General features: G+C 37.8%; 17 protein-coding genes, 1 long non-coding RNA gene and 1 pseudogene across 20 annotated transcripts; 9 read left to right on the top strand and 10 right to left on the bottom strand.

Annotated features, from left to right (window-relative positions):
• The first annotated feature begins 9,442 nt into the window (after positions 1–9,442).
• Positions 9,443–12,101, top strand: LOC137715582 (zinc finger protein BALDIBIS). The gene is made up of 4 exons (XM_068454925.1): positions 9,443–9,640; positions 9,760–9,892; positions 10,036–10,435; positions 10,898–12,101. Exons 2-4 carry the CDS (start codon positions 9,760–9,762, stop codon positions 11,664–11,666), a joined length of 1,302 nt encoding a protein of 433 aa, XP_068311026.1. The 5' UTR covers positions 9,443–9,640; the 3' UTR covers positions 11,667–12,101.
• A 5,437-nt stretch (positions 12,102–17,538) lies between these two features.
• On the bottom strand, positions 17,539–18,096 carry LOC137714311 (uncharacterized). The gene has a single exon (XM_068453551.1). It carries the CDS (start codon positions 18,094–18,096, stop codon positions 17,539–17,541), a length of 558 nt encoding a protein of 185 aa, XP_068309652.1.
• A 777-nt stretch (positions 18,097–18,873) lies between these two features.
• On the top strand, positions 18,874–19,452 carry LOC137714310 (uncharacterized). Its single transcript, XM_068453550.1, has 2 exons — positions 18,874–19,131; positions 19,234–19,452. Exons 1-2 carry the CDS (start codon positions 18,874–18,876, stop codon positions 19,450–19,452), a joined length of 477 nt encoding a protein of 158 aa, XP_068309651.1.
• A 2,293-nt stretch (positions 19,453–21,745) lies between these two features.
• Positions 21,746–23,449, top strand: LOC137714308 (uncharacterized mitochondrial protein AtMg00810-like). Its single transcript, XM_068453549.1, has 3 exons — positions 21,746–21,950; positions 22,131–22,936; positions 23,249–23,449. The coding sequence occupies exons 1-3, from the start codon at positions 21,746–21,748 to the stop codon at positions 23,447–23,449; spliced, it is 1,212 nt and encodes a 403-aa protein (XP_068309650.1).
• Positions 23,450–34,130: 10,681 nt separating this feature from the next.
• On the bottom strand, positions 34,131–35,245 carry LOC137714202 (fasciclin-like arabinogalactan protein 12). The gene has a single exon (XM_068453473.1). The coding sequence runs from the start codon at positions 35,224–35,226 to the stop codon at positions 34,378–34,380; it is 849 nt and encodes a 282-aa protein (XP_068309574.1). The 5' UTR covers positions 35,227–35,245; the 3' UTR covers positions 34,131–34,377.
• A 1,205-nt stretch (positions 35,246–36,450) lies between these two features.
• LOC137716378 (uncharacterized) lies at positions 36,451–37,871 on the bottom strand. Its single transcript, XR_011065665.1, has 3 exons — positions 37,683–37,871; positions 36,819–36,937; positions 36,451–36,728 (listed from the first exon to the last, which is right to left on the bottom strand). It is a non-coding gene; the product is annotated as an uncharacterized lncRNA (long non-coding RNA).
• Positions 37,872–40,619: 2,748 nt separating this feature from the next.
• Positions 40,620–41,465, bottom strand: LOC137714785 (fasciclin-like arabinogalactan protein 12). Its single transcript, XM_068453923.1, has one exon. The coding sequence runs from the start codon at positions 41,463–41,465 to the stop codon at positions 40,620–40,622; it is 846 nt and encodes a 281-aa protein (XP_068310024.1).
• A 3,512-nt stretch (positions 41,466–44,977) lies between these two features.
• LOC137715422 (probable catabolite repression protein creC) lies at positions 44,978–49,540 on the top strand. The gene is made up of 11 exons (XM_068454752.1): positions 44,978–45,404; positions 45,546–45,848; positions 45,958–46,066; positions 46,153–46,246; positions 46,757–46,844; positions 46,943–47,026; positions 47,352–47,448; positions 47,530–47,617; positions 47,803–47,908; positions 48,023–48,115; positions 48,582–49,540. Exons 1-11 carry the CDS (start codon positions 45,165–45,167, stop codon positions 49,113–49,115), a joined length of 1,836 nt encoding a protein of 611 aa, XP_068310853.1. The 5' UTR covers positions 44,978–45,164; the 3' UTR covers positions 49,116–49,540.
• Positions 49,541–49,985: 445 nt separating this feature from the next.
• Positions 49,986–52,208, bottom strand: LOC137715815 (DNA polymerase II subunit B3-1). The gene is made up of 4 exons (XM_068455163.1): positions 51,666–52,208; positions 51,501–51,585; positions 50,511–50,552; positions 49,986–50,415 (listed from the first exon to the last, which is right to left on the bottom strand). Exons 1-4 carry the CDS (start codon positions 52,131–52,133, stop codon positions 50,342–50,344), a joined length of 669 nt encoding a protein of 222 aa, XP_068311264.1. The 5' UTR covers positions 52,134–52,208; the 3' UTR covers positions 49,986–50,341.
• Positions 52,209–58,636: 6,428 nt separating this feature from the next.
• On the top strand, positions 58,637–65,418 carry LOC137714090 (beta-galactosidase 8-like). Its single transcript, XM_068453380.1, has 19 exons — positions 58,637–59,112; positions 59,236–59,331; positions 59,667–59,779; positions 59,938–60,004; positions 60,105–60,197; positions 60,300–60,443; positions 60,558–60,649; positions 60,795–60,900; positions 61,035–61,122; positions 61,347–61,465; positions 62,004–62,165; positions 62,551–62,753; positions 62,867–62,976; positions 63,528–63,637; positions 63,787–63,900; positions 64,119–64,220; positions 64,499–64,710; positions 64,788–65,124; positions 65,204–65,418. The coding sequence occupies exons 1-19, from the start codon at positions 58,960–58,962 to the stop codon at positions 65,309–65,311; spliced, it is 2,529 nt and encodes an 842-aa protein (XP_068309481.1). The 5' UTR covers positions 58,637–58,959; the 3' UTR covers positions 65,312–65,418.
• Positions 65,419–65,817: 399 nt separating this feature from the next.
• On the bottom strand, positions 65,818–72,793 carry LOC137714307 (uncharacterized; annotated as a pseudogene).
• LOC137714803 (uncharacterized) lies at positions 67,504–68,364 on the top strand. The gene is made up of 2 exons (XM_068453938.1): positions 67,504–67,973; positions 68,276–68,364. The coding sequence occupies exons 1-2, from the start codon at positions 67,514–67,516 to the stop codon at positions 68,308–68,310; spliced, it is 495 nt and encodes a 164-aa protein (XP_068310039.1). The 5' UTR covers positions 67,504–67,513; the 3' UTR covers positions 68,311–68,364.
• Positions 72,794–76,553: 3,760 nt separating the features above from the next.
• LOC137714306 (uncharacterized) lies at positions 76,554–77,920 on the bottom strand. Its single transcript, XM_068453548.1, has 2 exons — positions 77,413–77,920; positions 76,554–77,290 (listed from the first exon to the last, which is right to left on the bottom strand). Exons 1-2 carry the CDS (start codon positions 77,918–77,920, stop codon positions 76,554–76,556), a joined length of 1,245 nt encoding a protein of 414 aa, XP_068309649.1.
• Positions 77,921–82,085: 4,165 nt separating this feature from the next.
• Positions 82,086–83,571, top strand: LOC137716142 (mitotic-spindle organizing protein 1B-like). The gene is made up of 2 exons (XM_068455542.1): positions 82,086–82,235; positions 83,261–83,571. The coding sequence occupies exon 2, from the start codon at positions 83,270–83,272 to the stop codon at positions 83,486–83,488; it is 219 nt and encodes a 72-aa protein (XP_068311643.1). The 5' UTR covers positions 82,086–82,235; positions 83,261–83,269; the 3' UTR covers positions 83,489–83,571.
• Positions 83,572–84,686: 1,115 nt separating this feature from the next.
• On the bottom strand, positions 84,687–87,099 carry LOC137716141 (putative pentatricopeptide repeat-containing protein At1g12700, mitochondrial). Its single transcript, XM_068455541.1, has one exon. The coding sequence runs from the start codon at positions 86,917–86,919 to the stop codon at positions 85,114–85,116; it is 1,806 nt and encodes a 601-aa protein (XP_068311642.1). The 5' UTR covers positions 86,920–87,099; the 3' UTR covers positions 84,687–85,113.
• A 3,905-nt stretch (positions 87,100–91,004) lies between these two features.
• LOC137716260 (probable pyridoxal 5'-phosphate synthase subunit PDX2) lies at positions 91,005–93,258 on the bottom strand. Its single transcript, XM_068455686.1, has 7 exons — positions 93,049–93,258; positions 92,824–92,951; positions 92,654–92,741; positions 92,466–92,539; positions 92,183–92,374; positions 91,447–91,544; positions 91,005–91,378 (listed from the first exon to the last, which is right to left on the bottom strand). The coding sequence occupies exons 1-7, from the start codon at positions 93,101–93,103 to the stop codon at positions 91,264–91,266; spliced, it is 750 nt and encodes a 249-aa protein (XP_068311787.1). The 5' UTR covers positions 93,104–93,258; the 3' UTR covers positions 91,005–91,263.
• A 2,740-nt stretch (positions 93,259–95,998) lies between these two features.
• Positions 95,999–100,802, top strand: LOC137715951 (U11/U12 small nuclear ribonucleoprotein 65 kDa protein). Its single transcript, XM_068455319.1, has 13 exons — positions 95,999–96,097; positions 96,581–96,869; positions 96,961–97,032; positions 97,134–97,358; positions 97,541–97,622; positions 97,758–97,934; positions 98,321–98,497; positions 98,616–98,786; positions 98,947–99,034; positions 99,306–99,364; positions 99,796–99,861; positions 100,099–100,186; positions 100,333–100,802. The coding sequence occupies exons 2-12, from the start codon at positions 96,688–96,690 to the stop codon at positions 100,180–100,182; spliced, it is 1,383 nt and encodes a 460-aa protein (XP_068311420.1). The 5' UTR covers positions 95,999–96,097; positions 96,581–96,687; the 3' UTR covers positions 100,183–100,186; positions 100,333–100,802.
• A 447-nt stretch (positions 100,803–101,249) lies between these two features.
• On the top strand, positions 101,250–104,416 carry LOC137716170 (general transcription factor IIH subunit 2). Its single transcript, XM_068455577.1, has 4 exons — positions 101,250–101,630; positions 102,024–102,485; positions 102,698–103,073; positions 103,866–104,416. The coding sequence occupies exons 1-4, from the start codon at positions 101,355–101,357 to the stop codon at positions 104,012–104,014; spliced, it is 1,263 nt and encodes a 420-aa protein (XP_068311678.1). The 5' UTR covers positions 101,250–101,354; the 3' UTR covers positions 104,015–104,416.
• A 524-nt stretch (positions 104,417–104,940) lies between these two features.
• Positions 104,941–117,454, bottom strand: LOC137716169 (E3 SUMO-protein ligase SIZ1-like). Of its 3 annotated transcripts, none has more exons than XM_068455575.1 (17): positions 117,285–117,454; positions 117,001–117,124; positions 115,866–115,946; positions 115,305–115,347; positions 114,114–114,186; positions 113,715–113,877; positions 113,402–113,532; positions 112,420–112,488; positions 111,052–111,139; positions 110,886–110,961; positions 110,692–110,765; positions 110,392–110,499; positions 109,812–109,973; positions 109,134–109,238; positions 108,958–109,038; positions 107,635–108,847; positions 104,941–105,678 (listed from the first exon to the last, which is right to left on the bottom strand). In XM_068455575.1, the coding sequence occupies exons 2-17, from the start codon at positions 117,022–117,024 to the stop codon at positions 105,539–105,541; spliced, it is 2,631 nt and encodes an 876-aa protein (XP_068311676.1). In that variant the 5' UTR covers positions 117,025–117,124; positions 117,285–117,454; the 3' UTR covers positions 104,941–105,538. The 3 variants fall into 3 exon arrangements, with proteins under 3 accessions (XP_068311676.1, XP_068311675.1, XP_068311677.1); XM_068455574.1 differs by having other exon boundaries at positions 117,001–117,132; positions 117,290–117,454; XM_068455576.1 differs by having other exon boundaries at positions 117,290–117,454.
• Between the last annotated feature and the right edge of the window lie 4,107 nt (positions 117,455–121,561).

The following is a 121,561-nucleotide window of genomic DNA, read 5'->3' as shown; positions in this document are numbered from 1 at the left end:
AAAGATTTCTAAAAAATCACTTGAAATATTTTCGGTAAGAAGTACATAATTGATTTTTCTTACCAGAAGTACTTCAAGTGTCTTATTTAGAACTCAAAGATATTTTTTCAAAAAGTGATATCGGTCATGTAAAAGTAATTCCCAAACCAGGTATATATATCTTGTGTTTGGTATAAGAATTCATGGCTTGGATTATCTTATTTCAAAATTAAACTTTTTATGTCAACCATTTAAAATTAAAATAATTATTTTTAACTCATCAACTGTGTTTAAAATATCAATTAATAATAAATAAAAATTTTGAACATGATAGAAAAAGTTTGAAGTACTTCGAAATTAATGATATGATATGCATGCATTCAAATCCAAAAGTTATATTTATATATATCAATCTTCAAACGATAATATACATAATAATACCTTCTTAAGCATAAATATTATAATTGATATTTTTCTAGCCTAAATGTTTGTGTGTAAAGAACAACGTAAGCAAGTTGAGTTTTAGATATAAGAATTGTTCTTCTCAAGTTTTTCTTGTTGATAATGAAGATCAAAGCTCAAATTTCAACGTGTGTTCGTTATCTATGGTAACTAAGTCATAATATCAAGTTTAGGAAGATAAATTTGACTAAGATTTCATGCATGCATTTATATGTGGATTAGGAGTATTTATTATGCACGTGTCAATTTAATGTGATGCGCATAGTGACTTTATGTGCTTTGAATAATTATATGAAACTTTAAGAGTGTGTTTTCAGGATGCCAACTTTCTTGTAGTAAAGTTTCATTTTGGGAGAGACACTCTAACATCGAGAATAGGGGTGGGCAAGTGCCGGGCTAGACCCAATTTTGGAGGAACCGAATCTTACCCGTTTTAAACATTAGCGGGGCGGGACGGGCCGGGTAGAGGGATTTTGAGTTTTGGAACCGGACCTAATCCGACCCGTTTCAAACGGGCCGATTCGAGGCGAGTCCACAGGTCCACCTCTTTTTCTTTTGTGTCATTTATAAACTGCACTGCATAGCAGCACTGCAGCAACACAGACATGCTTTAGAAAATTACAAGACCTGAAGCTCCACCGCATATTGGAATACATAGCTATCCAAGGTCTTATGATCTTCTCCACATAAATTGTCGCATAAAAAAATAAAAAATAAAACCAATAACTTCACAAAAATTGTCATAAAACAAAGGACATAGCATGTCACCAAATTGAAAAAAGAAATCATAAGAGACACATGATATAATCAACAAGTATCACTTCATCTATATCTTTCCAGGCAAGCTTTGCATCCCTCAAGGAGTTTTCAACCGGTGTTCTAAGCCTAAAATATCAACAAAATGATAACATGACTTTAGAATCAAATATTTCCAGAGCTCATAGAATCAAAATTATACCAACAAATATAGCAACCAAAATACATTCCACAACATTAGGCATCAAAGGGGACATCTTGAAATTAGCAACAAAAAAAAAAACTGCAGCCAAATATGTAGATATCCACAATATATGAGCACGTTGAAACAAAAGTTCACACATGTCAAGCAGATTTGAGCACAACTCCTCAAACTTCGCCTTTGTAAGGGTTGTCTCAATGTGCTTCAGCCCATCGACAGTTGCAATAAGGAAAGGCTAACTGGAACAAAATAATTATGGGATATAAGCATATGATGAACAAAGCATGGAAATCTAAAACCAAAATTTTATTAACTCCAATCCCAATTCCAATCCCAGTGCCACCCAAACAAAAACGAAAGCATCAAAAATCCAAAAGCTACAAGCTTGGTGGCTCAAATCTGTGATTAATTTCAATATGTTCATAAGGTAATAACTAAATCAGAACCAACCTTCATTTTTTTTCTTATGGTAGATTATAGGGTTTATCATGTATCATCGCCAAATATACAAATTCAATAAAAAAAGAGTAGAACTTTATCATCATCATCCCAGATGGTCAACTTTTAACTCATGCAACTTTGACCACTAGTTGGATTCAGCTGAATCTATAAATCCCTGTTAGTTTTCTCAACAATCCATCATAAAAATTAAAATTATCCAATGAATTACAAGAACAAAGCATAATCAATACAATATCAAACCTTTAGCTATTCATTTGACTAAATGGAAAAATAAAATTAAAAAAAAAAAAAAAAAAAAAAAAAAAAAAAAAAACCAAAGCCACCCAACTCAAATTCATTAACGGAAATCTATGGCTCAATCTGAACATACCCAATCGCAATTTCGAAATAAGAATTACAGAGTGATCAGATACGGGACGAGGCCGATTGACGAAGGTGAATTACAGGTTTAAATTTAATTGAATAAAGATATTAATTTTCCCTTGACATAGTCGAGCTTGAGGAGACCTAGGTCCAGTGACAGAGTCGAGCTCAGGGTGGTGGAAGAGACGACGAGCCGAGACGGCGAGAGAGAATTGAGTCAAGTTCGAGGATTCCAGTGACAGTGTTGAGCTCAAGGAAACCTAGGTCCTAGGTAAAACTCACGATTTAGATTTGCTGGTAGATTCCTTTTCAATCTCGTTCGTCTATTGCAATTACAAAAAGGCCAATCTGGGTACTCGTTTTTCTATACTTCTAGAACCGGCCCACCTTTAAAATTTCAAATCCCCAACCCGCCCCACTCGTTTCTCCTTTTAAAAATTAGGAACCGGTCCATACTCGCCCCGAACCTTGATTACACGCCCCAACCCACGGTTCCTATACCCGTTTGCCCACCCCTAATCGAGAATGAGAAATGCTTAAGTGGAAATTGGTTTACGTTCTAAAACTTTAGCAGATAATTGTAAGAATGATAAGGTGCAAGATTGTGATCCAAATGATGAGATTATCAATGGTCAAAATAATGCCACTTGTCAAGAGATTAAATAGGTTGTTATACATATAGTTAGTTAGAATTTGGTGGACTTGGATAAAGTTGGTTAGAGATAGGGTTAGTTGATATAAGGAGGTGGTTAAAGAGGATTACTTGCTCTGCAAGATTTGTACCGAAACACCTATATAGGTGATCATTGTAAACCAATACAAATCAATGAAAAAAAAGCATTTTACTGATACAAATCTCTCTTAACATCTGCAAATGCAGCTATCTTTACATGGTATCCTCGTCGGCTGAACTGGTGCTTTCGCTCAATCTCTAAAGCATTTATTTCTCTTTTATACCCTCTAATTTGCATCTCTTTGTGATTTTTGGCATCGAAAAATATATCAGTTGCTTAGAAAGTTGGTTTCTTCGCCTCTACCCACCAACTGATCGATCAAAAGCCTCAGCAAAAGATTTCTTCAGGAATTATGCAAACGGTCACTGCTGCTTAGTTGCAAATTATTCAGTCACCTATCATCAATCTTCTCTTTACAGCTTCCACTTCTGTTACTGTAAAACTTGATGATTCAAACTACCTCACTTGGAGCTTTCAGGTTCGATTACTTCTGGAAAGTCATGGAATTATGAGGTTCATTGATGGTTCAAGAAAGTGTCCACTAAGATTTGACAATGATTCTAACATTGAAGAGGTTGAAAATGATGACTACTTGGTCTGGAAAATGCACGATCGTGCACTGATGCAGTTGCTCATTGCCACATTGTCTACGACTGCCATTTCTTGCATCATTAGGAGCAAGAGTTTTTCTCAGATGTGGTTGAGTCTCACCGAGAGATTCTCTTAGGTAACAAAAACCAAAATCTTTCAGATGAAGACAGAGCTATAGAATATCAAGAAAGGGTCAGAATCAGTTTCGGTCTATCTCCAGAAGATCAAAGACGCAAGAGATCATCTTGATGCAGCTGGAGTAGTTTTTGATGATGATGATATTATCATACTTGCATTGAAAGGTCTACCTGCAGAGTTCAACACATTTCGATATGTGATCAAAGAAAGGGAGAATGGAATATCTTTCAAAGATTTCAGGTCTTAACTGTTGGCAGATGAAGCCATTATTGATCATTTTTTTTACAGTTCATTTGGATTGTCTTTTGGCAGTGTCATGGTTGTTGGAATTCAATCGGACAAAAGGAAAGCCTTTGTTCTTGATCAAGATCAACCAAGATCTTCCTTTAATCAATCCTTCAAGCACAGTAGAGGATCAAGTTCTGCAAATCCTAATCATGGAAATGGGTCTCATAATAGTTTCAATGGGGGTTATCATAACTATGGCAGCTATAAAGGGAACAATTTTAGAGGCAAAGGTAGAGGAAGGTTTCAACACAATTCTGGTCCAAGGTTTTCAAATGATAATCATGGCATTCTTGGTACTCCAAAGCCATATTAATCTCACTATTCGGATCACCCTTCTGAGATTCCTACTTGCCAAATATGCAATAAGAAAGGCCATGTTGTTGTAGATTGTTTTCAAAGACATACCAACATAGCCTCAAGCTCTCCTACTCAATGTCAAATATGTTGGAAATATGGACACTCAGCCCTTCAATGCTACCACAGAAGTAACTTTGCTTATCAAGGGAGGTTTCCAACTGTCAATCTCACTGTTATGCATGCCAATCATCAACCTTCATCACCATCTAAACAGTTTTGGATTACAGATACTAGTGCCACATCAAACATGACCTCTGAATTAGCAAACTTGGATTTATCTACTCCATATCAAGGAATTGATACAATTACCACTGCAAGTGATGCAAGTTTGCAAATTTCTAATATTGGCACTTCTAAATTGGTAGTACCACAACATTCCCTCACTCTTAAGAATGTATTACAGGTTCCAAAGCTTTCTCAGCATTTGTTATCCATTTATCAACTCTACAAGGACAATAGGTGCAGATTCATTTGTGATTATGTTTCTTTTTCGGTTCAGGACAAATCCACAGGGAAAATACTACTCAAGGGGCTATGTGGAGCTAGTTACTATCCTATACCATTCAACTTTCCACATAAGTTGTCACCTACACCACCTGCATCTCATTCATGTTTCCTTCCAAAACCAGTTAATTTAAGCATTGGCACAAAAGGATAGGGCACATATCAAATGCAATTACTTCTGCAATTCTACATCAATCTCAAGTCCCTGCATCACTAGACACATACTCATCAATATGCACACCATGTTTAGAAGGAAAGTTCACCAAGTTACCATTTACTTTTCCTATAACCAAATCTGTATAACCTTTAAAGAAAATAAACAGTGATGTATGGGGACCTGCCCCTTTACTATCCTACAAAGGGCTTAGGTATTATGTAACCTTCATAGATGATTGTACTCAATACACATGGAATTTTCCATTAAGAAATAAAACAGAAGTTTTTGCAACTTTTGTCCATTTTCATGCTTACTTGTGTACACAGTTTTCTACCATAGTCAAAATATTCCAAAGTGATGGTGGAGGTGAATATACAAGCACTAAGTTTCAACATTTTTGTCACAATATGATATTTTCATCACAAATCATGTCCCTATACACCTGAACAGAATGGCTTGGTAGAAAGAAAACATAGGCATCTTGTAGAAATAGTAATTACACTTCTCCAAACTGCAAAATTAGCTAACTAATTTTGGTTTCATGCATATGCCACTGCTTCTTATCTGATAAATAGGATGCCCTGTGCTTCTTTACATATACAGTCACCATTTCAAAAGCTATATAACACAATTCCTAAGATTAAACATCTCAGGGTCTTTGGTTGTGCATGTTTTCCCCTCTTAAAACCCTATAACACTTCTAAACTTCAGCCTAAAACAGCAACTTATATGTTTTTGGGATATGTAGGCCAATATAAGGGGTTTATATGCCTAGATATTGCTACTGGTAAAATTCATGTGTCTAGACATGTTTTGTTTGATGAATCTAGTTTTCCATATTCAAACCCCAGTTTACTTCAACATTCAAAATTGTCTTCTACATCATCTCAATTACATTCATCAAACACTTCAGTAAATTCACCTCAGTTAACTCCAATCATCACATTAACAAATCAAGAATTATCACCTTCATCTCATTCATTCACCTTTATCACACTCATTATCATCTAAGACCATAGACACTTTGACTATGCATTCATCTAGTGCCTTGTAATCCTTGTCTGCGTCTAGAGCCTCAAATTCTTTGAAAATAGTTGCATCTAGTGCTCCAGAGTTTATTTCTTTACTTACAAATGATAACACTACATCACATATACCCTGTGATTCTTCACTACATCAGTTATCCCCAATCAGTTCCAGTACACAACACCCTATCCATGTGGATCCTGATTTCCAACATGAGCACCTAAGTGTTGTTTTGTCAATACCAATGAATGTACATCCCATGCAAACAAGGTCAAAGAATGGGGTGTTCAAAAATAAGGCTTTCTCAGCTATTGTCACTTCAGAACCTAAAACATTCAAAGCTACATCACAAGTTTCAGAGAAGACTTGGTCTTTAGTCCCATTACCACCTGATAAGAATTTAGTTGGATACAAATGGATCTACAAAATATAAAAAAAATACAAATGGGTTTATGGCAAGGTATAAGGCAAGACTTGTGGCACAAGGGTATAGCCAAGAAAAAGGTGTTAATTATTTAGAAACATTTAGCCCTGTGGTAAAACCTACAACTATAAGGCTGATATTTGCCTTAGCTGCTAAATTCAAGTGGTCACTTTGGCAGCTAGATGTCAAAAATGCCTTTCTACATGACATCCTTCAAGAGGAAGTCTATATGGCACAACCTCCGGGGTTTGAGAGTGCAACACATCCCTCAAACTATGTCTGCAAAATTCAGAATGCATTATATGGTTTAAAACAGGCTCCTCGAGCCTGGAATGAAAGATTCACTAGTTTTTTTACCAAGTTTGGGGTTTCAAGTTTCACATGCTGATCCTTTTTTGTTTGTGCAACGGTCTTCAATGGGGATAATGTTATTGTTATTGTATGTTGATGATGTAATTCTCACAAGTAGCAGTTCTCAATTGATCAACCAAGTTATCAGAGCTCTCACTGCAGAGTTTGAAATGAAGGATTTGGGTTTATTGCACTACTTTCTGGGATTGCAGATTAGTTACACCTCATAAGGATTGTTTGTGTCACAGACAAAGTATATCAATGAGTTGGTTGATAAAGTTGATTTACAAGAGTCTAAACCATGTGTTACACAATGTCTACCTTATCATAGGTTACTCAAGGATGATGGGAAGCTTTACCACAGTCCTGACCAATATAGGAGTGTTGTTGAGGCACTTTAATACCTTACTTTTACAAGACCTGACATAGCATTTTCGGTCAATCAAGCTTGTCAGTTCATGCACAACCCTATGATTTCTCATGTCATTGCAGTTAAAAGAATTATTCGATATCTCAATGGGACATCTATCTATGGCATTCATTTGAAGCCAGGACCAATGCATCTACAATCTTACAGTGATGCAGATTGGGCAGGTGATCCAAATGATAGGAGATCAACTTTAGGGTTTGTTGTGTTCCTTGGTTCAAACCCTATTTCTTGGGCTTCTAAGAAACAACACATTATTTCTCGATCTTCCATAGAAGCTAAGTATCGAGCACTAGCAATCACGGCTGCTAAACTTGTCTAGATTTAACAACTATTATGTGATATGCATATCCCTTTATATTCCTCTCCAATTATATATTGTGATAATGTTTTAGCTATACCACTCTCTACCAATCATGTGTTCCATGCTAAGTCAAAACACATTGAAATAGACTATCATTTTGTGCGTGAAAGAGTCGCTCGAGGAGATCTTCAAGTTCAACATGTGTCTTCAGCAGATCAATCAGCAGACATTCTTATCTGCACCATTATTTCAACAGCATTGCAGCAATCTCATGCTCAGTGCCCTCAAGCATCAAATTGAGGGAGGATGTAAGAAGGATAAGGTGCAAGATTGTGATCCAAGTGATAAGGTTATCAATGGTCAAAACAATGCCACTTGTCAAGAGATTAAATAGGTTGTTATACATATAGTTAGTTGTTAGAATCTGGTGGACTTGGATAAAGTTGGTTAAAGATAAAGTTAGTTGGTATAATAAGGTGGTTAAAGAGGATTACTTGCTTTGCAAGCTTTGTACCAAAACACCTATATAGGTGATCATTGTAAACCAATACAAATCAATGAAAAAAAAACATTTTACTGATACAAATCTCTCTCTCTCTCTCTCTCTCTAATCTCTCTCTTAAAATCTGCAAGTGCATCTATCTTTACAATAATGGCGCTTGAGCACACATTATGAAATTCAGTTTCTCAATCTCGATGTTTCATGTACTTTTACTCTAGTTTTTTATATCCAACTTTTACTAGTTATCTTCTAGCCCTATTGTTAAGTCTCTTATAATAAATTAATATATTGCATCTCAATTAGAGTGAGAAATCAAATATCCTTTAGAGAAAATCCTTTCATATGAGTTGGCTTTTATGAACCTTTTGGTATCCATATCAAATATTTTTGGGTTTCGTAAGAGTGAGTTCATCATGCATATCATGTTTCTAGAAGATATATATGTTCATATATCTTTCTAAGGTTTGGTCATAATTCAACACATTGGAATTTTCTGTGGTAAAAAATTTCGCAGAGAAAAGTCGTACACAAGGTTTTAGTGATGGTGAAAGACGATGTAATGGTTATGTAAGTCCTGGAAGAGTCTGATGAGTAGATTTTATATTATATATTTAATCATATTTTTAGTATATTTTGATTAATATTTTAGAGAATGTGGGAGTGAGAAGTTTTTTTTTTTTCCTTTTAATTAGAGATATGTTAGAATTATATGTAGATAAGGTTTTGAAAAGAAAAAAAACAATAAAATTTGGTGGTATGAAATTACATTTCTGCCTCATATTTCTTATTCATATTCTGTTTTAATTAGAGGGTTAATCTGATAATTTAATAGAATTTTAGTTGACAATAAATATTTTATTAATTAGTAGAGATAAGATAGATGTTATTCAGTTAAGTAAATCAGTCAAAATGTACAACCATCCGTTTATAATTAACCGTTTCGACGATTTTATTTATTTTTCTTTCAATTAATAAATTGCACTCTGATTTTTAACTAGAGAGAGAATTTCTAGAGAACAGTGTAGGCAGTACCTGTGTGTAGGCTGAAGTAGTGTCTCGTGGGTTTTGGTCGACAGGTCAAGCGGTACCAGTCATCTCTTGTCTTTGTATTATCAACTTTCCCTTCTCACCGTCATCGACAGTCTTTTATGGGTCCCCCACTCTCTCTGCTGCCACTCAGCTCTCACGGGCGGCACCACCCTCACTCTCTTTCTCCTCATGGCCCTCATGCAATTATAGCGTAATGATTTTTACCTCACGAATCGCTGGCTGTAAAGGCAACTCACTTTTCTTTAGGGTTTAACCTTTTCAATTCAAAACTTGATTTCATCTTTTAAAACTTTCCCACTTTTGCAAAAAGGAAGAGAATGGGGTCTACCGGTCCAGCTGATTCTATGGCTGACCGACATTGAGAGCGCAGCCGTATAAGATAAGGGGAAGAGAGAGAAGAAATATTCTCTTTTGCTTTCATTTTCTGTGTAGCATTTTCCCTTCCAAGTTCAAGCAAAGTGAAGAATTTTCCCAGAAAACAAAAAAGCTTTGATCTGAGGTGCTTCATTTGTTCTCAAGGATTCAATACAGACACTGAGATTTTATTATTGTCTTCTGCAGTAGTAAAGTTTTTTACTTTCTTAATTTGTTTTGGTAGGGTACTGTTTCTGTACTTACTTTTGCTGAATTAATTATCAAGTTTAGACCACAACCCATTACATCTAATAAGCTCAACTTCCAGATGATGTCCGAAGATGCGCTTTTAGTTCCCTCCACCATCACAGGGTTTGCTCAAGAGCCCGATTTCAACCCTAACCCTAACCCTAATATAAATAATCAATTCAAAAGGAAGAGGAGTTTACCTGGAACGCCAGGCAAGTGTGTTTTCATGTCTACCTTGCAGCTTCACACACTTCATTAGCTTCGATCAACATATGTCAATCAATATTCCTTATTTTTTTGTTATTTTCGTTTTTTCATATTTTTTTTGTTTGATGGGACTTTAATTCAATTGCAGATCCAGATGCAGAAGTGATAGCTATGTCCCCAAAATCTCTAATGGCCACAAATCGGTTCGTTTGCGAAATTTGCAACAAGGGTTTCCAGAGAGACCAGAACTTGCAGCTTCACCGACGTGGCCACAACCTTCCGTGGAAGCTCAAACAAAGATCAAAAACAGAAGTTATTCGGAAGAAGGTGTACGTGTGCCCGGAAAAGACTTGCGTGCACCACGAGCCATCGCGAGCGCTCGGAGACCTCACCGGAATCAAAAAGCACTTCAGCCGAAAGCACGGCGAGAAGAAGTGGAAGTGTGAGAAGTGCTCAAAGAAATACGCAGTTCAATCGGATTGGAAGGCACATAGCAAAGTTTGTGGGACTAGAGAGTATAGATGTGACTGTGGCACACTCTTTTCCAGGTACTACTATCTACTGTTTATTTCCAGTTTAATCCGTCACTTCCTATCTTTACAAATTCCCTCCCTTTATATGATTAATTTGGGGAAAGAATATACATTTAATGCTTTCACGTAGAGACCTTATGGGGATCTATTTGATTTTAAATATTTAGTGCTGTATGATTACTCGGGTGTGCGATTTTATCATGTATTTTTCGAGTATTGCTGAACTCATCAAATTTGTGGGATTTTCTACTTTGCACCGGAAATCTACTATACACAGGATCCTCTACTGTCAAATCTTTGTTCATTTAATTTTTTGCAACATATTCAACCATTCATTGTTCCAGTGCATTGCCATAAGGAGCATAATAGAATTTTCACAAATTTATTTACCAAATTTCAACTACTTAAATGTGCTTTATACATGCATATAATACACTGTCAAACTTATCAGTTTGTTGACCAAATTTTGTTAAACAGGAAGGATAGCTTCATAACACACAGAGCCTTCTGTGATGCATTGGCGGCTGAGCAAAGTGCAAGATTTTGCTCAGCTTCAACTATTCATCCAAGCTTCATGAATGGGTCATTTACCAATAATGCCCATGAACCACAAAGAATCCCAAATTTTATACCAATGTTTCAGTCGGAATTTGCTGGCTCTGACCATCTAGCAGCCAACAATTCTCATCTCAGCTCTAAAGCTTTTATGCCTGAAATGCTGCAAACGGAATCAATGGACATGTTTGGATCGTCTTCATCGTCATCTCAGATGCAATGGCTCATTAACAACAAAAAGTTCGTGGAAGAATCATCATTTGCAAATGCCAACAATCTCTCTATGTCATCGGCGCTGTTACTTCGGGGAGTGCTAAAGGAGGAGGAAGAAACCAAAGGGAGTTTCTCTGAAACAATTACCACCACTACCACCTCTTTCTATAATAACAACATTAATAACAATCAGAACCACCACCAACAAAAACCCATGTCAGCCACAGCACTTTTGCAAAAAGCAGCTCGAATGGGATCTACAACCAGCAACAACAACCCAGCTACAGCATTCAACAACGCCGCCTTTAACTTCAATGATTTGGTGAATTTTATGTCTCCTTCGTCAACTCAAGGAGCCACAGTTGGAGATGGGTCACTGTTCTTGAACAACAAACACTTGATGATGTCAGCTGAAGCAGCAGCCATGACAAAACAAGGACAAAGTGAGCAAAGTAGTTTAACCAGAGACTTCCTTTGAGTAGGAGGAGGTGATGCAATATTTAGTGGTGGATTGTCTTTCTTTCAACAAGAGCTAGCAAAGTTAGCTTCTATGAGTGACTTGAGCCAATATGCTAGTACTACTACTAGTAGTCGGCATCAATGACATAAATTACAAGGCAATTATAATTATAAGGAAGACTTTGTTGTACTATAACTAGAGTTTTAGATGAAATGAATACCAATGGAATTAGATTATTAGGAGCAGATAACGAGTCTGAGTTGCACTTCTACAAAGCGAGTCAACTCGGAAAGAGAGCTAATGCAGGTTGGGATAGAGTTAACAAAACGAGACAATTCATGGAGGGTATAGGGACCCTCCATGCATGCATATTGTAGATTTTATTTTGTTTTAAGATTTAATCTTTCTTGTCATTCGATAAGCACTAAAGCCTAAAATGTGGCATGTTTGGCTGTGATTTGTGACCCATGTCACAGCCTTTTCTCAGTGTCAACATTTTCCACCGTCAGTTTTAAACAAGGGAATCTAATGTACGTGGATGTGGGCCTAATTAGACAATTCAAGTTGAGCTAATTTAGAAAAAAAGCTCCTTGACAATGGAGTGGCTTCTACTTTATTTACTAGATTTGAGGTAATTTGCATTCCCAAGTAATTAGTAATGTTTAATTGTTAGGTTACCAAGAATGTTTGTCAATTGTTGTAATCGACATACAAGCTTGTTGTTTATAACAAATAGATCTTGGATATTCCTATTTGTTTGTAATACATCACTCTAATCCAGTCTATTATCCCCTGATAAATAAGAATATCCAGGGATCTATTAGTTTTTGTACAATGCAAATAATAATGTTGTTTGTTTAAAACAATTTATTATAGTATCAATTATGTACCAGTAAAAAAACCTATAATACTCATAACACCGTAAATTCATCTTAATTATAACCTAAAAAACTATCAAAACGTCGTGGGTTCTAGAAAATTAATGTAGAAAGACATTAAGAGCAAAATCTGGCTATGTCCTCAAGAAGGAAGTCTCTCCTTCGCTACAATTAGGTGCCAGGGATTTCGGTTGAATCTATATCATCAACATGCAGCCTTACCGGTGTAACCCATATCATCAGAAAAAGTTGGGTTCCACCATAAAATTCATTGGCAATATAGGAAATAACTCAATCTCTTATAAGTTGGGGTTCCACCATAAAACCAATTATCAATATGGGAAGTAGTCCAACCTTTTATAAGCCCAATAAGGTTTCTCCTTTAACTGATGTGGGACTCTTTCACCTCACATTCTCAAACGCTCCATCATGTGTAACAGAGTTTCAAGCCAAACATGTGAACAACACAAACAGGGTGACATGGAGCATGTTTGGCTGTTGGACTTCACACGTAGGCCAAACCTACTTTGATACCATAAAGAAAATTGAGGTTCCACCATAAAACAAATTGGCAATATGAGGAATAGCCTAACTTATTTATAAGCTCATGCAAGGTCCCTCCTACCATCAATGTGAGAATCTGCGATGTTCTGCAAAAATGTTAACGTTCTTATCTCCCACTAACAGCAGGAAGACTGTCTCATCAAAATGACAATTTGCAAAGTGAGCGATAAAGAGATCGCATGTCAAGAGCTCTAAGTATCTCAAATAACTGGTGGCAAACCATAACCAACATAGATTCTCATTCTCCTATGAGGACCCATTTTGGTGCATAGTGGCAACATTATTGGCACATAAATTGCCCACCTAAACACACGTAACTGCGAGACGTCAGGCTCGTAACTAGTAACCAACTGTAACGATGAAAGAGATTGGGTGGCAATGGGTCTCAGGTGAACCAACATAGCTACATGCAAAATTGCATAGCCCCAAGCAAATTGTCGAAGCTTGGTGCGCATGGCCTTGATCCATATCCGTCCCCAAATCTGACTAAGTAATATATGGTATATTATATATATATATATATATATATATATATATATATATATATATATTCATTATTCACTAAACTCATTACCTTGAGAATACAAAAGTTACATTGTGTGAGTTGCATTTTGTAGGAAAGTTCAAAAGTTTTGAATCAAAACCAATAAGAATTCAATGGTGCTTATGAGAGATATCAAAGATCAACCAACATCATCTATGTTTTAAATTCACTAGTTTAATTTTTATACTCTGCAAGATCCGTTCATTGAATCATTTTAAACATCAAATATTTAATGATGAAATTAATATCTACTAAATTATAATGCGTCAACTGAAGGAATATATCTTTTGTATTGATGAATATGGATATGATGGGGAATCCGTTATCTTGTGGGTATGGTTCTGGATAATCTATGATGGTTAATTTGCAATTTTTTAATATGGTTAATTTCATGGTTATGGAGATGGATATAACATTTTCGTCCTCAAACTGAACTGTTGCCATCTCGGTCTCCAAATAGAGATGTCAAATAAAATATCAAATTGAATTTTTATAGCTGATGTGACAAAATAACCAAAATGCTTTTTGGTTATTATAAAATCAAATGGGTCAGAATTTAATAATAAAATAATCAGTAAGTGAAGAAAAATAAAGAAATATGTGGGCACAACATTAAAATAAAACAAAAAAGAAAAATAACATTGCCTTCGAGTTTGGCAGCAAAGTGGAGAATGTCAACTGTGTAGGAGACATCTCCTTTGAAGCTATTTTTTTTTTTGTCAAAATAGTTGACATAGACTTTTGACATCTCCTTCGGATTCTTTGGAGATGCTATGAGGTAGTTATTTAGAATGTTTTTAAATATTAGAACCAATTTAGAATTACTCCTAAATTTATGTAGTTATTTGTATTTAATCCTAATTATTCGTATTTAATCCTATATTTGTTAATGATTATATGAGTATCAGTAATATATATTTGTTAGATTCGTTTTGTCTTCATAATGTGTTTGCCTTGATACTGGAATACAAGAAAATCAATATCAGGATTAATGAGGTTGTTGGTGGATTACTGCTGTAACAATACGTTTGTGTTTACTGGTTTTTTTTTTTTTTTTTTTTTTTTTTTTTTTTTTTTTTTTTGGTGAAGAACGGGGATTACAACCCAAAGAGAACTACAAAACAACAGCAAAACGAGTCCAAGGGACTCTAGCATTATCATCAATGAGAGATGATCTAATCCAAACGGGAGGCTTATTAAATACAAGAACACCAATATCCATATTATAACTCCAGTTAGCCAACTAATCCACCATAATATTCTTCTCTTTGTAAATGTGATCCAATTCACACCTCCTCAATTGTCTCATCATTAATCTGCAACTATGCATAATTGCCTCCAAAGGATGGAAATTATCAACTTGGGTTTGCTTCAACAACATAACAATAGCCTTGGAATCCATCTCAATATGAAGATCAGTAGCACCCTTATAAATAGTAAGTTGTAAACCAAAGTATAAACTCCATAATTCAGCATCACAAACCTGCCCTTGTCCCAAATTCACAGCAAAGCCACCTAACCAGTTGCCATTATGATCTCTTAGTACGCCACCAGCCCCAATTCAACTAGAATTTGTCCTTCTAGATCCATCCACATTTAGCTTACACCAACTTACATCAGGATGATCGCAAGAGAGGGAAATTTAACTCTTGACAGGTTTAACGGAAGACTTCACACAAGCCTTCAACCATTCAGCCACATCTCTCACAATGATTGCTTCTGGATCCATAGACACGACAAATTTGAAATAAAAAATCTGCTTGTTTCTCCATTTCCAAATATACCAGCAAATAAAAAGGAAAAGAGTACACCAAGCACCCTCATTGGTCCCTTTTGAACTTACTTTCAGATTTGCCAGCAACCAAGCCTTAAACTCAAGATTCTGGGCATTTCTCAGTTGCCTTGGAACTCCCATACTTTCCCAAATACACACAGCCCTCGAACAATCTTTAAAAATATGAGCAATGGACTCAATTGGTCCACAACAAGTCATACAAGAAGAATCAGAAGTTATTTGTCTTCTAACTCGCTGCTCATTAGAAAGCAATCTCTCTTTATTCATCAACCAAAGAAAAACTTTTAGCTTAGGCGGAACATTAATTTTCCAAATAAAATCCCAGCAACAATCAGGCAAATCCTATCCATCAAAGAAAAGATTATAAGCTGACTTAACTCTGAAAACTCCATTAGAAACACATCTCCAAATAATTTTATCCATACCTGCACCAGTAGTACCAGCAGGCTGACATATAACTTTTGGAACCATATCCCTTGGCAACACACCTATGAGCTTATCAAGATCCCACCAACCATTACTTAAAAACTCAGAGACAACACAATCAATATTGGAGATATTAGCAACATCAATAGTTTCAATTAAAAGGACATTTAAGACCCATGAATCCTTCCAAAATTTCACACTCTCACCATTGCCAATTCTCCAAGTCATGCCCTTTTTAAGAAGATTAGCTCCATACAGAATTCCTGTCCAAGAATAAGAACACTCGGTTCTTTCATGAATTTTGGGGTGTAAAATAGAATAGCCTTTCAAATACTTAGCCGGATAAATTTGAGGCCAAAAACCACAGTCCTTAGCATGAATCCTACACCCTAACGTGGCGAAAAGAGCCTGATTCATTACACAAACTCTCTTAATCCCCAAACCACCCTTACTTTTAGGTCTGCAAACCATACTCCATTGGCACAAATGAACTTTTTTCTTTTGATCGATATCCTCCCACAAAAAATTCATGTTCAACGTGTCTAACTCTTCACACACACTAGCAGGAAGCTTGGTCATGTGGATGGCATAAACTGGTATGGACGATGTAACAGCTTGAACTAAGGTAATTCTTTCAGCGATGGACAATACCTTGCTCTTCCAAGTTGCCAACCTCTTCTGAACTTTATCAATAACGCCCAAATAAGTAGCCTTTGAAACTCTAGTTGGAATTAGAGGCATTCCTAAATAATTCCCAAGACTCTATTTGACAGGAGAACCACAAATTGTACAAATACTATTAACAACAGCCGTGGACGTGTTTGGAGAACAATAGAGAACATATTTTCAAAGTTAATAGCTTGACCAGAAGCTTTGCAAAAATTTTCAAGGCACCTCTTCATTAATCTTGCTTGCTTTAGAGTAGCTTCAGAAAACAAAATTAAATCATCACCGAAAAAGCCAGGTCCAGATTGAGAAGCCTTAGCAGGTTTCCACCTTCCTCTGTTCACAGTTGCAGAAATTAAATGAAAAAGTTTCTCAATACATAGAACAAACAAATAAGGGGACAAATGATCCCCTTGCCAAATACAGTTTTGAGGAGTAAAACTCACCATTGAAACAAATTTGGTACCTAACGGTGGATACACATTCCATCATAAGTTGAAACAAATTCGAAGGCAACCCAACCTCATTCAGCACATATTCAATAAACTTCCAATCAAGTATGTCATAAACCATAGAGAGATCAATTTTCCAGGCTAAAAATCCCTTTTAGCCTTTTGACATTCTGAACTTGTGAAGAATTTCTTGAGCAATGAGGATATTGTCAGAAATTTTTCTACCAGGAACAAAACTAGCCTGATTAGGACTAATCAGATAAGGCAAGAGAAGTCTGATTCTAGCAACAATGAATTTAGAGATCACTTTATAAAGAGGGCAACAAAGACTAATAGGCCTAAAATTCAACATTTTTGAGGATTATCAATTTTAGGGACCAATGTTATCAGCGTACTGTTTAACTCCACAGGCAATCTCCTTGAGTGAAAAGCATTCCATACCATTTCAAAGATATCATTAGCACATATATTCCATTGACTTTGATAAAAGCAAGCAGGAAAACCTGATATACCTGGAGCTTTAAGGCCTCCAATATTAAAGAGGCTTTCCTTGACTTCAACCATATTAAATATCTTTGGTAAGAGCTTCACAATCAGCATCATGTATATCAGGAAAAAAATTAGGAAGAGATTCCATTTGCTTAGACTTTTTCCAACGCGAAAAAATAGTTTGAAAGTACTCTGCTGCCAACTTTTTCAGATTAGAAGGCTCCGATATCCAAGAACCTTGATTGTTAATGAGCCCTTCAATTCTATTTCTTCTCCTCCTTACAATAGTAGTGAGATGAAAAAAGTTGGTATTACGATCACCTTCTTGAAGCCACATCAACCGAGACTTTTGATGCCAAAATATAGCCTCCTCATTCAAAACTTCATTATATTCAGAAATCAACTCATCCTCCAATTTAGAAAGAAATTTATTAGGCCCACGACGCAAAACTTTTTGAATCCCATCAATTCTTGCTAGAAGTCTGCGCTTTCTCTGTTTGAGATGACCAAAGACTTGAATATCCCACTTCTTAAGCGGTTTAACAAGAGCACAAGTTTTATCAGCAACCGAACATCCACCATTACTCCAATAACCAGCAACAAACTCCTTGAAATTTTCATGCCTCAACCACATAGCTTCAAAACGAAAAGGACGAAGCTTGGGAGAAAATGAATGATGAGAATTTAAGCATATCTTAATTGGGCAGTGATCTGATTTGGTTCGCGGGAAATGGTGAACATAAGCTTCAGAGAAAAGGCTCCTCCAACTCATATTACAAATCCCTCGATCAATTCTTTCTAAAACTTTTTTATTAGTCCAAGTAAATTTAGGACCAATACAACCCAAATCAATCATATAATTCCTATCCACCCAGGATTGGAAGCCTTTTTAATCTGCATAATGGAGCACCACCAAGTTTATCTTCCACACACAACATGTCATTGAAATCCCTAACAATTAACCAAGGCAATTGATGACAATCGGCTACAAAATCCAAATAATCCCACAATTTTTCTCTTTTAGTAACACAAGGGCTAGCATAGACTGTTAGATGAGGTCCACATGCAGTTTCATCCACCGTGCTTTGAGGAGTCCATCGTTATCTGAGGAGTTCAGTTTTGTTTGAAAGTGTTACTTGATTAGGTTTCCTTGTTTGTAGGATATGATTTCAAATATGTAATTGGTTGATTATCTGATTTGTTTTGTATGTTTTTCAAACTTCCTTGTAAATAGGGATTTCAAATCCTCAAATGTAATCGTGAAGTTCTTATAAATACAAGCATCCCACAGTTGAATGGGTATGCAATCACAGTGAAAGAATCTGAGTTCTTAAAGTTTTACATGGTTTCAAGAGCTTTTTTTGTCTAACGACAAAGATCATACTTCCCATTCTTCTCCATCCACGCTTCCATGGCTGACAACAATATTTCCGTTGTTAACTCCAACCCTCAAAACACCACCACCACCTTCCAACCTTTCTCCACTATCGTCAATATCAAACTTGATAGAACCAACTACCCACTGTGGTTGGCTCAAATGCTTCCTATTCTGAAAAGTAGGGACCTTATGAGGTATGTTGATGGCACGTTGTTGTGTCCCCCAAAACATGTTGCAAACTCCACCACTGTCAACCATGCGTACACGGCTGCGTCCATCCTGTCCGTGGTGGTGAGTAAAAGAATAGCTCGAGCTACATGGGAAGCTTTTGATTAAAGGTATGCATCTACCTCTCAAAATAGAATTTTGTTTCTGAGAACTGAATTGTTACAGACTAAGAAAGGTGATATATCCATGGCTGATTACCTAGATTGCATGAATGCGATAGCTGACAACCTTGTTTTTGCCGGGCAACCTGTGTCTGATGAGGAACTTGTTCAGATTGTGTTGAACAATCTAGGACCAGCGTTTGAGATGACTGTGAGTGCTGCACAAGCTCGGGATAACCCTATCGCGTATCCAACACTTGAATCACTCATGTTGACTACCTAACGCAAAATGACTGAACAAAATGTGTCTTTGGTGGAAGGTGCTACTGTAAACGCCTTTGTTGCTTCCAGAGGCCGTGGTGGTCGTCCTCATGGTGGTGGGTGAGGCCATGCTTCCAACCATGGTAGGAATCAAAGAGCCTACAATAATCACAACAACAACACTCAGAATAACCAAGGTAATGGTGAAAGGATGACTTTTTGTGGTGATCGAATTATTTGTCATATTTGTGGTAAACCGGGTCATCCCGCACTGGACTGCTATCAATAAATGAATGCTGCCTTTGAAGGAAGGATTCCTGCCAAACGTCTCTGAACCATAACGTCTTCTCCCATCACTTTTAATAAGCAGCAGAATGGCTCTTGGCTACTCGACACCGGTGCTAACGTACATATAACTCCAGATATTCAAAATCTGGCCCATCCTAAGGAGTACAATGGTAATGATGGTGTGGGAGGTGTAGGTAATAATTATGGTATCTCTATTGCATATTTTGGCTCAAATCATCTTCAAACTAATGTTTGCTCATTTGCTTTATGTGATATTCTTCATTGTCCTTCTGTATCAACCAATATCATTTCTGCCCATAAATTCACCTTAGATAATGATTGTTACCTACTATTTTTTCCACATTTCTTTCTTGTTAAGGACCTCAAGACACGGAAGATGCTTTTCCGAGGGAGATGTAAGAATAGGTTGTACCCATTTCCAAATGGTTGTGGACATCTCAAGCATACTGTTTCTGCATTTGTGGGGGTTAGGGTCTCGGTTCAAAGGTAGCATGTGTGTGTCTTGGCCATCCTGCGAAACCAGTAATAAATTTTTTAGTTTCCAATAAGTTGGTACCCGTTCATGGTACCTCTGGTGTAAGTTTTTGTGAGTCTTGTCCTTTAGGTAAAAGCATTAGGCTTCCTTTCAATGTGTTCGAGTCCATGTCTCAATTTCCTTTGCAATTTATCCATTCTGATGTGTGGTGTTCTCCAATTAAATCCAATGAAGGTTTTCGTTATTATTTGTTATTTGTCGATGACTATTCACAATATTCTTGGGTTTTTCCAATGACAAACAAATATGAAGTGTTTGAGATATTTGTGAAATTTAAAACTAAAGTTGAGAACATTTTTAATTGCTCCATTAAAACTATACAATGTGATGAAGGTGGTGAATACAAAAGTCATGCTTTCCAATGATTTTTGGATGTTCATGGTATTTCACAACGTTTTTCTTGCCCTAAACATCCTAAACAAAATGGTTTAGCCAAATGAAAACATCGCCACATTGTTGAAACTGCAATTGTCATGCCTTCTCAATCTTTCATGCCACTTAGGTTCTGGTTTGATGCCTGCTCAACGGCTACTTATTTAATCAACCGGTTACCAACTAGTGTTCTGTCTAACATCTCACATTTTGAAAATATATTTAAAAAAACACCAAAGTATGAGATGTTAAAAGTGTTTGGTTGCCGTTGTTTTCCTTAGTTAACACCATACACCCAAAATAAATTGCAACAAAAATCAAAGTCATATGTTTTTCTTGGGTATTCATTAGACCATCAAGGATATAGGTTCTTGGATATGTCCACATGACGAATTTATTTGTCTCACCCTATTCTATTCGATGAGGATTTCTTCCCTTTTAAGGGGCTGACATCTTCTTCTGAAAATGTCGGATCACCAGGTAACAATCTTATACCCGATCTACTTTTTACGTTCCCATTATCCACCGCTTCACCTGAGAGTCCTACTTTGAATTGTCCACCTCAACAAATATCTCCTAACTCTAATCTCGCTACTTCCATACCATCCTATCATGACCCCACTACTTCTCAACCTGACACATTGCCTACTAATGTTATCTCTTAACTTGTCCCAGCTTTACAACCTAACCTGCCCCTAGCACCTAACCTGCCCCTGGCACCCTCACCGTCATCAAATGAGCAAGTTTTATTGATTCTCAACCTCTGCAAGCCATTGTGTCTAGTGATACTGGTCATTTTATGGCTACACACTCCAAATCAGGGGTTTCAAAACCAAATCCAAAATATGTTATGCATGTTGCCGTTGACAAATTTCATGTTGAGCTTACGTGTTTCAGTCAGGCAGTCAAGCATCAGGAGTGGAGGGATGCTATGATGCAGGAATTCAATGCCCTACAGTGGTGTGGAACCTAGAGTTTAGTTCCATATTGTCCTAATATGAACGTGTTGCCAAACAAATGGGTATTCAAGATTAAATGACGAGCATATGGTACTATTGAAGGTCATAAAGCTTGATTAGTAGCAAATGGATATCACCAGATGGCTGGCGTCGATTACACTGAGACTTTTAGTCTCGTGGTAAAACATAGCACCATTCGACTTGTCTTGAGTCTTGCTGTGTCAAAGAAGTGGCATGTACGTCAACTTGATGTTCAGAATGCGTTTCTGCATGGTTACTTGACTGAACAGGTTTACATGCGTCAACCATCGAGGTTCACAAACAAACAGTTTTCAAATCATGTTTGTAAGTTGCAACGTTTTCTTTACGGTCCCAAACAAGGGCCTAGAGCTTTCCAATGTTTCTCTAATTATTTGCTTCAACTCGAGTTTAAAGAGTCTACATGTGATTATAGTTTATTTGTGTTCAATAAACGAGGTGTTTATTTAATTCTCCTAATCTATGTAGATGACATTTTAATCACAGGGAATGGTCCTCGTCAAATGGATCATTTGATCCAGAAACTTGGTAGTTTGTTTTCCATAAAAGATTTGGGAAACTTGAGTTATTTCTTGGGTATTGAGTTAAAATATGAAGGTGATTCCATGCATTTATGCCAATCTAAATATGCCTTTGATGTCCTCTCTCGCACTAAATTCACAGAAGCAAAACCTATCTCTACTCCGGTGTCGTCTGGTCAGAAGTTAAGTGCTTATGTTGGTGATCCTTGTGATGATCATACGCTGTATCATAGTGTTGTTGGGGCGCTCCAATACCTCACGATCACTCGACCTGATTTGTCCTATGTTGCGAATCAAGTGTGCCAGTTTATGCACTCGCCAAAGAACATGCACTGGATGGCAATCAAGCGGATCTTTCGGTACTTGAAGTCTACTTATGATCATGGATTATTGTATAAACCAAGAATTGTCAGGTTGACAGCTTTTTCAAATGCCGATTATGCTGGCAACCCAGACATTCGTCACTCCACAGGTGGTTTTTGTTTTTACTTGGGTTCAAACCTTATATCTTGGAGTTCAAAAAAGCAGAAGACGGTATCTCGATCAAGTGCACAGGCGAAGTATAGGCAATTAGCTTATACTGCTGCTAAGTTATCTTGGTTAAGGTCTCTTTATAGAGATCTTCATATGCATCTTGTTCAACTTACCATTTGGTGCGACAATATCTCATCGATTGCTCTTGCATCAAATCCGGTTTTTCACTCGCGGACTAAGCACTTGGAGGTCGATTACCATTACTTTCGTGAAAAGGTTGTTCATGGTCAACTACTGGTTAGTTATGTGTGTTCCCAGGACCAACTTGCTGATATTTTCACTAAAGGACTCTCTTCGTCCCGTTTTAAGTTTCTTGTCTTCAAGCTTCTACTGGTTTCTCCCTCTGTTAGCTTGCGAGGGGCTGTTAGACGAGGTCCACATGCAATTTCAACCATCGTGCTTTGAGGAGTCCATTGTTATCTGAGGAGTTTAGTTTTGTTTGAAAGTGTTACTTGATTAGGTTTCCTTGTTTGTAGGATATGATTTCAAATATGTAATATGTGATTATCTGATTTGTTTTGTTTGTTTTTCAAACTTTCTTGTAAATAGGGATTTCAAATCCTTAGATATAATCGTGAAGTTCTTATAAATACAAGCATCCCACAGTTGAATGGGTATGCAATCACAGTGAAAGAATCTCAGTTCTTAAAGTTTTACATAGACAGCAGTGAAAATTCAATGGTTCTGACCAACACCTCTCACAACAATGGAAATAGCTTGGTCAATGGTACCGATAACTTCCACCTTTAATCTAGAATCTTTCCACAACATCCACAAACCATTAAAGAAGCCAACAGTATCCACAATCTCAAAGCATGGAAAACCAAGGGATTTCACTACTGAAATAGCTTTCTTACCACTAATCATGGGCTCGCAAATAACCAAATTAAATCTCCATTTGGTGAATATTAATTAATTCTGTAATATTATCTTTAAACTTGGTGCAACCAGCACCTCTAGCGTTCCATACTACAATATTCATCATAAAGATGGAGGAGATAAATAAAACCAAGGCATAAAGCCTAGCAACCCATAAGGGTTGCCTCCACATGGGAGGCATACATCTCATCAGACTTAGTTGAACAAAAATCCTCAATTAAACGAGATCGCTGAATAATTGAACCTGGAATAGCATGATCAATATTCATCATATCTTCACCTGGATCCAGATCACACGCATCTAACTCAACACCGCTGCCACTTACATTGGATGGTTGGTGACCAAAAATACATGTTCCCTTCAACATATTTGAACCATAGTACATATCAGTCTTGAAGGCATTAAAATTAAATTTGAACGGCTGAGCCTCAACATTACTAACCGAACTAGAACTTAACCTTCTCACCAAAGGTTGTCTTAGCTACCCCAAATTATCAGTGTTCAGTCATGAAGAAGCATTTGCCTTTCCACCAAAGTTAGAGATATCAACAAGTGCATCCTGATCACCAGTTTCCTTCTTCTTTCTAGCCACCAAAATTTTCCTTTCAATAGAACCTTCACCCTTCTCACCATTTGTGCCACTTCCCACATTGCCCTTATTCAGACTTTTATCTTCCCCTTTAAGCGCACTGAACCTTGACCTCTGCTCATTAAACGAAACATCCACACCTCCCTGTCCATTATTTATTTTCCGAGGTCTACCTCTAGGCTTAACTTGCATCCATGTACCATAAATAGTAGAAACGCCATCGCTACTTTGAGTAGACTTTACTATAGGCTCATCCATATTCATAATATTACTCTCATTTTTGTGGATGCAAATTTCCGCCTTCTTCTTCTTGGACAAAATTGCACCTACAAAACAATTAACACCTTAGGTCAAGGCCAAAAGCCTCACGCGCCTATGATGAATGGGGGCTTTGGCCGAATAACCTCCGATGCCAAAATTAGAATTTAGAGAGAAAAATGTTTGGAGAGTTTTTGGGAGTTTTGCAAGAGTGTGGAACTAGCTTTTTAGAGAAAAAATGGGGTTCGATATATAGAGCATGGCCGGTCCCCTTTGGAGAGAAGGTGGCCTGCCCTTTGGGGTATTTTTGGTGTGTAATGGGTGATAATTTGTGTAATGAATGATTAATTAGTATAATGGGTGATTAATTGGGTGATTAATGGATTAATTAGGAATTATTCCATTAATTAGCCTAATTAATTTAATTTATAAGGAAGGTTTTGAAGGTTATGGAATGATTTCCTTTTAGAAGATATAGAGTAAAGATGGATGAGATAAATTTGAACTTGTTACCTATTTTGGGCACTCTTGACTCAGTTGATGGATGATTGTCCACTGTTTACGTGTAGGAAACCCGGTGTGTCTCGAGGCTAATTTTATCCTCTTCACCTAAAAATCCACGTGTCGCCTCTTGATTATTTTTGGCTCCATAAATGCCCCCACACCTGCTGGGCTGCTCGTAGGAAAGGGCAACAGGTGTAGAGAATTTCTTGCTCTAGGACTGCTTCTTATTTTGATGTAGATGCCCTCTTTAATATGAAATTAGATCCTTCTAAAGGAAAAGGAAATAAATTTCTCTCAAAGCCTATTTAAGTCCACCTTAAGTAGGTTGTTAAATCAACTTTGGAGAGCGATTTATTCTACCCTACAAAAGAGAGAAAGCTTAGAGGATATTTGTTCCCCTTCCCCTAGCAATCTTCTACACTTGCTCGTGTAAAGGATCGTCTTTTGTTGCTTTCTTCGTCTTCTCTGCGCTGCACCGATGTAAGGAAAACTTAATTCTCCTTCTCTTCTTCTTGGGAAATGCTGCCACAGGGCAACCGTCGGGGTGGTGCGGCACGTCGGCTGTCAGGGGCCAGGAGTCTGCTTGTCATGGGCCAATGAGGTGGTGTGGCAGGGGTCATTGCTTGTGCTGTTCGGCTTGATTAAAGCCAAGGATTGGCTCAGTATAGGCCGAGGAAGTGGCGTGGCATGGGCAACGGTTTGGGCTGCCATGTCTGAGCTGCTTGCCAAAAATAAGGAAACTGCTTGAGTTAGATTTCTCAGCTGCCGTAGATAGAGCAGTCAAGGATAAAGCTGCCAAAATTGAAGCTGCTAAAGATGAAGTATCGGATGAGTGAACTATTAAGTGCAAAAGTGGCTGTTGCCCCCTAACCATTTGCCTAGTTGATCTTCAAGCATTCGATCTTTTAAGCTATGTGGCATTTTCGCACTGGAGAGCTTACCCAGATAGGTGTCAGGGATTTAGTTTACCATCTCGCACTGAAGAGCAATTAGTTTACCCTCTCGCACTGGAGAGCAATTAGTTTATCATCTCGCACTTGAGAGCAGACCTATATAGGTGTTAGGGAATTGGTTTACCCTCTCGCACTAGAGATCAATTAATTTGTCTTCTCGTACTGGAGAGTAAACCCATATGGGTTTCAGGGAATTAGTTTACCCTATCGCATTAAAGAACAATTAGTTTATCCTCTCGCATTAGATAGCAGACCCATATGGGTGTCAAGGAATTGGTTTACCCTCTCGCACTGGAGAGTAATTAGTTTATCCTCTTGCACTATATAGCAGACCCATATGGGTGTCGGGAAATTAGTTTACCATCTCGCACTGGAGAGCAATTAGCTTATCATCTCGCACTAAAGAGCAGACCCATATGGGTGTCGGGGAATTGGTTTACCATCTCGCACTGGAAAGCAATTAGTTTATCCTCTCGCGCTGGAGAGCATGGAAATCATTGTCGTGAGTGCAACTGAAGAAAGCTGGACTGCTGGGACAACCGAAATAATTCTTAGCCTGCCCCCGGTTCTTGGTAGTTGGGCTGGTGTGTCTTTCTAGTACTTGTCTACCCCCGGCGTGCCATTAGTCTAAGTTGCTACATTTGTCAGAACAGAAGTAGTGTTTATATCCAGCAATCTATATGGGGTAGTCCCGTCTGCTCGATATTGTCATTAAAAGATGAATCACTCATGTTGGTCATGTTTTATCGGACCACCTTATCAATAGCTTCGTTGCGCGGGAAATTACGCAATCACTCGGTCAAGAGCCTTTCTACTTTTTCCTGAATTTGCCTTTGTTAGGAGTGGCAGAGCTCTCGGCTACCCTAGTCTTGACCTGCTGGTTTAGGCTGCTCTTCTACGTGCTCGGTTCGTTTATGTCTCAGCAGCGGTGTATTTAGTGGATTCCTAGCAGACGAGGGATTTCGCAGGTTGCTGGTTAAACCTGAGCCGGATCGAGTGACTGCTTCTTTCCACCCGTCATGCTGCCTATTCCGATGTGATATGGATGATGCTCCTTGCGGGCCTAGCTGCGAATGAACACTTCGCTTAGAAGGCTGCTCATGTTTGATTATCGGAGTGTGGCCCCAACCAAGAGTGTATACTCGTCCGTGGGCCTAGTCGAGAGTGCATTCTCCTCCACGCACTAAGACGGTAGTATACACTATCTCAGGGACCCAATCAGGAGTGTACTCTGCCCAAATACTCGGTTCGTGGCAGGTTAAGTGTCTGTTTGTCGAGACGCTGCTGAAGAGGTTCTTTGTCTGCCCTTGTCTTTTTTCGGGATACCTCGTTTGGAACACGTTGCATCTTCGTGCGCTGCAAGAGCTGGTTCACCAAGGTCATCTGATGTACTAGGGTGCTCGTCAACTCTATGACTTGTCAGGACAAGTGTTGTTCGCCATTTGGATTGGAAAAGCTTGGAAGGAATGTTTCTCCTTGAGCAATGGAAATGTGGTAGACTCCGGGCGCGAGGTTTGAGTTGGAAAATGTCAAATCTGCAGGAAAATATGGTGAAAATGCTCCCGGTTTGATCATCGGTCCGGAAATTTGGAGCCGGGACGGTTGAACTAGTCTTGGACCGATTTGGGCTGCTTGGAAGGCCACCGGAGCAGACTAGGCTGTGGGAGCAAGCTAGGCCACGGAAGCAGGCTGCTCGGTAAGAGCAGGTTGGACCACGGGAGCAGGTTGGGCCACGAGAGCAGACTGCTTAGCAGGAGCAGGTTGGGCCACTAGAGCAAGCTGCTCGGTAGGAGCAGGTTGGGCCACGGGAGTGGGTTGCTCGGCGTGTGGCACACGTGGGTGCGAGGCTAGGGCTTGGAGTGACATGGCTTGGGTTATGGCCTTGGTGCCATGAGCCTTGGATCGCATGGCTTAGGCTTGCTTTAGTGGCATGGCTTAGGCTTGCTTTAGTGGCACGGCTCGGGCCGTGGTAGTGGTAGTGGTGCCATGGACCTCGCCGCAGGTGGCCACCATGGTGGTTCCCATGGTGGAACCTTGTGGTGGTGATGCTGCTCCCCCTAGGATCACATTTAGTCTCGTGGATCGCCGCGATCCCATTTCTTTTATATTGGAATTTTCACTCATAGAGTTTTCTAAATTTCTAGCCATTGTATTTTTCTTTTTCGTTTTATCAAAGAATCTTTGCAAATAAAAAATTATAATAATAAGAATGTACGAAAAATACAAGTGGACTAGAAAATAGAGGAAAAACCTTTTTATGCGAGAGTCTTCTACGAATGTGAATTTCAACTCTCAATGAAGGCACCAATTTGTGGATGCAAATTTCCGCCTTCTTCTTCTTGGACAAAATTGCACCTACAAAACAATTAACACCTTAGGTCAAGGCCAAGAGCCCCACGCGCCCACGATGAATGAAAGGGGCTTTGGCCGAAGAACCTCCAATGCCAAAGTTAGAATTTAGAGAGAAAAGTGTTTGGAGAGTTTTTAGGAGTTTTGCAAGAGTGTGGAACTAGCTTTTTAGAGAAAAAATGGGGTTCAATATATAGAGCATGGCCGGTCCCTTTTGGAGAAAATGTGGCCGGCCCTTTGGGGTATTTTTGGTGTGTAATGGGTGATTAATTGGTATAATGGGTGATTAATGGATTAATTAGGAATTAATCCATTAATTAGCCTAATTAATTTAATTTATAAGGAAGGTTTTGAAGGTTATAGAATGATTTCCTTGTAGAGGATATGGAGTAAAGATGGATGAGATAAACTTGAACTTGTTACCTATTTTGGGCACTCTTGACTCGGTTGATGTATGATTCTCCACTGCTTGCGTGTAGGAAACCCGGTGTGTCTCGAGGCTAATTTTATCCTCTTCACCTAAAAATCCACGTGTTGCCTCTTGATTATTTTTGGCTCCACAATTTTCACCACCATCAACCTTTTCCACCATAGGATCAACGCTCCAAGGACAACTCTCCCTTTTATGCCCATAGTGACCACATCTTAAACAAATTTCTAGCATGCCCTCGTACTTCAAATTGTACCATCCGTTATTAATTTGAATAAACGCTTCAAGAGGCTTAGTCACATCAATCTCAACACAAATTCTAGCAAATTTGTCCCTGTACTGAGAGTTGGTGTTTACATTAATCTTCAACAAGTTTCCCAACATACTACCTATCTTCCTCAAATTTGCCCCTATACTGAGAATTGGTGTTTACATCAATCTTCAACAATTTTCCCAACACACTGCCTATCTTCCTCATTGCCTAAACATTAAAATACTGAATTGGAACACCCAGTATCCTAACCTATACAGCCATACGAGTAATAACCTCAGTTGCAGGCACAAATCCTAGTCCCCATTTTTGAATCGTCAAATACTAACCCACAATTATCCAAGGTCCACCAGTTAAAACAAACTCCTTATCCTCTTTCAAATAAAATTTAAAAATATAAAAAAATCATGATCAATGTCAATAAGCTGCATACCTCCTTTTAATTGCCATTTTGCCTCAGCCTGTTCAACAAAAAATTATAAGTGTGCGATTGCCCAAAAAGTTTGATGACCAGAGCATCATACCAATCCTTACCAAATTTTGTCACAACTTTTCCAGAGAACGTAACGATAGACCTTTTCAACTCACGAGATAAGGAAACATCCCCGCCAACGAGATTAGGATCAAAATCAAAATCAGTGACAACAACCAAGTCAAGTCGCCGAGTTAATTTCATAAGCTTGTCTTTGAAACTTACATTAGGCTCCAAGTGCAGATCAGCCATGTCACGTTTAGCATCCAAATTTGGTCCATTAATCCTACGAATTCTCTTACCAGATCGGAAAGAATCAGCACCATTAGCTCCAAATTCAATCAGTGAAGAAACTAATTATCCACCCATCCCTGAGGACTTCCCCTTTGCCTACCCACCAGGCTCCAATGGCTCCACCACTTTCACAGAGAGAAAAGCACGAACAAATCATTTCTAGGTCTTTGGTTCTCAGCGCGTGTGGCACGTTCAAAACTCTGAAATTCTCAAAATCAGTGACAACAACCAAGTCAAGTCGCCAAGTTAATTTCATAAGCTTGTCTTTGAAACTCACATTAGGCTCCAAATGCAGATCAGCCATGTCACGTTCGGCATCCAAATTCAGTCCATTAATCCCACGAATTCTCTTACCAGATCGGGAAGAATCAACACCATTAGCTCCAAATTCAATCAATGAAGAAACTAATTATCCACCCATCCCTGAAGACTAACTTGTTCGTGCTTTTCTCTCTGTGAAAGTGGTGGAGCCAGTGGAGCCTAATGGGCAGGCAAAGGGGAAGTCCTTAGGGATGGGTGGATAATTAGTTTCTTCACTAATTGAATTTGGAGCTAATGGTGCTAATTCTTCCCAATCTGGTAAGAGAATTCGTGGGATTAATGGACCGAATTTAGATGCCGAACGTGACATGGCTGATCTGCACTTGGAGCCTAATGTGAGTTTCAAAGACAAGCTTATGAAATCTTTAGTTCTCAGCACATGAGGCGCGTTCAAAACTCTGAAATTCTCTATTTATTGATGTACATGTTTATGTTTACTGTTAATATGACTAGTTGCCATAGTAATTGGATAAGATTAATTAATTGTATTGGTGATTGTACTCATATTTCAGAGGGTAATCAAGTTGTTAATTGTCAGGCCAATTATAGTGTTAACCATTCCATTGTTCATTGGTGAGATTCATGCCCTCATTGTGTTGCAGCTACTTATTCGCAACCTTTCTCAGCTTCCTTTTTATAAGTTTTTCTTTTGATTATTAAATTCAAGTTATTTTGTCTTGTTTTTCATGACTTCTTTAACGGTAGTTTGGTTTCATGCCCCTTTGACATATTGTATTTGAAAAAATATAAATCACATCATAGACATTTCCCATAATAGCAATGTTGGAGTGAACTTGACTCTGCGGTTTATCAAAAAGAAAATTGTACTCTGTATATAGTGTATGTAGCTTGGATTTGGATCCTATCCATCCAAATTGTGGGGATCCTAAGGATCCTCACATCTTAACCATTCATCGTGTATCGTGGGATCAGAAATCATTTGATATTTTTTTATTTAAAATTAAACACAAATAATACCTGACAAAAATTGGCCGCACGATATATAATGAACGATTAGGGATCCCCACAAAGTAGATCTGGAGAGGATCCTCTTCCATGTAGCTCATTCTTTTGGCTCTATAGATAAGACTTCAATTAATACTTTTTAAGTGGACATGGTCTTTTCTCGCCGAGCCACTATAATTCTTGTGATTCTAGTCGACACTTGACAGCATAGTATGTCATTCCGTTAGGTTTGTGGACGAGAACAACATTATTAAAATATAGGGTAAAATACAAAAAACTACCTCAACTATTAGTGTCACGACACTTTCATACCTTATCTTTTAAAATTGACAATTTCATACCTCATCTTTAAAATTTGGTCCAATGTTATACCTTCCGTTACTTAGCCGTTTACTTTTCAGTTAAATGCTGACGTGGCTTGATTTGGGACTCACTTTCTATTAAAAAATCATTAACATATTATTAAAAACTAAAACAAAATTATTTAATATTATTTAATATTAAAATAATAATAATAATAAGTTTTTAAATAAAATAAAATATAAAAAAAACCCTCATTTCGTCCCTCCCCTCCCCCCTCCTCTCTCTTCTCCCCATCTTCATCTTCTTCCCCCACCTGCAAACCCCAAAAAAAAAAAAAGTTAATAATTCCAATTTGTCCTCCCCCCACACCCACACTCAGTTTCCCCCTCCCCACCCCCTCTTCTCCCTCCTACAACCCAGGAAAAAAAATTTTTAAATCCAAATCCCATATGCGGGAAGATGGGTGCGCAAAGACGGTGGAGAATGGGTGCGGAAGAGGATGTGGAGAATGGATAAGAGTGGTGGATTTGGGGTTTGATGGGTTTGATGGGTTTTCAAAAAAAAAAAATTTTTTTTTCTTCCTCCTCCTTTTTTTCCTCTCATTCTTCTTCTTCCTCTTTCTCCTTCTTCCTCTACCGCAGGGGCGGTTGATGGTTTTCAAAAAATAAAAAAATTTCTTCCTCCTTCTCCTTTTTTTCCTCTTCTTCTCCTTATCCTTATCCTTATCCTTATCCTTCTCCTTCTCCTTCTCCTTCTCCTTCTTCTTCTTCCACAGGGAAGGTTGATGGGTTTTCAAAAAAAAAAAGAAAAATTTCCTTCCTCCTTCTCCTTTTCTTCCTCTTCTTCTTCTACCTCCTTCTCCTTTTTCTCCTCTTCTTCTTCTTCTTCTTCCTCCTTCTCCTTCTCCTTCTCCTTCTCCTTCTCCTTCTCCTTCTTCTTCTTCCGTAGGGGGGTTGATGGGTTTTCAAATTTTTTTTTTTTTTTTTTTTTTGGGGGTTTGCAGGTGGGGTGAAGAAGATGAAGATGGGGAGAAGAGAGAGAAGGGGGGAGGGGGAGGAGAGGGACGAACTGAGGGTTATTTTCTTCTTCTTTTTTTTTATAACTTTTTATTCTTATTTTAATATTTAAAAAATATTAAATTTTTTTTTTAGTTTTTAATAATATTTTAATGATTTTTTAATAGAAAGTGGGTCCCAAATCAAGCCACATCAGCATTTAACTGAAAAGTAAACGGCCAAGTAAAGGTATAACATTGGACCAAATTCTAAAGATGGGGTATGACATTGTCAATTTTAAAAGATGAGGTATGAAAGTGTCGTGATACCAATAGTTGAGGTAGTTTTTTGTACTTTACCCCTACCCATACAACTTTTATATCTTTTATTTTATTTATTAAATGATATAAGATTTAAACCTGACACTTTTATATTCAGAAAGAAAAGTACTAACATAAAAACTAGTTGATGATTAGCGATGTGGATTTATCGTATGCATGCAAGAAATTAGGGAGAAAATTACTCTTAACATGTATTTCGTTGCAGTTAAGATTGTTAAGAAATGTGATTGTGTATTACTTGTAAAGCAAGTAAAGCTTACTTGATTAGTATAAATAAAAACATAAGGCCACAAGATAGCATGTGCAATTAACAACTTGATTAGTATAAATAAAGACATAAGGCCACAAGATGGCATGTGCAATTAACAACTTAAGAGCTCTCTCTCTCTCTCTCTCTCTCTCTAAATTTTCCTTCAACATATTTGTGGAGCCAAAAATAATCAAGAGGCGACACGTGGATTTTTGGGCAAAATGGACAAAATTACCCTTGAGGAACACCGAAATTCCTATGCTCGAGCAGTGGACAAACATCCCACAATCAAGTCAAAAGTGCCCAAAATAAGTAACAAATTCAAAGTTATTTCATCCATCCTCATCCTATATTTTCCACAAGGTAATTATTTCATAACCTTCAAAACATTCCATATAAATTGAGTTAATTGGCTAATTAATGGATTTATTCCTAATTAATCCATTAATTACCATTAAATCACCAATTTCACACAAAAATACCCCAAAGGGCCGGCCACCTTTTTTCAAGAGGGGGACTGGCCATGCACTATATATTCAACCTCATTTCCTCTAAAAACCTAGGCCTTAACTCTTGCTAAACACTCAAAAATTCCCTAAACATTTTTCTCTCAAAATTCTAACTTTGGCATCAGAGGTTATTCGCCCCCCCCCTCCCCATTCATCGTGGGCGCGTGAGGCTCTTGGCCTTGACCAAATGTGTTATTTGTTTTGTAGGTGTAATTTTGTCCAAGATCAAGGAGGAAGAAATTTGCATCTATAATATTTAAATTGTTTTGTAGTTTTCTTTTCTTGAAAGTTCATGACCAACTGTACCCACTTCGTCTAATTATTTGGATCAGTTTAACTACATGCTTCATGAGAATAGTACATGGCATGTCAAACCAATGTGGGATTAAAGTCAACCTTGATGGCTTCCGGAATTTCCAAGTTATTCCATGATGTAATTGTTAACGACGGAAATCATTGATAGTTGATTTCTCTTCTTTTAGCTTCTTAATATATATAGCTATATATATTATTCTTTCATAAATTAATTTACCTATATATGTTATTATTTTTTGGTATACATTTCAGACACAATTTTAGTATAGTTGCTCAATAATTTTTTTTATTTGTAAATTTGGTCTAAAAGATTGGTCTATCTAGCATTACTTTTTTAGTATGAGAGCTCATTGCTCATTGATCATAATTTGAAAAGGAATAACATTTATTGAAAAATGTAAATATTTGTAATAATAGGTCATTATCAACAAATAGAGTACAAAAGAACATGCAAATTACGTACAAGAACCCCATAAGATTCATTATTTACACAGTATTGCTCTCATATATGATCACAAACTGATATGCATAACAATGGTAATGAGTCTACCGGACACAACATTATTCCAAACCACTCACCTTACGTGTCCATCGTTACCCTTCATATTCAATCCGAATCGATGAGTCGCCTTGTATAAAACAAATTCAACTCCAATGGGCACCAATGTAATAATTCCGTCACAAAAAGTTCATAGCTGCAGCAGCTAATAATGTAACTCCAATAGAGACAATACCATTAATCTTGGGGATATTCAGTGTAGGCACAGCACCAGACTTCACTTCAGCAACAGGGACTTGATGAGATGGCTTCTTCTTAGGCTTCTCTTCCGCAAGAGCTGGTGCTGGTGCCGGTGTTGGCGGGGGAGGCTTGGGAGCAAAAACACCGTAAGGTTGGAGCACGCTGTCAACTTGGTAAATAGCCAGCTGACCATCAGAATAGACAGTGCCTGAGATTGAAGTGTTGACAAGGCCAGTTGAAATGTTCACTGCATTGCCTGATGTGGTGATGTTTAGCGGGTACTCCAAACCGTCTCCGGCTTGGGTTCTCACCGGATTGCTTATAGTTTGGAACTTTTGGGTAGTGATGAAATCTGGGATTAGATGGAATTGCAAGAGCTGGGTTTTTTGTTCATCGCTGAGGGAGTTCAGGGATCCGAGGTTTGAGAAGGCGCCGTCGGACGGGGCTAAAAGTGTCAATTCACTGTTGGTGTTGTTGAGCTGGCTGTAGAGCTGTTTGTCGATTTGGGTGCTTTTTAGGAGGCGGATTAAGATGTTGAAGCCTCCTGCCTTTTCAAGGATTTTGCTGATGTTGGTTGGTCCTGTTGGCGCTGGGGCGTCGGCTGGTGGTGCCGGAACGACCACCGGGCTGGTGAGTGACGGGGCGCTTGCCGGTGGTACCGGAACGGCCGCAGGGGTGGTTATTGCTGGGGCAGCAGCAGGGCCTTGGGCTAGGGTTTTGGTGGAGTGGGAAATGAAGATGAGTAGGAGTGTGAGTGAGAAGAGAGGCTGATACTGTTGCATCATCATATTTAAGTGTGGTCGGATGTGTTTGATATTTTGCACACAAATTTCTGGTATGAGTTTGGAGGAAAAGAGAGGGTTTATATTAGTGGTGGGAGAGGAGGGATTAGGTGAGAGAGGGCATGTCTTATTTTCTTGAGAGGGAGATGACATGCATGTAGAGTGAGATTATGGTGTCAGAGCTACTAGTTTGCTTGGGAAAGAAGGAAAATAACAGAGGGCAATCAAGTGGGTGTGGGCAAATAAATTAAGCTAGTTTAGTAAGTGCATGATTGCTTTGTTTTCACTTACATATGCATGCACTTTAGGCAAAATTTAACAATTAATTAAAAACAAATAAAACAAATAAAATATAAGAAAAGCATATGAATTTATTCAACTCAGCTATAATAATTCCATTTTATGCATTCAAATTCGAATTAAATAAAAAAATGAAAAATCATAAAATCAAATAAAGATATGCATATGATTTGCTTGCCACAAACTTAAGGAAGATGTGTGGCATTTTATTTTATCCGCAGGAGCATGATGATGATTGATGAAGATTTGCAAGTTGTAAAATCCCTATGGGCCAACCCCATCCTGATGGATGAAAACTCCCTTGCTATCTGCTGATCTGCTGATGATTGCTCCCAGTAGGTCACCTTCACAAATCTTACCACTTTCCATTTGCTTTCTTAAAGTTTTGTTGTTGTTTTCTTTTTGGTGATGGGGCCTTACCTCTACATCTATCAGTTGACATTAGCCATTTGGATTTTGAAATTTCTTTTCTATGTATTTCATTGAAGCTTGAGGACAATAGGATAATATTTCCCATCTTTTATTTAGTAATACTAGCATATGGGTACACACAAAGTGTATGAGAAAATTTTTTATTTTTGTTTTTGAAATAGAAGGAGAGACGAAGAGAGTGATAGAGAATGTGGTAGGGGTGGGCACGGGCCAAGCCGGGCCTAATTTTGAAGGGACCGGACCTAGGTTCAAAGGAAACGGGTCGGGCCGAGCCGGGGTGTCATATTTTCTAATATAGGAACCGAACCTTACCCGGCCCAGTCGAAACAGGCCGAGTCCACAGGTCCCCTTTTTTTTTTTTGAAAAAAATAATAATAATAAATTTTGCACAGATTGCAAACTACAAGTGCACATATTTGCACAAATTGCAAACTGCACAGATTTGCAAACTGATTGCAAACTGCACAGAGTCACAAACTGCATGTATGCAGATTTTGCACAAATTCACCATTATTCACATCCAATCTAAATACAAAGTCCAACATTCAAGTTCATAGATTAACAATACATCCAAAATAACAATATTACATCGTCCAACATCTAAAATCAAATGAACATACAAAATATCCGAAAGTCCAAGACATCCAAATTCCAAAGTCCAAAAATCAAATAATCCAAAACAACATAAACATGAGTCATGACATCCGCAATAAATTCCAAATTAACATCCAAAACCACATCCAACGTCCAAGTTCCAACAACAATGCTCATTGAATCTGTAAGCAAAAATAGAATTTTAATATTTTACTCTAAAATTAATCTCATAAGAAATGGCAATGCTAATACCACTTAGGAGTTTGTCTTACATGCCTGGTAATGGTATCACTCTGAAGGAAGTCTACCAAGGACTCTCCCACTGAGAGAATAAGATGCTTGCAAGTAAGATTGTCTTCGACAAGAGAAGCCAATTCGGCAATTCCTCAACCTGCATTTCAGTAGCATTCTAGTATGAAATATCGAGATTCAGCATTGGCTATCTGCCAAGTACATTATTTGTAATATCAAACATTCCTATACCAATTGAAGCATTCAACATGCTACCGACCGTGTCAAGTAAGAACTCAAGTCTCCAATTTATTGACAGATACTACTTAGTTAGGTATTTAGTAATCTAAACATATTGCAGCAAAAGCTCCATAATATAATAGATAAAGCGGTTCATAAAAACCGCATTATGGTTAGCAACCTATTATAAGTTACTACTCACGTATATGAGCAAATACATGTGATTAAAACTAGCAAGACATTGAAATCATATAAATCAATCAACAGTCAAACAAAAAACCTGAATCAGAAGCTCCAACAACCGTTCATAAATCCGACTACACTATAAATCAATAAAAAAAAACTGAATCAGAAGCTCAAAAAACGTCTACACAATCTGGATACAGAGTAAAAGCTGAGAAGAGGAATTTCCATGAAATCAAAACGCAAGGAGACTACTTAAATCAAAACAATGGCCATAAGTCTGAAAAACGCAGGGAGACTACTTGAATCAAAACTAGAAGGTAAAAAATTAAATTAAATTAAATTAAAAAATATAAAATAAAAATAAACCCCAAATCTGAAAAATGCACGCAGTTCTCTAATCAATCCTATTATTCATGCTACTGATCAGTCTGAGATCCTCCGCATCAACAAAAATAAAATTTGGAGAAGTAGACACTAACAGTAGACTTACAGTAGCCAGCGAAGTAACGGATGTCGTCGAGGTCAGAGGATGGCTAGATGGGTGGTGGTGGTGCCATTGTGTTGGTCGCGGCGGCGGTGATGGGCATTTTCTAGGATGTCGTCAGAGTCGACGGAGTGGCGGTGGAGAGGTGGGTGTGGGAGCGAGACTGTGTGAAAGAGTGAGACTATGAGACTGAAACTGATTTGGAAACCTAGGTTACAAATTAACAGTTCAAATTGGATGATAGATTATCATTCAATCTTGACCGTTGATTATAATTAGAAACGGGTCGGTCCGAGGCCCTGTTTTTCAAAGGTTTAGGAACTGGCCCGCCCCGTAAATAACCATGGCCCAGCCCGGCCTGGCCTTTTTGTTCCCAAAAAAAATAGGACCCTACCCGTACCTACCCCAACCCGCAGTTCCTCTACCCGTTTGCCCACCCAAGTGAGAAGTTTTTTTTTTTTTTTTAAATTAGAGACATGTTAGGATTACATGTAGGTGACAATAGGATAATTTACCCCATATTTCTTATTTATGTTATGTTTTAATTAGAGGGTTAAACTAGTAATTTCATAGGGTTTTGGTTGACAATGAGTGTTTTATTAATTAGTAGAAATGCTCACCTTGCAATTGAGTTTGTGACGTATCCTAAAATATTCAGTTCACCCTTTTTTTATACAACTATATATTTAAATAATTGAGATGAAGAATAAATTGATATCAAACTCGTCATTTTCAAGATTCGAACTTAAAACCTCTCACTTAGACCAACTCCAGTGGTTGAGTCATAACTCAAAATTTGAGTCCCCCCCCCCCCAAAAAAAAAAAAAAAACCTTCTCCAACATTGGGCTAAAAAAAATTTGGGTTAAAACTTATTTTTGGGGCAAATTCTCCCAAAAAATGAGCAAATGATAATGGCAGGACTCAGATGCTAACGCTCTCAACCACTTGCAAAAAGACCAACTGCATTATTTTTATTGGACGGCCCACGTCGTTGGATCCAAATTCCAAATTCATTTAAAAAATAATAATTATCCAAAGACTAAGATCGAATATGAGCAAATCTAATGGTAAAAGAAAAAACATATCTAACGGCCCAAAATTAAATCCAACGGCTAAAACAACTTGTAAAATTATTTAAATCAAAATTCACCCAAAAACTCAATAATACCTATGTATTTGTTAAAAAAATCCACACAAATTTCAATTTCGTCATACAGTTCTTCCTTTTTTTTTTCTTTCTAACCACCTAAGTAATTGTGTTTAAGAATGGGGTATTGTGTGGTTTTCTATGTTCTTTCATGTGGTGCATATGTGTAAGAATGAAGTAGGTTTAATGATTTTTCATTATTTTGGAATTTAAATATTTTATGTTAAAATGTTCATAGAATAAATTCGAAGAATCTACATAAATTTTATTTTAAAAAACTTACCCAAAAATAGTAGGCTAAAACCATTCTTTAATAGTTTCGGGCTAAAATTTGAAGCCAAACCATTAGTAGATAAAAGCTGTTTCTAAATGAGAATCTAAATTTTATGGGCTAAAAAGCCTCAACTATTGGACTTAGTCTTACAAGTGAAGAAAGATACTATTAGACCGTAACACTAAGTGACATCGCATTTTTCCGTAAAGCATGATATATTTCCTTAAAACCTAACTCCAACTTGATATGTAAATTCACCTGATTTCAAAATAGGTGAAGAGGGAGAGACACACTGTCTTATCCACCTTTACTATGGCTAAGGTTGCATTAAGTCAAAATTTTCATATGAATTTTTGGGTACTCACACAGAAACTTAACTCAACTTAGTCCAATGCAAATTTTGGCTCACGTTTTCTTTTGTTTTTTTTTTTATTTTTAACATTTTTTTTTTTTGTTTCAGAATTTGACCTTCGTTTTTATTTCATATATTCATATGTTTTTATATAATTAGTATTACCTTTTATGAGTCATTTAGTACTACGGCCTAATAGTATTCATCTTTACTTGTAAATGAGAAGTCTTAGGTTTAATTCTCGCCAAAGGCGAAGTTGAACTACATTATTTTAGCAAGCATATTGTCAGGTTTAGCCCACTCCTTCATTTCCTTAATAAAGATAACGTCGTTTGTTAAAATTTAAAAAAAAAATGCATTACCTCTCGTGAGCCCAATGCAAAATAGACAGTACTCTTGCCTTGGCCCAAAAAGGTAACAGCCCGTTCATTTGTCTTCTCACATCTTGAATGGCAATGGATCTTACGAGATCAGTTAAAATCAAATATTAGCCCATATTAGAAACCCAACTAGAGATTAGCCGACCCAAATAGCAAATGCATATCAAAATTAAAAGGACATCTTTTTTATTGCACCTAACTGCATCATTGATTTTTGTCACTGTCATAAAGTATTATCTAAGTAAAATGATATTTAAGTGTGACAATTTACGACACAACATCATAATAAGGTTTGTACTCATGAAGTTAGCGGTTGTGTAACTCATTTTTTGACACGACCATGAATATGGTACAATTTCTAAATAAGAATTACAAGTGGGTTGCATTTGTACCAAGCTCAATAATCCCATTTTTACATGTTAAACACATTATGGTATAGAGAAATCAAAGAGTGAACTGGAAGAGTTATTATGATCATCCACCAACTCATACATTTTTAAGTTATAACACTCCGCCTTGAATTTTCGTTTGATCTTGAAGATGGGGAGGATAAGCATTGTTTTGCTGGTAATTTACGAGTTTAGGTAATGCTATGTAGATAAAAAATTTAGATCAAATTTTGTAAATTATGTAATGTGTTACTAATAAGAAATAAGGATTTTAATCAACACTCCAATAACGTCATATAATTCACAAAATATAGTTTAAACATATGGTCTCCCAAGCATTATGCTTTTTATTTCTTTGATTTCCTCCAAATTCACAGCCAGCCAGTTCGTCACAAAAAGTTTATAGCTGCAGCAGCTAATAATGCAACTCCAATAGAGACAATGCCATTAATCTTGGGGATATTCATTGTAGGCACAGCACCAGACTTCACTTCAGCAACAGGGTCAAGAGAAGGCTCCTCCTTAGGCTTTTCTTCTCCAGGAGCGGATGCCGGTGACGGCAGCCGAAGCTTGGGAGCAAAAATACCATAGGGTTGGAGCACACTTTCAACTTGGTAAATAGCCAATTGACCATCAGAGTAGACAGTGTCTGAGATTGAAGTGTTGACAAGGCCAGTTGAAATGTTCACTGTCTTGCCTGATGTGGTGATGTTTAGCGGGTACTCGGAACCGTCTCCGACTTGGGTTCTCACCGGATTGCTCACAGTTTGGAAGTTTTGGGTAGTGAGGTAATCTGGGATTAGATGGAATTGCAAGAGCTTGACTTTTTGTTCAACGCTGAGGGAGTTCATGGATCCACCTTTGAGTTTAGAGAAGGCGCTGTCGGACGGGGCTAAAAGTGTAAATTCAGTGCCGGATTTGTTGAGCTGGCCGTAAAGCTGGTTATCGACTTGGGTGGTTTTTAGAAGGCGGATTAAAACGTTGAAGCCTCCTGCCTTTTCAAGGATTTTGGTGACGTTGGTTGGGCCTGGTGGCGCTGGGGCGTTGGCCGGTGGTGCCGGAATGGCCGCCGGGCTGGTTAGTGCCGGGGCGTTGGCTGGTGGTACCGGAACGGCCACCGGGCTGGTGATTGCCGGGGCAGCAGCAGGGCCTTGGGCTAGGGTTTTGGTGCAATGGGAGAGGAAGATAAGTAGGAGTGTGAGTAAGAAGAGAGGCTGATATCGTTGCTTCATCATATTTAAGTGTGGTGGGATGTGTTTGATATTTTGCGCATAAATGTCTGATATGAGTTTGGAGAAAAAGAGAGCGTTTATATAAGCGGTCGGAGAGGAGGTATTAGGTGAGAGAGGGCATGTCTTATTTTCTTGAGAGGGAGAGGATATGCATGTATTGTGAGATTATGGTGTCAGAGCTACTGGTTTGCTTGGGAAAGAAGAAAAAAACCAGAGGGAAAATCAAGTGGGTGTGGGCAAATAAAGCTGGTTAGTAAGTGCATGATTGCTTTGTTTACACTTGTATATGCATGCACTGCAAGCCGCAAAATCAAAAGGAAGAAGTATGGCTTTTTACTTTCTCAGAAGGAGCATGACGATGATTGATGACGATATGCAAGTTGTGAAATCCCTATGGGCCAACCTCATACTCATGGATGAAAACTCCCTTGCTATCTGCTGATCTGCTGATGATTGCTCCAAGTAGGTCACCTTCACAAATCTTATTGCTTTCCATTTGCTTTCTTAAAGTTTTGTTGTTATTTTCTCTTTGGGTGATGGGGCCTTACCTCTACATCTATCAGTTGACATTAGCTATTGTGATTCTGAAATTTCATTTCTATGTGTTTCATTGAAGCAGCTACTAATTTTTATATTACATCATAACTTTAGATATATAAAGTTACATAAATACTAAAAAGTCAAAATCTTTTTTTTTTTTTTTTTCCGAGCGGTAGCCTAATTTGATTTTGAATATGGGGAGGGGGGAGGGGATTTGGGACCTTTAAGTTTGTATACCAACAAAATAATTTCAATTAAAATTTCATTTTTTAAGTTTAGTTATTAAATGAAAAGTCGAACTAATTTGTTAGTTAAAATTATAAAAATGCCCAACCCAACCATCAAGAGGCTGTATGAGCCATTAACCTTCCAGATGACATTGTAAAACTCTAAACTCAAAATGGCAAACCCCAGACCTTCACGGACCTTCTAATTCCCTGAAATTGGAAAGTCAACCCCAATCTCTAACACTCTTAAACAAGTGTCACTTAATACTACAGTCTAGTTGTATTCCTCTTCATTTGTAAGTGAGATGTCTTAAGTTCGATTCTCGCCAAAAGAGTATTTGAACCATATTATTATTGCTTAACCCATTGTACGGCTAAGCCTACCCCACTTCTTCTTGGTGTAGATAATATTATTTGTGCAAAAAAAAAAAAAAAAAATCCTACAAGAAGTAAGCTTGAGGACAATATGGTACTCTTCCCTATCTTTTATTTGTTACTATGGTCATCTTGCAATTAAGTTTGTGACCTATCCTAAAAGAACTAAGCATGATATATTCCTTAAAACCTAACGCCAACTTGATATATAAAATTTGCCAGATTTCAAAATAGGTGAAGGGGGGGAGACACTGTCTTAGCCACCTTTACTACGGCCAAGGCCACATTACGTCAAAACTTTCATCTATGACTTTTTGGATACTCATACAGAAACTCAACTCTTTTTTTTTTTTTTTGGATAGAAAAACAAACTAAATTAAAGGGAAAATGCATCCTACAGTTCTTTCAAGTACTCGGCAGAATCATGGTAGGGCTGCCCTAGGTTGTAGCCCAATGCAAAATTTGGCTCACGTTTTTTTCTTTTCTTTTCTTATTTTCCTAAAAAAAGGATTAGTTAGTGGTTTCGCCACGACAGTTCACATTTCTGAGGATGGAAAGATTCACAGTGATATTTCAACCTCTTTTGGCCATACCTCTCATGAGCCCAATGCAAAATAGGCGGGACTATTGCCTCAGCCCAAGGAGGGAACAGCCCATTCATTTGTCCTCCCACACCTTGAATGGTAATGGATCTTACAAGACCAGTTAAAAGTCTATCACAAGTATTAGCCCATATTAGAAACCCACCTAGAGCTAAGCCGACCCAAATAGCAAAGGCATATCAAAATTAAAAGGACACCTTTTTATTAGACACCATGGTGTATAAACATGATTAATTTCTGTTATTGCGATAAAACATCATTGAAAGAATATTGGGAAATTTGGAAAAATAACCAAAATTAGAACTCTATATAGAATTATAGCCACCTTTTTAAATTCATGATAATTATAACCAAAATCTAATATAAAAGTACTAATACACCCTTATGATTAAAACTTTTTACAAAACAAATCCAAAGAAATTCAAAGCCTCACTTCAGCAACCTAGACAATTCTAGCCCTCTCAAAAAGCTCAAAAGTTCAGCCAATTTCTGATGAGAAGTTTTATTAAGTTCTTGGTTATTTTTCTATCTGATATTAACAGTTACTATTCTAAATTTTCAAAAATCCCAATCTTTGTCATCTTCTTCCCATCCTAGCAAAACCCAGAGGTTGGAGCCTCACGCAACGTTACAATTTGTTTTTCGAAGACAATCATATCATTTATTCAAGGTAACCACTAAGCAGTAAGCTCTCCCCCCTTCTTTCCCTCTTGCATTTCTCTTTGTTGAATATCAAATTGGATTAAAGTACACGTTAAAATCAAATTGGGCTCTAATCTGTAACAAGATTTATAGAAAAGGATTGTGCTTTTTATAGATCAATTGTTTGCAGAGTTGATTTCCAGAAGAAAAGGTGTTGGAATCATATAACACCAGAACGAGTTTTGTGGTTACAACTCTAATCTTTGCAATGGTGGGCGTAATTGCTTCCCTCGTTGTTAAAAGGGTATATTAGTATTTTTATGTCAACTTTTGGTTCTAATTATAATAAAATTAAAAGGATGGCTATAATTCTATATGGGGTCCAAATTTTGGTTATTTTTTTTAATTTCTCAAAAATATTTTGAAGTGATAATTTTGATACGACATCATAATACAGTTCAAACTCAAGAAGTTAGCAGTTGTGTAATTTATTTTTTGACACGACCACGAATATGGCACAATTTCTACATAAGAATTACAAATGGGTTGTGTTTGTGCCAAGCTCAATAATCCAATGTTTACATGTTAAACACATGGTAGAGAGAGAATCAAAGAGTGAATTGGAAGAGGTATGATGGTATCCACCAACTCGTAGATTTTTTTATGTTATAACACTCCGCTTTGAATTCTCATTGGATCTTAAAGATGGGGAGGATAAACATTGTTTTATTGGTAATTTACGAGTTTAGGTAATTGCTAGGTAAATTAATTTTTAAATCATATGATGTGTCATTAAATAATTACGTTAATAAATACATTAGTAACAATTCAATTATCAACAATCGTCATTGTAGTTGTTAAGTAAATCAAATTTTAAATCACATTTGTAAATCATATGATGTGTCATTAAATAATTACGTTAATAAATACATTAGTAACAATTTAATTAGCACCAACTACGTCATATCGATTACAAATCTCGCATTATGCTTTCATTTTTTTTTTTAAATTTCCTCCAAATTCACAGCCAGCCAACACGTGGAATATCCCTCACCGTCCCAGATACCGACGATCTCCATCTCCATCTCCTTTCCGAAAAGTCCAAACCCCAAAGTCAACTAAGCTCCAAACACCCCAAACAAAAACCACACTTTCATTCGATTACTTTCCCATCCTCATCGGAGACACCCACACCCGGCGCACCACCTGATCGCGCCTCACCAAAAAGCAGAACAAAAAACCAGGTAAAAAGAACACTCGACGATGTTGTCTCTCTCTGTCAGTCGGTGGCTGTGATTCCTTTAATTTCAACGACGATGTTCAACAACGGGTACGCCAACAACAAAAACTGCCTGAGCCCGATGCCGTCGGCATCATCGTCAACGACGGCGACGCCCCAAACGACGTCGTCTTCTTCTTCTGGCACAACAAATTCCCAGACCCAATCTCTGATAAAGGCGTATTTTAAAACCCCAGAAGGCCGATACAAACTTCACTCGGAGAAGACTCGGCCGCCCAACCTCCTCCCCTACTCGTACGCCAAGTCAATTTCTCAGGTACCCAAAAAAAAAAAACGAAATTAATGTAATTTAATGTAGGATTAAGCGAAACGAGGCCCTAATTAATCGGTTGTGTTAGTTATGTTGTTGCTGTCTCTGTTGACTCGGAGTTAGTCAGTGTTTGGTTGTGAATTTTAGGTGACGGTAGCGCAGCTTAAGGACAAGCCTAGCAGCCAGCCTACGCTGACGCCGAGTTTCAGCACCACCGGGGTGCGGTCGGCGGCGGCGAGGCTGTTGGGAGGAAGCGGGGGCAAAGCTCTGAACTTTGTGGGAGGGAGTGGATATAGCAGAACCAGCAATGGGAGTAGCAGGTATGCTCATTTCGGCGGGTCGAATGGGACCCACCACGCTGTTAACTCGAATCTCGGCGGTAAAGGATCGTTTATGGTTTTCAATGTTGGGGATACTGTTTATATCAGTGATCTCAATTCGCCTGATAAGGTAATTTTCAGTTTTCTTGGGGTTGCATCGGTTTTTTTGTGGAGTTTGGATAATTGGGTTTTTGTTTTGGGGAAATTTGTGTAAAGGGTTTTGGGGAATTTGCTTGTAGGATCCTATTAAGTCATTGCATTTTAGCAATTCGAATCCGGTGTGCCATGCTTTTGATTCCGAGGCCAAGGACGGGCATGACTTGCTTATTGGATTGAGCTCTGGAGATAGTAAGGAGTTTTGTTTCTATGTGATTTAATGGGGTTTTGGTGATGATGAGGCTGTGTGTGACTTGTTTACTTTGTTTGTGTTGTAGTCTATTCCGCGTCTTTGAGGCAGCAATTGCAAGATTCTGGAAAGAAGCTTGTTGGTGCCCATCATTATAACAAAGAAGGTGCTGTCACTAGCAGGCAAGTTTGTTGCCCAACTTTGCCTTATTTCCTTATATTTCATGAGTTCGTTGATGAAAAAAGGTATCGGGAATGCACATTATCACTAATGGTGTGCATATAATCCTGATAGTGTTACGGAGAAATTGGTGGGTCAAGAAGTACGTTTGGCATAAGGTAGATAAACAAACTAGCACTTGTTGCATAAGTGGAGCTGAGAGTTCCTTATCCAGGAAAAATCCTATTTTTGGCGATCTGTCATTTCCGGTTTTTTACCCCAGAAGTACATGTATCAAATACAGTTTGCTAATGTAATAAATTGTAATCACTCTAGCTATCGGCTTGGAAAGGTTATAACATTTGGAAGCAACAGACCCAAATGCATTGTCGGGGGTGGGGGAAGAGTGCATTTATTTTCTCATTGAATGTGCTATTCGAATGTTCTTTGTGGTATCTGTTTTGGTGTAATTGGGGGCACAAGTCCTATGATTACAAGTCTTCATACACAAACTAACTAGTTGGTTTTAACAGCCGGTGTACCAGCGTTGCGTGGGTTCCTAAAGGGAATAGTACCTTTGTTGCTGCTCATGGTGATGGAAATTTGTATGTCTATGAGAAGGCAAGCCTTAAGCTTTAATTTTTCCTATGTCAAATGCTATTTATCCTTTCCTGGTTTTCCTTACTCCATGAACTGAAATCGGCATTAATTCATTTTAGAGTAAGGAAAGTGCTGGTGATTCTTCTTTCCCAGCTATAAAGGATCATACTCAATTTTCGGTGGCTCATGCAAGATCCAGTAAGGTAATATCAATGTATAAAATTTCTTCGCATGTTAAGTAAAGCATTATTATACGTAATTGTCTGCTTATTCAAAAGATTGGCTTTTAAAGTACATACTATTATGACCAAGTTCAAATAATATCATTACCGTCACTGCCTATTGGCCTACATTTTCCACATTTTTGTGTTAGCTGCTGCAATACTGCCATATAGGTTATGAAGTTTGGCTGATAGTTGGAACTTTTGTTATTTCCTCAAGCTTATACAAGAACCAGATATAGAACTGTTTACCATCTTCCTTCAGGTTTCTTTTTCCCCACTTTTTCATTTGATGGTTTATCTGCAGAGTAATCCAATTTCCAGATGGCATATTTGCCAAGGTTCAATAAACAGCATTGTTTACTCAGCAGATGGGGCAAATTTGGCAACTGTCGGTAGAGATGGTATTTCTCAATCTGTTAGGCTTGTGACTTTGTGGATGAGTGCGTCTGTTAATTGGTACTGATATTAGGTGCTACATGTAGGCTATTTGCGAGTGTTTGACTACTCAAAAGAACAACTAGTATTCGGTGGCAAGAGTTATTATGGTGCTCTTCTGTGTTGCGCGTGGAGGTAAAAAGATAAAAATATATTTTTTCCTTGATACATGAATTATACTGGCCGAAGTCCTGTCATTAGTATATCCAGAAAGTTATACTTGCGTTCCACATGACATGTTCATATGAATTTTCGTCAGACTGAATGTGTTGTATCACTATGATGTTCATATTTGACCTTCATGATGTGTTGTTTCTCAGTCCGGATGGGAAATACATTTTGACAGGAGGGGAAGAGGATCTTGTTACCGTGTGGAGCATGGAAGATAGAAAAGTAGTAGCTTGGGGTGAAGGCCACAACTCATGGGTACAGTTTCAGCAGAACTTTTGCAAATGTTTATTGAGTTCTCTCTCTCTCTCCCCCTCTTGTTGATTTGTCAAAAACTCGACATCTTACACCTTTCAGCCCTGATGTATGCAGGTCAGTGGTGTTGCTTTTGATTCATATTGGTCACCACCAAGTTCAGATGACACGGAAGAAAATATTGTTTACCGTTTTGGTTCTGTGGGTCAGGTATTTGCTGTCCTCGTCTCATCCTTGCCTAAAGTAAACACTGAGATGATATGCCATGCTTAATATGTTTAAAGATAATATCAGTTGAGGGCTTATGTTTACCTTCTTTTTTCTCTGTCGACAAGGGCTTGTCTTTATCAGCTTATAATATCTTTATCAATCAAATTCCCTCCCCATCGAACAGCTAAACTACATATTCTTTTAAACTTTTGCTCGTGCTGGTTAGTATCAAATTACTTATAACTGTCCAATTTTTTGTTTCGTTTTTTTATGGAGACAATTGCCTAAGTCCAAATAAACAATCTAACATCCAGGTGCGGGATTTTCAAAGAAAGAAATTGGGACATGATTTACTTTTATGAACCTAAAATAGGCCATGAAATCTTTTTCTGCTTTTGTTGTGCTCTCTTTTTTCAATCTGCTTCGCTTGTCTTTCTACTTCCACCTCTCATACACGTGTTTACAGGACACAAAATTGCTCTTATGGGACCTGCCAATGGATGAGATTGTAGTGCCACTTCGCCGAAGTTCACTTGGTGGATCTCCAACATTCAGCACAGGTAGCCAGTCATCCCATTGGGACAGCGTTTACCCCATTGGCACTCTTCAACCTGCTCCCAGCATGCGGGACATTCCAAAGCTCTCCCCACTGGTGTCCCACTGCGTTCATTCTGAGCCCCTATCCGGATTACTTTTCACAGAGGATGCTATTCTCACCGCGTCTTGGGAGGGGCATGTGAAAATTTGGATGAGACCCGGTGAGCCTGAAACTAAAATAAACGCAGAAGCCCTGCTAGGTGCTAGTCCGAAGGACCAACTCCTCACAGGCAAAGGTTACACAGAACCGGCAAAAAGCAAGCCATTCACCGAAAGTAAATCAAACAACCCACAATCCCTGCTCGGCGCTACTTCAAAGGAGCAAAAGCCACTGACAGGCAAAGGTGGTGCTTTTAATTTCAAGGAAATATCGAAAAGCAGTCGATTGGGGTACCTTCCGTAGTGCTGATTTGCCGTTTGAATCTGTAATTATGCCGCTTCCAGCAACTTGGTTCCTTCAGATTGCCATACGTAGCATACCAGGTCATTGAGTTGTTTCAGTTGATGGCTATGATCTAGCTCAACGGTGACAAACGACGTTTGCTTTTAGATAAGAGGCGCGGAAAGAGGGGTAGAGAGAGATGCACAGGGCATAATTGTATTGCGTTTAGGTTTTTGCAAAGGTAGGTTTACAACTTACAACTCACAATATTCACTTGCTGTTGACTGCTTTTCTATAGGACAATACATGTACAAATACCCATTGTTTTGCATCTGCAGAGGCAAAATCTTTTCGTTTTCCTTTCAAGTTATAAATACTTCAGATAATCTGTATTCTTGTAATGGTCACCATGGCCAGAATAAAAGCGATATCGGAGTTGCCTGCGATGGTGTTTGAGTGTTTCGCTTTAAAACTAGCATCGGTATGTACTTCGGATGTGATTCGTATAAAAGAAAGTTTTCTATGGTGTTTAACAGGACCGGTATAATTTTCCTATGGTGTTTTAGCCAAAATCGTTCTCGAGATTTGCATAATCAGTATTTTGGTCTTTAAGATTGCCTACAGTCAATTATTATGGTCGTGACAAAACTCTATTGAATTAAGGGTATTTTCGTCAAAATCCCTTGAACTGGTTTTTTGAATTTAATAAAGATTTCTCATAGAATGATCAAAATGATTGCCCATGGACAATCTCGGAAACTACTTCTATCGGTTTTAAACAATCTCAATGACCATTTTGATTAAAAAGCCTTAACATTTTGTAAAGAGAGACAAAAATATATGGGAGAAACGGGGGATGAAGGATCGTGCTTACGTAAAAACACGACAATGAAAAGGATAGAACATCTTGTACACTGTTGGCAGGACAAGTACCCTGGCATGAATCTTACACGTTTCTCGTAAGATTTCTGAAAATATTACAGAAAAACAGCTATAGCTACGCATCGACAGCGAGACTCCGACTTCACTCGCACACTTCACCAGCTGACATACCATCTAATGTACCCATAACGCCGAATTTTTCATCGTCGGGAAAAATTATGATCTTCCAAAATACCATGAACTAAGTTCATGTATGTTATGTGCACTTGCAAAAGTGGATGAAGAACAAGTGCATCCAATACATTGTACAATAGTACAAGGTTGCAAATTTCCTAGTGGTCTCCATTTAGTATGTTCTGGAACTCCTACCCTGCTTTTGCTTCGGCTAATTTTCTCTTTGCCAATGCATCCTCGGCTTTTACCTTCTCCGGAACGTAATCTGTTAACGATTGTGCATTAGACAGCATAAATGATGGTAGACCAAAAGTCATATTTTTAATTAGGAGGAGGATTGAGTGCAAGCATAAAAGATACCTGAAAGGAAGTCGTATCTCTTTCGTTTAGAAACAACTGTGGCTGAAACAAGAAGAAAGCATGTTAATATGACTGGGAACTAATGTAACTTGCAATAACCAACAACGATGTCTTCTACTTCCAAAAAAACCCTGATACAGTAATACTAATGTTTCAAGAATTAGCATTCCCCTGTTGACTGCGTTAGAAAGAGGAACTGTAAGCAAAGTTTAGAAATCCAGTTTCTAGTAACTGTGACGAGAAAATCATCTGTCTAGAAATCGAAAACGAAAAACGTTTTCAGCACGGCAGCTAGAGGCCTTTTTCAAACACAAAGGAAAATCAAAATAGTGGTTCTTAACTCGTAACAAAATCTTCTGCACTCGAAGTTTTCATATTGTCAAATATTTGTTTGACATTGGACAATCCAAACCAAAACCTTGTTCCTCTTAACAATACATATTGGTAGGCTTTTGTTGTAAGCACAATTTCATCAACATGCCAGAGAAATACAACATGACGCTAGCAACGACGGCTACATTCTGTTCATAACTAAATCCAATTACCCGATGCACATAAACTGATGGCAACCATGTACATAACAAGTCAGAGATCATTTTGAACAAGACTCTCCAATCCTACCCAGAGGAGTTCTATGGTTGCACTTCCTAACCGCTATATAAACATGATTGACGGTACAATTTACATCACACAATGAGAGGATTCACCAACGGGACCTCTCCATTTCATGAGGAAATCGAAATGCTAACTCCATTTCGATTTTGAACAAAGCATGTAAAAAATACCTTAAATCTCGAAGCCGAACCATAAGAACGCTATAGCAGTATAACATTTGAGAAAATTTTGATCATTTCAAATACCCATTTGATCAAAATGTTCAGTACTCATAACAATGCAGTAATCACAGACGAAATAAAAAATGAAAATTCAAATATCTAATTAAAATCCAATAAATAAATAATACATTCATAGTGAGGAGGAGAAAATTACCTAGGTGCTTGTAAGCAATAGCCTTCCTCCGGTCCTTAACACAGCACGCATGTGATTCTTCACAGAACTTCTCCAGAAACTTCTCCTGCAACCCCAAATTCGAAAAATTAATTAAAAAAAATGAAAACCCTAATTCGGAAATTGAGAGAAAAGTCAGAAAGTTACGGTGGCTTTGTTGATGAGGAAAACGGCGTCGTTGCTAATCCGCAAATCCGAATCCTCGCTTCTGATAATCCTCCTCACACGTTCCATCGGAAACGTATACGCCTTCACCTCCTCTTCATCTGCGACCTCCCCCTCTCGCTTTCGCTTTCCTTTCTCCTTGCCCTTCTTCGACTTCGTGGTGGGCGTTTTCGTAATTTTACCCCCGTTCTGCTCTGCGCCTCTCCGGGACTCGGAGCTCAGCGACGGAACCGCCTCGACGTCGGATTCTCTCGCATTTCCGTTGCTGGTGATCTTGTTTATGTTGGTGGATTTCTTGGCGCTGCTCGGCTTCTTTTTCTCAGGGGTTTTTGCCTTGGCCATGGTCGGCTTCTTTGTTTGCTGGGTTTTCTTCGGCGGCGGGGATTTGGTGCTCGGCTTCTTTGCTTCTTTGGTTTTCTTTGGCGGTATGTCTTTTTTGGGGGTCGCCATTGTTGGGGGAGCTTCCTCTGCTGCGAGCTGCAAATGTAACTTTGAATGAAGTCTTGGGATGGAAACTGGTTTCGGCTTAGAGCTTTGGTCGTCATTTGCATATGGACTTCATTTTCTCTTATTAATGCTATTATTGGGCCCAACCCTCATGACCCATTTGCAAATAAGCATACGTAGGCTTAAGGGGATTTTTAATTTTCGGCTCCTATTTTGTGTGGCCACATCTCTGTGGTCTCCGTCGGTGATCGATAGGTGTTGAACTTATTACAACAAAATTAAGAAGCGGTAAGTTTATAAACATGTGCCAATTAATTATAGAGGTCACAGAGAGGCCACGTACAAAATGCGTACAGAAGATTTGAACTCTTTTGAGGGTGCATTTTTGTTTACCACCTTCAAGTCGTCGTAATGCTTAACATCCTACTCGTATCATTGTATGATTTTGAATTTTGAGATTTATATCTATACACTACACAACTTTCGAAATTAAACTCATCTAACAATGATAAATAAGATAAGGAGCACCACTTTTACTTGAGGGTATTGAGAGAAACTATTTTCCATGCTTAAATACACATCTTAGTTCCACATATTTTGAAAATCGTATTAGTTTATGACAAATATTGAAATATTTTTGTTGTACCCATAAATAATAGCGATACTCATTATATTATTTATCACTTATAAATGAGTTTAAATTCTAATATTTTATGTCCTGCGTCTTCTTCTCCGTTCTCTAAAATTTCCCATCAAATTGAGGTGGAAACCTATGCAAAGGTTTTTCTTAATTCTATTTTGGTTATCAAAGTAAAAATTTGCACGATAGTTTACGATGCAAACTTGAATTACTAAACATCACATTTTAGACATTTTTTTAGTAGAGCAATAATATTAGTAAGTAGTATTAATATAGTTAGGTCATCTCCAACTAAAAGGTCCAAAGGATCAAAGGGTTGAAAATAGCCCGAAAACCGTCTCCAACCAAGGGCTAGGCCAAAGGGCTGTGGAATCTGAGAGGGCCTCACGGAATTGGAGAGGGCTATAGGGCTGGAGGGCTGACTGGCTGCAGAAAATAGAGCAATCATGTCGGTTATAACCGACAGGATTGCTTAAAAAAAAAAAAAATTGAATACAATGGCTAGTCAGCTAGCCGTTGTATTCAATTTTTTTTTTTTTTTAATTCTTAAAAATTCTATTTTTTTTCCCTATAAATACCTAAACCATTCATTAAATTTAAGTTCTAATTTTTTTGGTTTTTTGGGCCAGTTATCGTTGTAATTTTTAAATTTAAGTTGTTGTATTTTTTAAATTTAAATAATAAATTATGTTTGGCCCTTTGGTCCTCGGTTGGAGACGGTTTTTTGTGACAGGACTAAAACGAGCCTTATGGCCCTCGATTGGAGACAGAGGTAAATATGGCCCTATACTGTTCATTAAAATATTAATTTCTTGAAGGGCCAGAGGGCTAAAACGAGCCCTCTGACCAGCCCTCGTTTGAAGATGGTCTTAGTTGTTATGAAAAAATAATTTGTGAAAGTCAAATTTGAATCAGAATGTATAAACATAATTACTTTACTCCACTGAGATAAAACGTCGTCGGTTCACAGGTTAGAATTTTAATCATAATCAATAGCCTAATGATAAACCTGACATAAAAATCAAACCAGATTGGACCATCCCAGACCTAAAATAAGAATTAGGTTGTAGGTTTGTTTGAGTAACTTAGTAGGGCTTGTGATTGTGTCAAATTGCCAAGGTGCTTGTCTGAGACAGCAGCATTTTGTTGATCCCAGTCCCCTAAAAAAGGAGCTGTCAACATCTATAACCCAACACCACTCGGACCATAATTAAATCTTTCCCACTGCAATGATGTAAGTATGTCAAAAATGTCTAAGACTTTTACAAAGGAAATCTAATGAAAAAGATTTGAAAACTTTAAGTTTTAATGATAAGGGCAAAATAAAGAGTAAAGTAAATAGTACAGGTTTGACTTTTTAGTATAAAAATGTGGTTTTTCATTAAAGTGAACAGTACCGCGAACTTTTCGTTAAAACTCTCTTTTTACAATGCAACGTAACATTTTTTTTTTTCAAAGATAGAAATATAAAAAATTTAAATAGAAATGTTTACATCTTGAGCAAGACAGTTAAACAAAAATTCTGGACCAATTCAAACTCAGACAAAAGCTCGACCCTCCTTAAATACGTACTTAGCCACCGAGTGAGCAGCACGATTGCTCTCTCTAGACACGAACACGAACGAAACAGATGTCAACCTTCGTTCTAGAATCTCAATATCACCAAGTATACATTCAAGGCTAAAGTCGTAAGGCAATTCGCTCCTAAGCATTTGGATAATCACCTTGGCATCGGATTCGATAATCACTTTATCAAACCCATTGTCAATGCAAGCCGACACGACATCACAAATCGCACACGCTTCAGTTGCAGCTGCAGTGTGACACACAAAGAATGAACAATGAGTAATCCAAAAAATGAACAATGAGATTTAAACATTTAAGTTTAATATAAAAAGAAGTTCTTATGGCTATAAATGTGGGATATTAAAACATCACGCGACATTTAGCCAAGCCGTAAAGCACAAATACTTGATTCTATTTATCGCTAATGTTGAGTGTCACATACAAAGACTTGTAGCTCAAGTGGTTAAGATCGTTTTTCTTTTTATTCAGGATTGGTTTGATTTCCCCTCCATAAATTGCTTGTATATAAAACTTGATCCAAGGATCAAAATATACGTTGTTACTTTGAAAACTTTTTTTACGACTATTATTGTTTGGTAATTGAACTTTCTAACATATCAATATATCGAAAAACTTGCATTTTTTTCTTGTGAGGTGGCCACTAAACGGTAGTGCGTTGTGCCGTGCCTACCATTTTGGTGTGTAGCTAGCAAAAAATCTGTATGAGCTAGGTCAATTTTCTTGATTTAGCAATGGGATAATGGTATGAAACTATTGGTTAAAAGACGAGACTCATTAATAAGTGGCTTGTAGTTCAACTGGTAAGAGTATTTGTCTATGCATCTAAAGTTTTATGTTGGAATTCTCCTTTAGTTTAGATAAATTTAATGTACATTATCCTATCGTTTGTACGAGACTCATCAGAGCAATTTAATGATAGAGCAAATGAGCAGGCAACATCAATTTCCTTATTTTTGGAAAATGATTTAGATAGACCTTGGATACTAACATCCTAATCTAATAACACAATAGCCTACGAAGTGAGATTAACACATGATATTAAATTATTAGACTGAAATGTCGTTGTGACGGTGTATCTGATCTAACAATACAATATCATGTGAAATAAAATTGCTATATCATATTTGTATTAGTGAATGCCACTGCATTAGTGTACCTGATCCATCTAAGTTACTCTCCTTTATTTTGGTAGTTAATTAAATTTAAAAGTAGTGGTTGGACATTATATACTAGTGGTTCATGTGGTTTGCCAATACTATCAACCGTGCATGCAGATATATTATAGTACAAAGTAGGTTTTGGCAACTGTGTGTTTGGACTTTTGACCATTTCATGGCACTCGCTGCACGCATGCACCGCCCCAAAGTACATATCATTTTCTGAGTCGGCCAACCTAAAGCACAACAAGGTCAATGACTCAATGCATCTATATGTATCGTTCCTTCTGGAATTCGGGTGCTTTGTATGATTTTGTGACACCTCATTGTACTCACTTGTGTTGGTTTTCACATGGCACCACTATAGTTTGGTGGGTGAGTTTGTTTTATACAACCTATTGCAGTGAGCTTCATTAGTGATGAATTCTTTTTAGGGTATAGCAATGAGATGACAAGCACTTCCCTGTTTTCAAACCAAAGAAGTACGTTCATTTGAGTTAAGTGAGGCAACACATACGAAAGAAGATCAGCAAGTGTTGCTGAAATCCAATCACTAATGATCAATGAAATCCAAACACTTTCCTGTTTTCCACGTGTTCATTTGTTATTAGTTTTTCAGCAGTGAAGCATGATTCTTAAAACAAGAATCATGATTCGCTGTTGAAAGAAGAGTAGTAAGTGTCGTATTCCATCAAACTTGGGCAGCTCTCACAATATCTGAATGATGAACCTTCCCACTAGCTATTAGGGTTTCCATTTGAACAATAATAATGTTACGAAACTACCCCCATTCAAACGTTTCAACTGTGGCTTCTAGTTTTCAGTAGCCAGCAACTTATGAGGCGATTGAACCACTGGACAGGGTGTGGCAAACCATGCCAACCTTGCAGGTCATGCCAAGCTGATGAACTAGCTACCAGTCCATGCTAAAGTTAAAAGTTGGATTAATAACCCCAAGCAAAAATACCTATCACACAATCGAACAAAATGAATTAACATACATGAAGTGGATGATGCAATACACTATTGTTTGGAACTGGGAATTAATGGGACTAATTAGTAATTACAATTAAATCAGTTGTTTATGTTAGTGTTTTCTTTTTTGCTCGAATTTGAATTTTGGTTCGATAAATAAAAGTACTTAGCTAGTTAGCATTTCTCAAAACAAAAACCAACTCTCATCTCGTATTGCTGAAACACGGAAAGAATATTCTAGCAATTTAATTTAGAGAGATGACTTTCACACACTCATTTAAATCTCTCGCACACTTTTTCTTTTCTTTATAATTTCTAACTATCAGATTAAATAAATAAAACAAAAACAAAGACCAAAATTAAATTAGGACTTTGGAAGGTAAGATTAGCCTATCATACGTTGGAATACTTTGTCGTGTGGCATGCATATTCCTTAATGCAGCAAATAGTACTAAGAGTAAGACCCTGCGGAATTTGGCGTATACCCTTCAATTTCAACCATGCAATGACTAATGACAGGCTGCAGAAGAAAATGTTATTCGTCTGCACTCTTTTGTTGTCTTCAAAGTCCTGCGTAGATTGATTCTGTATCAACCGTAAGCAAATTACAAAACCTTCCATGACGACAACTGTCAAGGGGGTGGGCCGGTGACGGTGGATAATAATAAAACTATTTTTATTTTTATTTTTAATCATTATTATTGAGGAGAGGATGGGAGTTTCAGACTATTATAAGAGGAGAGTTTCGAACTCAGAACGCATTGGTAGAAATTGAATAGCCTATCTACTAAGATATTAGATTATGCGATAATAATTAACTTGTATATGAAAAATACATATGTGCATTATGTATTTTTTGTTTATTCGAGCAATGATCATATTTAATTAATTTAAATTACGGGTACAAATAGAAAGAGAGATTCAAACTTTGATTGCATAACGGACAAAGGACATTTTTCTTATCAACTTGTCATAATAAATGTTACATAAAAAATATGCCACAAAAACAAAACCATATATTTAGAATAAAAAAAAAAAATCATATCCTCAATGCACTTTAAGAAATGAGAGAAATACACATAAACTAATTTGTAAGCGATATTCTACTTAAAACAATAAATTGCCTCTTGAAACATCATCCTAATTAAAAATAATAACTATTGGCCGTCTAATATTCTGATTAGTGTAACCTCAAGAGGTTAGTCTAGTAGGAAGAGAGTAAATATTTGAAACCCTTAATCCGAATTTGAACTCACAATGATGCATTATTTAGATCTACTTGCTCGTATTTGGTTTACCATTTGACTCGAATGCTTAAAAATACGTTGACGCCTTGCACGATACTCAGACTGCATAGAAAAATAGATTAGTAAGCTATCAATACGTGACAAAATACCTTTTATATTCAATTCATAATATTATGATTGGTATCTGACATACGTGGAACATAATTTTTTAGAATCCAATAATCGGAAATAATAATCTTAATAATTAAATCCAACCATTCGATTCAATCCCCATACCCTCACCCGTTCATCTCTCTCCTTCACGAGATTTTCTGTCCACTTAAAATAATCTTTTTTTTCTTATGGCAGTCCAACGTTCACACTCAACAAACGCAACCGAAACGCCAGCTCCCGCCAATTCACATCACCTCCTACTAAACTACCAACAGAGGATTCTCTTCGGATTCTTTTGGGGAGTATTCTGATAATTCGTAAATCATGTTCGTTCATTGTATATCGTGCAGTTAATTTTTATCAAATATTTTTTATGTTTAATCTTAAATAAAAATATTTAAAATAATTTCTAACTGTATAAAGTATGATGAACGAACATGATTGATGAATCCTCGAACGGATTCCTAAACTACTAAACGTTCACGGCTCACGTTACGGTAACTTTTTATCTTCCTTACCAGATTAGGTAAGTTTTGTTTTACCCCACCACAGTAAAAACCTTTCCGTCACTATGACAAATAAGTTACAACTCCGCGTTTCCGTACACAGAGACGCGACACACCAATCTTACGGTGCACCCCGTCACACCCACACCCGATCAGTTCCTCCCCCCTGTAACGCGCTCATAATCCAACCAAACCGTAATCCCTCCTTTTAAGCTCGCTGATAATTACTAATTAGAGCAGCAGCGGAAAGCAGAAGCTGAAAGCAGAAAGCAGAAGAAGACGAAGACGACGACGGCAGCGATGACGTTCTCCAAAACGTCACCGCTTTGGTTCCAAGCGTTGTTTTAAGGAAGCGGCCAAGCGAGCCGAAACACAAACAGATAAACAAAGAATCAAACATTAAGCAGCAAAGCAAAGCAAATGCTGCAAGAAATCCAAAAATCGCTTTTAGAAACTGCTTTTTAAGTTTTGATTGATTAACCATTGCTTCAAGAAATCGTTTTCCGAAAATATAAGAAAAATATTGAATTCAGAAACGAACTCGGAAATTCAGAATTGAAGAAGATGAGGATTTTAGTGGTGGTTTTGGTGCTCGGAGTTCTGGCGACGGCGTCGTATTGCGCGACCGTGACGTACGACCACAGGGCGCTGGTGATTGATGGGAAGCGCCGAGTTTTGGTGTCTGGCTCCATTCACTATCCTCGCAGCACTCCTGAGGTTCTTCTCTTCCTCTGGTTTTACCATTTTTCAAAATATTTTTTTTTTTTTTTTTTGTAAATTTTAAATTTTTTTATATTTTATTTTCTCTCTGAATTTTGCTGTGTGTGTGTTTGGTTGTAGATGTGGCCGGACCTTATTCAGAAATCGAAAGACGGAGGCTTGGACGTGATCGAGACCTACGTCTTCTGGAACTTGCACGAACCAGTTCAAGGCCAGGTCTCTCTCTCTCTCTCTCTCATCACATTTCCATTTCTTGATTCTTCTGAACTCTTCAATCCTAATGCGACGCCGTTTAGGTTCTGTGAGAATGTGGGAAGACGAAGACTAAAAGTTCATTGCAATCATTACTGTTTTTCTTGGTCAGGAGACAAAAGTGCTAAAGAAATCATGAAAACCCAGAATTTTGTTTTTCGTTTTAGTGTTTTATAAGAGAATGGAGGATGGTTTGAACCCGGGACGTAGCGGGTTTTTTGTGCTTCTGGTTATCTTGAATTATGTGCATTTTGTGTCTTTGTTATGATGGTGAGTGGTGGAACATACAACTTTTGCAGTATGATTTTGGGGGAAGAAAAGATTTGGTTAAATTTGTGAAGACAGTAGCAGAAGCTGGCCTTTACGTGCACCTTCGAATTGGTCCATATGTGTGCGCAGAATGGAACTATGGGTATTATAAATTTAATTGAATTTTAATTGGTCTTTTTACATTTTCCTTTTTTGAGAATTAGAAAAAGGAAGTTGCTTTTATGATGATCAACTTACTTTTCACTACTTTCTGAAGAAGTTTTATTGTGTGATTGTGTTTGTATTTCAATTTTTCAACAGTGGCTTTCCTCTTTGGTTGCATTTCATACCCGGAATTCAATTGCGAACGGACAATGAGCCGTTCAAGGTTTCTTCTTCTCCACTTTATCCCAACTGCCTCTGTGTTTGAGTTTCCTTTCTTGGTATTTTCTCAACTTCAGTGTTTTATTAGAATTTATGTGGCTCAGGCAGAAATGCAGCGGTTCACGGCAAAAATTGTTGATATGATGAAGAAGGAGAAGCTTTATGCATCTCAGGGAGGACCCATCATTTTATCCCAGGTTTAAAATTTTATTGATTCTTTTTATTATTTACCCTATGTTTTTGGTTTTAAGAATATTCCAATTTGAGTTATGGATTAATTGTTGTTTCAATTATACCAGATTGAAAACGAGTATGGAAACATTGATCAAGCATATGGGGCTGCTGCCCAAACCTATATTAAGTGGGCAGCAAGCATGGCTGTGTCTTTGGATACAGGGGTTCCCTGGGTCATGTGTCAGCAAGCCGACGCTCCTGCATCTGTGGTGAGGCTTTTGTAGTCGGTTTTCGTTTGTATTGTAGTGTATTGACTTTGTATGAAGACAGAATTCTCACGATGCTTTCTTTGCTCTATTTGCATGCTATATAACTGCCTACAGATCAGCACTTGCAATGGATTTTATTGTGATCAATGGACCCCAAGACTTCCTGAAAAGAGACCCAAAATGTGGACCGAGAATTGGAGTGGATGGTAATGTGTGACCTAATCCTTTTCTCTTTTTGGGTATTTTGAGCTTAGTTTTTCTACAAATTTGAATCAATTTCGGGCATTACCAGTATTATTTTGATCTGACTGCTCTTTTATTGGCACTGTTCAAAATGTATGTGATCACTAGGTTTCTTTCCTTTGGTGGTGCTGTGCCTCAAAGACCAGTGGAAGACCTCGCATTTGCCGTAGCACGCTTCTTTCAGAAAGGTGGAACTTTCCAAAATTATTATATGGTACTGCAATTGTCTCTGGAGTTAACATTTTAACATAACTTTAAGCGACTCTTGATGATTTAGGACAAATTCAGTATATTTCAAAAACCAGGAAGAAAATATGGAGTGATTTGTTCTCTGTTGCTCTTGAACAGTACCATGGCGGGACTAACTTTGGGCGGAGCGCTGGTGGACCCTTTATTGCTACAAGTTATGACTACGATGCTCCAATTGATGAGTATGGTATGTTTTCTAGTATGCCTATATTATTGCTTTAATACTGCTGATGGTATAGGTGTGTTTGCTAATTCATATAGGCGTGTTTGCTAATTGTATGTATATAAATGAACTGCAGTTTCTGTCAATATATACTTTTATCATGAGAAGAAATAATTATTAAGAACATCAAATGCATAGAACATTGGTGGCTCATCAGTAATTGATTCAACTTTTCTTGTCTGTTGCAGGATTTCTTAGGCAACCTAAGTGGGGTCACCTAAAAGATGTGCATAAGGCCGTAAAGCTTTGCGAAGAAGCAATGGTGGCCACTGACCCAAAAAATTCTTCTCTTGGTCCAAACGTGGAGGTATAATATTTTTTTTCAGTGTTAGAGAGTATCCTTTGTCTCCAAATTTTACATATTTCCGGGCCTCGAAGTCCTCCAGTCTAAGTGCATACCTCCATATAGCCATATCTAGTGTGGGATTTATCGCTCGTACCCTTTTATTAGTACTGAAGCAATAGAACTTACAAGTTATTCATGTTGAATATCTGAGAAAAAAATATCTGTAGTATCTGAACTTGCTAGTTTTCATGTTAGAATACCTAAAAGGAAGTATCTGTGGTAGGTATCTGAAGTGAAACCATATTCCATTGGTCTTGGATTAACTTCCTTAATATTGATCCTGCAAAACTAGTTCCTATTAATAAAAAAAACTGTATAGCTTTAGGTACCAAACTAGTTCTTAGGATCTCCAATGTAATCATTATGACCTGTGGCTTCTAGTCTTCACCTTGTGCTTTGTGTATCTGAAATGAAGTAAGAAGTGTGACTCCATTTGTCTAGGTGAATGCCCTTGCAACATATGATTTTTTAACATTTATTTTCTTGTTTATTTTCTCAGGCAACTGTTTACCAAACAGGATCAGCATGTGCTGCGTTTCTTTCCAATTCTGATACTAAATCTGATGCCACTGTGACGTTCAATGGAAATTCTTATCAGTTGCCTGCTTGGTCTGTGAGCATCTTACCTGACTGCAAAAATGTAGCCCTTAACACTGCAAAGGTTTGCCTTCCTTTCTTCTATTGGCTGTGCTTGCTTGTATCAGCAGAATATTTTGTTCTCTAAATGTATATCATGTGTACTTTTCTTGGTATGTTCAAGAGATGAGTCATCTTCAAAACATTCTATATTTACCACTTAAAGTTATCTGTCCCTACTTTTTTTTAAATCTGTGTATTCCAATTTCTAATGAGGGTTTATCAAAATTCTTTATGTAATCCTGTTGTTTAGTGTATGTCTCGTATTTCATATTTGGTATTTATTTCTGAGAATTATTGTATATTTTCTTTTGAAGACTTCATATTCATAAGTATTATGCTCAAAATCATGTTATGTTTTCTTTTTTTTCAAGGTAATTGTTTCATAAGTATATAATCTATCATGACAGATTAACTCTGCTGCCATGATTCCGAGCTTCATGCATCACTCAGTGATAGATAATATTGATTCCTCTGAAGCGTTGGGCTCAGGCTGGAGTTGGATAAATGAACCAGTTGGTATCTCAAAGAAGGATGCATTTACCAGAGTTGGATTGTTGGAGCAAATAAATACTACAGCTGATAAAAGTGACTATTTATGGTACTCTTTAAGGTACGCGATCCACGACTGCTTTGTTAACAACTTTTATATATATTTCTTGCCTTTCATCCAGTTGTCTTGATTTCTTTCAAGAATTATATCCATATTCTAAACAAATTCTGCAGCATTGATGTCACAAGTTCTGATGCATTCCTTCAAGATGGGTCTCAAACCATTCTTCATGTGGAATCACTTGGCCATGCCCTTCATGCGTTTATTAATGGAAAGCCTGCAGGTGATGTATAAAGTTATAAACTAGTGTGGTTACAATTTGATTGCTTGCCCTTCTTCCTTGGTCTTAATCCAGTGGCTACATTAGTTACCTGGCAAATAGACGTTGACATTGTATTGAGAAACTACAAAGGAAACAATAATTATATTTTCCCTAAACCTTTGTAGTTTGGAGAGGCAGGCCTTCAAGGCTTCGATTGCTGCCCAATCTAAGTTTTAAATCCCCCAAGCCATTCTATTCTATAGACTTCAAAAGAAGATTTCAGAATACACTCTCATTAGGCACCATGTTAAATGGGGTTTTGATCTCAAGTACTGTGGTTCTATGTTTCTTTTTTTTTTTTTTTACTGGAAAATCTCCTACTGTAATACCAATTATTAGATACTAAGACAGAAGCCTGATGATAAGGTTCATGCTTTAAAGTTGTGAATTTCATATCTGAATAAGAGTGATTGACAAGTAATTAGTGCATTGGTTGGACATTTGCAAATGTTCTGGGTCAACTTTACAACTGTTCCGATCTTGTATTTATGTTATAATTGGATTCTTTTCAGGGAGTGGAACAGGCAGCGCTAGCAATCCCACGGTTTCTGTGGAGATCCCTGTAACATTTGCATCTGGGAAGAACACAATCGATCTTCTGAGTTTGACTGTTGGCCTTCAGGTTTGACCTTATTTCTTATGCTTCTGTACGTGTGTTTATAAACAAGCTCGCATATATATTATATATTCTGGCATTGCAGTTTTCATAAATGAGTTCCATGCTTTAAGGTCAATTTGTGACTAAAGTACTTTTTGTATACCCATTTTCAGAACTATGGAGCTTTTTTTGACAAAACAGGTGCTGGGATCACTGGTCCTGTACAGCTGAAAGGCTTGAAAAATGGCACTACTATTGATCTCTCATCTCAGCAGTGGACATATCAGGTCAGTTTTCCTCTTTTTGTTCAGTTGTTGTTATGTTGCAATTCCCTGCTATCGATTTCAATCAATTTACAAACTTGAGGGAAGTGGCTAATAAAATTTGGAAAACTGAAAATAGAAAGAGAAATACCCAAGTTCTTCATTCTGAATAAGCAGTGGTGTACCTTAAAGGACGAAATCTAACAATTTTCCTTTCGTCATCTTCATCATTGCAACTGCAGATTGGACTTCAAGGGGAAGACTTGGATTTTCCCAGTGGAAGTTCTTCTCAGTGGGTTTCACAACCTACCTTGCCCAAGAAACGACCCTTGACATGGTACAAGGTAAATATTTAGCATAATTATTATGCATACGGGTAAATGTGGTGAAAACCGATGTGATTTTGGAGAAATTGCAGGGACACAAAGTATTTAACCTTTCTAATACTGCTACATGTGGTGCATATGTTGTATTTTCTTATGTGTTCATGCTTGCATGTGGTGTATTCTGAGTGGTGGGTTTCCTCAAGTCTTGGCTGCCTATGATTTAGGATAACAGCTACTAGGAATGCTAGGTTCTTTTCTTTTAGATACTGACCCAAGAAACATTCCTTATCATTCAGGCAACATTTAATGCTCCTGATGGCAGTAACCCTGTTGCGCTAGACTTTACAGGGATGGGAAAGGGTGAAGCATGGGTGAACGGACAAAGTATTGGGCGGTACTGGCCGACCAACATTTCTCCAACTAGTGGTTGCCCTGATTCTTGTGATTTCAGAGGACCTTATAACTCCGACAAATGCAGGAAGAACTGTGGCAAGCCATCTCAGGAATTGTAAGTAGAAGAGAATCTGAGGGAAGAACTTGAATTGAAACTTTGATTCTGAATATTTAATCTCACTAAATGTACAGGTACCACGTGCCTCGTTCATGGTTGAAACCAAGTGACAATACTCTTGTCCTGTTTGAGGAAATTGGGGGTGATCCAACGCAGATATCTTTTTCTACCAGACAGATTGAAAGTTTGTGCTCACATGTATCAGAGTCTCACCTGTCACCTGTAGATACATGGAGTTCAGATTCAAAAGCGGGAAGGAAGTTAGGGCCTGTGCTATCACTTGAGTGCCCGTTTCCTAACCAGGTCATTTCTTCAATCAAATTTGCAAGTTACGGAAAACCTCAAGGGACTTGTGGAAGCTTTAGCCATGGCCAATGCAAGAGCAGTAGCGCTCTATCCATTGTACAGAAGGTATGAACTTGCTTGCTTCGTTGATAAAATTCTTTCCACCTCCAACTTTAGTTTAACCTCTCTTTGTTTACGATTACAGGCTTGTGTTGGATCCAAGAGCTGTAGCATCAAAGTCTCGGTTAAAACATTCGGTGACCCATGTAAAGGAGTAGCAAAGAGTCTAGCAGTAGAAGCATCTTGTAGATAGACATCGCTCCTGGCTTTAGGTATAATGTTATCCCCAAGTTTCTCTATAATTGAATAATGTCATTCTCAAGGATGCTATTGAATTATTAATAAAATTCTCAATATTTTAGACGACTTCTCCCCCTCCCTCTCTCTCTCTCCCTCTCCCTCTCTCTGGGTTTGACTAAGGCCCTAACTTCCGATAAACGGGGGTGGTGTCAGCGTTCCATTAGGGTGGTTCCTCAGGGCCGAAATCGACAGGGAAGTTGCCATCCCTACAATCAACCAAGGTTACTTGCAAGACAAGATTCCAACAGTTATTTTTCTCTTTGCCTAGATCTATAGAAAAGAGTTCCAAAGTTTAGTCGAAAGCTTTTAAGTTTACATAATAAGCACACAAATTTTAAGTTTACAAGTAGGCATAGCAAATATGTTCTAGGCAAGCTTCGTATGCAGCCCTTATTCGTTTATTCATTAATTTCAAGTCTGAAATGCTAACAAATTACCCAAAATACACAAATAAATTGTTTATTTATTTGCAACCTCGGGCCGTTTTTGGAACCTGCAAACCTTGCAGAGAGGCGAAAAGAGGGAAGAAGTCTCGTACTTGTCCTCCCCGCTTACCATCGGCATCGGGACTCCGACCTTCACCGGGCTACCGTAGCCTGGCCGGTAAGTCTTGCCCAAAACTCCCTCCACAAGATCGGATAAATTGGTAAATCTGAACTGTGTCTCCAAGTGAGCAAATCATGGGCTTTTCAATTTTTGGGTTATAATAACTTGCCTGTGCAGTGTGCAGCCAATCTGCATATCTATAGTTTCCAAGCATGAATGAAGTAATCAAGTTATTCTGTAGAAATAAAATCCAACCAAAATCCTTGTATATATCCCCTACTCACAATAGCCAATCTGATCTGCCTATTCTACTACACATGCATGCAACAAAAATAAATTAAGTAACAAATCCAAAAGCAAAAAAATTTAATTACAAGCCACGGTTTCAAAATAAATGAAGTAACAAACCCAAAAGCAAAAAAATTAGTTACAAACCAAAGTTTCAAAATAAATTACGTTACAAACCAAAAGCAAAATGAAAAGCTTAAAGTTTATGAAGATTGTTGGCCTCTTCGACCCCTTCGGCCCCTTGATCTTGTTGATGGTTGTGGTTGCTCCCTTCTTGTTGGTGAAAGACCTCCTAGTGTCAATTTGCAAACGTTATATACACAAGGTAGCCAACAACATCAAAAGAAAAGGACGTGTATTCTTGTTACAAGGATTCCATTAATAAAGTAGGACTAGGACAATACAAAATGTAATCGAAAATTTTCTTTTCTCCTTAAGCGTAGGACTAGCTTCGTATATATTCATAAAGAGGAAACACAATTAAAGAGTCATCTATTCATAAAGAGAATTCATATTATTCATATCTAACTAATGTTTTTAAGAAACAAATACTTTTTAAGGAAAATAAGAAATACTATTATCAAAGCAATTGTTGCAACAGTATTGTTTATAGAGGCAGAGACGTTCGATGAGGCACTTAAAAGAAGTGAAGTGTTGAATTCGATGAGGCATATACATTTTCTACCAGACTCCCAATTCTGCCTGGTCAAAAATAACAACAAAACAACTGAGGAAAGATATATGATCTAGCATTGCACTTGAAGATTCCTTAACCTAATGATATGCAAATGTGGGTATTTGATAGTTCATCAGTTCAACATCTTCATATATAAAAGAACAACTAAATAAATTGTAAATACATTTATGGTGTTAGACAAATAAGGAATATGGTTGGAGTCCTTGTGTAATTGTATATAATATTATTATTGGAAGAATAAGTCGTCCTACCTTGTCCTACCTACACACTAGCCGTCCTACAGCCGTCAAGCCGTCCTACAGCCGTCCTACCTTGTCCTACCTACACACTAGGACGGCTACCTTGTCCTACCTACACATTTGTATCATGTATATATATCCTTGTAATCTTGTAGAGAAATATAATGAAAAAATTAAGCATTCTCTTCCATAAGCATTCTCTTCCATTTGCATTCTCTTCCATAAGCATTCTCTTCCATTTGCATTCTCTTCCATTTTTCCACATTCACGTATCAATAACAAATATATTTTTTAGCCTACATACCTTTTTCTACATGGTATACAGAGCAGGTTTATAACCCTAGCCCTAATTTTTTTTTTTTCGGCAGCTTTCTCTGCCGTTCCCATGGCTGTTCGTGGCCCGTCCCGTCCCTCCTCTGCTCGTCCTCCCCTCCACTGCACCTACTGCAATTTTGATTATCATACCCGAGACACCTGCCATAAACTTCATGGCTATCCCGTTGGCCATCCCCTCCATGGCCAACCGTGGCGACCACCGCGCCGTGCCACTGCTTCCAGTTCTTCCCGCAGCCATGCACCTTCCAGTCCTCCCCGGCAACCACGGTTTTCTGCTTCCCGGCCCCATAATTTCACCCAGGCCCATCACGTGCAAGGCACCCAGGCCCCCGCCTCTTCTTCTACTCCAGCGACCCACCAAGTGCACGGGACCCAGCCCACTTTGCATGACTTGCAGCTTGCCATGCCTGACCTCTCTGCCGAGCAGCACTCCCGTGTTCTAGCTGCTCTACGTGACACCACCACCCCTCCTCAGGCCAATGCCGTGCTCACTACTGATTTTGCCCAAGGTTTGTTACCTGTCACCTCTCGTCATGGTCAATGGATTCTTGACAGTGGTGCTACGGATCATATTACTTCTTCCGCTTCATGTTTGGTTAATCGTTCTCCTTCACATTTGCCGCCTGTTTCTTTGCCTAGTGGTGCTTCCGCTCCCATTACTTTTACCGGCACTCTTCCTTTAAATTCCTCAGTCACTTTGAAGGATGTTTTATGTGTCCCTAATTTCCGAGTGGACCTTTTATCGGTTGGTAAACTTACAGATGGATTATCGTGTTCCATAACCTTTTTTCCTTCTTGGTGTGTTTTGCAGGACTTGGTTTCGAAGGCGATGATTGGTGTGGGTAAGCGACGTGGCGATCTGTATTACCTTGTGGCCCTTACCTCTTCTCTCCCCACCCGTCAACCTCTCTGCAACATCATTACCACCACCAAATTTTCCCCTCGGGCTCATCGTTGCATTTTTCTCGGTTATCCTCATGGACAAAAGGCCTATACCCTTTACGATCTCGACAATCACCGCATTTTCACTAGTCGAGACGTCATCTTTCACGAAACTACTTTCCCTTATGCCATTTCTCACCCTCCTATCCCATCCTCTTCGCCTACCCTACCCATCCCACCCCCTCTGGACTTTACATATAACCCACCCCTTCCTGCCCCGACGCCTCACTCTCCTCCACCTTCCTCCCCTTCCACGCCTCCCACAGATTCCCTTGCTGCCCCATTACCCATTCCTCCCCATGCCCCTGCCCTCTCAGCATCCCCTCATTCCCCCCCCCCCCCCCGCGCTACTTCTTTACCTTTCACCCTTTTACCCACGGACATCCCTACCCCCCCCCCCCCACTACCTACCAATACTCCCTTTCCCCGCACCTCTTCCCGTGCCCATAAACCTCCATCCTATTTAAAAGACTACGTTTGCTCGCAGGTGATTCTGTCATCCCACCCATCTTCGACTTCGCAACCCGGTTCTACACAAGGTACGCGATATCCACTTTGTAATTTTCTCTCTTATCACCGTTACTCTCCCAGGCATTTTTCTTACATTAACTCTGTCAGTCGGACTGTGGAGCCTTCCTCCTTTGCCGAGGCTGCCATTGACCCCAATTGGCAACGTGCTATGACTGAGGAGCTTCAAGCTTTACATGCTAATGGTACTTGGACCTTAACTTCCTTGCCCCCTGGAAAAATTCCCATTGGTTGTAAGTGGGTGTACAAACTCAAGCACAATTCCGACGGCTCTATTGACCGCTACAAAGCTCGTTTGGTTGCTAAAAGCTTCACTCAGGCTGAAGGTATTGATTATCATGACACTTTTTCTCCTACTGCTAAGATGATTACGGTGCGTTGTCTTCTTGCTCTTGCTGCTAGTCAGTCTTGGTCTCTTCATCAGCTTGATGTTAATAATGCTTTCTTACATGGTGACTTACATGAAGAAATCTATATGTCTCCTCCTCCTGGTCTTCGGCGACAGGGGGAGAATCTTGTGTGTCGCCTTCACAAGTCACTTTATGGTCTTAAGCAGGCTTCTCGCCAATGGTTTGCCAAATTCACTAGTGCCATCATTTCTGCCGGTTTTCAACAATCCAAAGCTGACTATTCATTGTTCACTAAAAAGTCTGGTATTTCTTTCACAGCTTTGCTCATTTATGTGGATGATATTGTGATTACAGGCAATGATGCTAGTGCGATTAATTCTCTGAAGTCTTTTCTCCGTGATCATTTTCGGATAAAAGACCTTGGTGATTTAAAATATTTTTTGCGTATTGAGGTTTCTCGTTCCAAACAAGGGATTTATATTTCTCAACGCAAGTATGCATTAGAGATTCTCAAGGACTATGGTTTTTTGGGAGCACGACCCATTGCTTTTCCTATGGATGACACAAAATTATCTGATAAAGGAGAACTTCTCAAGGATCCTGAAAAGTATCGACGATTAGTAGGTCGGTTAATATATCTCACTATCACTCGGCCAGATATCACATATTATGTGCATGTTCTAAGCCGTTTTATGCACGAGCCAAGGATATCTCATATGGATGCTGCGCTTCGTATTGTTCGTTATTTGAAGGCTACTCCAGGTCAAGGTTTATTATTTCGTTCTGACAACCAGACCAAGTTAACTGCGTTTTGTGATTCTGATTGGGCAGGTTGCCCTATCACTCGCCGTTCGACTACTGGGTATTGTGTATTCTTGGACGGTTCTTTGATTTCTTGGCGGACGAAACGACAGAAAACCGTTTCGCTCTCTTCAGCAGAGGCGGAATATAGGGCCATGGCAGGTGCTTGTTGCGAGATAGTTTGGCTTCGTTTTTTGTTGAAGGATTTGAACATTCCTTTGGATGGTCCTTCTATTTTATTTTGTGATAATCAAGCAGTGTTACATATAGCTGCCAATCCTGTTTTTCATGAACGAACTCGTCACATTGAGATAGATTGTCACTTTATACGAGATAAGATTGTAGATGGCACAATAGAGACCAAGCATGTGGGTACGGCACAACAGTTGGTAGACTTGTTTACCAAACCTCTTGGGAAAGAAAAGTTTTCGGGTATGTTACGCAAGTTGGGAGTTCTTGACATCCACTCTCCAACTTGAGGGGGAGTGTTAGACAAATAAGGAATATGGTTGGAGTCCTTGTGTAATTGTATATAATATTATTATTGGAAGAATAAGTCATCCTACAGCCGTCCTACCTTGTCCTACCTACACACTAGCCGTCCTACAACCGTCCTACCTTGTCCTACCTACACACTAGGACGGCTACCTTGTCCTCTACAGCCGTCCTACCTAGTCCTACCTACACACTAGGACGGCTACCTTGTCCTACCTACACATTTGTATCATGTATATATATCCTTGTAATCTTGTAGAGAAATATAATGAAAAAATTAAGCATTCTCTTCCATTTGCATTCTCTTCTATAAGCATTCTCTTCCATTTGCATTCTCTTCCATTTTTCCACATTCACGTATCAATAACAAATATATTTTTTTAGCCTACATACCTTTTTCTACATATGGTGCTGCATTACAAACATCCCAAAATCCCATGGTTAATTCTAAACTCCATTCATCAATTTACACCATTCTCGAAATTCATTTCAGCAGCTGCAATTATTGCTACAACTATGAACTATCAACCCGTAACAAATTTATGCTTCAATTGTGAGTCTGTGACAAAAGAGAAACCCTAATCTCGAATTCCAACCACCAATTCAACCCCTAAACCCTCAGTATGTAGTATACTTTATCTTCCAAGTTCTAAATTTCACAAACCCTAATCTCGAATTCCAACCCTAAATTAAAATTCAAATCCTAAATTAGATCGTGAACTTTACCTAATTTAGGGGAGAATTGCACAGTGCACTGGATGACTGGAATCGAGAGAGATTGGGAGATTGGGAAGGAGAGCGGCGCTGGTGGTCGTGATTCGTGAAGGAAGGCTCCTCCACTGTGACTCTGTGAGGGATAAGAAGTTGAAAGAGACTGAGAGAGAGATCAGAAAGGTGATAGTTGAGAGAGATGTGACTCAAGTGAGTCACTTGTGTGGCCGGATTCGAAAACGGAGGGACAAATTGGCGACGAGGGTGGTGAGGGGACGGTTTGAGTCAGAGACAAGTCACGAGAGAGAGACTGAGTGTCCAGAGAGACAGGAGAGACAGAGTGTACGTGTAGGGTTTGATTTTTATTGAATGATTGAGATTAAATCTCAACCAAATTTGACAGCTGTTACAATTTCAAATATATATTTAAAAATTAAATAATATATATATTTTTTATTTTGGTTCAGTTTGGGAATACCGAAAAACCAAAAACTTGAAACCGATTCATGTACAGCAAATTTCGGTTTGGTTCGGCATTGAGTACCAAACGTTTTGGGATTTTCAGTTCGGTATTTTTTCAGTTTGGTTTCGGGAATTTTTTGGTTTGGTTTGGGATATTCGGTATTTTTTCCACCCCTAAGCAAATGTGTCATCAGCTGGTATTTGGTAGTTATGAACCTTGTTTTCCTTTTCTCCAATAGGCCTAACCCTAATGTCCATTTTCATGAGACCAGCCACTGTAACCCTAACGCAGTTGGTGTCATCGGTTCTTTCGATGATTACCTCTCTATCTTCACCGTTAGTCCTCCACTCGGCATCTCCGTTATTAGGGATGGCAACAACTTTGTCATCCCACTTTGAGACTCTCTTTGCTGCGAAGACAAGGGTGTGAGAGTCGAACATCATTGCGAAAGCCTGAACCCATGTGAAATCGCGGGTCCTTCCTGTTGGTCGAGTCCCAATGAAGTGTGCGTTGATTTGCAGGTTGGTGTCTGAAACAATGGCAAAGTTTCCGCCCTTGGCTCCATGGAAGTAGAAAGAACATCACACCGTCACCGCCAACAAACCTAGGATCGTAGCACAGAGAGCCATATCCATCACACTTGGCTTTCCTAACTGCACCAAAAGAAAAGCTGTTGTAGTTGTTAGTAAAATTCCTTTTGTTAGTTATATATCTAGTTAATTGAAAGAAAAAAAGAAGAGTTATATGACTTACACTTGCAAGTAGCTTCAATGCTACCGCAGTTAATGAAACAACCCTTGTTCTTCTTATTCTTCTTCGGCTTTCTCTGAGGGCATTCGGATGGGCACGTAAGGGTCTTGTAATAGCAAGCCCCCTTTGCTTTGCAGAACCCTCGCTCCTGCCCGGATCCCATTGGTGTCAGCATGTCGTAGTTGGAAACATCAGCCTCATCCGCTTTTTTTGCCTTTGCCGTTGCCATTCCCATTCCCATTGCCGTTTCCATTGCCATTCGCATTCCCGTACCCTTTCCTGTTTCCATTGCCTTGCCCCATAACCAAGGTTGCTTCCATCGAAACAAGGACGACGAAAACAACCACCAAAATATGTGACATTGTAATCGTAGGCGCCATTTCTGGCTACCAAATAAGTATGCTTCTCTTCTCCTTCTGTTGATTGTATTTTGTGTTGTGTGCTGAAGAATTGATGGGAAAGAAAGGGTACAAGAAGAGATTATACAAGGGAGTGGTGAGGAAACCCTAGCTAGCCCTGGAATTCGGCTCCATGCTTGTACTCATTGCTTCTTCATGCAATCAAACAGCCTAGAACCAGCAACTTTGGCTAATATTTTTATGGCTGTTAGATGTCACTTAAGCATCTTAAGCATTAGGATTGCTTCAAAAAAAAAAGAAGTTATTTGTGTATTTTGCATAGCACATTAGCATTTATTTCGGCTTCCTCAAAGCAATTTGCATGTTAAAGTTGTAAGAGAAGTCTTATTTATTTATTTATTTATTTTTGTCATTCTAATAAAAGTTTTCTATCCCACACACCATTACATTCTTCACCTTAGCAAGTGTTGCTACTTATATCAATCTTTCTAATCAAATTGCTAACTACATTTTATATATGCTACTTATATCAAGCTTTCTAATCAAATTGCTGACTACATTTTAGTTGTCACATCCCGGCCCGGGCCCCCACCATATCCCAAGCTCGACTTTACCGTAGCACGATATTGTCCGCTTTGAGCCCCGACCACACCCTCATGATTTTGTTTCTAGGAACTCACACGAGAACTTCCTAGTGGGTCACCCATCCTGAGATTGCGTGGGCTCTCAAAAGGCATCGTGCTAGGTAGAGATGAGAATACACATATAAGGATTGCAGGATCCACACCCTTGGGCGATGTGGGATCTTACAATCCACCCCAAGGGCCTGATGTCCTCGTCGGCACACTTCCGACCATGGATTGGCTCTGATACCAAATTGTCACATCTCAGCCCTAGCCCCCACCACATCCCGAGCTTGACTCCATCGTAGCATGATATTGTCCGCTTTGGGCCCCGGCCACGCCCTCACGGTTTTGTTTATGGGAACTCACACGAGAACTTCTTAGTGGATCACCCATCCTAGGATTGCTCTCACGTGAACTTGCTTAACTTAGAAGTTCTTATGGAACCCTAAGCAGTGAGCTCCCAAAAGGCCTCGTACTAGGTAGAGATGAGAATATACCTTACAGGATCCACACCCCTAGACGATATGGGATCTTACTTAGTGTGTGTGTGTGTGTGTGTGTGTCTATATATATATATATATATATATGGTATTTGGATATGCTTGCATGCATAAACGAGTTCATATAAAAGATGCGATAAGTTTATGTGGATAAGCGAAATAAACTTAAAATGTAAACATAATTAAAAAATTTACTGTTGGAACTTTCAAATTCTCAATTTTGTTGAATTTTTTGGCGTATTTTGCTTAGTAGTTCACATTGGCATTTCTTTCGACATGACTCAAAACATATTGCAATTTGCATGTGAAAGTTGTCATATGAAGTGGTGATGGGTCTCTTTTTATGAGAAATCGATGGATTAATGTAATTAATAAATATGATATAAATAGATTTATAAAATCATATTAAAGATTGAGAAACTTTTTGAGACGTTTTAGACTGCCATCAAAACACAAATAATATTAGAGCACTTCAGCTCCAATACTGTAAGAACACTTCATCGCCACCACCGGCCACCCCACGAGGGAGGAGCTTAATTCTTGCCTCCCATTCCATGAATTAAAGAAGTATATTATATATACTCAAACAACTATTCTACATGGAGGCTCATAAAAGATGCTCTTTTTTAAGCCCTAGAAGTGCTTGTTTTGCAAGGTATATATAATAATTTAGTGGACTTTAACGTAAAGTGATTGTTACTTGTGTTGTGTAGGCACTATATTCTAGGCCTGATAATTTATTGCACGATTCGTTAACTTGGCACAAAAAGACATAAAAATATTATGTTTTAGGTCAATTAACTCAGTAACGGACAGAATCGTTATCAAGTCACATGTTAAGATATTGAGTCTGACATGAGTCACAACACAATCTATTAAGTTAATAGGTATGACACAAAAAGGACACAAACATGACAAATATCATCCGTTTGCTAAGTCTATTCATTATGCCTGACAATTTATTGTACGATCTGTTTACTTGATACAAAACGACACAAAAACAACAGGTTCTGGGCCAATTTGTTATCAGATCGAGTTGTTATCGGATCAAATTCACGATAAAAATTACAGTGATTTATATTTATATGTTTAAATGAGAGAAATTTAAACTTTTAAAAAGAAAATCCAAACTTTCAACTGTAAGAACTTTTATTAAATTCTCGATTGCTTCAATTCAAATTTTATTGGTGCATGCATTAATTTTGCATAGAGCATTAGCATTTCTCTTCTTTTTTTCAGTTCACATTGGCATTTCTTTCGGCTGCCTTAGTGGGATACACACACACACAAAACAACTATTCTTCCATGGAGGTTCATAAAAGATGCTCTTTAAGCCCTGAAATGCTTGTTTTACAAGCATACTAATTTGGTTGACCTTTTTTTGTTTGTTGAGAATTTTGGTGTGCTATAACAGAAAGTGATTTTATACAATTATACTCCATATATTGGTCAATACCTAATGTGAGATTACACGACTAAATTAAGCTCAGCTGCAACCTGGTTGACTGACAATATTTCACAGACAAACAATGAATCAATGATGAATGAAACGTTTTATACAAATATATTCTATTCTAAAGATCCAAACAGGAGTGGTATACTTGATCTACTTTAAGGGGGAGGGGAGAAGAATTGGGCTAGGTCACAAGATGAGTCAACTATACTACTGAGTATCGAACTCAACGTAAATATAATACATTCTCCCCATTCATGTGAATTTAACTTGATCTCACTTACAAATGAAAAAGAATTTCGTAGATTGTATCATTGATTGGTGATGATGAATGGAATGTGAAATTGCGATTGGCTAAATTTATTCTGAACCCTAAACTCATAGATTGACTACATTTGCGATATTTGTTGATTGCTTTGAGTAGTTTGAAGTGCCACTTAATTTTCTTTAAGATGCATTATTGTAGAAAATTGTGATTTACGCGGTCAGGTTTAAGCCCCTAAACTCTAAACTCATATAATTTTCTTTAAGATGCATTATACTAGTTTACTTAATTAATAATGTTTTTCTCCTACCGTTGAGATTCTTAGAATAAAATGGCCTAACATGTTATATAATGTTTTGTGAGGCTTGTAATTTTAAGAGAAAATAAGAGCACTAGACAAACTTTTAATTGGAGTATTTGATCTGATTAATTCGACTACAATAAAATAAAAACTACCATGCAAATATGATTCCGTAGATTTTCAGAACAGAAACTGCAATGCATATATAGTCTAAAGTCAAGTTGATGTATTCCTAAATATCAAAAAATTAATAAAGGGGCTTCCAACTGTAATGCAATGACCTCAATTTGTAATTTTTGTTCGATTTTAGGTGCACTAGTGTACCATAAACTTGATTGACCTATTTATAATAAGTATAAATATTTATTATATATTTGTTAATATTGTCACATTTTATTGATTTACAATAAAAATTCATCAATAGTTGCAGTCTATAAATATACTGTAACAATATTCATGATATATTGTTAAAACTGTAACATTTTATTCGTAGCCGATGTGTTTTGTCCACCCCTAAATATATTTGAATAAAAAATTATAATCATTCAGTACTGAGCAATTCCTCCAGCAGCTGCAAGCTCAGGCTGTTTCTGGAACCTGCAAACCTTGCAGAGAGGAGAAAAGAGGGATGAAGTTTTGTACTTGTCCTCCCCACCAACCAATGGCATCGGGACTCCGATTTTGACCGGACTAACGTAACCTGGGCGGTAAGTCTTGCCCAAAACTCCCTCCACAAGATCGGATAAATTGGTAAATCTGAACTGTGTCTCCAAGTGAGCAAATGTGTCATCAGCTGGTATTTGGTAGTTATGGACCTTGTTTTCCTCTTCTCCAATAGGCCTAACCCTAATGTCCATTTCCACGAGACCGGCCACTGTAACCCTAACGTAGTTGGTTTCATCAGTTCTTTCGATGATTACCTCTCTACCTTCACTGTTAGTCCTCCATTCGGCATCTCCATCAGTGAGGATGGTAACAACTTTGTCATCCCACTTTACCATGAGAGCATCAACTTTGTCATCCCACTTTGATACCCTCTTTGCTGCGATGGCAAGGGTGTGAGAGTCAAACATCACTGCGAAAGCCTGAACCCATGTGAAATCGCGGGTCCTTCCTGTTGGTCTAGTCCCGATGAAGTGTGCGTTGATTTGGAGGTTGGTGTCTGAAACAATGGCAAAGTTTCCGCCCTTGGCTCCATGGAAGTAGAACATCACACCGTCACCGCCAACAAACCTGGGATCGTAGCACAGAGAGCCATATCCATCACACTTGGCTTTCCTAACTGCACGAAAGAAAAGAAGATCTAGTTATCAGTAAAAGTTTCAACAATTTGATCAACTTATTAAGTTCTTTTTGTTAGTTATCTAGTTAATTGAAAGAAAAAAAGAGGGTGAAATCATTTACACTTGCAAGTAGCTTCACACTTGCTACCGCAGTTAATGAAACAACCCTTGTTCTTCTTGTTCTTCTTGGGCTTTCTCTGAGGGCATTCGGATGGGCACGTAAGAGTCTTGTAATAGCAAGCCCCCTTTGCTTTACAGAACCCTCGCTCCTGCCCGGATCCCACTGGTGTCAACACGTCATAATTGGAAACAGCAGCCTCATCGGCTTCATTACCATTGCCGTTTCCATTCCCATTCCCGTTGCCATTGCCATTACCATTGCCGTTGCCGTTCCCATTCCCGCTCCCGTTCCCATTGCCGTTTCCATTCCCATTCCCATTTCCGTTGCCGTTGCCATTACCATTGCCATTTCCATTGCCATTGCCATTTCCATTGCTATTGCCATTACCATTGCTGTTGTCGTTCCCATTTCCGTTCCCTTTGCCTTGCCCCATAACGAAGGCGGCTTCCATCGAAACAAGGATGACGAAAAGAGCCACCAAAATATGCGACATTGTAATCCTAGCCATTTTTGGCTACCGTAATTTATATATGTTTCTCTTCTCCTTCTGTTGAATTTTACTTTGTGTTATGAGCTGAAGGATTGATGAGAAAGAATTGGAACAGCAAGAGATTATATAAGGGAGTGATGAGGGAACCCTAGCCTTGAGATTCGGCTTATTGCTTCTGCACGTATTCAAAATTTTCCAATAATAAAAAATAAAACCTTTTGATAGCCTTAAGCATTGTGATTGCTTCAAATATTTGATGGGGGGATTGACTAGATATTTCTTTAACTTTGTCAAACGCCTTTTGGCAATATTTTGTGTTTTTTGCATAGCTGCACAGTGCAATTTTGCAATTACAATTATTCTTCACCTTGGCAAACGACGCTAGTTTTATCAAACTTACCAATGATTGCTAACCACACTTTTTTGTTCATGTATCATATATATTTGATCCATTTTGCATGCATAAACGAGTTCATATGAAAATACAAGAAGTTTATCTAGACGAGGGAAATAAACTTGATGTACATAAAAGTAAAAAATTATCTCGATTGTTTCAAAATTTATGGGTGTCTTTGCATAGAACATTAACTTAGTTTATCTAAGGAGATCAAATTTCTAAATTAAATCTTGTAAACCAAATGATGTAGATATTGATGATTGGATTATTAGTTTAGTGTTGATTAACATGTTTATTTCTTACTGGTGATATATCATGGTTTGCAAATTTAGTTTAAAAATTAGTCTCCCTAGCATTATTCTTTTTTATATTGGGGACATGAAATTGCATGACTCCAGAGAAAGTATTGCAATTTTCATGTAAAAGTTGTCATATAAAGTTTCATTTTTTGTTACATGTTTGAATCGACTTACATAAATGAGTTCTTAGAAACAAAAATATAAAAGAATAGGGTGGCTCTCATTTTTATAAGAGATCGCTCAATGTGATTAATAAATGTGGTAAAACTAAATTTATAAAAGCATGTTAACGATAAAAAATAAAAAAATAAATAAATAAAAACTATTATTAACACTCCAAAAATCTCATTATACACTTCTTATGAGTGTATTTTTCTTTCTAATTATAGAAAGTTTAGAGTGCCAAATGAGATTTTTGGAGTGCTAATAACAATTCCCTAAAAAAAATAGGCGTTTTAGATTGGTATGAAAACACAAATGTTAAAACACTTCAGCTCCATTACCGTTAGACACTTTACCGCCACCGTCGGCTACCCCATGTTGGAAGAGCTTGATTATTGCCTCCCCTTCCAAGAAATAAATAAAGAAAAATATACAGTACTCTTCAAGCAACTATTCTAATGGAGACTCACAAGATATGCTATTTGAGCCCTAGATCGAAATGCTTGTTTTGCAAGGTACATTGACTTGGTAACGTAAAGTGATTTCGTACAACTATATTCTCCCCTAAGGCAATCTATACCTAATGTAAGACCACAAAAATCCAGTTGGGTTGCCATTTATTTAATATTGAATTAGTGATTTCGTAAACTATATGAAATTTAATCGGGGTTTATATGTATGGAAAATGTTCTCTTGTTAGACTACGGATCGACAAAAAAATTTATACGCATTATATTATGATATGCTAGGAGAATGGTTCTCTTCGTAGCTAACATGAAATCCTTGCATTGTCCAACGGTTAATTTAAATCGTTGGACAAGTTGATTCTTGCTTGATGATCCTGAAGAATTTTTGAATAATCATTAATGATAAATATTGTCATTGGTCTTCTGCATACAAAGTTGATGGCTGAAGTACGTAAGGATTTTCTATGCCATTTTAGTCTTTTATTTTTAGGAAGCCAAGCTTGAATATATACGTGAGTTCTTTTATGAGTTAAGCAAGCAATTCACAGTTGTATTTGAAAACAAAAGCAATTCAAACAATTAGCTTCATTCTTTTGTTTCTTCATCTTTACAATCTTCCTCTCATTTTTATTCCTAAATATTAGGAATTAATCGTTCCACTGGAAGTTTTTTACTCACTCGAGTTAATTTGTTGTACGAATTTACAGTTAGATAATATAAGCATTTGAACATCAGCTATTGAGGAGCTCTACGGTTTGTTAAACTGACCAAAGAGATCAATTTTGACTTATTTCAATGACTTCAAAAGTTTTTATTGGGTCTCTAAATTTGGGCATGTTGACTTAACAGAATTTAGGAGAATGAATGAATCAGATAACTTAAAAATTGGGGAAGTAAAGAAAGGGAGTTAGATCCCCTCTTATTGTATTAATTCATGAATTTTAGGTATATTTGATTATGAATTCCAGAGGTACAACTCATACTTTTTCAATTTTATGTATTAATAAACACATTACAAATTAGCTAACAAATAAAACGATTTCTTTTGGCCAGAAATGCCACCTGACGGGCTTAGAGTTTGGAGCACTGCAGCTCTAGTACTGTTAAAAGCCAATGTGGTTCAAATTTGCTTTTGACGAGAATCAAACTTAAGACATCTCACTTAAGTGAAGAGGAATATTACTGAACCGTTATACTAAATGGTTGTAGCTCTAATACTGTTAAGAACACTTTAGCGCCACGGCTACTCCGCATGGGAAGAGCTTGATTCTTTGCCACGGAAAGAGATCCTCTCCGGATACCTTCCTTCTAATCCACCAAGTTTAGGGATCCGAGCCATTGAAATTTGATCCAACGACTACAAATAGGAGCCCACTTTAAAAGTTATAATAACTTTAGCCGTTTGATCAAATTTCAATCATGAATCCCCGGACTTAGTGAATTAGGAGGAAGGGATCTGGAGAGGATCCCTTTCCCTTTGCCACCCCTTCCATGAATAAAAGAAATAATTAAATATATTAGTGCTGGTCAAACAAGTATTCTCCCATGGAGATGGAGGCTCATGGAAGATGCTCCTTAAGCCCTAGAAATGCTTGTTTTTTAAAGGCATACTAATTTGGTCGACTTTGACGTAAAGTGATTTTGTACAACTATAATAAATTGGTCAACTATAACCTGGTTGACATTGATTCAATATTGAATTAGAATAACAAGACATTTCTTCTCTCAAGGTAAAGAAAATTTTAGTATCAACAATAGAGAACTTTCTGTAAAGAAACATTATATTTTGATTTTTTTTTGTTTTTTTTTTTTGTCAAACTAAATTACTTTGTTAAATAAAAAGACTAGTATAAAATAAAGATAGCTTAAAAGACAGTCCAAAACAACTCAAATACAAGCCTAGATACAAGAAAGAAAATACAATAGATAGGCCAAAAATAAGTCAGCCCATAACAACAAAAACATTGGAGGAAGACAACAACCTTCACCAAGTCAATTGCACCGCCACGCAATGCCACCACTGCCAGAAGGGCAAACCAACAAAACAGCTGGATGAATGGAAGATAGGGGTGTGCAAACTACCCGTACAGTAAGCTTTCTCATAATCCTATTAAACAGTGCAAAAAGCACTTAAAAAAACACAACACCAAAATTCCATTGAGGAGAGACACTTGATGGGTTAAGTAGCAGATGAGGATGATAGGAGACTTGCGACATAAGACGACACTTAAGTAAAAAAGGGGCATAAAATTCAGATTTGAATCGAGCTCTTGAGTATATTGAGACAAGCTCAGACAAAAACACCAAATAAAGGACCAAAGCTCAATGAGGAAGATAGATATAGATTGTAAAGATCAAGGGCTACATAAATGAGAGAGAGTTCTCGCTGGATCCTCTTTGTGAGGATCTCGGGAATCCTCCAATCACATATGTTCATCGTACATCATGTGGTCAGTTTTTATCAGGTACTGTTTATATTCAATTTTAAATAAAAAAAATTACAATGATTTCTGATTGCACAATGTACGATGAACGGATATGATTGGAGGATCCCCAGGATCCTCACAAAGAGGATCCGACGAGGATCCTCTCGGTAGATAAATGGCTACTAGTTCTGGGTAACCCACTAGTACAAGCATACTCTCAACTGTATATGTATCAATCCTGCCTTCCCTCACGAGAATAGAAAAAAAATCTTAAGATTGAATCAATTAAGTGATGAATTGTTTAGGTGGACTTCTTATTTAACCCACGGCTTTCTATCAGAAATTCCACCCCTTTTTAATCCAATTTATGATAATAATATGGCTTGTAAAAAATAAAAAATAAAAAATAAAAAAAAATAAATAAATAAATAAAACCTTTTCAAAGCAAATCAAGGGACAGAAAAAACTGAAGTGAACAGTGCAGGGGCCAAGTGGACAAAAGCAAAGTGTGAAGCCCAATCCACCCGTCTAACAACAAGCTTTTCCTTCTCCCTCTCGCTTCTGTAATCACTGTTTCAGTCGGTAACTTCCTCATCTTCTTCTTGCTATAATTTCTACAAGGTGTCTATTGGAATTTATTTTGAAAATAATATTTCATTTAGGGTTTAATTTAGGGGTTTTAAGTTGGGGAGTTTTATTTAGGATTTAAATTAGGGTTTGTAATTTATAATTTTATTGGGTTACTTGTGTTTGCAAAGCTAATCAATGTACTGATACTTTTAATTGGTTGAAATATGCTAAAATTGGGAATGCCCACTTCTACAGAGGTTACAATTTGGGGTTTTTTACTATCCCAAATTATGATTGTGGTTGATTTTTGCCAAGTACTAAACCTGTTTATTGGGTTTGATTTGGGTGTTTAAGCAGTTTAATGGATCTGGCAAACCGATCTCCAGTAGGTTCGATGTTCTTAGTAAATCGTCTCTGTGTTTATCGAAAACGGAATTGAAATCAAATGCCGTGCAAATTTGACACACCTTGGAAACAATAAGAAGATAAATAGAATAAGAAGAGGAATTCAAATTGAATTTCATGCCCCAATTTTATTGCTGTAGTGTTGCTTCCCAATACTAGTCCAGATGAAACCGTAAACCTCAAGCAACTAGTTTGTCTATGTTCATCCATTTTACGTCCAATTTGTATCCAAAACACCAAAACTAGGCATTTGTGTCCTCGAGCCAAGTCGTCTCTGTGTTCAAGCAGTCCATCTCAGAGAAACGAAGTGAATTATGCGGCCACTGTGTGATATAGAGTGCAATGAGTATCATGATTCAGTCAAACAAAATACCAGATGCTTAAAACATGGTAGATTCGTGCAATCAATTTCCCGGCCTTCTTCTTTCTTTCAAAGAAAATTCAGTTTCCGTATGGTTTGAATGCCTTAAACATGTATTTTAGTTGTATGTGTATTTTAGTTGAAGATGTGAAGAAGGAATATTAGGAGTGTTTTGATAGGTTGTAATGTTACTGAATTATTATGACGAACATTCTTTTATTTTTGGTCATTGCGGGTTCAATATGGCTGTTTTGTTTCACGTTTTGTTCAGGTTCTTAATATGGATGCGGATGCTGCAAAAACCGCACGGGAATCTCTTGACCTAGCATTTCAGATGTCCAACGTTCTTGACACAGGGCTGGACCGTCACACCCTCTCCATCCTCATTGCATTATGTGATTTGGGTCTCAACCCTGAGGCATTGGCTGCCGTTGTTAAGGAACTTCGAAGAGAACCCGTTCCACTTCCGCCATCAGATGCTGCTCGTCCTGTACTATGAACTGGTTTTTGTATTCTTGGTTTCTCTGGAACATAAACAATTGCGTACTTGTAGTATATATTCAAAGTGAATCCCATTTTCTAGGTTCGAGGGTTGTGATTACATCCCTTTAGTTGCCTTCATCTTCTTCTTTTCTCAACCCAAATTTACTTGGTACAAAATCAACAGCTCTCTCCATCTCCAAAGGCCTAAACTTTCCCTCACTCTCTCATAGGTTACTGAGTGCGTGATTAAATTAGTCCTGTTTTTCATTTGTCTTTTTTCAAAAGGGGGACAACTGATGGCAACTCACAGTTATCTACCCCTTCTAGGACCGGAGAGGCTATGGGGAATTTCACCCTACCTGTGGCCACAGTTAAACAGATTCACCAGCTCGGAGCATTAAACCCGGAACCTCCCACATTTTCTTTGTTCCGTATGTTTTGTGTTCGTCATAACCTTAGTTCATTGAGCGGGAAAATTGCCGGAGTTGCATTAAAATGGCGCTTTTGGACTTCTGTCGATCTCAAAACTAGGGTAGCTAATATGTTTTATGTTTTTACTCTGTCGATTTCTTAGTTTGTTAATTAGCATTTTGTGTTATCGTGGAGGAGAGAAATTGGCATTAAACTTGTCATTCACGACCTTTGAACATAAAACTCCTAACATACAAGTAAAATATAAGTGCCTTCAAACCATAGTACTAAGCGGCAAAGGCTCACATTCTCCATCATCATATGGATTATTACAAGAAATAAATGAAGGAGAGGTGAAACCAGTCAGCAGTGCTCGAAAGAGAAACCTACTAATAATCCCAACTGCATCTGGCCACGCAGAAAATCCTTGAGAAGAATCCTCTTTCACATTCATCACGTCATACTGCGGATACCTTAGGGTTTGGACAATCGGATCGGAGAAGTCTTCTAACCCATGTACAATCAGTCGTCCGTTGTTGTAGACATCCCACTTAGTGACTTTGACTTGGTTAAGAGAAGCGCATCCTCTAGTGCCGGCAGGCAGGGAAGTGACAACGAGAGGATGGTCGGGCAGGAGAGCGTCAACCTTGGAACCGTGAAGCAAATTCGCCTCCATGGCATCTTTGTCCATCTTGAATGGCACAATATGGAACTCGAGGAGTGTCAACGGAGGCTGTGGATAATTGCATTTGACATCGCTTGGTCGGTCGATTACAGACTCTTCCCTTCGTGAGGGAATTTGGATACATCTTTTGATCAGATGTGGCTATCATTCCTCCATTGCTTCTCCATCAGATTCATATCCTATAACCAAAAACAAACTATAAAAGCTAATTAAACAGAAATTGAACCAAGCCATGAATGCAGTGTTGCACTTCATCTCATCATATCGGTCCAAATACTCGGCTCCTCCAACAGATATCACAATCTTAAAGAGTAACATAAAAGTTGCTCTGTCACTTGATAGATTACATTAATAACACGTATCTTACATCTCGAGGCGGAGCGTGAACGAATGGCTACCTGAACTGGACTCGTCAGTGGGAGAACTCCCTCCAACCCAGCATTTGAGGTAAGGAAGCACCCAAAGTTGTCAAAAGTGCAACAGTTTCAAACTACATTGTGATGGTCATAAGGATCTGTTTCAGCTATCAAACATACAAATGAACTTCACAGTGCCCTTTCTATCAATGGCAACAAAGCAGGGTCAACGTCAACTTTAGACAATAAATTAACTATCAATTCCGTAGTCGATGCATCTGCAGAAAGACCCCCCTCCACCATTTCTTGAATAAGTCTCATCGCCCGTGATGTCTCACTGTTTCTGATAAACCCGCGAATAATTGTGTTGTACGTGCAACCATTTGGAGAACAACCTTCCTCTTTCATTTCCCTAAGCAAGTTTTCTGCTTCACTTGTTAGCCCCGTGTTACAAAATCCACTAATCATTATATTATATGTCCTGGCATTATGTTGAAATCCTTTTGACGATAAACTGCGAAAGACTTCCCATGCATTCTCAACTTTTCCATCTTTGCACAAACCTTCAATAAGAATACCGTACGTTATGATATCAAAATTCAACTTCTTTCCCTCCATCTCGCTTAGCAATTGCACTGCTTTGGGAAATTGTTGGTTTTCAAACAGGCCATGGAGTAAAATATTATAAGTTTGAACATCTGGAAGTTGGCCACAAGCTTGCATTTGAGAGAACAAAGTCTCTGCATCTTGTATTCTCCCCATCTTGCAAAACCCATCAATAAGAGTGCTATAAGTAACTGTATCTGGAAACACCCCCCTATGAGACATTTCCCAAAAAAGCATTAGGGCATCATCAATAATTTTATGTTTACAATAACCATTTATCAGTATGTTATAGCTACGAACATCAATCACGGAGCCTTTGCTAAGCATTAGTTCAAAAACTTTTTTCGCCTGACCCATTTCTCCGAGCAAACAGTAACCGTCCATAAGTGTACGGTAAGTAACTGTATTAGGTTCAATATCTCTTTGAATCATCATTTCGACCACGCTCCTTGCTTTTTGGATCATTCCCTCTTTACAAACTGTATCAATCAAGACATTGAAGGTCTGCACATCTGGAAAGATACCTTTACTCACCATTTCTTTCAACAATCTTATAGATTCTTTCCACTCCCCAAATTTGCAAACTCCATGAATCAAACAGGTATAAGTAATGACATTTGGGGCAATTCCTTTACTTGTCAATTCGGAGAAGAGTTTCAATGCATCAACAATTAAAGTATCCTTGCAAAGACTGTCAATGATATTGTTATAAATAACAACGTTAGGCTTGCAAGCCCCTTCTTCCATCTTCTTAAGCAATTGGATAGCTCCAATGTTGTTACCTTTCATGCAAAGTCGCTTTACTAGTATGCCAAAAGTAACCACAGTGGGCTTCCAGTTACCACGCTCCATCATTTTATTCAGAATCCCGACAGCATCAGCCTCTCTATCCTCGAGAAGAAAGCCATTGATTAGAGTGTTGAAGGTCGTGACATCAGGTTCAAAACTTAATTTGAAGAATTTTCCCAAGAATGACAAACCAAATCCCATTTGGTTGAGATGACAGTAGCAATTGACGATAATGTTCAGAGTATAACCATCAGGACGAATTCCTGACACACCCATTTGGTTATTCAACGAGATGACTGTGGAATAATGTTTCAATCTTACAAGCTGACCCAATATTTGATTGAAGCGGACAACGGAAGGCAGAGGACGCCTTTGAAGCATTTTGTCGAACACATTGAGGGCATCCTCAAGATTGGTGACTTTCACAAACTGGGGTGGTTGGGTGTTTCTAGATTCGGTTGATTTAGAAGCTCGAGAGTGAAACAAACCCAAGTAACTGTTTACAAAAACAACAACAGAGGAGTGAAGAGAAGGCGGCATACCTATGGCTCTAAGTCTGCGACTGCCATAACAAGCAGCAGTTGTTGCCCACCACATCATCTTCTTCAGCAACTCAACTCTGCGAGTCGCAGAGACTCAACCAACGTTCACTGATTGATCGACAAGACTCAAGTGCGTTATCGAATTCCACCCAAACTTCACTTTGTGTTGTTGAGTTTCGACAAAGATTGTCCTTTTTCTTCTACCGGAAAAGATCACAAGGTATTCATTTCTAAATAGTTGCCGCCTGATATTGTTTGACATGTTCTAGCAAGATTTTAAAAAACATTAAGCATTAATCAGACGACGAGTTGGGGCTAGCGTTTGGGGTATTAGGTGAAACCTAGCCAGACACCTAGATGGAGTAGACGAATTTAAGTAAATTTATTATATTTCATATAAATAAATGTTTGTTTATACATAAAATATATATAATTTCATTATAAACTATAAAATAGAGTGACATATATATTATGAAGTATTGAAACATAATGAATACATGAGAAATAAGGAGATAATGTGTGTTCATGCAACAAGACTCTTACAATTTATTGGAAAAATAAATAAATTGCAAAATGAAAGTTATATATTTTATGTCTAAGTGAGTTGCGATCTAGACGGATATGGGCAGGCTAGGAGGGCGCCTCAGCAGGTTTAGGTGTCATTTCTTAATTCAAATGCTTAGACATTAATCGGGCAATAACCAGCCGCCTAACGCCTAGGTGGTGCTAGGTTGGGCCGACTGAGCAACGATTACCAAACAGTAACCATACATAAGGCTGTCTCCAAGGAGAGAAAAACTTATATGGGGCTTGGTTTGAAAAAACCAAAAAAACAAAAAATTTGGGCCCAAAGCATCTCTGAGGAATGTATCTTGGGGTGAGAAAATGGGACCTTGGTTTGGGGGTGGAAATTTGGGTCTGCTATCCCCCCGCCCCGGATGGATGAGGGAAGGAATTGGGCCGAGGGCCCCAGCTTGCAGCACCTGAACGTGAAGACTAGACAAAGGTGGGCTTCGCGTATTAGATGCAGCAACGTGGAGAGATTGTTTGCGAGCGAGCGCAAAGCAAGCAGCCTTTCTACGACTAGATTCCACTCCAACGGTTTTTTATTGTGTGCCCTAGATTTTTTACCATTGTACGGTTATTTTTTTAAATCCAACTTCTCAAATCTAATTTAATCAAATTTCGATAAAATGGAGATCCAACGATCAAATAGTCTAATTAATTCGTCCAAAAAGAATCCAACACCAAAACTCCTTGGAGGAAATTTTATTTGAACCTATATAACCTCTTTTTACACCCAACTTAAACTTTAAATGTTAATTGTCTTTTTTACCCTAGTGCATAATTACCATCAAATACAAAATAAATTTAACAATACAACTAAAATTTATCAATAAACCTAAACAAACACCAAAGCACAAACAAATCAACAATAGCAGCAATGGGAGATGCCATAGTGCTGAGGTCAAACAAATCAAATGACATGCAGAAGACGATTCTATGGCTCGTTCCTTTGTCTCCTCATGGACTGGTACCAGTATATTTCCTATGATATATCAGGCGGAACAACCATGAATCGTTTAAGTTGAAATTGCCGAGGGCTTGGAAATCTTGGGACAATTGGAGCTTTGAAGAGAATAATTATCTCTTTGATCCAACTAACCATCACAAACATATATCATCCTACCTTTATTTTCATCCATGCATGCATGCAGTAAATCAAATTAAAAGATATGAAATTTCATCCAACAAAATACACCCTAAAGATAAATATTCATCCCTAAAAATAGTCAGTTAAATCATGTACTTAATTGATTGATAGTCACAACTAGTGGTGAAGCCAAAATTTGCGAGGACGAAATTCAAAAGAGTGTAAGGTTCAATCGAAGCGGTTGTTTTCACATTAGATAGTGCAAAGTTTTGAATCAATATTCATATTAGAAAATAGTTTCTCCACTAAAGCAGTTGTAAGCAATAATATCAAAGTCAATGTAAGAAACTTAAATTGGCTAGGATTAGATCCTAAAAAATGTTAGGCGCTAATCAAACAGTGGACTGGAACCTAACAACTAGGTGCCTAGGCGAGATCTAGGTAGGAGCCTAGATGGATTTAAATTATCATAAAATAAGCATTAAACAATATTTACATTGTTATACAATATTTGTAAATAATGTAAGAGTTTAAGATAAATACGGTGGAAGTCTTAAAAGAGAAAATAAAAATACATACAAGAATAAAATAAAAAAATAAAATAAAAGGGGAGAAATGGGTTAATAAACCACAAAAAAAAAGGTAGGGTTAGAAGAAAAAAAAAAGGTGGGGGGTGGGATGGGTAACCAAACAAGTGGGGCAAAAAGATAAAGACATGAAGAGAAAGATAATACTGGAGTAAGGTGTCAGTACTCAATTTTTACTGACTTAGGTGGCCCAATAATTGTCCAACACCTATCTTTAAAACTCACACTCAAATTCTTGCTATCCTGATAACCAAACGGATAATATTTGCCTACTAATAAGTCAGTAAACAATTATTACTGACCATTATATAGCTTAATAGAAATGCTACACCTGTCCATTTGATTGCTCCAAGCTCCTGCTACTTTGATAACCAAGCATCTTACTTGCTCCCATAACCTGATAACCAAACTGTGGAGCAAAAAATAATTGAGAAAAATATGGAGGCGACACGTGGATTCTTGGGTAAAAAGATAAAATTACCCTCGAGGCACATCAGAACTCCTACACGCAAGTAGCGGACAATCACGACTCAATCAAGGTCAAAAGTGATCAAAATAGATATTTATTCAAAACCTTTTTCATCCATCCTCGTCAAATCCTCCCCACAAGGTAACCTTCAATTATTTATTCAAAATAGGATTAATTATCTAAATTAATTGATTAATTTCCTAGTTGATTGCAATATATTATTTTGACATAATACACTTCTGTCCGAAGGGTCTGAACCAATCAGGTTTTTTGGTGAGGGAAAGGGCTGAACCAGAGCTCCGGTCATGTTTTCCGGCGAGGGGAGTGGCGGCCGCTACTACTCACCCTCATGTGGTTTCGCCACTGGTCACAACCAGAGAGAGGACTTTAACTTAAACCAAAGCAGGAAGAAAAATAAGAATAAAGAAACAATAGCATTTAGAATTTAGATTCAGACCATTTGAAAACAAACAAAAAAACCCCTAAACTAGTGCGACAAGCTCTTTTGCAATATGATTGCAAGGACAATCATATTGTTTGGATTAAGAATTTGTCCACTTTTTCGTAGTTCTAACTTGAAATGGATTTCTCTTTGCAAATTTTGGGTTTTTATTTCTAAATGAGTGTACGGATAAATCTACCAATTGAATTAGGTTTGTAAGGGTAATTTAGGTAGTAAATATGGTTTAAAGAGATATTGATGGTTTACTTCTCACACACCTTTTTAATTTTCAACCGTCGGATCGGATGAATTGAAGAAGATCAACGGACATAAATTATCAAGGGATGTGTGATGAGTAAAATAAGGTTTGTGGATAGCACACCCCTTTTTCTTCCTTGACCAACCCCTCCTTACAAAGGTTGTCAACCAGGATAATGAAAGTAAGCACATTTGGAGAGATATTTTTGCTCACCATTTCATTCAACAATCCTGTAGATTCTTTCCACTCCCCTTATTTGCAAACTCCGTGAATCAGAAAGGTATAGGTAATGACGTTGGGAGGAGCAATACCCTTTCTCATCATTTCTGAGAAGAGGTTTCAGTGCATCAATAATTAAAGTATCCTTACAAATACCATCAATGATCGTGCTATAAATAATTAGGTTAGGTTTGCAAGTTCCCTCTTCCATCTTCTTAAGCAATTGATTGTTACCTTTCATGCGAAGTCCCTTTACGAGGGTGCCGAAAGTAATCACAACCCGAAGCCTTATTCAAAGAGATGACTGCAGAATAATGTTTCAGCTTCGTAACTTGACCCAATAATTTGATTGAAGCGGACAACGGAAGGCAGAGGACGCGTTTGAAACATTTCGTCGAACACATTGAGGGCATCCTCAAGATTAGTGACTTTCGCAAGGCATTGGTCTTGGTGGGGGAAGTTTTTGGGGTTTAGCCTATGGTAATTTGATATTTAACTACTTACTGCACGAGAGAAAGTAATATCCTCAACATTTATTCAAAGGATTCAAAGGAAACTTCCTTTCAACTGTGTTATTGTATATACACCATCTGAAATGCAGAACGGATTATCTGCCTTAAAACTAAACCATTCACCTGAAAGACTACTTGTCCACCATCAAAGACCTTTAACAGATATCGTACATCAACATCCGCCAACGGAAAAACACTCTAAAAAGTAAGGAATTCAACAAAATGCGCAGAAGAAAACCTTAACACTTGTCTGTCTGCCACTATTGAAATATAGGGAGGTCAATCTTTGTTTGTTGGTTTAAACTTAGATCTGCTCCAACAGCAACGATGCCTCCTTGTCCGGTTTCAGTTGACATCTTCAAGAAGTAACTATGCCTGCGATATTAAATACTTAGAACCTCGTGTGAATTTAGGAGAATGGCTGACAGAGTAAGCATATTTACCATCGAGTGTCTGCTGTCAATTCAGGATGGAAGGCAGTCGCCAGCAAATTCTTTTGTCGAACTGCTACAATCACTTTATTCTCAGGCACAGGATTCTCCTGAAATATCAAAAACTAATAAGAAAATAGCAATGAAAGAAGGTAAATATATGTCAGCAGCATGCCATCATTGGTAATTTCATCTTAGACGAATGATACTCTGGTTTTGTATAGCAATATAACTGCATATTTGCACACCAGTACAGAAGGTTTGATAGTGTCTCTTCTCTTTGCTATATACAGCAGAAGCAGTGTTACCGACAACACATGACATAACCAGGTTTGTGATTGGTGATTGTACGAGCCCAAAACTAAGCGAGATGATATAACCGTACCCATGTACATAAAAAATTAGTCTATCTAATTCCAGTCAACAACTTTCAATCATAGACATATGTTTCAGGCAAGACCAGAAGAAATTTACCGCTTCTCGGATAAGAAAATGAACTATTGATCATAACTTGCTCCACTATCATAAACTTGCAAACTAACTACTCTATTTTAGACAGAGATGATGAACTTGTTCTCATACGATACGTTTTTCAACTCCTTCCAAAACAAGTCTTATGTTTTACAAGGAAATATGGTTACTGAAGAAGCAAATAGAGCTGCCAACTTAAACGAAACAAATGAGGCTTGACCAAAGACTGATTATATAACAGTATAACCGGTAAAAAATTTATGGACAGAAGAAAAACCTCTTGAGCTTCAACAGCAGAATTTGAATCTACCACCTTATTAGATGGAACAGGATAATCAGCCAGCACTTCAACTTCTGGTCCTACGTCAAGGATAGCGGGAGCACGGATGAAAACTCCACGAAATACTTGAGGACCACCTTCCGTAGAAGCAAGCTCTGGTACTGCAAGTTCAGCCTCAAAGCTCTGAATCTGCAAGTTTTTGGTTTACCAAAAGCAAAACAATTACCACATTGAATATCGAAATCACGTAAACTTGAGAACAGAGAAGTGAGTGCATTACCTGACTGCCAAAGAAGTTTCTGTGGACGGTGCAATCTAGGCCGCCAACAAGTTCCTGTCCTCCTATTTTCTGTCCTGAAAGGTGAAAAACATGCCACTCGTCTCATCACATTTATAAAAACAATTGAACATATCAACAACTTAAGGGATTGATAACGGCAACGAAAGAAAGAAGGAACATGAACGTGCCTGTAGCTTTGTTGGCTAAGAAAATAAGACCTGCACAGGTCCCCCAAACAGGCTTCCCCATTTTAACAAACTCACGCAGAGCAGGAAACTGTCAACAAAATAAACCAATATGAAACAGAGGAACAAATCAAAACAAACCCAGAGGCAGAGAGAGAAAGAGAGAGAAAGACCAGGTTGTGGTACTCAGCGAGCTTAGCCATGGTGGTGCTCTCCCCTCCAGGGATTATAAGGGAGGCCACGGTTTCAAGCTGCTCTGGCTTCCTTATCTCCACGCCCTTCACCCCAAGCCTTCTCAGAGCTACAACACACACAAACAGACGCACAGGGCATCAGAAAAACATAGTCCAATGATATCGAATGCATTTGCTACGAGAGAGGAGGCAAAAATGGAGTGCCTGCTATGTGTTCGTTGAAAGACCCCTGAAGAGCCAGAACGCCGACGAGGGCCATTTTTGCTCCAAGCCGCACAGAATTTGGGTTGAACGAAAGATGGGATCGAGGGAAAGAGAAAAGGCGTAAGGCGATTGAGCGCACTGGTCTGGCGGCTCTGGCCTCTCGTTTACCGAGTGGGCTCCACTTTGGGCCGTTTTAATAATAATATTTCACTTGATTTCTCAGCCCATGTTTTAGGAAATACTGAAATCCAAATGTTGAAATTGGAAATATTGAGATTCAAAACTTGAAGAGAATTCTGATTTGAGTTCTTGACTGCACCTTTTTTTCAATGACTTGATTATTATATGGAAGGAGTCTATTAGTCGTCTACCAGTCTAGATTTAAGGGTGGGCACTTAGAACTAAAAGCTGAAACCGAAACACGAATTCAATTGAACTGCATTGGACAATTCTATTTTTGCGATTTTGAAACGATTTTGGTTCAAAACTGAACGGCAATATGAAAAAGATCAATTAATAAAAATCAACAATGATGTGTAGAGATAAAAATAGATGTGTAAACAGCGATATCACATGAAAAACGATTTTGTTTCAGTTTTGAACATCTAAAACCTCACCGAGACTGAACCGTACTACAAAAATTAAATAAATATTTAATTTCACACCAGTATTAGGTAATTTATATTGTAGGTTTTCTTTGTTTTGTTTTTTCAATGTGTTTTGTTGCTTTTGTTAACTAATGTAATTTATATTGCTTATGTATTTGTATTATGTAGAGGTGGCCATTTTGAATTCAAGTATCGCATCTCTTACTCTTAACTCATAACCACAACAACAAGTTCCAAGGCATCTCAAGCTTCTAGTTCACAAGGTTCAATGGCTTCTCATCCATCAAATTCAATTTCACAAGGTCCAAGGTCCTCCCAAGTATCATCTTCTCAAGCTCGTTCAAAAATTCAAGGGCCTCTTAACCTTCGAAGAGTAAGTGTCCAAAAGGAAAAGGAAAGAGAAATGGTTGAACGATGCAAAGTAGTGACTTAAAAGTTGAAGCACCAAAACCTTTTTGTAGAATTGCATGAACCATTTATGTTTTCGGGTTATACTACTAATCTCATAAGGCATTTTGTCTTGAAGTTTGTTTGACCTTTAGTTTTAGTGTGGTAAACTTAACTTTTTCAATTGGGTATTACTAAAGTAATGCCATAAGGCATTTTGATGTTGAACTTTATTTCAAGTTCAATTTTAGTGAGGTGTTCAAGAATTTTTTTCAATTGGGTTATATTAATAGCATAAAGCATTTAGTTTGCAAAACCAAAACTGTTTGAAATCAAACCGAACTGCAACCAAATGGTTTGGTTTCATTTCTGTTCAAGCTTCAAAACTGCACCGGAAAAAAATAGTATTATTGATATTTAATCTGCTTCCATTTTCTCGCAAGCTGAACAAGGTGTAACAATCTGACCATTCACACTCCACTTAAGCATTTCAAAAGACAACTGCTTTGATCTGAAATGCAACAAGTTTCTACACACTGTTTGGATTCTAAGAGAATGATTTTGCTTTCGAATCACTCTTCGAAAAGATTTAAGAAAAGGCGAAAGGAAGTGAAGGGTTACAAGTGGGTTCTTCTAGTAGATAGGACATTTCTCTTCAACTCAGTGCATCTCAAGATCAAACTCTCTTTTCTGTAATTTTGATGATTAGAGAGATTGAAATGTTATAAATCACATGCTTGCTACCTAATTCAATACTTTTGAAAATAAAAATTGCCTTGGTGTGACAACGCAAGCGGTTGACGATATGATGTAGCACTTGAGATGGTCCAAATACTGTGCTTCTTCAACAGGTTTCACAATCTCAAAAGTGGCTCTGTCACTCGATAGATTAAATAAATAACACAAAAGTTGTTCTATCACTCGATAGATTAAATAAATAACACATATCATACATCACTAGACCGAGCATGAACGAATTGCTACCTGAATTGGACTCGTCGGTGGAAGAACTTGCTCCAATACAACATTCGAGGGAAGGAAATATACAAATGAACTTTCCAATTTTAGATTCGAATTTCGTAAATTGCTAGTTCTATTCTAAATATAATCATTTCATTTTTTTTTAACGATCCTATATTATTAGAAGGCTAAAAAGGTAGGATTCCTTAAAATTATGATAATTTAAATTTCACTTGCTAAACTAATCAAAGTTATACATCAACAACATATCAATATTAAATCAGATGTAGGAACTAAAATTAAATATGGAGCAATTAGATATCAACGATATTTTAAAAGAACTGATCATTTCAGCAATTGAGATTTTTTTTTTTTTTAACAAACGATATTATCTACTCTAAAAGGAAGGGGGTAGGCTTAGTCTTACAATGAGCTAGTAATATTGTGGTTCAAATTTTCCTTTGGAAACAATTGAGATTTTAAAAGTGATTATTTTGAATAATTTTTCAAACAAAGACCTTTTATTTGTAGGACTCGGTTAGAAGTGCTTTTAAAATGACTGAAAGTGTTTTTGAGTTAAAAATCACTCTTAGTGCTTCACATAACTGTTATTTCTCCAAAATGCACTTGGAGAAAATTTTCTAGTCACTTGTATTTTTACTAAAAATCCTTTTTTTTTTTTTTTTTGGAAAGTGTTATTCGCATACTTATTTTTATCTCTGACACACCCTTATTAATGTTGACTAATGATCTCCTTCAATTCATTCAATCTGACGGTCAAAATTTAAAAGAGGTCTGTAAGAAGTAAAAATAAATGTGAGAATAGTACTATTTTATTTTTCTAAAACAACCCTAAAAATTTATTTTAAAAGAATTTTCACAAAAAACGATTTTAATTCCAATCAATTTAGAACTATTTATTTGACCAAAAAAATAAAATAAAACTATTTAAACTAAAAAAAAATTTAATAAAAAAGGAAAAGAAAGAAAACTATGCAAAGTCTGAGAGAGGTAGAGGTTCCAACACAAACCGTCGCGCGTTATATCGGTGCACGTATGAACTCGGAACTCTCCACATTTGTCTGTGGCAAAAGGTATGAAATCCTCTCGCTCATGGCTCTTTAGCTTCGGCTTCTTCTACATTGTATTCCTGAGCTAGCCTCCCTCCTGGGTTCTTTAATCCTCTATCAAAATCTTACCTTTGGCGTTTGAGGTGTTTCCACAAGCAGCATAGCGCGGGGTTAAATTGAAGGGCCGGATTTCAGGCTTCAAAAATTTAGTGTCTAAACCCAAAAAACTTGATTAGCTTTGTTTGATATTGATTATGATGAAAATTATTTGCTAAGATTCTAGTTCCAAACCCTTGATTAAATTTATCTAATGCTGATTTTATGCGATATGGTGTTCATGTTAAATGTAGTTTGAACAGTTCATGGAGTGATATTAGGTTAAATTTGGGGCTAAATTTGATTTTTTATAATCATGGTGGTGAAGGGTTGTGAGAAGCAAGTTCTTTTTGTTAATTGCCAAATGGGTTTTTCTCGTTCGTCGAAAATTCACATGGTTTTCATGAATAGGTATTGGGGAAGCAAGAAATTTTGGCTGGAGCAGCCGGTTTCGGTTGCAAGGATTACGTCTTCAACCCTTGTGTTTAACCAAACCCACAAGTTCTTTGAGAGTTGAGATGCAGCAGCAGCAGCAATACCACCACCACTTGGGTTTTGAAGAATCACCAAGTGGAAGCAGTGGGGCTAGGGTGAGCTTATTGATTCGTCACCTTCCAGAAGCTATTTCTGAGGAGACTCTGTTTCGGCTGTTGTCCCACTATGGTGCTTCTTCTGTTCGCTCGTGCGCTGCTACTGGCCGGTCAATTCTTGCTTCTCCTTCTGAATTGTTATTGTTCCTGTGTTTTTTTCTTTTGCTCCCCTCGCTATAATCTATATGCATATACTCACAGGCTGAGGAACTGCGCATTTGTGGATTTCCAAAACGAAGGCTTGGCGTACCAGGCACAACGCCAGTTAAATGGGTATCACAAGCACTGTCATATACTCATTTTCTTGCATTGCAGTCACATTGTCACGTTATGTTACTAATTGGTTTGTAGCATTGTTTTCTTTGTTTGGGTAGGCTGAGGTTTCTTGGTAAGGTCTTAAAAGTAGAGAGAGCAGCTGCCAATAATGATAAGCCATCACAGGCTTCTAACAACGATTCTATTTCTGTAAACCCCACTTCCAAACCATCGTTGGTCCACAATCCTACCATCAAGATAGAGGCTGAAAAAGTTGAGGTCTCAAGATCAGAGCCCATTGCTCCGAGGCTTGGTGTAGACTATCCCTTTCCTCCTCACCTCGAGTATGTTATTCGACTCCACTTCTTCAAATTATTAAAACATATTTTATGAGGGTCCTCCTGTATTTGAGAAATTTATCTGTATGTTTGTTAGTCTGTTACTCATATGTTAATGTGGATGGGAAGTTATATCTCTAGTGTACCCTCCAATAGGTTTAAAATGATTTGATTTTTATATATTACAGGTACGCTTACCCGCCACCAGATGGAAATATTCTAACCAACATTGTAAATGCTCTTATAGCTGTACCTCGCTTTTATACACAGGTTCTCTCTAATCTCAAACAAAACTAATGTAACAGTGCACTAAGATCTCATAATTTGAATGTGTACCTTGTTTTTATCTAGTCAGTGAGACATATTTTGGGCCATATTATCTAAGACTTGCACTCTGAATTGTAGGTTTTGCACTTGATGAACAAAATGAACATACCAGCTCCATTTCGTATGGCTCTTCCCTCTCCACCACTACCACCCTCAGTACCCGTGCCACTTCCACCACCTCCCCCACTTCTAGCCGAAAAGCCTTGCTCGGCTGATTTATCAAGTGAAGAGTCAGAAATGGAGTCTTCGGATGAGGTAACTTCATAGGTTGCCAAGTCTTCCTTTGATAACTATTTATGTTTTCTTCTTTAAGTTTGCACTCGTGAATGCGTGAGAGGAAGAGAGGGGTACCACCATGGTTTCAAGTATGAGAATTAAGAACAATCCAAACCCAACACACACCACCCTCCCCTCCCCTCCCCCCCCCCCCCCCCCCCCCCCCCCCCCCACCACCACCAAAAGCATCTGGAACACATATATGCACTTGTTAAGTGCACATTGAACTATGAGACGTGAAATCATTTCATACATCCACATTTGGATTATTATGTCAAAAAGAAGAAAAATTACTCTACCTGTCTAATTTTCTAATTTCTTTAAAGTTTATACATCCCTTGAGACTTTGAATTGAATGTTATCAGGAAGTCAAGGAAAAATCCTATAGCAGAGCTTTTAGTGGACGGAAGCGTATTAAGCGGGAAGCTATTGTTGGTCCTGCAGTTGATAAAGATGTAGCTCATGAAGATGTTGGATTGAAATCGGCCACTCTTATCCCAAAGGAGATTCCAATGATAAAAAAGAAGAATCCTATCGTACAGGTCTTTAATCTTTTTTTTATAGGAAGAGGTCATTTACTTTTCAAGATGAATGGTCATCTTTGTCGGTTGGTCTCTTATGCCTAGCTATTTTTCATATATTCTTCTTGGATTGTTGCAGATAAAAATTGCACCAAAAGTTGTTGCTAATGAAAATAAAGATGATGGCATTACTGAAGACTCAGAGCATCCAGAAAATGAGAGTGCAGATATCAACACTTTTGCAACTCCAGAAGAACTGGAAAAAGGAAAATTGCCTCCAGAAGAAATATTATCACTGCCAATGTTTAAGGTACCAATTTGACATTTGGCTCTATTTTGGTAGACGGCCTTGCTGTATGGAGTCTGAAGCAATGCCTAGTCATAAAAATTATATATGAACTTTGAGGGAAAAATTTAGGTGACTTGTGAAAAAAGATATTTAATACAGAGATCTTACTTGGAATCTGCAGAACTATGCAGCTGGGAATCCGGCCTCGGTGTTGTATATAAAGAACTTGGCAAAGGATATTGTTGCTGATGACTTATATTACATATTTGGTGAGCTCACAGTTATGATGAACTCTATATAACTTATTTTAGTTTTCTTAAACAGTATGTTAGAAATCTTAGTTCTCTGCAAGTATTTATGCCGAGATATCCTAAAGAGTAGTATTGAAGAAGTGATCCTTTACATGTGAATTCTCTTCACATTTTTTTGGTGTCCAAACGGTAGAAATCACTCCAATTTTCCAGGTCCAAGAATTGTTAAACTGTCTCGCACCTAGGTTTAACCATTCTAAACTACTGTAATACTGTTGTTATGCCGTAGGGTCATTATTTGGAAGCATTGATGCAGCCAAATCTGGTCTCAGCGTGAAGCTCATGCAGGTGAGATCTCTTGATCACCTTTATGCTTCCAAGTCAACGTTTGTTCCTTTACATATTTGATTACCAATGCTGTCCTAAGTTACTCTCTTTGTACATCAAGGATAGCTGAAATATTTCAATGGAACAAGAAAAAAAGTGGAAAGATAGAAAACTAGGATGAGTTATGGGCTCAGTTTGAGAAAAATATGGGGGACTATGAGGTTGGAATGAGACGTTTACACTGACTTATGAAGAAAGCATCTAATAAACTTTAAGGTGTTCATGTATAAATTCGAATGCCTTGAGAAAGACTTGTTGTCATGAAGATTTCATTCCTTATGATGTGTCTGTGGCATGTTATATTATCTTGAAAGGTGGCTTTTGCCAATCTTTGCATCTGCTTCAAGTGCTTTCCTACCAGCAAAAGCTGAAGGTAATATTTTGGATTGCAGGAAGGAAGAATGAGAGGCCAAGCTTTTGTGACATTTCCATCAGTTGAACTAGCACATTATGCTTTGGTATGCCCCTCTGATCTCAATTAATAGTTGCTGTACAATTGGTATCAAGATGATCTTGGTGCTCGTCTGCTAGTTTTATGACGATTTCATAGGTCTTGACGGATTTTTAATTGCATCCAGTGTACGCAGTTTTGCTTACCATTCAAGCAGATATCTGTAGTCCCTTTGTTATCTTGCTTTTTCGTTGAAGCATGGATAAAATTACTCATTTGTTATACCATTATACCTTCGTTTCAGAATCTAGTAAATGGGTATGTGTTCAAAGGCAAACCAATGATCATCCAGTTTGGCCGGAATCCTGCAGCTGGGAAAGCGAATTAAAATGGTGAACTATCTGTGGACGTTCTGAATTTAATCCACCATGTTATCAGTTTACTGAATTTAATCACCTGCAACATTGCGAGTAATCAGCACCCTCAGTTTACCAAAATCAATAGATTTATATCATGCAATCATATTCTTCTCTTTCAGAAATTGGCTGGGAGTGAGGTTTTCTCCAGAACTCCTCGAGCACGAATCTCCGGTGGTACAGAAGAAAGAAACTGTAATTTGTTGCCACCCATGCAACTAAAGTGGACTGAGAGCTGGTGGTTCTGAAAAGGTTGAAGTTACATGCCCAGATGGTCTCTGCTAGGCATCCTGCATCAGCTCAAAAGTTTTCCACATCAGAATGCTTCTCATGTCTTGGACTCTTGGCTTAAGAGTTAAAACTAACTAGTAGAGAAAGTTGGTTTCAAAAGAAATGAATTGCTTTCTTTTCAGAGTAGAAGGGTTGGTTATCAAATATCAATCAAGTTAAATAACTAAGAAAACATAGTTTTTTGTAACTTTTATATTGAAGTTACACAATGTGTCGGTTATAATTGGGTGTAAAATTCATCATTTGAGAGGATCGAACCAATAACACACTGTAACATACGAGTGAAAAGAAAACTACTAAATTGTAGTGACTAATGGCAAAAAAAAAAAGGTATAAATTTACCCAAAAAATCATTTCGAAAAAATGAAAGAAATAAAATTTCCTTTTGGGGTTCTGACAAAAGTCAGAATTTGTAAATGGACATAGACTCATTTGTTTGAATTTATAAACATAGAAATTTAAAATTTTTGCGTGGCAAAAAAATTGAAATTTGGGACCTCTAATCCCAAAAATAAATTTTACTTAAATGGATATTATTTCTAAATGTCTATGAGTGAGAGTTTAAAGATTGAAATTTAACAATAACAAATTTCATTTCTAAATTTCTATGAATAAGAGTTTAAAAATAACAAATTTCATATTCAAATTTATTATTTGTTAGGTTAGTTAAACAAGAAAATTTATAAATTTGTAAAAATTTCCGTCATTTTAAAATTATTTGATAATCTTAAAGAAAAAGACAAAAATGCCCAGCAATTTGGGTACATAATTATGAACCGGTGGGCGTCTCTGCGTCTCCGTGCTGTGGGTCTCATCACTCCAACAGCCACAGCAAATCAAGGTCAATCGAACCATGAACAACGGCGAACAAAGACGCCTAAACGGAGAAGCTGAGGAAGACGAAGACGACGACGACGCAAACAATGGTGGCCTCGCTGCCTGGGAGCGAGCTTACGCCGACGAGAGGTCGTGGGAGTCTCTGCAAGAGGACGAGTCCGGGCTTCTCCAGCCCATTGATAACCAGTCCCTCAAACATGCCCAATACCGCCGCCGCCTTCGCGCCGCCTCCACTGCCCGAATCCAAAAGGGTCTCATTCGTTATCTTTTCATTGTTATCGACCTCTCTAAGGTATCTGATTCCTGTTTGCTTGTTGCCCTTAGGAAATTTTATTCAATTTTGCTAGGTCTGCCATCTCAGAGAGAGAGAGAGAGATGTTAGCTTATTTATACTATTTTTGTGGTTTGATCTGCAGGAATTTGTTTTTCTGAAACCTTTGTTTGGTAAAGTTTGGAGCTTTAATTGATTTCAAGTGAAATGACTATATTTTTGTACTGCCATTTTTCGGATTGATGAACTTAGCTTGGGCAGCCAATGATATCGTTTATATAATCCTCAGTCAATAACGAAAATGGTGTATTAAGATACATGGATGCAGAAGTTTTCTGTGACAGTTCTTGTGCAATGTATTTACTTTATATGTGATGAAAAATTGTTACATCTGGTTTCGTTTGATGTCTGAAGGCAGCTGCAGAAATGGATTTTCGACCAAGCCGAATGGGGGTCATTGCGAAACATGTTGAGGCTTTCATAAGAGAGTTTTTCTACCAGAATCCGCTTAGTCAAGTTGGCCTGGTGACTGTAAAAGATGGTGTTGCTCATTGCTTAACGGATCTTGGTGGCAGTCCCGAGTCTCATGTTAAAGCTTTGATGGGTAAACTGGAATGCTCTGGTGACTCGTCCCTACAGAACGCATTGGATCTTGTACATGGGTATCTTAATCAGATTCCATCATATGGTCATAGAGAAGTATTGATCTTATATTCAGCTCTCAGTACCTGTGATCCTGGAGATATAATGGAAACTATCCAGAAGTGTAAGAAATCCAAAATTAGGTGCTCGGTTATCGGTCTTTCAGCAGAAATTTTCATATGCAAACATCTGTGCCAAGAAACCGGTGGCTTGTACTATATTGCATTGGATGAGGTGAGTTCATCTAAGTAAACCCTACAATGTCAAACTACATGAGAATGAATAACCAAAAATAATCAACAGAGTTAAAGTTGTCGTAGAAACTGCCGAGTGATCTTTTGTTTTGCACGTAAAAGATTTAAGATTTTCATCGACGGTTATTATTGGAATTGACCTACAAAATTCGTTTTTATAACATTGGTTCTGATATGTTTCTTCTTGTGTAGGCACACTTAAAAGAGTTGATATTGGAACATGCACCTCCACCTCCAGCAATAGCAGAATTTGCAATTGCTAACTTGATAAAGATGGGCTTCCCACAAAGAGCAGCAGAGGGCTCTGTGGCCATTTGTTCATGTCACAAGGAGGCAAAGGTAGGAGCTGGATACACTTGTCCTAGGTGCAAGGCTCGCGTTTGTGAGCTACCTACAGAATGTCGCATTTGTGGGCTGACACTCATTTCTTCCCCTCATTTAGCAAGGTCTTATCATCATCTCTTTCCCATTGTACCTTTTGACGAGGTCTCTCTTTCACTACTAATTGATCAACAAAACAAGTTCCCTAGAGCTTGTTTCGGCTGCCAACAAAACCTTCTCGGTCCCGGTAAGTATGTATGTACATAAATAGATACTTTGGAGCTTTTGGAATAAATTTGATAGCACTGCACTGCAGTATATTTTTGTTTTCTTGTGAAATGTTGTAGATGTAGGTTAGTCGTGTCTTTTATGATTGTTTTGCTGTCATTATTGAAACAAGTGCATATGAAGAGACGAAAAGAATCCACTAACCAAAGACAACATGATCTCCAAAACAACCGTATGAATGAAATACTAAGTTCACAATCTAAAAGCTTAGCTATAGCTGTAATTAGATTGGACGGATTTAGCTTCAATGTATTCTCTTTCGGGGAAGATATCTACAGACCAGGCAATATTCTTGATGTGAATTACATGGTTCAATTCTATTAAACATCGGCCTTATTGTCTGACAGAAGTTACGCAAGTCTGATAAGGAAGCTGGGGACCGTAGTGTTTTGGTTGTTTTATTGCAACGTGTTAGCAGATGCTCCCTTAGAAGCAGCAGCATGAAGCTGCTTGTGACTGTAGGAATAATAAGATACTTAAAGGGAGAATAAGAGAATAAAAGGCCTTTTCTTATCCCGCCAAAGAGATTCGGTAATAGAAAAGGAAAGAGAGAGAATTACAAGTGAAAAGATGAACCTGGAAACATTACTTTTAAAATCACAGGCAAAACCTTGCCTCTTAAACGTATATCCAAGTTATTCCTTGATGTCATATGTAAATCTTGCCTTTGTTTTCAGTTTCTGTACCAGGCCTGTGTAACAGGTGAGATCGCCTCCCTATCTTACATTTGTTTTCACTGTATCTGACACAGGAAACAAGCCTGGCCTTCGGGTCGCTTGCCCAAAATGCAAACAGCACTTCTGCCTTGAATGCGACATATACATTCATGAAAGCTTGCATAACTGCCCAGGTTGTGAGAGCACTAGGCGTTCCAGGATTCCAAATATAAATGAAGGATGAAGTACAGTGGATTTTAATACGATGCTGCCTCCACATATGCGCCGGTCTCGCACTTCTCTCCGTGGTACCCGAACGTATGACCTGGCTACTGTCACGGGTGCTAGTTGTTCACAGCAAGCATCTACCGTGGTGGCTTTGGGGAGTCCGCGATCCTTTCATCAAACGTTGCAAGAGAAAAAACAGTAGTGTTTACAGTACCATGAATCTGAGTTTCAAGAATTATTGACATATCGATAGTTTTAAGAAACAGAGGAATTTTTCTGATTTTTCGCCTTAATTCCAGTTGGAGAGATTTGTTACTGCTAACTTCTTAGAGGGGTATTTGTACTTGGATAGACCTGACTTCTTAAGATTGCTGCTGTCCGCCTTGGTTTTGATTGGAAGAGAATGGCATTTTTCCGACCTGTTTGTCGATAATTTTTAGATATGAATGGCAAGTTTGGTATCAATTTATTGCTGGCTCTTCCTTGCCACAAATACCATTGTGTCGAAAACGGACTCAAACGGTTAAAATTGGTAACAACTACTTACTTAGAAAGAGCAATACTACTAGACTGTAGTACTAGCTGGCACCATCCAATGGCGGGGACATCATATGCGATGATAAATTGCATTAAACTGGCTGAAACAATTTCCACGGTTGGGACTCCGGATTCAGAAATTACAAGAATTTCAACCATACATGGAAGTTGGAATAATCGATCGTAAAACTCAAATTGCATTCCAAATACAATGAACATATGACTTCCCCTATAATTTCTTTGTTGCCTCACAGGATCTCATCAATCACGCCTTATTCGTCGGCCTTCGGAGCAACGGATAAGTGCATTTCCCCCTGTACTTAACACAAATATCGTGCCCCAACAGAAATGTACACCCCCAAAATAAAGAGTCATTAAAACCCTGACCAACCAGAAATATATCGATTATTTTCAAAAAATGCCTATAAATAAACGAGTGGAAACTGAGTGAATATTTACAGGCTATTGCTTCTCACTATAAAACCGAGACGACGAAGCATCTATTTTCTTTTAACTTGTTTCGTAAGGTTTCCCCCACTACATCCCAGTTTTCCGGATTCTAATCACAATCTCCTGTACAACACCAGCACCGAACCTGCAGATAATTTCCAAGAGGAACTCGAACAATCCTGTCAGTTAAACAGGCATCCGAAGCACTTCTACTGATGCATAAGCAGGATAACAGAATATGAAAAAAAAGGAATAAACCTCGCAAACCAAAGGGAAATTTCTGCAGGTGCCAGCGCAAGTTTTGCGACAATGCAGTGTACTTGGATGCCCTGTATACTTGTATCGCTTTGTTCTACCTCGGATGCCTTGTGCCACACCAAAAACTTCATCTCTTGCCAGGAACCAAATGTCTGTCAGCATTCTTCCAACTAGAAACCCAAAACTAGATTCTCTGTCTCAATCATAAGATTACTCCAGGATACGCTTTGAATCCCAGGGAGATAATAAGACAAAAAATCCAAAAAGGTAGTTCTCAATACAAGTTCCAGTTCCACTATTCAGAGTCCGAGTCAATAGAAAGATACAATCGCGATCTCACAGAACGTTTTTGGCGAGGAAATGAGAAAGGACTATTGGATCTTTGCCTACTTCTGTCAGATCTGCTACCATCATTCATACCGAGAAGCAAAGAAGCTGCAAAGGGAACAACAGTGAGCCTAATAATCTTTGATTAAACTGCAAAGAATGCCAAATATAGGAATGACAACAGTACAATGGGTGGGACGATTTCCATACCCCCTATATTGCTATACCCAGTCACTTTAATTAAGTTATCGACTTTTCAACTCTCTTTGTGGGTTTCCTAAGAGAAAGAAATCAATATTTACAGACGAAGACACCAGATACAAGTTGACTGTACACACAGGCATCCCTTTAGTTCTCTCTTAACCACTAATTACGAACTCTGACAACGTAAACAAGGGAGTTTTAACGAAAAGCCCATGGTACAGTTCACTTTAACAAAAAACCACATTTTTACACTAAAAATTCAATCCTGTACTATTCACTTTACCCTTTATTTTGTCCTTATCGTTAAAACTCAAAGTTTTCAAGCCCTTTTCATTAGTTTTCCTCATAAACAAAGACGTAAGAAGAAAATTAGATGTGATTGTGTCTGATGTGATTGTATCACAGAGTCTGCAGCCTTAGTGAACATAAGAACTTCAGACTTTTCAAATAAGCTATAGAGCGAAAGATGCACTTGGACAGAGAGTAAGCGACAAGCTTGGGAAAAATAGGTCCTATTTGAATTGCAGATTTTACTTCCATGGAGTTCTTGAACTTGAACATGTGATTCCACACGAGGTTGAGCTTCAAGAAGCTCAATAGCACTCACTTCATTACTCAAACTCGTTTATGCATCTTCCGAGACAGCACTCACTTATATCAGTGAAGCTTATTGACAGAAAGGAGATTTTTAGAACCTGAGATGGCACTCACTTAAGCATGTTTAAAATCTGTTATATTTTAGTTCCTTCTGGTTTTTAACACGAACACAAGCAAAAACCAAGATCAATTTGAAAGAACCACCAAAATCTAAAAAAGCAGAGTACAGACAGAAAATAAAATCTGCATGTGATGTGCTTAACGACAAGACTAAGATGTTGATACTATTTCACTGGATTGATATCAGCTTGTACACATCAGATTACATGAATGAAGTATACAAAGGAAGAAAGTCAGTCAAACTTTTAACCAGTAGAATAAGTTAGACCTCTTAGCCTCAGATAAAAACGTTCAAGTACCAGCATAGAAATTTGGAGTAGTAAAACTTCATTAAACAAAACTCAGACAGTATAAAACAATTTCAGCCAGGCCACCCAATTCAACTAAATCAAGAAAATACATAACAAATAGCTTGGATATATTTTCAGGTACTTGTAATCTTTTATCATTGTTTATTAATAAAACAACCCAATTAGTTTCCTTTGTAATCGAGTTTCTGCTTTTTAGAATTTGGGCATCCATAGTTGTCGAAGAAAAAAACATACGAAACTAATTTTGCCGATAAAAGAGTATTCGAAAGTTCAAAACAAGGCTTGTAATTAAACATTATCTCAAAGAACATTACTGGTGCTAATTACACATCCTAGAAGGCTAGTTACGCAGGGGCAAAAAGATAAATGGAAGCAAATGCCATATACAGTCAAAAGTTTACATTCAACTTTTGTGAAGAGTAGAATTATCCTGAACAAATATTATAGCTTTTCTTTTAAGACTTGAGAAATAGTTGAAAGTCAATAACCTCATTCAAGAAGCAACATAATGTGGAAGTAGCACCTGCCTAAACTATATATAATGAATGTGCTACAACTGGCTCCTAAGACAATAAAAGAAGAAAGAAATAAAGATATTCCACTTCCTCCCTCCCACCACAAACTTTGTTTCACATCCAGAAAACAAGTCCAGAGTACCAGTTATATTCACCAATAAAATAAATCAGCACTCAAACAAAACCCCACAATGAAAACAGGGATGCTGTGTCCATGTTTAAAATATTTGCATACCCATATAATCGAGCTACCTCTGATGCTAATCATGAACCAATCTAAAAGTCATTTGCAGCAAATCTGTCAGAAGAGGACGAACCTGTGTCAGCCAAAGAATCCATGGCACCTTCTCTGGATGGCATTTGCACTCTAGTAGAATTCAAACCATTAGGAGTTGCAGATGTGCCATTGATGCCACTGGCGTCGCCCCCAAGCCTAAGAGATATCCAATCATCAGTGTGGACACCATTTGACATATCAGCCTGATCTCTCAAATCAGAATGAACTGATGCATCTGATGGTCTTGTGGGAAGAAAAATTTGAAGAGAAGGGTCATCACCAGGAAATGCCATTGGATAATCAACTAAGCCACCGTTCATGTCAACATCTGAACGTGCAACAAACGAATCAGGTAATAGGGTAGCAGATCCCATGGTAGTTTCTGGAGCCAGAGTGTATCCATTCATAGATGTGGAACAATGGATGGAACCATGCTGCAGACCACCTAGGGTATCCGGTACATCTGCCTCAGAAGTAAATAACTGGAAACCGGGGCCAGATTGAGTTCCGGGAGGTAATGATGGCCAGAGTGGAATAAACTCATCATCATCATTGCCAAAAAGACCCATGCATGAGTTCCCACCAGTTCCAAGCGTGGGATCGCCACCAAATGAATCAGCAATTCCAGAAGGCGCCACAGGAAAACTAATCTCAGAAGCATCAGTTCTGTCATTCCTATATATGGTTCCAGAGGGCATTATATCGTCATCAGAATCACTAAGTAAAACAACTTCTGCGTCTCCGACTGGTGCAGAAGGATTTTGTCCCGAAAATCCATACGCATTCAGAGAAAAAGAATCCATCTCAATCCCATTGTTAGTAGAGAAATCAAAGTTCCCACCACCATCCTGATTTACACTCGCATCTTCACCATCCCTACCACTTCCAGTGGCACTGCTGCTCATTGGGATAACTTTTAGCTGGTGGTCTGCAAACTGCTCTTGTAATCTATTACCAGAATAAGTGTTCACATCTTCAGGTTTGCTGACTTCCCAAAAGCCGTTGTGATTCTTCCTGATTCCAAGTTTCAATCCAGTACGACCTTCTGAAACACCTTCCAGTTTGACCTGCTTCAACACTTCTGTCTTTGGGATACTTTCTCCTCCTGTTGGGACACTAAGTGTGCTATCAGGAAGGTGCCACCGTCCAAGTTCCCCAAGCTCCCTACGATCACTTTCACTTTTAGTCTTAACTCGCCAAGAACCATCAGGCTTCACCTCAATCTCTGCTACATCCTCTCCACAATAACTCATCTGTTACAACCCCACGAAACAAAAATATAAAACAAAAAAAAAACAAAGGATGGATCAATTAGGTGATACTTTAGAACCAAAATATTAAGTAGTGCATAAAAAGGCATTACCTTTGAAGTGATACGGTTGAAATAAGGGTCAATAATGACATTCTCCAGCGCATAGTTCTTAAGACAAATAGGGCATTGCCACTGCAATCACAAACCAAAGCATGCTAAACAAACAGAATAAAAAACAAGGACAAACAAACTGCATCGTTCACTTTGCAATTTGCATAGAAGCTTGCCTTCCTTGAACGTTGATTCATTTCCACAAAAACATCAAGATCAAAACAGCCAATGTGAGGGCAGGGCTTGAATCTCCCAGCAACCTTCATTCTTGAACCACTCATCTATAAAATATAAGCAGAAAAATACCAATTTCAGAAATCAAGGCATGAAAGATGTTAGTTGACATAAGAAAACTCGTCTCCTGACAATTTCTTTATGTACTACAGAAAAATAATTCAACACAAATTCCTAATATATCAAAGAAAATATAATTGCACCATAAAGAAGATATGTGAGTTAGAACAATTAGTGTCAGCATGTTCAGGCAAATAAAAGATTGTCCCATCACTAGTAGGGTGCTTTTCTTTGTCACAACCCTAGACACATCAGAACTTGGAAATTACTTAAAACAATTAGCGTAACACACAACATAAAGACGTACTCCTGATATCAAAATTATAAGAATCTGAAGAAGTTAGAAGAGTCCCTTGGTTATTCATATGCTTGGCAAAATAAGCATTCTTCATACCCCAAGAGTTGAGATATTAATTGCATACAGCGTCTTGAGCTCATATACAAAAAATAAAATTCATCAAAGTATTATCAGACATTGAGTCATATCCTGACTGTAATTAAACTCCTACATAGAAGAGAGCATTTCATCGCACAAAAGGTAAGTTGGAAAGACAACTTACCGGACAACGTAGATTGACAGTAAAAGAATCTGCAACAACTTCCAAATCACTGTCACTGTCATCATTATCCATTGCAGTCCCACCACCAACAACACGACACACACGAGCAAGCGCATCTTCAAAACGCTCACCATCAGACTCCTTGGGAATCAGATTGAGAATCTAGAAAAAGAAAAATTTTAAAAGACCACACTAATATAATAAATGCCATGGAAAACCAATAACAGATACCATACAAATTTATACTTAAACATCAACAAGTACTGGAAGAAATATAAAAACGATCAAATCTACAAGAACAATAGTCCAGTAAATTATGAGATTGAGCTCAAAAAGTTAGCCATGTATAAATTCCTGCTTCAGGACATTCAATCAAGAAGATATTTTTTGTGCTTTTTATAAAAAGATTGTCGGCAATTCGACAGCAGCATAAATTTGACGTTATGGATTTAACATCTCCCTAGCCAACAATCTTCTTCCACAAGTTTCTTTCTCTGATTACCAGTTTTACAAACATATGCTGAAGAAGCTGCTCAACCACCCAAAGGAACAAAAGAAATAAATAAAAAATCATAATTACCTGTTGCACAGTGCGTCTCTTCGCAATACGAACCCCTAAGCAGAAAATACGGGCATCGCATCCTGTTAAGGAAATCTTATTAAATCCGTCTTTCGTGTATGGTGTGATCTGACAAAACAACATGAAGTACACTAAGATACTAACACAAACAACTTATTAAGTGTTTTGATTTACAGAGCAATCAGAAAAGCCCTACAGTCACAATGCAAGTAATCTCATCTAAAATTGAAAGAACGGATCCAGCACATGAAATGAACACTGACAACTAAAAGCTAATAATTTCATAAGAGAAAAACTCACAATTGGACCATCATCACGACCATTAGCACCAAGAAGTTGGGAGCCAGGTCTAAAGATTGCACGAACAGGCATACCTGCACATTATCCAGAACAATCTCCAATAATAAACAGAGCACATTCAAGTGGATACACTGAAAAAACCATTCCAAAGCAGCATCTTTAAAGACCAAATAAAAAATTCAGAACAACCATACCATTGACCTGTAGATCTGCATGTTGCGGCCATTGCATCCTGAATGCAACTTTGTCATTTAGAAGCATACACCAAACCTGCATTATGATGTCAAATCACCAATCAGTGAATTTAGTACTAATATAAACCCAATGATTCACCAATCATCAGTCAATACACTAACCAACCTGAACATCATATTCTTGTTTAGACAGCAAGTCCTTGTCTGCCCTTGTGAGTTGAAATGTTTTTTCCACACTTTGCACTGGATTCGAACTGGACAATTTGCGGGGGGATGGGGAACAAGATTAGATGTAAAGTAAAGCATTAAAAACATAGATAATGTGCAAATATTTTCACAAGGGATCTGCTTGTCTATATGTGAGTGTACATAGATACTTGTCACTTCATAAGGTTACTTCTACCTGTTAAAGCAAACTTCAAAGTCTTCATAGTAAATCAATGGAAAATAAGTACTTTCAGGCCACAAGACGTTTACTCTTCTGAGTATACAGGTTCATTAATGGTTTTATGAGTTAAATGACATCGCACACATGATTATGTATCATATTCAATGTATTAAAACGCGGAGGCGTAGGCGAGGCGTTCCATGGATAGCCCCGCATAGGAGTGAGGTGTGAGGCGAAGCCTCACGGGACCTAAATAACTTAATATATATTGCATATATAATTATACATATATAGCATAAACCTTCGTAAAACAAATATAATTATAACTAAGCCAAAGATAATATCTTCTTCATTACTAAGGCAGTTGTAATTGGAAATTATGTCATATAGTCTTAAAATGTTGTAATTATATATTTTATTCTAAGCAATTATAGTGAACTTCAAGAGAAATAAGGCTGAGTGGCCACAATTATAGGGAGTTTGAAAGGAAATAAAGGCAGAATGTCGCAATTATAGGCAATTCAAAAGGAAATAAAGGCTAAGTGGAGCTATTATAGGGAACTTAAAATGAAATAAAGATTGAGTGGAGCAATTATTGTAGGGAATTTAAAGGAAATAATGGCTGAGTGGAGTAGTTATAGGAAATTTCAAGAGAAATAAATCTTGGCCAATCAAAATGCTAGGTGGCAGAATCTGAATGGGCAATAATTAATAAAGAACAAAAAAATAAAAAAGAGTTAAGAGTTAGACTTTGCCACTAGGATTTGGAGAGAGAAACTCTCTCTTTCTTCTTCCTTGAAACTAGAACGGCACACAGAGGAATGGCAGAAAGAGAGGAACGGCAGAAATAGACCTGGAATTGGAAGGAAAATAAGGCCCAACTGAAAGCCTGGGCGCACCCCGACGCCGCCTTACGCCTACCCTCACAAAACAGAGGCGAAAACCCAGCAGCCCCGCCTCCAAGGGTGCCTAGGCACGCCCCAAGGCTAGTTTTTTAAATATTTATGATGGTTAGATATCATACATAATGTAATGTCATCTTCAGAACGAACTGAACTGTTGGAATTAGAATCTTATTACTCAGTGCATGTGCACATAGTACATTCAAGAGAAATAACTATAAAAAATGAAACATGATCCGCTCACCCATCAGTTGGAATATTTGTAACATTCAACTTAACGGGCTGTAAAGGATGTTGAATAGTTACCCAGAACCTGAATAAAATAGACAAACAATTAAGCCAAAGTAGCATAAAAAAAAAAGATAGCATAAAAGGGGGCAAAGTATTTGCAATGTTAAAATAAAACATAAGCTAAGTGAGGCAATAGTTACATAAAACAAATAAAGTGAAAGTATTCACTCAAACCAAAATACCATAACCTGATATAAGTAGAAACCATCACATAGCCATAAATCCTAGTTACTGAGTTTGTACCACCATACTGAAGCTACTAGTTAAAATAGGTATATTTTAAAGAATGTCAAGATACAACAAATACAAATTTAAAAAAAAAAAAAAGAAAAAAAACACAATATAATGGAAAAAGCCAGGCCATCAGCATAATGATTGTGTTGGGACCAAGATGAATCCCTTTGGCTACTTATCTCCAATTAAAGTCATGCAGTCCACTAAATCATACCACATGATAATCCTACCACCCCCTCAATTCAATTCAATGTACACGTTGCCATTCTAGCTAGTTTATTGTTCAAGTGATACTAAAAAATTCAAGCAATCACAACGAAAAATACTATGGGCCAAAGTGAGACCTAGTTTTTTGTTTGAGCAAAACTTCAGCACTTCTATAAAATATTGAATTGTTCAAATGGTACATAAACTGAGTAGAGCAGGTTATAAGGGTCATAAATACAAAATAAAAATCACTTTCATCATGTTAACATCACCATATGAAAGATTTAGCCCAATTTTAAAATGGGAAAGAAGTTGGGAGAAAGGACTAGCAAGTATGAGTTAAACAAACCACCCAATGTCCCCACAAATGCAAAAACAATGAAGGAAAACAGATGGCTTGGCGAATGGTTACATGTGTAATTCAAAATAAGACAGACAAAAAATAACAAGCTATAATCAGTTTTTTATAACAAGAAAATACTGGTGCCACATACGGATCAGCCCGACTTAGTCGACAAAGTTCACAATAAAATAACTCAGGAACTGGTGGATTGCCTTCCATAGGTTTCTCTGGAACTAAAACACAACCCATGTGTTGCCACACTTGGCATCTTGGATCTTCACACTGCCATTGAAGGGATGAGAAATTGCAAAAACCATAAGAAAGTGCAGTAAAGGTGTTCATATAAGAAATGTTTCATGTATAATCAAATGAAAAAAGGATAGGACAAGTAAAAGACTCGTGATTAATCAAATGTGCTACAATCCAAGGGAACGAGGAAGAAAATACAAAAAATTGGAGACTACCTTAATCATTGACTCTGTCTCTAATGAATTCCCGCAGAGACAGCGAACCTTTATATCTGACTGGTAGGGATCCTCAATTTCGCCTTTTATTTTCACATTACTACTATCAGAGATGCATTGTCCCTTTGATGCTAAATCAGGGGCACCAGAAATCTGCATTTTCCTAGAGAAAACAGAAAACAAATACAATTCAGTCGAAATAGCATAGTAAAATATGTAGTCTGAACAAATAGAGAACTATATATAAAGCACATCTGAGGACTTCAGCTATATATTCAGTATATTTTACAAGGAGTAAGTCAGTTTTACAAAGTTAAAAAAAGAAGGCAAAGACAACTCCAACCCTTCAATAAAATAATGCAACAAATATGTGGCATATTAGCATATATGAGGACAAACCTATAGATGTCATCTACAAGTTCCGCCACCTGTTCCTTTCCAACTGCATTCTTCCTTGCCCACATTTTAGAAACTGTAGATAAATCGAAATAAACAGAGTAAAATATTTTAATGATCAAAGCAAAGAAATGGAAACGCAGAAAAATGGAGCACAACCAAAACCTCAAAATAATGCAGACATATTGTGGTGTCATAAACTACAATAAAAAAAGTGTTTCCAAAAGAACCAGACCAGATAAAATATAATGAAAACACAATCATTAGAAAAATGGTTTGGAGCATAGAAGCTGAAGGCCTGTTTGGCACTGCTTTTGGAATAGCTAAAAGCACTTTCAGCAGTAGTTAGCAGAAATAACTAGAAGTGCTTCTGTGCAATAAAATTATTTTTAGTGCTTTTCCGTTGTGTTTCTTCTGTAGGAAGCATTTCCAAGAAGCACTTGAGTTTTTAGTAAAAATTAGTGTTTCTAGCATAAGCGCTAAAAACCCTAAAACCATAGAGAGGTCGAGAAGCAAAGTTCAGCGCACAGGAAAAAGGAAACAATAACTAGGTTCGAAAATTTTGGAAATTAAAAAACTATTCAGATTTAGAATGACTTGATTCTCTATCATGAGTATGTCTCAAATTTTGAATGATTGGATGACAACCCTTTAACCGAAAGCTGAATGATTAAAAAAACTGTGGATAACATCAAATTTTAGTTTTACAAGATTTAAAACTAAAATGTCTTCAATGGTTTTCTTAACCAGAGAATGCTCTTTAAGAGAAAAAAACAGCTGCTTTCCTAAATCTAAGATTCTAAGACACCAGATACATGATCCTGAACGTTTCTAGGTCAGCCAAATAGAAGACAAACTGCGGATGAAAGCCACTTCGAATTCTTCAGCGCGAAAGCATAATGAATGCTAAAAAGATGCAGCATGCTCATTAACATCAAATGTCATATGAACTACATCAATAACTTATGACACAATCAGTTCTCATTTCCTATGCTTTTATTATAGAACCCAATTAAGAAACAACTACTTCTTATATCTTATCTGGCTGGACGAAGAAAAGGAACTATGAAATACGTGCACTGGGCTCCCCAACATATAAGCTACACTTATAAAAACAGATAGCATACAGAGACTGTTATCGTAGCAATTAAATCATCTGAACCAGGAAAAAGCAGTTGGTATAGAACCATTTACCTTGTTCATCAGAAAGAAGCGCTAATATCCGGTCAACAAGATCCTGTATAATAGAAATTGGTAAATCAGACAACGGTCTTCTCTTACGACATTCATCTCAAAAACGTTGTAAAATGGCATCCCAAGATACCATCGTAAAGGGTAAGCTAATTATTATGCAATGAACAGGTCATATTTGGTCTTAGGTTCGCTTATATTACACATTTTTCTGGGGTGGGCAAAGTAAGAGGGAAAATTAACTAAGCAACTCTTGGTAGTCATTGAGAACTCTATATAACACATCATCCAACCTTGATAAATTACACCTAAATAAATATGCAGAATATAATAGGACCTCTCATACTTTATAGGAATTGACATGAACAATGGAACCCACATCAACATGAATTCCTGTGAACTCAAAAAAAGTACGCCACATAAGCATAAAATGCAGTGCAATGGTGAGTACATAGATAACATCCACTATATAAAGGAATGAAGGGGTGAGTATGTAGATAATATCCACAACATACAGTAAGGAACCCAACATCACATCAGAGAGTGGTATTTCTAGCATCTCACCTGCTTCTTCCCCTGCTTCGAAAGACCTAATTGGGTGAGAACATCTTTGAGCTCTTTTATTCGAAAATATGCCAATTTTTCCTGCAATGACAAACAAAAGTTCTAATAAATTCACTGCTTCAAGAAGTGGCATCCCACCAGTGTGCACACCAAAATAATAGTAAGCAACGTCTGGACTTCCTAAAATGTAATTAAGTAGCTAAAGCAATCTTTTCTCCAAATTCTTATTTTGTTTATGCTATGAACTATCGTTGGAATTCTGAAAGAAACAAGTCACTAGCTTCTTTAACAAATAAACCATGATAACAGATGCAATGTTTTAAACCCACCAAAAAAAAACTTGGGTATCCAATACAAGTGGGTACATATAGCACAATCTCTTTACTTTTCTCAACTGACAGAACCAGTAATATATGAAGTTAGGTATACAGTACAAGCAAACCTGTCTACATATTATGTATTTCACAAGTTGAATATAATATGAAAACAGTCTCAATGAACTAAACGCTGTGAAGGATACTTTAACCTCAAGGGAAAAGAAATGGGACAGGAAAAAGAAAATTAAAACTTCCAACCGAATGCGTAACTAGATTTACAACTCTTTCTTAGAAGGTAAATCTCCACCATCCAACAATTACTTGCGAACTACTCGTGATCAACTGTATTCATATATCTTCGCTTCTTCGCATTTCTCTACTTCAAAATACCCAAACTCATTTTTCTTATCTCATCTATTCACACCTTATGCAGGTCACACGAACAACACTAAATGTAAAATTAACCAAAAAAAAAAAAGTTGTCATTTGAGAGATAACCCAACTACATTATATCATCTACTAATTGGATAACAGAAAAAACTAAGTGACACACACCTAAAGCTACTTATATGAGCTTATTTCCGCTGATGCATTCAATAACACCGCCCGCACGGTGCATACTAGTTCACTAAATTCACTAAAGTAAAACGATCCCGCCATTGACTGAACTCGCAAAGTAAAGCAAACTTACTGAGGTTAATGTTCTACCATATGCAAAAACTGGACTACAAAATTACTTTTTCCAGCAAATTTCAGCAGATATAACAATAAGCATCAAGAAAAAAAAATCAAATCGAAAAAAAAAATCAACTAAATACCTTGCAACTAGCTACCAAATCCATTTTCACCGCCAAAAATTAAGGCCCAGAAAGTACAAAATCTCCTCCGGACCAATAATTTAATCAACCATCAAACCAGCACATAACCTCCACAGGGACCGATCTATCCACCTAAAAAAGAAAAAAACCAAATAATTAATCAAAATTCCAAAAAAATTAAAATTAAACCATCTCAAGTTCTCAACTGATAGTCCTGAGTTGAGCAATCGCATGCCAAAAACAAAACAAAACAAAAAAAAAACCCCCAAAAAATGAAATTCTACTTTGCCTGATCGAATTGGGGGAGGGAGTCTAGGGTTTTTCCCAAACACCGACTTTGTGATACCGCTCTTTGTTCTTCGTCCCCGTAAATGATATTGCGTTTTTTCTCTTTTTTGACCGAAGACCCCCACCAACTAGAACCGATCCCCCGCAATAACAAAGTACGGACCTATCGCCGTTATCCAATCCGTTTTTTTTACGGGGAACGCGTCCGGGTTCGGTTTCGGTGCGCTCACGTGTCAGTGCGCCACGCCCGCATTTTGGACTCGGGTAAATTCGTACGGTTGGGACTCATCGGTCTGATCGTATGGGGTCCACGCCACACTGATCTTGCCACGTCATAATTAAAATAATTAATCTGTTTATTGTTTTTAAAAATTAATAAAGCGTCCAATTAGGTGTCGATCAAAGAGGACTGGAAAAAAGACCGCACGATGACAGAATCGGGAAAGCAGGAGGAATGAGCATGAAACCGGAGGATCCTGTTTTATAGGAATCCGTTAATAGTACATTATACGATTAAAATTATTTAAAATTTAAAATTTAAATATAAATAGTAATTAATCAAAATTGAGAGCATAATGTATGATGAACGAATTATGGGGCATAAATTTAATTTCACACAACCAAAATTTTGCTATTTTTTTTAAAGCATCACCTACATGTAATCTTAACATATCTCTAATTATTAAAATAAAATAAAAAATTCTCATTCTCACGTATTCTATCACTCCCTCCATCTCTCCTTCTATTTGAAAAACAAAAATACAAAATTTTTCTCGCACACTCTATATGTGCCTATATGCTAATTTATTTTTATCAAAGAGAAAAAAGAGTGTTGAAGGGCGGACGGGAAACTCCGAGGGCCGCGTTAAAAAAAGAAGGACGAGAAGAGGTGGGGCCCCGCACCATGGAAGGATCGGGAAAGTCCTCTGTGTAGAGAGAGGTCTCCTCCTTTCCGTGGAGTGGAGAGATCCTCTCTTTTTGTGGCTCACTCACACTATTCATGATAAATTTGTTATATTATAAATTATTTTATAAGTATCATATCATCATATTCGCAAAATTTTAATTAAAGTTATTTAGTTAATTAATCAAAGGCACACAGTTATTCTGGTTAAAAGATGTAATTATGAGACTCAGACTCAAGGTAAAGTGGTTGACGAAGACCTAGAAAGACTTGGAAATAAACTCTACAAAAAAGGCATGGAGTACTTAGAGCTAATGGAAGACTTGACGCAAGAATTCATACAGCTGAACCCACGGTATAAATCTTTTTGGTTGTTGTTGTTGTAGCCAATCAACTCTAGTAAACAGATAATTTATAATAATACAATATCTTACCATAAGCATAAATTCCTGAACTGATCATGAATTGAGAATTAACTCATCTTGATCGTTTGAGTAGCCAAATCTAGACCTGGCATTCGTGTCGTGTTTTCCGTGTTCGTATCATTTTCGTGTCATACCCAATATCTTAACGGGTCGTGTCGTGTAATACCCATTAAAATAAAAGCGTAAAATGATCCGATCTGAAATCGACCCAATAATATTAACAGGTAATGTGACCCTACCCGTTACCCGTTAAAGAAAAAAAAACTGATGTTTTACTGTGCTGCTGCACAGATTGAAGAAACTTGTCCGCAGGACGATACTCTTCATAATAAGTTGATGATGAGAAAACCAAAAAAGAAAAAAACACTTGGTATATGGATGGGGTAAATATTTTGATGTATAAGCAAGTAGAACTAGAAAACATAAGGAAACTACAAGACTACGTATATACACATAGTCAAACTATTGAGCCAGTTACACTAGTCCTTCAGGTATCGTTTGGTATGCAGATGGAACAGGACGGAACGGAATGGGACGGGACGGGACGGGACAGGACGGAACGGAACGGAGCGGGAGCAAAGATGCCCTCGGATGGAAATAAGGAGGAAGAAGAAGGAGACGGAGAGGTTATAATTTTGTGTTCCACGGATGTGGAATGAGTTGTTCCAGGGGGTGAGGTGGAACGAAAATTCACCCAAAACCCGTCCCGTGGAACAACTCGTTCCACCCGTTTTAGGCGCACCAAATGTGGGACGGAACGCCTTGTCTCACTCTGTTCCGTTCCGTCCCATGTACCAAACGATACCTCAAAGTCCACTACAAAGCCCTAAACCAAAAATATAGACTCATGAGGGTATGATTTATCTTCTTTTTTTCCTGCTTATAGATCTAATCCTAACACAAATAGTAATTAATATTCTAATCAACAAGCTGCTGAGGGATTGGTAAACTGATTGTAAAAGTGAGTCTTTGGAGCCTTAGAAAATGGGCTCTTGGATGATCCATCACTACCCGCACATCCGATTCTTTCACAAGGTGGACACATAGTGAGGGTGGTTGTTGGCGTATGCATGCACAAAGGTTGGTTTAATCTGTTAGTGTTTCACATAACTTCTTCAAGAATTCACAGTCTAGCTCAGTTTGTTTAAGCTTTGTCCTACTGTATCCTAATCGTTGTTTGGTATGAAATTATGAATAGGTTGTGGCATTTCTTGCAGCCATGGATATCATGGCTGAGCAATTTCCTAGAGCTTTCTTTGGGTATTCTCGACAGGTACTTCACTTTTCCCTTATAATTTGTTACTGATGCTATATATATTATAAGAGAGAGTCTAATTATTTGATAAAAAGGATAATTTTCAATATAATATTGACATTCAAATGAAAAGAATGAGAAAATGCCTTGCGTGAAGAATGAAATCCAAATAACAATTAGCTCGAGAACTACAGTCCAATTCAAATCGAAAACCCACATTAGAATTACATACCTCCTAGTGGATTAAACTACATGCATCCCAATACATCCCAGATAACAATTAGCACAAGAAATAATGCAAAATTTGGGAAGGACTAGGTTTAAGCATCAATTAACACGAAACCTTAACAAAAACTAGAAGAAGAAAAAAATCCAAATCTGAAAACGCAGTTCTTGATCCAAATTCCAATTAAATTCAAAATTGCCTACTCATGTTGAAATCCCAATCCCAATGGACCCAATCCCAGCTTTTCAATTTTTGGAGAAGTAGACTTACGGTAGCAGTGTCATCGACGGTTGTGGTGTTGTCGAAGAGGAGAGGGTTACGGGAGTGGGGGGAGCGAAAGGGATTAGGGCTTTTGTTTTGATCAAATGGTAAAATTGGAAAATAATGGAATAGAGAAGGGGTTTTTTCGTCCAAAAAAGTTATAATAATATAAGTGAAATAGAATCCAACTGTACAGATTTACTCTCATATCTTAAGGATGTTATTTAAGTAAAGTCTTTAATAGTTTTTTAATTAATGTAGAAGTGTAAAAAATATAGAAAAAATATGTAAACGTTCGTAATGACAAGTTTTACAACTTTCATGAATAAGAACTTCGAAATTTGTCACATCCCCGCCCGGGTCCCCACCACATCACAGGCTCGACTCCACCGTAGCACAATATTATCCGATTTGGGCCCCGACCACGCCCACACGGTTTTGTTTTTGGGAACTCACACTAGAACTTCCCAATGGATCACCCATCATAGGATTGCTCTCGCACACTACTCGCTTAACTTCGGAGTTCCTATGGAACCCGAAGCCAATAAGTTTCCAAAAAGCCTTGTGCTAGGTAGAGATGAGAATATACATATAAGGCTTATTGGATCCACACCCCTGAGCAATGTGGGATGTTACAATCCACCTCATTTAGGAGCCCGACGTCCTCATTGGCATACTTCCGCCCAAGGATTGGCTCAGATACCAAATTGTCACCCCCCCGCAGGGGCCCCACCATATCCCTGGCTCAACTCCACCGTAGCATGAAACTGTACGCTTTGGGCCCCGACCACGCCTTCACAGTTTTGTTTCTAGGAACTCACACGAGAACTTTCTTGTGGATCACCCATCGTATGATTGCTCTCACGCGTTACTCACTTAACTTTGGAGTTCTGATGGAACCCAAAGCCAATGAGTTCCCAAAAAGACTCGTGCTACGTAGAGATGAGAATATACATATAATGCTTACATGATCCACACCCCTGGGCGATGTGGGATGTTACAAAATTCGCCATTATAATCATATAAATCATAGATCAAATTTTAACCCCTGATTGTTATTTACATTTACGCTTCATTTTTCTCATCAAATTTTGTTTTTTTTTTTCTTCAGATTTTCTTTTTTGAAAGCATGAACTATTAGAGGATGTAGGAAGATGAACGGTTTGGACCGTTGATAGAATGTTCAGAGTTTTACAATTAGT

This window comes from Pyrus communis, chromosome 14 (assembly GCF_963583255.1).
Source record: "Pyrus communis chromosome 14, drPyrComm1.1, whole genome shotgun sequence".
In the NCBI taxonomy this organism is placed as follows: domain Eukaryota; kingdom Viridiplantae; phylum Streptophyta; class Magnoliopsida; order Rosales; family Rosaceae; genus Pyrus; species Pyrus communis.
Note: the sequence above shows the minus strand (reverse complement) of the source record. Positions and strands in the feature narration are given on the sequence as shown.

Excerpts from the sequence above, each read along its gene's own strand:
- LOC137714311 (XM_068453551.1), bottom strand. The coding sequence starts at position 18,096 with ATGTGGTTGAGGCATGAAAATTTCAAGGAGTTTGTTGCTGGTTATTGG.
- LOC137714308 (XM_068453549.1), top strand. The coding sequence starts at position 21,746 with ATGGCTGGCGTCGATTACACTGAGACTTTTAGTCTCGTGGTAAAACAT. Across the intron at positions 21,951-22,130 it reads ACAGTTTTCAAATCATGTTT|GGAATGGTCCTCGTCAAATG; the intron begins GTAAGTTGCAAC and ends TTTTAATCACAG. Across the intron at positions 22,937-23,248 it reads TTGTTCATGGTCAACTACTG|GGATTTCAAATCCTTAGATA; the intron begins GTTAGTTATGTG and ends TCTTGTAAATAG.
- LOC137716141 (XM_068455541.1), bottom strand. The coding sequence starts at position 86,919 with ATGATGTGGTGGGCAACAACTGCTGCTTGTTATGGCAGTCGCAGACTT.
- LOC137714803 (XM_068453938.1), top strand. The coding sequence starts at position 67,514 with ATGGCTGTTCGTGGCCCGTCCCGTCCCTCCTCTGCTCGTCCTCCCCTC. Across the intron at positions 67,974-68,275 it reads CACTACTGATTTTGCCCAAG|GACTTGGTTTCGAAGGCGAT; the intron begins GTTTGTTACCTG and ends TGTGTTTTGCAG.
- LOC137716142 (XM_068455542.1), top strand. The coding sequence starts at position 83,270 with ATGGATGCGGATGCTGCAAAAACCGCACGGGAATCTCTTGACCTAGCA.
- LOC137714306 (XM_068453548.1), bottom strand. The coding sequence starts at position 77,920 with ATGGCTAGGATTACAATGTCGCATATTTTGGTGGCTCTTTTCGTCATC. Across the intron at positions 77,291-77,412 it reads GTGTGAAGCTACTTGCAAGT|TTAGGAAAGCCAAGTGTGAT; the intron begins GTAAATGATTTC and ends TCTTTCGTGCAG.
- LOC137715815 (XM_068455163.1), bottom strand. The coding sequence starts at position 52,133 with ATGGCGACCCCCAAAAAAGACATACCGCCAAAGAAAACCAAAGAAGCA. Across the intron at positions 51,586-51,665 it reads TCCTCATCAACAAAGCCACC|GAGAAGTTTCTGGAGAAGTT; the intron begins GTAACTTTCTGA and ends TTGGGGTTGCAG. Across the intron at positions 50,416-50,510 it reads GAGATACGACTTCCTTTCAG|ATTACGTTCCGGAGAAGGTA; the intron begins GTATCTTTTATG and ends AATCGTTAACAG.
- LOC137714090 (XM_068453380.1), top strand. The coding sequence starts at position 58,960 with ATGAGGATTTTAGTGGTGGTTTTGGTGCTCGGAGTTCTGGCGACGGCG. Across the intron at positions 59,113-59,235 it reads ATCCTCGCAGCACTCCTGAG|ATGTGGCCGGACCTTATTCA; the intron begins GTTCTTCTCTTC and ends GTTTGGTTGTAG. Across the intron at positions 63,638-63,786 it reads GTTTGACTGTTGGCCTTCAG|AACTATGGAGCTTTTTTTGA; the intron begins GTTTGACCTTAT and ends ACCCATTTTCAG.
- LOC137714202 (XM_068453473.1), bottom strand. The coding sequence starts at position 35,226 with ATGATGATGCAACAGTATCAGCCTCTCTTCTCACTCACACTCCTACTC.
- LOC137714310 (XM_068453550.1), top strand. The coding sequence starts at position 18,874 with ATGGCTGACAACAATATTTCCGTTGTTAACTCCAACCCTCAAAACACC. Across the intron at positions 19,132-19,233 it reads CGTCCATCCTGTCCGTGGTG|ACTAAGAAAGGTGATATATC; the intron begins GTGAGTAAAAGA and ends GAATTGTTACAG.
- LOC137715422 (XM_068454752.1), top strand. The coding sequence starts at position 45,165 with ATGTTCAACAACGGGTACGCCAACAACAAAAACTGCCTGAGCCCGATG. Across the intron at positions 46,067-46,152 it reads TGGATTGAGCTCTGGAGATA|TCTATTCCGCGTCTTTGAGG; the intron begins GTAAGGAGTTTT and ends TTTGTGTTGTAG. Across the intron at positions 47,618-47,802 it reads CTTCTGTGTTGCGCGTGGAG|TCCGGATGGGAAATACATTT; the intron begins GTAAAAAGATAA and ends GTTGTTTCTCAG.
- LOC137716169 (XM_068455575.1), bottom strand. The coding sequence starts at position 117,024 with ATGGATTTGGTAGCTAGTTGCAAG. Across the intron at positions 114,187-115,304 it reads GCTTCTTTCTGATGAACAAG|TTTCTAAAATGTGGGCAAGG; the intron begins GTAAATGGTTCT and ends ATTTATCTACAG. Across the intron at positions 110,962-111,051 it reads AACAAGAATATGATGTTCAG|GTTTGGTGTATGCTTCTAAA; the intron begins GTTGGTTAGTGT and ends ATCATAATGCAG.
- LOC137714785 (XM_068453923.1), bottom strand. The coding sequence starts at position 41,465 with ATGATGAAGCAACGATATCAGCCTCTCTTCTTACTCACACTCCTACTT.
- LOC137715582 (XM_068454925.1), top strand. The coding sequence starts at position 9,760 with ATGATGTCCGAAGATGCGCTTTTAGTTCCCTCCACCATCACAGGGTTT. Across the intron at positions 9,893-10,035 it reads GAGTTTACCTGGAACGCCAG|ATCCAGATGCAGAAGTGATA; the intron begins GCAAGTGTGTTT and ends ATTCAATTGCAG. Across the intron at positions 10,436-10,897 it reads TGTGGCACACTCTTTTCCAG|GAAGGATAGCTTCATAACAC; the intron begins GTACTACTATCT and ends TTTGTTAAACAG.
- LOC137715951 (XM_068455319.1), top strand. The coding sequence starts at position 96,688 with ATGCAGCAGCAGCAGCAATACCACCACCACTTGGGTTTTGAAGAATCA. Across the intron at positions 96,870-96,960 it reads TCGTGCGCTGCTACTGGCCG|GCTGAGGAACTGCGCATTTG; the intron begins GTCAATTCTTGC and ends ATATACTCACAG. Across the intron at positions 97,033-97,133 it reads GCACAACGCCAGTTAAATGG|GCTGAGGTTTCTTGGTAAGG; the intron begins GTATCACAAGCA and ends TTGTTTGGGTAG.
- LOC137716170 (XM_068455577.1), top strand. The coding sequence starts at position 101,355 with ATGAACAACGGCGAACAAAGACGCCTAAACGGAGAAGCTGAGGAAGAC. Across the intron at positions 101,631-102,023 it reads TTGTTATCGACCTCTCTAAG|GCAGCTGCAGAAATGGATTT; the intron begins GTATCTGATTCC and ends TGATGTCTGAAG. Across the intron at positions 103,074-103,865 it reads ACAAAACCTTCTCGGTCCCG|GAAACAAGCCTGGCCTTCGG; the intron begins GTAAGTATGTAT and ends TATCTGACACAG.
- LOC137716260 (XM_068455686.1), bottom strand. The coding sequence starts at position 93,103 with ATGGCCCTCGTCGGCGTTCTGGCTCTTCAGGGGTCTTTCAACGAACAC. Across the intron at positions 92,742-92,823 it reads TCGCTGAGTACCACAACCTG|TTTCCTGCTCTGCGTGAGTT; the intron begins GTCTTTCTCTCT and ends TTTTGTTGACAG. Across the intron at positions 91,545-92,182 it reads CTGCTGTTGAAGCTCAAGAG|GAGAATCCTGTGCCTGAGAA; the intron begins GTTTTTCTTCTG and ends TTGATATTTCAG.